Source organism: Trematomus bernacchii, unplaced genomic scaffold, assembly GCF_902827165.1.
Source record: "Trematomus bernacchii unplaced genomic scaffold, fTreBer1.1, whole genome shotgun sequence".
Lineage (NCBI taxonomy): Eukaryota > Metazoa > Chordata > Actinopteri > Perciformes > Nototheniidae > Trematomus > Trematomus bernacchii.
In genome coordinates, this window is record NW_022987562.1 from 834,012 (window position 1) to 962,447 (window position 128,436).

The 128,436-nt window shown below is 40.6% G+C and overlaps 4 protein-coding genes, 1 long non-coding RNA gene and 1 pseudogene across 5 annotated transcripts; 3 read left to right on the forward strand and 3 right to left on the reverse strand.

The window, feature by feature from the left end:
• Positions 1–808: 808 nt before the first annotated feature.
• Positions 809–51,451, forward strand: LOC117477488 (membrane-associated guanylate kinase, WW and PDZ domain-containing protein 3-like). The gene is made up of 22 exons (XM_034124159.1): positions 809–915; positions 6,524–6,575; positions 7,315–7,552; positions 8,162–8,278; positions 9,333–9,452; positions 12,640–12,813; positions 14,899–15,109; positions 15,509–15,579; positions 17,693–17,860; positions 19,266–19,435; positions 20,016–20,109; positions 20,751–20,922; positions 21,509–22,157; positions 24,064–24,127; positions 26,465–26,683; positions 27,380–27,658; positions 45,029–45,223; positions 45,801–45,877; positions 46,205–46,351; positions 48,419–48,557; positions 49,658–49,843; positions 49,901–51,451. The coding sequence occupies exons 2-22, from the start codon at positions 6,534–6,536 to the stop codon at positions 50,551–50,553; spliced, it is 4,185 nt and encodes a 1,394-aa protein (XP_033980050.1). The 5' UTR covers positions 809–915; positions 6,524–6,533; the 3' UTR covers positions 50,554–51,451.
• Positions 51,452–61,733: 10,282 nt separating this feature from the next.
• Positions 61,734–64,522, reverse strand: LOC117477485 (erythroid transcription factor-like). Its single transcript, XM_034124158.1, has 6 exons — positions 64,485–64,522; positions 64,062–64,147; positions 63,005–63,272; positions 62,708–62,847; positions 62,189–62,314; positions 61,734–62,019 (listed from the first exon to the last, which is right to left on the reverse strand). Exons 2-6 carry the CDS (start codon positions 64,140–64,142, stop codon positions 61,885–61,887), a joined length of 750 nt encoding a protein of 249 aa, XP_033980049.1. The 5' UTR covers positions 64,143–64,147; positions 64,485–64,522; the 3' UTR covers positions 61,734–61,884.
• Positions 64,523–65,716: 1,194 nt separating this feature from the next.
• On the reverse strand, positions 65,717–70,974 carry LOC117477471 (cyclin-dependent kinase 20-like). Its single transcript, XM_034124147.1, is given in 12 exon segments — positions 65,717–65,980; positions 65,982–66,086; positions 66,442–66,597; positions 67,004–67,127; positions 67,719–67,781; positions 68,046–68,167; positions 68,461–68,556; positions 68,558–68,617; positions 68,619–68,651; positions 69,298–69,411; positions 69,933–70,009; positions 70,817–70,974. Coding segments are annotated over 12 exon segments (1,077 nt in total). The 5' UTR covers positions 70,857–70,974; the 3' UTR covers positions 65,717–65,893.
• A 1,329-nt stretch (positions 70,975–72,303) lies between these two features.
• Positions 72,304–80,433, reverse strand: LOC117477469 (annotated as a pseudogene).
• A 21,238-nt stretch (positions 80,434–101,671) lies between these two features.
• On the forward strand, positions 101,672–104,837 carry LOC117477470 (NLR family CARD domain-containing protein 3-like). The gene is made up of 3 exons (XM_034124146.1): positions 101,672–102,257; positions 103,043–103,147; positions 104,831–104,837. The coding sequence occupies exons 1-3, from the start codon at positions 101,698–101,700 to the stop codon at positions 104,835–104,837; spliced, it is 672 nt and encodes a 223-aa protein (XP_033980037.1). The 5' UTR covers positions 101,672–101,697.
• A 1,399-nt stretch (positions 104,838–106,236) lies between these two features.
• LOC117477487 lies at positions 106,237–106,708 on the forward strand. The gene is made up of 3 exons (XR_004555348.1): positions 106,237–106,283; positions 106,449–106,476; positions 106,576–106,708. It is a non-coding gene; the product is annotated as an uncharacterized LOC117477487 (long non-coding RNA).
• Positions 106,709–128,436: the final 21,728 nt, after the last annotated feature.

The following is a 128,436-nucleotide window of genomic DNA, read 5'->3' on the forward strand; positions in this document are numbered from 1 at the left end:
CACACACACACACACACACACACACACGTACACACACACACCAATTTCTGTTTGTCTATATTTACAACAGCTTCTTACTTCCTGAATATTATATACTTCCTGCTTTTTGCATGCGTGCGTGCGTGCGTGTAGTATTACATTAGATGTCGTTGACTGCTAGTGAAGCACATACTGTACAGTACGTATTGCAGAACAGTCTCTTCTTTGGAAAGTACATTTTGTTTTATCATATTTTCTATTCATGATTATTGGTTGTTGTCGTACAGAAAGCTACTTGTATTTATTTTTGTTGTTCAATGATAATCAGCTTATTAAGTGAGCTTGTTCTTTTCTTTTAGATGTCCCAATAATGGTTCAATAATACAACAATATTACAGCCAATTTGAAGCCAAAAAAAATCTTCTTTTCATAGTAAATATAAAAAAATTGTGACAAAGGAAATGGTATCATTGCTGACTTGATTGACATGAGAAAATGAGCCAATCACGGTCAGCTACAGTGGTTTCTGATTGCATGCTCCACCCAAAAACCAATTGAAGGTCACAAAGGTGTTTGATTGACACATGGCAAGGTTGTATACATGAAAACACACACACACACACACACACACACACACACTCACACACTCTCACACACACACACACACTGATTGCCTATCACATTCCTTCACACAGCGTACATAAAGCGTTTAAAGCAGTCCACTCCCTAAACACACTCTTACATCACACTCTGTACTCTGACCAGTGTTATCAGAGAGAGAGAGAGAGAGAGAGAGAGAGAGAGAAGGAAAACAGAAACAGAGAAGGGCGAGAGACGTAACCGGAGAGAGAGGAGAGCGAGTAACACACAGAAACTCTGAGATAGTTTGGATATGACAGCTGAACACACACCATCCTAAACCATCCGTCTGTAGAGGTACGACACACACACACACACACACACACACACACACACACACACACACACACACACACACACACACACACACACACACACACACACACAGGATTCACGTATTGAATGTGTTTTATTTTCACGCGGAAGCAGCTGAAGCGGACTCGGTGACAGACAGGAAGTGGCAGAGTTTGTGTGTGTGTATGTGTGTGTTAATGATGTGTTAATAGCAGCACATGTCGACCTCCCGCTGCGCCGAGTTTCACATCCTGTCAGACTGAGAGACAGATCCATTCATGACTCCTCATCTCCTCATAATGAGGACGCTTCTTTATCCCCTCCTAACATAATTAGAAAGCTTTTGTATCTCCAGCCTATTTACCTTCTCAATAGGACACGAGAAAACTACCTTGCCTCCACTGTACCTAATGAGGAACCTTGATACCTTACGTCGCAGCTTTGTTGCCTCCTCATAACTCTTATCTCTCACTAGGAAGCTTATTTATTTCCACAATACCTCAAAAGGAAGCTACTTTATCTTTTCACTGCCTAACGAGGAGGCTTCTTTGTGTCCCGACTATATATGTTTATCTTGACACTGCCTAAAAAGGACACCTGCGTAACTCCTAGCGAGGACGCTTCTTTACCTCCTCAATAAATTACCAGGAGGCTTATTAATGTCTCCTCACATGTAACCTGGACATTTTGTTATCTCCTCAAATAGAATACTTACCTAACTCCTTATAAGGAAGTATCTTTATCTCCTTACAAACTAACGAGGAGGCTTCTTTGCGTCCTCACTACGGAACGAGGATGTTTCTTTATCTTCACGCTACCTGAAAAAGGGACACTTACTTAACTCCTAACTAGGATGCATCAACTCCTGACTACCGACTAATGTCTCATCTTCTTACAACCTTACGAGGACTTACCTAACGACCAAGGGCACTTACTATAGAATAGGAATAGGGAGGGATGAAACCCTCTTTAATGGTCACACATGCAGAGCACACAGCACACACAGTGAAATTTGGCCTCTGCTTTTAACCCATCCTAGTACAAGGAGTCTAGTACTAGGAGCAGTGTACTAGACTTCTAACTTCGATGCTTTTGTATTTCCTCACTACCTAACAAGAACGTTTTGTTACCTCCTCATTCCCTATAGGTAGCTGCTGTACCTCCCGATCTTACTTAACTTCCTACTTACTAACAAGGATGCTTCCTTTGGTGGCTTTTTATCTCATCATTACCTAACGGCTCACTAATTCTGAATCTTCTCTATTTCCTAACTAGGGAGCCATTTACACTTCTTCCTTGCTAGGAAACACCAGTAGATCTGTACTACCCGAATACAACATTTTCTTCAAAATCTACATTAGCTCTTATTATAAGGATGCTTATTTTACTATGTACTACTTTGAAGGTTACTATGAAGGTTTTTACTGCCTTAAAGCATTTTTTCTTTACAACAAGGTTTCTTATTTGCTTTCTGATTCCACCACGAGCATCCTTGCTTCCTAACTAAGCCTCCCTTTTCTCAGTAAATGTGTAGTTACCAGGTAAAGGCGATCACTCTCTTTCTCCAGTATAGAGAGGCGAAGTCCCGCCCATCTACTTCCGACCCATGGGACCTTATTTCGGAAAAAGTATGTATTGAAGTCAATGGGGAGAGAAAACGTATCTTTCGATCCCGTTTGAATTGTGTCGTGAATTACACATATGATGTTTGTCAATCTTAAAAAATAATTTCCATGTCAAAAAAGTCACAGTTTGTCGTAAAACTGTTGAAATATAAGACTATGAAAAATATGCAACTAGAAAGACTACAAATCCCAGAATCCCGGTCCCGCATGCTGGCTCTTACGGAACCGACTAACTCCCCTTGTGTGTATGCACAGCTCTCAACATGCCCAGACTTGGAGTGATTTTCACCTCTTTTAATACTTTCCGCCTCATTCTGAAAGAAAGAGGTGAAATGTGCCAACGTGACGGCCGTCTTGGTGTGTGGTGCGAGATGGGAGATGTAGTTCATTGAGCGGTTTCACACAAAAAAAGTGTTACTTCACAGTTTTACCACACATTTTTATTTTTGTTGACTTGTATAATTATCTTTTAAATTGACAAACATCATATGTGTAATTCGTGGCACAATTCAAACGGGATTGAAAGATAATCTTTCTCTCCCCATTGACTTCAATACATACTTTTTCCGAAATAAGGTCCCATGGAGCTCAACCGGAAGGGGAGGGACTTCGCCTCTCTATTGCTAACTAAGAACCTCTCAGCTCTTATTTACTGTTTAGGCATCCTTTGTTTACCTCTTTGTTTACTAAGAATCCTTCTCGTTCTTATTATCTAGGGAGCGTCTTAACTTCCTAACTTTGTGGATTTAAGACATATTTTGTACCTCCTCGCTGCAATACTACAACCCTTTACACCAGAAAGCTTCTCCCCCTCCTTGCTCTTTCATCTCCTCACTATATATCTCTTTACTTCCATGATTTCCGACGAGGAACCCACTCCACTTCCGTCCTCGTGTTTTGATTTCATCAGATACATTTCTTGTGCAAAGCCTCAGATTAATTGAAATGCCGCTGTGGGACGTTTGTTGTTTGTTTCTTCTCTGACTCCCACCTCCACATATGCTCATCCATATTTAATGCACGCTGTGTGTGTGTGTGTGTGTGTGTGTGTGTGTGTGTGTGTGTGTGTGTGTGTGTGTGTGTGTGTGGGGGGGGGGGGGGGGGTGTGGGTGTGTGTGTGGGTGTGTGTGTGGGTCTGAGTGTGTATAAATGAAATGGTGTCAGTGACTGGTCTGCGTGTATTTGTGTTTGTGTATATAATAGTTGTGTGTGTGTGTGTGTGTGTGTGTGTGTGTGTGTGTGTGTGTGTGTGTGTGTGTGTGTGTGTGTGTGTGTGTGTGTGTGTGTGTGTGTGTGTGTGTGTGTGTGTGTGGCTCCCTGCTGTCTGCCACCATCTGCCGTTGTGTGAGACCGCGCGGAGCGAGAGTCGATGAGTTGATGGAGGATCCGTACGATCGGAGAACACAGTGAATGGTTTTTCCGCGGCTTTTCGCTGATTAAACATTTCATCACAACGTTTCGCTGTTGCTAGGAGACACATTTAAACCCCGTCTGCAGGTTTCTGAAGGAGGGATTTACTGTCGGGGGTTTGGAGGAGAAGCTTTGTAGATAGATAGAGAGGAAAGTAAAGGAGATTTCTGACAAAGAATCAAGGTGTAAAATATGCTTTCTAGTTAGAGAGTGAGGAAGCAAGGAGATAAAGATGCTTCTTAGTTGGATAGAGAGGAAGAAAAACAAGGAATGAGTTAAGGATGCTTCCTATTTAGGTGGTAAGGAAGTAAAACAGGCTTCCTAGTTAGGAATCACTGAGGTAAAAAAATGTGATTGGTTAGGTAGCAAGAAAGAAAGTTAAATGCTTCCTAGTTGGATAGAACGGAAAAAGAGCTCTCAAGGAATGAGTTAAGGATGCTTCCTATTTAGGAGGTAAGGAAGTAAAATAGCTCTCTAACAAAGAAGCAAGGAGCTAAGTGAGGAAGAATCAAGGATACTTCAAGACTTCCTAGTTACATGTAGATAGAGCGAAGGATAAAGGGATCACCAACAAGGAAGCATAAGCTCATCTCTCTTCGTTTAAATGGATTCCTTGCGTCCCTCACTTGCATAGTTTCCCTGCGACTAGTCCCTCCCACCAAGGAAGCATGGAGAGAGGCAAGGAAACCACGAGAAGCAGGGAAATGAGTTTTAAGAGCAATGGGACGTCGTTTCCTCCGGAGCGTCACGTGAAGCGACGTCCGTTTGTGACGACGCCGCACAGCTGATCGTCTGACAGCAGCCAGATCAGTGCATGCGCTGCATCGTCCAATCAGTGAGCGATACACTGTAAGGGGGCGGGGCAAGTGTCTGAGGATTTCACCGGAGGATGGTCTGGTGGTTCCTCGATTATCGCTCCTCCGTTATCACTCCTCGATCCTCCGGCACAAATAAGGCCACTGGGACAGTACTCAAGATGGCACATACTGTTAGAACACACAGTACATTTCGTTACACAGGTACTATGTAACAAAATGGTTTCTCTGCATTTGACCCATCCTAGTGTTAGGAGCAGTTGCCATTATGTACGGCGCCCGGGGAGCAGTGTAGGCAACGGTGCCTTGCTCAGGGACACTTCTGTAGCACTTGGTCTTGCCGGGACTTGAACTGGTGACCTTCCAGTTGCCAAGCCAAGTCCCTATGGACTTCGCCACCACAAGTTAGATAGAGGGAGAAAAAGAGCCCTCAAACAAGGAATCAATGAGGTCAAGATGCTTCCTAATTAGGTACATAATCAAGGATTTAAAGGAGAGGTGTCATGCTTTTCCGGTTATTACCTGTCCCCTTGTGTGTTATGAAGGTTTTTATGCATGTAAACGGTGTGCAGAGTCAAAACCCTCAAAGTACACCCTGTAGCGAGTAAAACTCCAACACAGAAAATACCTCCCCAAAACGCCTCGTTGGAGATACGTCACTGCCCATTTGAGTCTTCCATTTCGTTCCGGGTACGGCATGATGTCAAGCGGTACCCGGAACGAAATGGACCAATCCCGAAGAGCCGTTACGTTACGTCCGCGGAGCCGTTACGTTAAGCCCCCGCTGATTGGTCCAAATTGACCAATCCACGGACTTCCTCACACACACATCTGTGTGCAGGGAGCAGGCAGCTCTGCTGATTTCTCCTCCCTGGCTGCAGGCTGATAACAGACAGTTGGGATCGCGGCGAAATTCTCTCTGCAGACCCATTCTCACAGCGTTTATCAACCTTTTTCTTACTCAATATCAAGCCACACTTATTGTTTTTACTTCGGATGTGAGTTTGTGTGTGCTCAGGATGAGTTTGGCTGTGTTTCGCTATGTATCCTAAACAAGGAAACAACACCTCCACGGAGCTCAGCGCGATTCACAACGTCCCGACCAATCAGAGCACACTGTGCTCACAGGGAGGGTGGGGGCTGGAGCTATTGGAGCTACAACGAGCCGTTAAAGGCAGAGAGTGAAATTCAGTGAATACAAGTAGTTTACAGAGATGCTGTATGAGAAACCAATGTGAGTTTGGAAAAATGCACAATATAAATCTATTCTAGTAGACCTCAACAATGGAATTATGATCAGTGGAAATGGCCATGACACCTCTCCTTTAAAAATGTTTCCTGAGGAGGTCAATGAAAAACAGGCAGTTAGGAGGCAAGGAGGTCAAGACATGCTTCTATATAGATAGGTAAGTTGTACACAACCGTTTTGTAGTGAGGAAGTAAAGATGCGTCCTTGTTATGAAGCTAGGAGGAAAATATGTTTCCTAGTTTCGTAGTGAAGGTCAATGATGCTTCCTCGGGAAGAGGAAAGGAGAACAAGATGCTTACTACATAGGTGGCAATGTGCTAGGTAGGAAGCAAGAAGAAAAAGATGAAAAGATAAAGGTTGCAACTGAGCACAATGCATGGAGCGATCAGAGGCCCGATCTTTTCTTTGTGAATTTGCTTGTGAGTTTGTTTCAGATTTATTTTTAATAATGATCCAAAGGTAAAGGTTTTGGAGCTCGCTCACTAACTTTCTTTCTTTCTTCTTGTCTGCAGCTCGGTCGCCATGTCTAAAGCGACGGTGAAGAAGCTGCACTGGCGCTCGAAGGTAAAGATCATCTTAGATCATCGGGGGCTTCTCATTGTACCCCGGCTCAGAACCAAACACGCCGAAGCTGCTTTTAGTTTTTTAGCTTTTAACAAACTTCCAGAAAACCTGAGGTCTTCACCAACGCTGAGTTATTTTAAGTCGCGGCTAAAAACACTACTTTTTTCAGCTGCTTAACCAGAAGCCTTTTAACTTGTTTTAGCACCTACCGTATTTACAACAGTAAATGGACTGTACTTATATAGCGCTTTATCCAGTCTTTACGACCCCTCAAAGCGCTTTACATACTACATGTCATTCACCCTTTCACACCCATTCATACAGAGCAGTGTACCATGCTCTAGGAACTAACATTCACACACACCGTTAGCCACCGGGAGCAACTCAGGGTTAAGTATCTTGCCCAAGGATACATCGACATGTTGGCTGTACGGGCTGGGATCGAACCCACAACCTTCTGGTTGAAAGACGACCGCACTCCCTCGCAGCCACAGTCGCCCCAATGTTGTTTTTAAACTATTCTGTATCTCTTTTAAGCATGGTTTTTATGAATCTGTTATTCCATTATGTTTATTTATTTTGTTCCTTTCTGTTGTCTTCTTATTAAGTGTTAATGATGATGTTGAATTGCCTCTGTGTCTGAACATGTGCTATATCAATACACTTACCTTACCTTACCTTTTAATTATCCAAAGTAACAAAGTGTTGGGATATACCTGAGTAACGCTCGTGTCTCCAGGTGCAGGAGAGCTTCGTCCCGCTGGGCGGCGGCTCCGGAGAGCTCGGGCTGGCCATCGGGGGCGGGGCCGACTACGGAGAGTTCCCATTCGTCACCGCGGCCCACGGGGGCGGGGCTACTGTGGCCGACATCATCCTGGAGATCGGGGGCACGCCCGTATTAGGGATGACCCTCGGTGATGTCAGAGGAGTCCTCAACTCCTGCCCTCATCCAATCAGGATCAAGACCGTATCACCGGGTGAGACACAGCATATATTTTACACCTGTGAAAAATGTAAAATTGTTTAATGTTACTTATTTAATTTGATTGATTTGTGTTTCACAGTCTTGTTGTATTTTATGTCATTTTATTTGAAAGCTAATCTTGTATCTTAAAGATTAAGTTGATTTATTTTGACATAAAGACACTGATTCACACGGCCAATGTTTTAGAAATGAACAGATTTATACATTATTTTATCAACAGAAAATGTATTATTAGTTTCAATCAATTTTAATCCAAGTTCACATGGCTTGTGTTTACCGGAGATGTTTAATTTACTCATTACCAAAATGGGGACAGCTTTATTTAATTTCTGACATTTTATAAATATAATGTAATCTGCAGATAAAATAAAGATACATTTCATCATCATTTGCATCTCAAGTATTTTACTTTGAAGACAAGACTTTACACCAGCAGCTTAGTTTGTAATTTGTGGGAAACCGAGGCACATACATTGGCCGTGTACAGCATGATGATGTGACTAAACACCAGCTGTACATTGAAAAACAGACAAGGTGCCATATTTGAACTGACTTGTAGTCTGATGACATCACTATGACATCATTTCCTGTCCGCCCGCAGGCTCCTCCCTCTGTAAGGACCTCAGGTTGTACCTCAGTAAGTGTTTCACTCCGGGATCCACGGACAGCCAGCTGCAGCAGCTCATCAGAGAGAACCTGTACCTGAGAGCTGTGCCCTGTAAGACACACACACACACACACACACACACACACACACACACACACACACACACACACACACACACACACACACACACACACACACACACACACACACACACACACACACACACACAGACACACACACACACACACACACACACACACACACACACACACACACATATGCAGACACAAGCAGACACACACACAGACACGCACACACACACATACACACGCACACACACACACACACACACACACACACACACACACACACAATCACGCACGCACACATATCAAAATGTACACTCTGCGTATTGAATGACAGTTATTCAAGAAAATCTAAAACGTAAAATGTTTGCAAGAACAAAAAAAGGTGATATTTAAAACGTTCCCAGAATCCAACAGTCCACAAACTCAATATTCCAATACAGGTTTTCTTTTTTACACATTATTTACACACACACACACACACACACACACACACACACACACACACACACACACACACACACACACACACACACACACACACACACACACACACACACACACACATACACACACACACACACACACACACACACACACACACACACACACACACTTAAAGAAAAGTCATTCTGCCCCTATATTATATACCAACAAAATTCCATTTACATAGTATGAAACCAAGGAGTTCTTGTCCCGATACACAGAGTTCTTTGTGACCTGTATCCCAAGCCCTCAAAGAACACAATCTGACATATATAATGAAATATAAAACACCTGTATGTCCCTTTAAATTCATGTGAGGTTAATGATCACCTGAGCAGCTGCAGGTTTCTGTCTGCAATAACTAAAGAGTCTGTTAATGATTACAGGAAGTGTGTATAGTATTGCAGGTCACACCCAGTGTTACAGCACGAGTGGAAAAGTTAATGATCAGAGGAAATGTACTGACACACACACACACACACACACACACACACACACACACACACACACACACACACACACACACACACACACACACACACACACACACACACACACACACACATCACGGTGTGTGTTCCCCGCCCCCCCAGGTACGACCCGGCAGCCGCGGGACGGGGAGATCTCAGGTGTGGATTATAACTTTGTCTCCATCGAGGAGTTCTTCTCCCTGGAGGAGTCTGGAGCGCTGCTGGAGAGCGGCAAGTTCAAAGGTGAGAAAAACAAACGCACCCTCAACAGCAATATCAATACAACAGCAGACGGCCCCTTTAATAAAAGGTGAAACTAAAATATAAACACACGCGTCACAGTGGCACTGATGGATTTTTTAAACAGTGGAATATTTTTGTTGTACAATGTACGGAAAATATGAATAATGTTTTGCTATAAATACTGTGATCCCTGAAGGAGAACTAAACTGCTCTTCTTACAGTGTAGAGAAATGTGATGATTGACGGTGAATATATTTACATTATATTTCTGAGGAAAAGAGAATCTTCTGTCTTTAATCCTCAAACATCAAACCTCTGTCTCACGTCTCCCCCTCTCTTCTGAGTTAATCTGACGGATTAATGAGACTAAAATAGAAACTGAACACACACATAAATCAGTGTTTCTCAAACTTTTTCATACCAAGGACACTTAACCAATAAAAAAAACACTCGTGGACCACCTAACTCCACAAATATCCTAAAACAAAAGGCCTGCTTACCACTCCAACAGTTTATAGCAAATTACAGCCTAATAATGACAGCTTAACCTTCTCTGTATCGCCTCGTTCACACATTAAATCAACAATACAAATACAACTACAGATTATATAAGCATTAGTTCAAATGCGATTTTAAATGCTGGTTTTACACCTCTTATGAAATGTAGACTACATTTATTACGGAGTTTATGTCCGAGCCAACAGACTCACAGATCGTTGGCTACTGAGAGATATGCAAAACACACCGCATGTAGTACGACACAAACCTCCGCTGTGGATTTTCAAAACAAAATACAGTAAACCGATGGTCGCAGGCCCAAGTTTAACTCTCTGAGGTCTAAGCCATTTTTTCACATGTTAGGCTCGCGTGGGCTTTTTTTTTGTAAAAATGCTATTAAAACATGAACCTTGGTGACCATCGGGCTGGCCTGCATGGTCTGCCTACAAAACAAAAATAAAAGAACGTTTATGCAGCCTCTGATCATCAACAGACTTCATGCAGTGCTTCATTGGATGCATATATTAGATAATAATCTCTATCTCACTCCTAAAACATCTACATCGACTTCCAGCATGGATACATGTTCATAAAATACATCCATTGTTTGTTCTATACGCTTCTTGAAATAAAATTTAAAAAACACGTTGTTTTTCTAGAACAGATTACAAATCGCCTGAAAATGGTACAAACAAGTGGCAACATGTGTGACGAAGGTGTTGCGCTGGGCTATATCATGCAATCGAAAGCTTGCTCCATTACGGAGATATTCCCGCGAGAGTGCGGAAAACTTACATTTATTTATTTATTTCAAATGTGAAATGTTACCAATATACTCACGGACCATTAGGGGGCGGTCACGGACCACCAGCGGTCCGCGGACCATACTTTGAGAAACACTGACATAAATACATTATGCACACTAAACAAAGTGACAATACTGAGCTTATATTCAAACATGAACTGAGTCAAACCTAATGCATTCTGACTGATCTCAATTCATTATATGTGTTTGATTTGATCTTTTATGAATTCGTTGTTAAAGGTAGGGTAGGTAAGTTTGAGAAACCGGCTCGAGTGCGCTAGAATTTGAAAATACACAACCGGAGAAAATCTGCCACTTCCTTACAGAGCCCCTCCTCCAACACACACGAACGCGCACATGACCAATGAGGGCACGAGATAAGTTTGTGCACAGATGGAAGGCTGACAGGCAGGTAGGCCATCCAGTCATTTTAGCCGGCCCGGCTCAAATGATTGGTCGTGCTTTTTACAGTATTACGGCTTCCACAGATGACATTTTTTTATGGATTTTTTGTCAAAGCACTTCAGATATTCATTGCTATCGGGATGTTAAGAGCATTCCATGGAATATAACAAAAAGTGTATCTCGAGCCTACCCTACCCTACCAAAGTGGCTTTTGTTTTTATTTATTTTATTGTTACTTTTCAATATCAGAAATCCTTTATTTGACCCATCCTAGTGTTAGGAGTGCAGGGATGTAGGGGTTAGGGAACGGTGCCTTGCTCAGAGACACCTCGGTAGCATTTTGTCTTTTCGGGACTTGAACCGGTGACCTTCCAGTTCCCAAGCCAAGTCCCACTTAGCCACCACCGTCCTAATATAAAATATATCTCTCTTTTTCTGTTGATTGATTTACATAGTTAGTTTTGAGTCCTACTTTAAAGATAACATATCCAGGGTAAATGCGGGAATCCTGAAGTCAAATGTAAGACCTTTTAAGACCTTTTTTAAGACCCTTTCCATACATTTTAAGACCTCATCGCCACTTTGAGTTTTAACCGGTTACATTGGCGACACACTTTACCTCACATTGACTATATACAGTATGGATTGTCCTTCCTCCTTATCTTCCAACCATTTGGACGCAAACTTGCATTTCCCCATAACGATGTTGTTTAACAACCGGCGTAAACGGACCTTCGCGCGCTATCAAGCAGTGAGCGTGCGATGTCCTGTTCAGATGACGTCAAATCCAACGGGATGCCATAAATAAATTACACAGAATCACACTACACACCTACGCAATGATTACATTCAGGCAGACTGTAGAATACAACCTCTTTGGACAATTTATATACTTATTGAAAACAAGCTGCAAAATGTAATACCTTGGAAAATAGCCTTTAATACTTTTTAATAGCCTTAATTTTCGCTAAATGTATTTATCAACTTGTAATTCTTGTATCCTTAATGTATTTATGCAAGGGGACCATGTATGATCAAATGTATGTAATGTTGTGTATGTAAATGGAGTGTGGGTCCTATTTCAGATGCAATACAATATACATATATGTTTTAAATGTAAGCTTTAGTGATGTCAGTATGTTTGATGTTTATCCGGATAATATTGCGAACCACTATTTTTTGGGCACGATCATTCAAATTCAAATTCAAAGGTTTTATTGTCATATGCACAAAGCTACAGTGTAGACATGGCAATGAAATTATTCTGACCTGAGCTCCTCCAACAAAGCAACATATATAATAAAATACAAAATAAAAAGTAGTGCAAACATTTGACATACAATACAAAATAAAAATCGTCCCATGACAATTACTTGAAATATGTTCCTGTGTTTATATTAGTACTTAAATGTAGTAATCTTTAACATCATATTATATCAATAATAATAAATGTCCTTTTTTTTCACTGTGCGATCGCAGGGAATTACTACGGGACGCCGCGGCCGGTGCACATCGGGCCGGAGAGCCCGCCCATCACGTACCAGGAGCACCGGAACCTTCTGAGGAACTTCAGGACGAGGAGCAAGTCCCTGAGCAACCTGGAGAAGGCTGTGGAGGAGGGCGACAACAGCGAGGAGGACAGCGGCCTGTCAGGTACACTAATACTGCTTAGACATTATCTTTTACTGGCGTTTATCACATGTGTTTCAGACATACTTAATTTATTTTTTTGACATATTTGACCTATTTTCCTAACATTTTTCACCTATTTTTCACCAATTTTTCACCTATTATTCTGATATCTTTAACCTAATTTTCTGACATCTATCACCTTTTTTTCTGACATTATTTTTCAGACTTTTAAAAAATCTTTCCTCAAATCTTTTTCAAATGATTTTCATTATTTTTTATTGTTATTTTTCACATGTTATTTCAGGCATTTGCCCATCATTTTCTATATTATTTCACTTTCTTTTGTTCACACTGCTTAGACATTCTTAGTCTACTTTCCCAGACATTGTTTACATATTTTCATATAATTTCACTTGTTATAAAACATTTTCTCAACTTTTCTCTTAAAGGTCACCTATCATGCTATTTGTAGGCAATAGCATAGGTCTCAGATATATAAAAATATATAAAAAACATGTCTATGAAGTGTTTTGCTCAAAATACCAAACAGATCACCCATTCTAGCCATGCCTCATATCCCTCTATTTCACTTCCTGTTACTAAAGTGCTGATTTTGGGTATAAAGCTTTAAAGAATTAAAAGATTGATAAAAAATAAAAAAGGAGGGGGCTGAGCTCATGCGGGACCCGGCAGCTACTGTCTAAACTAAATACTGCGGTGATGAAACGCCATATCATGGATTATCAAGGATTGTTTCTGAAACAGTATGGAGCTCAAAGGCTTTCTCTCTTGCTGGTTATACCACAAGGTGAGTTCCTTTTTATTTCCTGCTTCTTCACACACATGCTCTCCAGTACAGGTTAGCTCTGAGTGTTAGCGATGCTAATGTAAACACCGACCATATTACGTCCAAAACAATCGGGCATTGTTTCTGATAGCAACGTTTCTGATAGGGCCGTGGGTCCACATTTCCGATATTACGTCATATCGGACGCAAATCTGGATCAGCTCCGTTGTAGCCCCGTTTTTAGAGATTTGGGTACGGAGGAAAAGAGAGAGGGTTTTATTTTCTGACGCTGCGTGAGTTCCCCGACACACCGGGGACACATATTTATGTATAAAAGACATAAAAAAGTGCATTTTGCATGATAGGTCCCCTTTAACATATTCATTTAGTTTCATGTCATTTTTCACACATTTTCCAACTTTCTTTTGACATATGTTTGGGAAGTCCCACACATATTCTCCGGAAATGTTTTCACATTTTTCATAGATTTTGCCGTTAACATTATAAATAGAAATTGGGGAAAGTGAGTATAGCAGTACATTGGGAGGGAAATGGGAATGTGTTGTCTTTGTGAGGAAGAACAATTAAACATGTTTTTGGAAATGTGAGGACGTTAACGTTCCAAATAAAGACAGAAGTAAAAGCTGAAGCACTTAGTCACAGTTCATTTGTGAATTCAGCAGTTTCAGTTAGAGCCAAATTATCTTCAATCTGGGAAAACATCCAGCGCCTGGAGAGAGCGTGCGTGCGTGCGTGTGTGTGTGTGTGTGTGTGTGTGTGTGTGTGTGTGTGTGTGTGTGTGTGTGTGTGTGTGTGTGTGTGTGTGTGTGTGTGTGTGTGTGTGTGTGTGTGTGTGTGTGTGTGTGTGTGTGTGTGTGTCTCTCTCTGGCTGCAGTCGAATCGTCTTTTTCTCTTAGGGAGGTTCCTAACTGAGTGATATGGCCCGAGAGTGTTAAATGTATTTAGAGCTGTTTAATTCTCTAGATGCTAAGGAAAGGAGCTTTAATGCTTCCTTTATTGTCTCCTTTAGTGAAGGAAACACTGCACCAAAGAAAGGAGATAATACCGTCCCACAATTCCTTGCAGCAGCAGCAGCATTTAAAACATCAATCTGTGTTGCTGTTTGCAAACTATGCATATTTTTAAATCAGTATTTTATGTCGTGCAGGGATTTTGAGGAAGTTGTGAGGAGGGAGGAGGCCTGGAAAGTCCTTAAAAAGTCCTTGAAAACCCCACAATTGATATATATGAAGGTGTGGGAACCCGGGGTCAGAAAAAGATATGGACATTTGACCCTCGCTCGTCTCTTTCTGTCACAGCAGGTTCAGCCGGATTCCCGCCCACCATCCTGCCTCTCAGCCAATCGTGGGAGTCGGCGGTGGGGAGTCGGGAAGGACTGGAAAACGGAATAGGAGTAGGAAGAGGGAGAGGAAGAGGAAGAGGAAGAGGAGGGGGGGGAGCGGGAAGTGGTCCGCTGCCTGAAAACTGGGAGCTGGCGTTCAGTGAGTCAGGAGAGCCGTACTACATCGAGTAAGTCATACAAGTAAACACAACAATCATCAGATTTTCATTTTATATTTCCACTCGAATCGTACTTGCATTATGATTAATCCTAAAATACATTTAATGGAGTCTGGTACACACACACAATATATTCTGTCCTTTAAAGGCCTTATCTGAAACAATACTCCTTAGTTTTAATTGATGAAGTAATGAGTACGTTTCCTGTATTTGTTAAAAAAAAATGATATTTAAAAACAAACCAAAATTGCCAAACCAGGAAGAGAAAACACTGAATTTGTTCCTACATTACCCATGATGATGATGATGATGATGATGATGATGATGATGATGATGATGATGATGATGATGATGATGATGATGATGATGATGATGACGATGACGATGAAGATGATGTCCCTCTTTCAGTCATTACTCAAAGACGACCAGCTGGCTGGATCCTCGGACTCTGAACAAAGACACATGTCACTTCACAGAACGTAAGTCCTTTCGTTTAATGTATTCATTAATTAATTTAATATCTATCTGAAGTGACTCGGCTGTAAATAATGTTCTGATGAAGCCACACTGATAAATGTTGTGGGTTTGTTTAGATAAAGTCTTAAAACAAACATCATGCATGTTTCTGGGTGGAAGTTGTTCTTCTTTTGATTTGTAAACTGCTGCTGAGGATAAGAGCAACACACTTTCCTTGAGACTTTTATTTGTGAAAGCATCAGCCAGCAGGGGGCAGCACAGACTTTGACTTAATATGGAATTTAACTTTGTTGTTGATTTTGCTGTAGTTAAAGCTCTTAATGTTGGTTGTCGAGTGTAAAAGAAGGAAGGCTCTAACAAAAACATTAGATTAGAACCATTATGTAGTTTCCAATGTTTCTGGACTAAAAGTCAGGATATCTCCACCTGATTAAATCAGTTTCTAAAGACAACATATTACGGCTTTACCTGTCCTCACCAGAGATGGCAAAAGTACTCACATCCTTTACTCAAGTAGAAGTACAGATACTCGTGTTTAAAGATACTCTGGTGAAAGCAGAAGTACTGACTAAACTTCTTTACTCAAGTCAAAGTAAAGAAGTATGGGCTTTGAAATGTACTTCAGTAAAAAGTACCCATAACTAGCAGCTGTTTTAAAGAGTACCTGACCTCCCTTTATATTAATAGAACAATAATGTCATTGTTAGCTAATGAATGTTTCCATGCTGAACAACGGCAACATGACAACGTTTTCATTGGTCCCTCTTCTTTAGAGAAGACCAGGAAATGATGGATACACGGATCGTGTTCAAATCAATAGGCACGCAATGACTCTAAATAATAATGATCACGCCACCAAACACACATTCAAACTAAAGGAACCAGCCTGTTTGGAAAATGTGAGAAGTAGAAAGTACAGGTATTTGTGTTCAAAATGTAAGAAGTAGAAAGTACAGGTATTTGTGTTCAAAATGTAAGAAGTAGAAAGTACAGGTATTTGTGTTCAACATGTAAGAAGTAGAAAGTACAGGTATTTGGGTTCAAAATGTAAGAAGTAGAAAGTTCAGGTATTTGTGTTCAAAATGTAAGAAGTCAAAGTAAAAAGTCGTCAGAAAAATAAGTAGTGGAGTAAAGTACTGATACCAGAGAAATGTACAGTAACAAAGTATTTGTACTCCACTACTTCCCACCTCTGGTCCTCTCTCACCTGGTCTTCCTCACCTGGTCTCTCTCACCTGTCCTCTCTCACCTGGTCTCTCTCACCTGGTCTCTCTCACCTGTCCTCTCTCACCTGGTCTCTCTCACCTGTCCTCTCTCACCTGTCCTCTCTCACCTGTCCTCTCTCACCTGTCCTCTCTCACCTGTCCTCTCTCACCTGGTCTCTCACCTGGTCTCTCTCACCTGGTCTCTCTCACCTGGTCTCTCTCACCTGGTCTCTCTCCTCCTCTCCTCTCTCACCTGGTCTCTCTCACCTGTCCTCTCTCACCTGATCTCTCTCACCTGGTCTCTCTCACCTGTCCTCTCTCACCTGGTCTCTCTCACCTGTCCTCTCTCACCTGTCCTCTCTCACCTGGTCTCTCTCACCTGGTCTCTCTCACCTGTCCTCTCTCACCTGGTCTCTCTCACCTGGTCTCTCTCACCTGTCCTCTCTCACCTGTCCTCTCTCACCTGGTCTCTCTCACCTGTCCTATCTCACCTGGTCTCTCTCACCTGGTCTCTCTCACCTGTCCTCTCTCACCTGGTCTCTCTCACCTGGTCTCTCTCACCTGTCCTCTCTCACCTGTCCTCTCTCACCTGGTCTCTCTCACCTGTCCTCTCTCACCTGGTCTCTCTCACCTGGTCTCTCTCACCTGGTCTCTCTCACCTGGTCTCTCTCACCTGGTCTCTCTCACCTGGTCTCTCTCACCTGTCCTCTCTCACCTGGTCTCTCTCACCTGGTCTCTCTCCTCCTGTCCTCTCTCACCTGGTCTCTCTCACCTGTCCTCTCTCACCTGGTCTCTCTCACCTGGTCTCTCTCACCTGGTCTCTCTCCTCCTGTCCTCTCTCACCTGGTCTCTCTCACCTGGTCTCTCTCCTCCTGTCCTCTCTCACCTGTCCTCTCGGTCTCTGTTTCAGTCCCAGAGTTCACGGAGCAGCCCAGTCAGCTGAAGGGTTACTCGATCCACACCCGGCTGTCCAAAGGTCCCAGAGGCTTCGGATTCAACATCGTGGGAGGAAGTCGACCCAGAGAGTTCCTGCAGGTGTACAGCGTCACACCTGGAGGACCACCAGCTCTGAGCACAGGTACTGACACTGTTAATACTGACAGGTGTGACTGATCATGTTAATGAGGTCCCTGCAGCAGCAATTCATGATTTCATTAGTTCCCCCTGTGAGAAGAGGTCAATAATGCCTGCTTAAGAAAGGTCAGTTCATTTAAGAAAAGGTTTGTCCACATCTGTAAGAAGTGTTACTGTTAGACATTCGACATTGTTATATATTAAGTATTATTTAGTTGTTATGAAACAGAGACATATATTTAAATACTCACACTCTCTCTGGAGGGAGGATTATGTTGCTGTTTGAGTAAAATAAAGACCTGAGAAAATCGGGTGCACAGTCTCATGATCTACAGCTAATCCACATACACACGCACACACGCACACACACACACACACACACACACACACACACACACACACACACACACACACACACACACCCTTTAATCTCACCGACACACACAGCCTCCTTTCTCTCCCACACTGTCAGACATGCTCACGTGAACTGAGGATAAATAGTAAGGAATGTAACACACACACACACACCGACGTACACACACACACACCGACGTACACACACACACACCGACGTACACACACACACACACTGTGAAATCTCCTGGGAAAGAGAGCAGAGTTTCAACAGGCAGCAGAAACCTCCTGAACACTAAAAGCTGCTCAGCGGCAGAGACAAAATAATGGGAAAGAGTATAGATAACATTTCACTCTGGAAGATGGAGGGAACTTTGGGATTTTAGCTTTTCAGACCATTTACATTCACAAACACCTATACAACACACCAATAAGCATTGACACTGCGCAATGTTTTGGCTTTTATGTTGAACTATATTGGCTCGTTCACCTTTTACCTTAGATTGGTTTAAAATGAATACTAGACTGTTGAACTCAAACACAACTAAACTCATGTTGGTCCCTTCCTCCCTTCACAGTCGTATCTAAGGTAGGGTACATTATTTAACACAAGTACTCACCTAAATACTGCGGACAGGTTTCCAAATTAGGTCCATCTACTCTGTAACCTTCAATCGACAACAAGTCAGCTGAAAATGTCCGATTATAATATAGTAAGTCAGTCAAGTCAAAGTCAACTTTATTGTCAATCTTTTGGTTTGTGTGTACAGAGAGATCAAAATACCGTTTCCCACAATCCAGAGGAATACAAAATACAAATATATATATATAAAAATATGTATAAAAATATGTATATATACACTTGCACTATTTCTATTATATTCTATTTTATTGTATTTACTTGCACTATTGTATCTGTTTTATTGTGTTACTGTGACCTAAGATTTCCATTGTCATAACTACACTGTAGCTATGTACACATGACAATAAAAGCCTTGAATCTTGAATACACATACGCCGTAGACTGACTCTTACTCCTGTGTTTGGTCGTGCAGCGGACATCCTGGTGTACATCAACGACAGCTGTGTGTTGGGCCGCTCCCATAAGGAGGTGGTGGAGATGCTGAAGGCGGTGCAGATGGGTCAGAGTGTGGATGTGGTGCTGAGGAGAGGATACCCCATGCTCTACAACCCCGACGGGTGTCCCAAACAGAGTATGGAGTCGGTATGTATTGTATTTAAAGGGGACCTATTATGCAAAATCCACTTTTTCATGTCTTTCATACATCAACATGTGTCCCCTCTGTGTAAAGAGACTCTGAAAGTTTCAGGAACAAAGATTCTCTCACTTTTTGTCCTGATCCATTTTTATAAAAACCTGTCTGAAAATGAGCTGATCAGATTTTGGCCACTTTATGATGTCATAACGATTTTTTGTCTTGTGTAACCATTAACCAATCACCAACCAAGGTAACCCCCCCCCCCCACCTTATCACCTGCATCTCCTCCTAGAGCACCATTGTGTTCTTTGTAACCAAATATCTCTCAGAGGGGCGTGGGGAGGGGCTCCTTATTTTCATCTAAAGTAACAGACAGAGAATCAGCACTTTTGAAACAGGGCAGAAACAGAGGGGATTATGGGATGCTGCAATGATCTGTTTGGTGTTTGGAGCCAAACACTTCAGAGACATGTTTTGTATGTATCTGAGACCTATAATATATTGATGAAAAACAGGATAATAGGGGACCTTTAACACGGTTTGATTCACTAACCTTGTGACTGTTTTTGTAACCCTATTCTACAGCCGCAGACCCCCAGCGAGCCTTCGAACCCCCCCAATGTGAGGCTGGCACACCTCACTTACAGTCGAACGCTGGACGCCAACGGCAGTGCGCCAGGTCAGAAATATGACATGCTTTTTTTAGCCAGACACTCAGGTTGTAATGCACTAAAGTTAGAAAAGCTGAACACAAAAGGGGAAAGAATTTAAAGAAATCTTGAAATATATATTCCAGATATGGAACCTTCCTTACATTAACGCATTCAAACAAAAAATAAATGTCATATTTAAATCAAGTTTTCTACATAGTTTTTCACCGTTACAGGTTCCCCTTGGACTTTTTTAATTATCTCTCCTTATCAACTCCTAATTGTTGCATAAAGTGTTTGAAAACAAGCATTAATTTGCTTCCTCTGCCAATTCTCTCAAAATGTGGTTACAATTTTGACACCTAAAACCATTACGAAACTAAATTCAAAGAAATAATTTGTACTCTACCAAAACTGGCCTCTTTATTTGAGTTTGTTTTCGAAGTCATCCAGTCAATCAGATCTCATTCATCTGGTTTTATCTATACAACTTTTTTTCTTCTGTTTAACGATTACACACCTGTTATGTTTTAGTCTTTAATGTCTAATGAGAATTGCAAACGTGCAATTTAAACTCCTTTATATATCCTCTTAGTATCTGTCAGTATTTTAACTTTAGTGATTATTAATATTTCACCTGTCTTACCAACTCTTTCGCTCTAAAATGCAGGACTGGGTCACACCCCGCCCTCCTACGCTCAGCCAATGACAAACGGTCTGACAGGCCCCCCCACCCCGACTCTCTCGGACCCCCCACTGGGTCCCCCCCCCCTCCCAGACAGGATACCGGCCTCCAATCACAGCGACTCTGATGGCGGGATTTCCAACGCTGGGACACGAAGGTGAGGATGTGTATTTTGTAAATTGTAAAAAAAAATGGTTATCTTTATTTTATTTTTATGCATGCTTAGTTAACATGAAGCTGTCTTTGGCTCTTTTCTGCTGTAACAAATGTAAATGTCCCCTCTGTGGGACGAATAAAAGTACTCTGATTCTGAGAGGAGGGTAGCAGTATGAGCTATGCACTGTTAGCATTAGCACTGTTAGCATTAGCAGTGTTAGCTTTAGTAGTGTTAGTAATAGCAATGAAAGCATTATTGCTATGAGAGCACATATAGGCTTATAATTTAATAAGTAATTAAGTACGTTTTTGTGTTTCTATTATTTTCCTACGGTACTGTTATGATTGGCTGTGAATAAGAACATTTGAAGGACAGACCATCTATTTCAATTTATTTATTTATTTTTGAGAAAGGGTTAGGTAATATAAGATTATTTTCTTCTCCCTGCTCCTTTTTGGGTATTGTGTGTTTATAGAGACATGTTTTGTAAATAATTGTTATACATTAAGTTGAGCATACCATGAACGGAACAAATAAAAATGAAATATATGTGAAAATTCATGAAATATCTGTTTTCTGCCTCCAGTCGCAGGTCTTCTCTGATTCGCTACAGCAGCAGCACTCTCCCCACCCTCTCGTCCTCCTCCCTCCTCCACCATCAGAGCTCCAAGTCTTCAGAGAGCGACTTATCAACGTCAACGCTCCCCATCTCCTCCTCCACTCTCCCTCTCTCCTCCTCCTCCTCCCACACTCTGTCCAAACTCCCTCTCTCTCAGCCAGAGTTGGGTCTACTGCTCCAAAACTCCACCAGCCCCACCACCACCACCCCCATCACCTCCTCCTCCTCCACACCTCCTGGAGCTCCGGTTCAGCGCCCAGCGATGCCTCAGACCTCCGTCGCTCTCACCCCACCCAGAGACGTCCCATCCTGCGGCTTCAATGGCTGTCCGGCCAATCACCAAACCCCCTCTCCGAGCTCCAGAGGAAACCCAGGGTTGGCGCTCCCTCTCGGGGCCGTTTCCCCCGGGTCGGCTCCTGGTGGAGAACTCGTCCCGGTGGCCCTCGGGCGCAGCGAGAGCGGAGGGATCGGGTTCAGTGTGACGGCAGGGGGGCAGGGGGGTCAGTTTGCCGTGGTGAGGAGGGTCTGGGATCGAAGGCACTGCCCCTCGCTGCAGGCAGGCGACACTATAGTGAAGATCAACGGAGCAGATGTGCAGAGCCTCAGCTTCTCTCAGGTAATAGATTATTACACCAACAGGCAAACAATCAGGGTCAAGGTATTCTCAGAAAGCTTCCCTCTCATTGAAGAAGAAGAAGACATACTTTATTAATCCCTCACAGGGACATTTATTTCTCCACTCCGTTGTGTTTTTACACACATTACACACACAGGGGAGGATATACATGCACAAACACAGAGGATATACATGCACAAACACAGAGGATATTACATTACATTACATGTCACTTGTTAGACGCTTTTATCCAAAGCGACTTACATACTCAATACTGTGTGTGGGCAATCCCCACAGGAGCAATTTGGGGTGAAGTGTCTTGCCCAGGGACACAACGACATGCTGACTGCAGTGGGGTTTGAACCTGTGACCCCCCCTGATCCGAACACCAACGCACAACCCACTGCGCCACACACCTCCTCATATATATATGAGGATATACATGAACATGCAGAAAGAAGAGGTGGCAGAGCAGAGAGGCTGCCAGTTATCCGGCGCCAGGGAGCAGTCTCGAGGTTAGGTGCCTTGCTTATGGGCACCTCTCCAGCTACCAGCTCACTCCATATCTTTTTTTGGGTCCGATCGCAAGAATGGTCTAATTACAATGTCCACCAAACATTGGGGCATGTTTCTGCAAATGGTGCATTCACACCAGAGCAAAACCAAGATTCACTCCGCGTTATTCGAGCAAGTTTCACCGAGGGGATCATTTGTGTAGACCAGAGGCCTGTACTACGAAGCCGGTTCAACATAACCTGGATATGTTTGAGTTAGCCGGTTGGCCTAATCCAAAACATACGCGCTCTCGCTAAGCGGTCCTACGACGCGGGTTATCAAGTGGATCGCTCAAGCCAGCCGTGTCCTATCTAGTTAGGTGCGCGTTCAACGGCAGTTTAAACTGTATTTCCTTTCTCCTGTAATGTGACTTGATCGCTTTAAACTCCGCACACTGAGCTCTGATTGGTCAGCAGGCAGTGCTTTCACTGAGTTGATCTCTTAGCAACAAGTTGCCATGGAGATCTAGCCCGCTAAAAAGAGAACCAGCGTCGTAGGACCGGAAACCCTGAGTTTTCCCTGAAGTTATCTCGCTAAGCGAAAATCCGGCTTCGTAGTACAGGCCTCTAGCAGAGCTTATCTCCATGTAGATACCAACAACGACAACAAAGTTAACATATTCTGCCGTCATTTAACTGTATACCTGGGTCGTCATGTCCGGTGTTTACGCACCGTAATTCAGAGCGTGTACCAGTGTAAAATTGACGAGGGCTCTCTAGCAGACATTTTAATCCCTTTTATGAAAACTTTTGGTAAGTCCACATATCTGCAGACCCTGCCTGATAGAATAACCCTCAATTAATTGTGCTGTGAAATTCAAACACAGGGTTTAAAGGTGAAGCCAAAAGGTAAACAATGAGGATATTTAGCATGACATAAAGTATGTTGCGTGCTAAATGTATAAAACACCTGCATCAAACCACACAATCTTAGAGTTGCAAAAACATTCCTGTCAAATAAGTAGCAGTAAAGTTCCTAAGTGAAGTTTTTCAAAGCATCCTTTTTCTTCTTCAAGCCCAAGATCCAGGAAGTCATTGACAATACAGTGTATTTTAGTTCTCTTATTAAGCTTTTGTTTTTCACGGAAACCAAGACTGGGTTTCTCCAGCTAGTCAGAGGACAATGGCATTAAACATTGTCCCCTCTCCTGGGTTGAACTGCTGGGTGACTTTTGAGTCTTGCATCGCACTGGGTGGTACCAGGATGTTGTTTTCCTTTCACAATGAATGGCATATTATCATGCCTCCAGTGTTTGAGTCTGAAAGTTAAAAGATAAAATGCATACAGGAAACTATGAAAATGCCATTTAAACCCATTGAAACCATAACAATTGGTGCATTTCCTTCCTCAGGTCCAAAGAACCCTGCAGGAACACACCAAACAGGGAGAGGTGGTGCTACTGGTCTACAGAGGAGGTACAACTGGAGATTAAACACAATATAAATCACCTTTTTTCCTGACATTATCTTTCAGACTTTTTAAAAATCTTTCCTCAAATATTTTTCAAATGATTTTCATTATTTTTTAATGTATTTTTCACATGTTATTTCAGGCATTTGCCCATCATTTTCTATATTATTTCACTTTGTTTTGTTCACACTGCTTAGACCTTCTTAGTCTACTTTCCCAGACATTGTTTACATATTTTCATATAATTTCACTTGTTATAAAACATTTTCCCGACTTTTCTCTTAACATATTCATTTAGTTTCATGTCATTTTTCACACATTTTCCAACTTTCTTTTGACATATGTTTGGGAAGTCCCACACATATTTTCCAGACATTCTCCATTTTTCATATATTTTGCCGTTAACATTATAAATAGAAATTGGGGAAAGTGAGTATAGCAGTACATTGGGAGGGAAATGGGAATGTGTTGTGAGGAAGAACAATTAAACATGTTTTTGGAAATGTGAGGAGGTTACGTTCCAAATAAAGACAGAAGTAAAAGCTGAAGCACTTAGTCACAGCAGTTTCAGTTAGAGCCAAATTATCTTCAATCTGGGAAAACATCCAGCGCCTGGAGAGAGCGTGTGTGTGTGTGTGTGTGTGTGTAGTGTGTGTGTGTGTGTGTGTGTGTGTGTGTGTGTGTGTGTGTGTGTGTGTGTGTGTGTGTGTGTGTGTGTGTGTGTGTGTGTGTGTGTCTGTCTCTGGCTGCAGTCGAATCGTCTCCAAAAGATATTGGAAAAATATTAGTAAGTTTCAATAAAATTAAAAAAAAACTAAACTCTATTCAACTATTTCAAAAAGTGGCTATGGTGCATTTTTATACATGATTTTAAAATGAGATTAACACTTAGTACAACATGGTGACTATGTGTTAGAGTCAGTGTCAGGAAAATATATATATATATAAAGTAATAAGAATAACTAATAACTAACTAACTATAAGTAAGCACTTTAATTTCAAACAATAAACCGTCAGACTGACCTTCGGCCTCCCTCTGGATCCCTTCATCACCCGGCTGTCGATGTCCAGATCTGCTCCCTCTGACACGGTGGACGAGTCTAAAAGAGAAATATCAAATGTTGTTATGGATTAATTTTACAATCATTTTTAGACAATATTACTTTCACAAATCAAAGAAGAATGTTGGTGTATGAACGACTTCATTTTAGTCCCTTGACAGTTAACATAATTGTCGATCAGTGTCTTAAAAGTTGTAGTAGGTTCCTGTCTATAAACTCTGTGTAACTTGTTGTTGGTGTTGTCGGACATTCAAAATATCTTGCTGAATATGCTTTAACAAAATATACTCTGAGATCTTTGGTTAATAATCGTCTTTCTCTGTTTTACTATGTGTTTAGTTGCTGTTTGCTCATTTAGTTCATCCATTGTTCTGCTATTATTGGAAAGCACGTTGTAACTGTGTTTGAGAGTAGAGCTTTGATATACAGTATTATATTGGTATCTTGATATGAGACTAGATAACCTCTTAGTTTTGGGATGAGCAATTCTAAAGTGATTTAAAGTTAATAGATGTTTTTATGTTGGGCAAATAGGCGAGGCTGCTACACCCTGAGTTTAGTGTGTTTTATATTATTTTATTAGTGGTGTGTGTGTGTGTGTGTGTGTGTGTGTGTGTGTGTGTGTGTGTGTGTGTGTGTGTGTGTGTGTGTGTGTGTGTGTGTGTGTGTGTGTGTGTGTGTGTGTGTGTGTGTGTGTGTGTGTGTGTGTGTGTGTAAATATTAGTTTTCCTGTGCAGGTGGCACCTTGTTTTGCAGCCGCTGTATGAATAGATGTGATTGGGTGTATGCCGACTTGTATATATGTGTAAGAGCTTTGAATGAATGCAAAGACAAATATAAAATGTTGTCCATTAACCATTATTTCCAATATTAGCTTTCTATTTAATCAATGTTTACTTGTATTGTTATTCTGATAGGCATAGTGTTGGCATTACTTCTTATATACACTACATATGTATTCTATTGTTTTGTATTCATTGGTTGTTGTTGTTGTTAATAAGCAATCTCTTGAACAGGAGCTTATTTTTAAGATTATTTTAACATCTCATTTTATTTTAAATGTAAACCCCCTTACTTTAAACCTACCATTGTGCAATTTACACTTTATTTGTACAACTTATTTACACTTTGTTGATGTTACTGGCTCCTTCAATACTTTTGTATGTTCACTTACTTGCCTTAAAATACTTAAACTTATTGTTTTACCATGGTGTAATCATTTATTTTAATTTTAGTGCTTGCCTATCTCCTCTTTAATAACTTTCTCTCTCTCTCTCGCAGGTCCGATGTCTTCCCCAGCCGTCACCCCAAATCTCTACAAGACCCTCCCCTCCCCACACAGCCTGGCCACTCCTTCCTCCTCCTTCCCCCCAACTTTAGCCGACTTGCCTTCCCCATCCACGGTTGCCTTGCTGGGGGGCGTCCCCCCACTCAGCCAGGCTGGCTTGGCCCTGGAGGGTCCTCAGGAGGGGCACCTAGCAGCCATAGGGCCCCACCAAGGTAACTACCCAGAAACAGAATCAGAATACCTTTTTTCGTCCCGCAGCGGGGACACTTACAGCGTTAAAGCAAAAGTGACAAAGCAGATAAAAGGCAAGCAATCATAAAGTAGCGAACATGGAAAATATAGAGAAAAAGGACACATTAGTAATACAAAATAAAAGACAAATAAGTGCTAACAACATTTAAATAGCTAAGTGAACATATTAAAGGGGACCTATCATGCAAAATGCACTTTTTGATGTCTTTTATACATAATTATGTGTCCCCGGTGTGTCAGGGAACTCACAGAGTGTCCGAAAAATAAAACCCTCTCTCTTTTCCTCCGTACCCAAATCTCTAAAAACGGGGCTACAACGGAGCTGATCCAGATTTGCGTCCGATATGACGTAATATCTGAAATGTGGACCCACGGCCCTATCAGAAACGTTGCTATCAGAAACAATGCCCGACTGTTTTGGACGTAATATGGTCTTTGTTTACATTAGCATCGCTAACACTCAGAGCTAACCTGTACTGGAGAGCATGTGTGTGAAGAAGCAGGAAATAAAAAAAGGAGAATTGCCAATAAAAGTATATGTATTGCACAATGCAGGTGTATTGCACAAGTTCCCAACAGTCTGTATTTCCCCCTTGAACGACTCCTTCTGTCTCCTCCTGTAATCCTTTCTCTATAAATCTCTTTATGTTTCCCAGGGGCCCCTCCTGCGCAGACGCCTAACGGGCCCCCAGCCTCGGCCCTCATCCAGAGCACCAGCTTCCTGGACTCAGTTCCTGTGACGCTAACCTTAGAGCCACGGGACTTACTGGGCGTAGAGGAGAGCGCCGGCGGGCCTCCCCCCAGCAGAGGGGGAGGAGCCATGGGAGCGATAGCAAAGGATGGGAGAGGAGGAGTAAAGACGGTGGAGGTGGAGCTGAGGAGGAGGTCGGGAGAAGGATTCGGATTTGTCATCGCCTCTCAGGAAGTGAACGGGGGTGAGTACCCATCACATCAAAATTTAGACAGCAATTACTTACAAAACATACAAAATGCAGAATAAAGAATACATGTAAGCTAAAAATAATAGTACCCATCACTTTTGAAGTCACGGCTGTTGTGCTTTTTTACATGATGGTCCCTAAAGGTCATATTATCTGATCAATCAGAGAAACTATGTGGTTCCTTCCGATCACACTTTTTTTAAAGCTCTTTTGCAATCGAGTGAAAAGGTGGATTTGTTAAACAAAATCTTGGAATATGGAAGAAAAAGTCTGCAGGCTTGGCTGAGGCTTTAAAAATGTATGAATTTGATTAGGCAAATTGCGACAAAGTCCAATGGATAAAGATTTAGTGAATAAATGATGACTCACATCAGGCATGAGACTTCAATAAAGCCTGAAGAGACAAATATTCTCCTCATTGCTCCAAATGTCATATTTTCATACGGATTTTATATTGGTTTTTTCATTAAAAATATGATATAAAGTAGCAGAAAATAAGCATAAGCATGAACCATTTGTCAATGGAGTGGATATTTTGAAAAAAATAAAAAAATCTCATGCAGATGTTACACCAAATGTTGTTTTCAAACAATTTTACTGTTGCAGAAAAATGCCAGATATTGGAATAAAACCACAAGATTTGTGTTATTGCTAAATTGATTTGCTGGTGCAAGCAAGGATGTCATCACTCAGTCCTTTCTTGTTCTGTGATGTTCTGTTAAAAAATGCATCTCATTAAGTTTAAGGCTTGGCTAATGCAAATATTGAAGTTCATTACATTACATTGCATTTAGCTGACGCTTTTATCCAAAGCAACTTACAATAAGTGCATTCGACCAAGAAGATACAAACTTGAAGAAAACAGAATCATATAAGTACATCAGGTTTCATAGAGCCAAAACATTTCAAGTGCTACTCAACTGGCTTTAGATAAGCCAGTCCTTGGTTAGTATATAAGTGCTTTGTTAGTAATTGTATTGCTCGAAGTGGAGTCGAAAGAGATGAGTTTTCAGTCTGCGCCGGAAGATGTGTAAGCTTTCTGCTGTCCTGATGTCAATGGGGAGCTCATTCCACCATTTTGGAGCCAGGATAGCAAACCCACGTGTTTTAGCTGATGGGAACTTGGGTCCCCCTCGCAGTGAGGGTGCAGCGAGCCGTTTGGCTGATGCAGAACGGAGGGCACGTGCTGTATGGTTTAACCATGTCCTGGATGTAGGAATAAGTTCAATGATGGGAACATTGTCAACAACCAATAGGTGACCTTCCTCATCAAACCTTGTAGACAATAACATGGAGGGGAGTCACGGGAGGCTCAAAATACCTGATAAAGTCTCTGTTATCTTTGATTGTGAAAAAAGGAGAGTTGTTTGAGTTGATTAGAGTATTAGTTAGGAGTGTTATTGCTGTTGTTTTAGATCAGACTGCGCTGCAAACCAGGGCATTTGTGACAAAAAGCAGCTCTTTTTTATTGGTCCTTTGTTCAACAGTTCCTTCTTGTAAATTTCCATCAGAAACCGGAGGGGAAAAAGGAGTCTAGCTGTAGTCATGCAGTGTAGTGACACTGCATGATCCCAAGTCTTTGCAAAGTCTTATATTCTCTGTGACACTACTTGACTTAAAAACTCTTCAAATGTAAGAGATTGTCAGAGTCTAGTCTTTGAAAATACTTCTAAAAGTCTTCTTGTGTATAGTAAGTGCTTAAGAACACAAGTGTTGGTGTTGGGACGGACTCTAAATAAATCATCAGGATGTTGTTTGTTCATAATGTGGCTGTAATGACGTCTGCAGCCTCTAGGGGGCGCTGACAGCTCGCTGTGTGTGTGCGTTCACAGTTAAAATGGTTGATTAAAGCTTCTGTGTCTGTTCCACTGATTCAGCTTCATTCATGTGGAAGAACAACGAGGTTTACAGCACGGTTAAAGAGACCTCAAACGCATCGCCTCCTCTGAAACGTAAACAATACGTGTGTATGTGTGTGTGTGTGTGTGTGTGTGTGTGTGTGTGTGTGTGTGTGTGTGTGTGTGTGTGTGTGTGTGTGTGTGTGTGTGTGTGTGTGTGTGTGTGTGTGTGTGTGTGTGCGTGCGTGCGTGCGTGTGTGTGTGATCTGTACTCAGTTAGCCACGCCTCCCTTCCAGCTGTCTCCCTCTCGCTCTGACTCCAGCTCACTCTCAGTATTGCTTGTTCGCTTTCAGAGGCAAAACCTGCCTCACACAGAGAGACAGGTGTACAGAGAGACAGGTTTACAGAGAGACAGAGAGAGACAGGTAGAAAGAAAGACAGGTAGACAGACAGACAGGTAGCTTCTGGTTTCTGCTCTGTTTCTACTCTGTTCATCATGTTGGAGCGACTGCAGTCCGCTCTGAAAACTGTGAAGGACTCCAAACGTAAGTTTCTCAGCGCGCGTGTGTGTGTGTTTGTTCAAAGTGTGTTCCGGGGACCACCAGAGGTTCAAGGTCCTTATGGGGTCAGTGACATTTTCAGATTCATTCAGTAGAATAATCATTATGTAAAGAATGTGTATTTCTTTTACAAATATTTACGTTTTTAAATGTTTAATATTGCTTTTTAATTGAGCACATATTTAACTCTTAAAAGCTGCAAATATGTTTAAGACATGTCTAACATTACTAATCATTTAGATTTGGGGTTAAAAAGTCTATGTTAAATTATTCCAAGGGACAGTACATAAGGGAGTCCTGGGTTTATGCTCTATTTTTGTAGTTCTGCGCTCGGCTAAAGAAAATCTTTACTCAACTTAAGGCACTATTATTGTGCGTCATGTTATTTTGATGTAATTTAACACTAAATATTTTACTAGTTGTTGGAAATGTCATGATTTCCACTCTAATATCTATTTTATATTGCTTTAAAAACACCTCCTTACATTTTTTTTAAACTTCAATAAGTTTAACAAGATCACATCATAATAACATTATATCCTGATCCTGAACACACCTTACTGCATGTTGTTAACTTAGCGTCATGTGATATCAGCTAATAAAAGCTAGCATCTAACTTCAAAATTGTTTGTAGTTTCAGTAGGTAACTACACAACACATGGCATTAAAACTACTCCCTACATTAATGATATATTGTAAAAGTACATGTGACATTACTGCATAATGTATTAAAAAACGTTTGGTCAGATAAAAAAATTATAATTAATGAACATATTGCCCTAACCCTATTCCGTTGAAATACCTTCAATCCATGCTTTAAAAAATATAAAACGAGATGCCTAACTTTTTCAGCCAATTAAAGTTATATGAATATCCTCCTTCAAAACAACTTTTTTACACAAAGGATCTAAAGTTGTGTCCACAAAGTTAAATGCTCTTACATGTATTCATTAGTGATAAAACATATGACTATAACCTAATTTGACAATCGTAAAAGGAGCCATTCCTCATATAATTTTCTTTTAAAACTTGAAGTACATTTTGCTTTCAATAGTTTTGTACTTGTTACTTGTGTACTCTGTTTAGGGACATTTTAAATGTAGAACTTAAACACTGGCATTTCTACGTTTACTCAAGTAAATGATTGGTACTTTCTCTACCTCTATCAGGGACTTTTACGACACTATTTGTTTATCTTCTGCATGTCAAACCTACGTAAATTCACGTTCCCTCTTTTCTCATTTTTGTCCTACTTCCCCTCCTCCTCCTTCTTCCTTATCAGCACTCAGGAATGTCTTAAATGGTTTCACCTCATTGAAACTGTGTGTGTGTGTGTGTGTGTGTGTGTGTGTGTGTGTGTGTGTGTGTGTGTGTGTGTGTGTGTGTGTGTGTGTGTGTGTGTGTGTGTGTGTGTGTGTGTGTGTGTGTGTGTGTGTGTGTGTGCGTGAGTAATATCCAGGTCAGTCGAGCAGCAGCTGGTTTCACCGTGACTATCAGTGGATTTACATGTATGAAGGACAAAGTGTTTAGTAGATTAAAACACAAGAAGACATTTTCCTGATAAAACTAATCGCTAAGTAACTATGTGACGTAATGTTTTAACAGCGCTGCTTTCCATCTAGTTAAATAGCTCTTGTAAAAATGATCTCCTGTGAGTTTTCTGTTTCACTGCATTAAACAGATATGTCTAAATCTGTGCAGATTAAATATAAAACGTGTGTAAATGTGTGTACACGGGTCAGATACCATCAGGGGAGAATTAGTAAACATGCTTTTGTGTTTTTAGTGAGCTAATCCTTTAAGAGGAGTGCACTTTGGCCCAGGCTGCAGCTCACAGAAGAATTATAGAAATGAATAAATACGATTATTTCCAGAGAGAAAACAGCTTTAAGGCCTTCATGCTGTTTATATGACTCAATTTAATAGCTTCGATGGTAAAGTTAAATACAACTGGGTTAAAGCTTTATTTTGAAGACTTTTATTTGAAAGTTATTTTAGGTTATTTATTTTCGTATTCTTATAAACGTGTCTTTCACTTTGGTTTTGATGTATAAGTAAGTTGTTAAAACCGACTTCAATTGTTTCTATTCAACCCTCCTATTGTCTTCGTTTTCCCCCTCTTACTTTGGTGTTCACGGTCAAATTGGACCGGTCCTGTTTTAACTGCTATTACATTAACACAAAAACCATTAATCATCACCAAATTTCTTTTAACACCCTTTCAAACTGTAAATATTGTATCAGACTACTGGTATACATGAACAACTGCAGTAAATATACAAAGAATAGACACTGAACATGTATTGCGTGTGCCAGGTGTGATCCATGTGGGGGGATGGGCACATAAGAACGGGAAATGTGTCAAATTGTTCTGTGTGTGTTTGTGTGTGTTTGTGTGTGCCAGGTGTGATTCACATGGGGGGATGGGCACATAAGGGGGGGAACACATCTAGAGTGTGTGTGTGTGCGTGTGTGTGTGTGTGTGTGTGTGTGTGTGTGTGTGTGTGTGTGTGTGTGTGTGTGTGTGTGTGTGTGTGTGTGTGTGTGTGTGTGTGTGTGTGTGTCTTTGTCTGTGTCTGTGTCTGTGTCTGTGAACACCATGGGTGTTACAAAGTTGACTAAATCATCCAAAATTCAATGAAAGTGGTGATCAGCAATTTTATATGTTCAAATGTCTACTGTGAAGGATATCTTAAAGCTTCAATGCAATCGAATGTAAAACTAAAAAGTTATTATTGATGAAAGTAGTAAATCGGTCAGATTTGACCCGAAGACAACAGGAGGGTTAAATAGTATTTTTTGATTTCACAGTTTTTGTATTTCTTCAGTAAAAACTGTTTTTATGACTCTGAATGCTTTTTGTTGGTTTTACGCAAAGCTAACGTTGATCCGCTGGATATCCTCTGAGATCACCACTGTTTATTATTTAATATTTGTAGTGTTATTCTAATTATAAACAATGTACAAAGCATAAATAATGTTCTTCCTGTCAAAGGTGGGGGGTTGAAACTTAGATAAAAAACATTATGATATTGCTTATTTTGTAAAATGGTCTGGAGGAAGAAATCTAAGAAAATAAAATTATCAGACGGTTAAAATATTTGTACAAAATATATTTTATTGCGAGGTACAGAATCGAGGAAGGGGAATATAAATTAGACATTAAACTAAACATTAGGTCATAAAGATGTTCTGTCTCTAACTCTACAGAGGTACTTGATATTGCAGTATTTCCAATCATTTCAAGGTGAGCTATCTGGAGGGATGTTCACACATTGCAGACACTTCTTTTATCTAATTAGCAACCAATGACTGATCTATAACAACACACACACACACACATATACAGTATATACGCAGACAATTATACAGATAGACGCACTGCTGAACTCAGTAGGGAGTGTTTGTGTGCGTGTGCGTGTGCGTGTGTGTGTGTGTGCATGCGTGCGTGTGTGCGTGCGTGCGTGTGTGTGTTATATAACAGTAAGCCTCAGTGACTCACAGCTGACTGATGGAGCTGTCAGTTTGAGTCCAGATGTGACTTCATGTTCAGACACAGTAAACCAAAAGCTAGATGTTCATACTCAAACTAATCAGAATCAGTGACACATAATCATTATTAAAAGAACATTCACTGATAAACATGAAGTACAACTTTAATCTGACATGTTTCTAGAATGACATTTAGATTTTTGTTTAGTGTAAGAGCTGCATTGTTTTGGTTTGAGAGATAAAGAGTGACTTACAGTCCAGTGAAGAGATGCAGTAGTAGGTCGTCAGCCTTTTCTATCATCTGTCCTGTGAACACAGAGGAAACTATAAAAACATCATTCACAACACTATAGAGAGGTGCAGATATGAATCCCAAAACCAATAAATTAGTCCACATTTTACCCCTTCCAGTTAGCTAGTTAACACAAGCTGAAGAGATTAAAACGTTTTGTCCTATGACATAAAATACATCGGTAAATACCCCACTGGTGAATTTAAAAACAGCGGTTGCTAACTGTGTCCAAATGAGACAACTAAACGCCATCACGCCCAATATTAGCCGCCTTTAGCTTAGCGGTGGTGACCTGAAGTCATGTGACCGTGCTGTAGTTCCTTTATATCCCAACATTAGCCGCCTTTAGCTTAGCGATGGTGACGTGAAGTCATGTGACCGTGCTGTAGTTCCTTTATATCCCAACATTAGCCACCTTTAGCTTAGCGGTGGTGACGTGAAGTCATGTGACCGTGCTGTAATTCCTTTGTAACCCAATGTTTGCTTTTTACTTCTGGAGATTGCATTTACTCTTCAATAGTTATTAAAGTGGTGTTACTATGTGTAGATCATCCCGCTGAATAAAACATATAAGTATCATTAAAGTGTGTTTGCCACATTTCTGATTATCTGCAATATACACAAATCCAATGGAAAAATCCCTTTGGCTTTTTGTCAGGGGAACCAGGGAGATGCTACCTTCAGGGTCTGACTAGAACAATAGGCCATCACTGCACCACTGTATTAACATCTGCACAAGCCTAAATTGGTCTTAAATAAACATCTCAACTAACAGTGAAGAAATTAGGTTAATGTTACGTAAAAAGTGACTGATAGCGCTTAGATACTGGAGTTTTATCAAAAGGTAAAGGAAAGGATCCCTAAAGTTATAATGCACTGGCACTAGTTTTTTCTTTTTATATATCTCAAAGTACCTTAAAGTCTTAATAAAAAATCTAAAACCAGAGAAAAAGGGTTAAAAAATCTGCATGGCTTAAACTCTGTATCAGCGAGATCTGAGGTTACACCTCTTAATTAAAAATATATACACATGTTATTTTTAGGCAAGTTCAGAAGAGCACGAAAGCCACAATGACCTACTTACTGTAACGCCCCTCAGTGCTGTTATATATTTTAGTAATATGGGTAAGGGATTTGAGAGTGTGTGGGGGACACCAGGAAATCAGACTTAACATTTTCACGATACCAGAAAACGAGTATTTGATACCAATAACATTGAAATGCCACTATTGTCGATTCGCAGTGGCATATCACAGTAAAAAGTAATAGTAATCGTGAGGATTTTAGCCAGGTTATTATTCCCTCCCTAATATTTATGTCATACTGTGAAAACATCATATATATTTCATTCGGTGAAAATATATATTTTTCATACAATTGAATCTCCGTCGATTTTCAACTTGTGAAGATTTCAAAATGTGCGATCAACTTGGCACAAAGATATCAAAGTCACAAAGTCCCTCTATCTGCTAAAAACACAATATTATTATTTGACAGTAAGTCCAATTTAAATCAGAGGTCCACTAGAAGAAAACGGTGGAATAAAAAACATTTAAAAACTCGAGATTAGATTATAAAATGTCACAAGAATACAAATTCACAAAAACAAACCCTGTGTTTTAAATTTGTATTCCTGCTAATAATATAGGGAAAAATTAGCAATGTATTTAAACTCTCTGTATATGAACAGTGTCATGTTCCTCTGTATTTAAAATATGCATCAAACCCATCAAAGTAAAAAACATTTTAAATTTAAATTCAATGTTTAATTATTTTGTATACATTGCATTTCTTTTTTCTTTTACTCAAACAAAGTAGTTACTCTCTGATTAGCTTTGCAGTTTCAGCAGCACCAACTGTGAGACTTTCTAATAATAGTCACTTTAATCCATAATTTATCACCTCAACCAAGTCGAGCTATGTGTGTGTGTGTGTGTGTGTGTGTGTGTGTGTGTGTGTGTGTGTGTGTGTGTGTGTGTGTGTGTGTGTGTGTGTGTGTGTGTGTGTGTGTGTGTGTGTGTGTGTGTGTGTGTGTGTGTGTGTGTGTGTGTGTGTGTGTGTTGTAATGTGTGTGTATGTGTTAATGTGTTAACTGTGTGTGTGTGTGTGTGACAAACTGGAGCGCAGGTGAGTCTATGGTTACCGTACTGTGAAATTGGACAGAAATCACTTTGACGTAACGCACGAACACGTGCACACACACACACACACACACACACACACACACACACACACACACACACACACACACACACACACACACATACACACACTTAAAGCAAAAGTAGTGTTTCTGTGTTCATGTGGCAGCTGCAGCTCAGTTGCTACATGAACACTGGACTGATGATGATGATGATGACCTCAACAGGTTAATATTTCATTGGTTCTCCATCTGCAGCAGATCTGGAGTCAGCGAAGTTTAACCAAATGTTCAAATGCATCATTCATATCGTTCATATCTTAGACATAGATACATATAAATTAATTCAAATGAGCTCCACCTTTAGCAGCTGCAACCTTAAAGTGATGAACACATATTATAATGCATTTAACAAAGTGTTTTCTTTTTTGCATGATGTGCACTTTTACTTAAAATATATTTTGTACTTTTCTACCACACTTAAATGCAGTACTATTTTATACTGTTCTATTCCTACCTTTACTGAAATTAAGGATCTGAGTACTTCAACTGCTTTTACATCAACTCCTTACTTATTTATAACAACATAGTGTTAAAGGGCTGAGGTTGGGCTAAATAAATAATGTATTAGTAACTGGTGACTGTCGCTGTGAGGTAGTGCGGTTACGTACGGTGTCCTTTGGTGTCATGAAAGGCGCCCTTAAAGGTCACCTATCATGCTATTTTTAGGCAATAGCATAGGTCTCAGATATATAAAAATATATAAAAAACATGTCTATGAAGTGTTTTGCTCAAAATACCAAACAGATCACCCATTCTAGCCATGCCTCATATCCCTCTATTTCACTTCCTGTTTCAAAAGTGCTGATTTGGGGTATAAAGCTTTAAAAAAATAAAAAATTGATAAAAAATTAAAAAGGAGGGGGCTGAGCTCATGCGGGACCCGGCAGCTACTGTCTAAACTAAACACTGCCGTGATGAAACGCCATATCATGGATTATCAAGGATTATTTCTGAAACAGTATGGAGCTCAAAGGCTTTCTCTCTTGCCGGTTATACCACAAGGTGAGTTCCTTTTTATTTCCTGCTTCTTCACACACATGCTCTCCAGTACAGGTTAGCTCTGAGTGTTAGCGATGCTAATGTAAACACTGTAGTGATCACTAATTAACTAGGTTACATAATTCACTCATGGAACTACAGGTTGGGGGTATTGTTTCCGCACGGACACATATGTTGACGGTACCTACTGTGTACCTACTGTGTGTCCTCCCTTTCGCTTTCTCTTGTCTTCCCGGGCTGCGACCCGACAGCATGTCCATTTCTGCTGCTCATTAAAGCCAGATTTGCACCTTCGATGCACCGCCTCCGACTCCCTTCTCTCTGCACTACATTGGTGACCCCGACATAAGTCTCGCGAAGGTTCCGAGACTGAACCGAACACGGCAAAAAACACTGTTTTTCTCGGAATGCCGGAGATTTTTGGAGACGTCCGTGGCTGCCACGTGCGCGCGGACAGTGGCTCGGTGCGTCCTCCGGAATGGCCGCGGACGACGCTCGCCATTTCCACGGCTTTTCGGCACTGGGGGACAGCAAGCCTTCCATGGAGCCGATACACGACCATGCCTGGTTTATTTGGGACATGCGGCTGCATGTCCAGCTGGTGACTAGCAGCTAGCGGCTAACGACATCCGACTGTTTTTTTTTGTGGTGCCGGAGAGGAGGTTCGATCAAGTCTGGTCGGCCTCGTGTGGATCCTCTCGCTATTTCGCCCACCTGTTTTTGTTCGTGGACAGGACGACCCTTTTGAGCTTTTTCTGGTGCCTGAGAGGAGGTTCGACCATGTCTGGTCGGCCTCGTGTGGACCCTCTCGCTTTTTCACCACCTCAACGGCGGCTTCGGACGTCGCCCATGCCTTCTTCGGCCCGTGGGTGGCGCGCTTCTGGACCCCGTCTCGCCTCGACTCTACGGTTTCGGACGTCGCCCATGCCTTCATCGGCCCGTGGGTGGCGCGCTTCGGGACCCTGTCTGGCCTCTTCCCTCGCCTCTGCGGTTTCGGACGTCGCCCATGCCTTTATCGGCCCGTGGGTGGCGCGCTTCGGGACCCTGCCTGGCCTCACCTCTAACCGCGGCTCACGGTTCGCCTCGACGGCGGCTTCGGACAGCGCCCCGTCTGGCCTCTCCCCTGTCCACGGCTCCCTCCTCCCGGGGACACGGCTCCTTCCTCCCGAGGACTTCGTACCCGCCGCCGCTGTGCCTTCGCCTGCGGCCGGGCAGCGCTCCTACCTGCTGGGGATCACCGGGATATTCACGCCTGTCCCCACGTCGCAAAAAAAGCGACCCTGCTTTCTGCGGCCCCCTGACGACGGCCCGTTCCGGCCCGCCCCCCACCCCCCGGTGGGGATGCCCTCGTTAGGGCCCCTGCCCTCTCCTGCGGTCCCCTTCCGACGGCCCGTTCCATGGCCCGGCCCTCGCCGGCGGCCCCGCCCTCCTCGGTTACATAATTCAATCATGGAACTACAGGTTGGGGGTATTGTTTCCGCACGGACACATATGTTGACGGTACCTACTGTGTACCTACTGTGTGTCCTCCCTTTCGCTTTCTCTTGTCTTCCCGGGCTGCGACCCGACAGCATGTCCATTTCTGCTGCTCATTAAAGCCAGATTTGCACATTCGATGCACCGCCTCCGACTCCCTTCTCTCGGGACTACAACACCGACCATATTACGTCCAAAACAGTCGGGCATTGTTTCTGATAGCAACGTTTCTGATAGTGCCGTGGGTCCACATTTCCGTTATTACGTCATATCGGATGCAAATCTGGATCAGCTCCGTTGTACCCCGTTTTTAGAGATTTGGGTACGGAGGAAAAGAGAGAGGATTTTATTTTCTGACGCTGCGTGAGTTCCCCGACACACCGGGGACACATCTTTATGTATAAAAGACATCAAAAAGTACATTTAGCATGATAGGTCCCCTTTAAATAAAATATATTATTATTATTATTAAGGTTGTGGGTTCGATCCCAGCCCCTACACTCAGGAATTTCTTAAGTTGGCCATTACGTTGGCATCTCGTGGACTTGCGGAATCTCACGTTAGCGAAATTGTAGATTATGAACAATAAAATACAAATGGATTTAGTTTACTTGCACAAAATATTCCAGTGTTTGTATTTTTTTTCTGAGAAGACAATCTTCTAAAGCGTTTTACATGGCGAATATGAATATTAGATGTATTCCAATGTTGATTTCTTAAACATTGACTTATACCTACTTTTCCTTATCCATCATACTACATCACAGTTCTTGTAATTGTAGGTCATAAAATTGCTATCATACAGTGGGATTTCGTGTTTTTCTGTTGGTGTATTTTCAGAGGCACGGTGATATTTTTCAGCGTCAGAGTTTCCTCCAGCTGTCTGTCTGGATAACATCAAACTCTCCTCCACCAACATTTATTTTTCTCTCTGCAGCTTCGTGTTGTTCCACTCAGCACTTTTCTTATCAGCTCACATGCTAACATTCACCCTCCCACCTCTAACCGAGTGTGTGTTTGAACACGGTTAAACACACACCCTTTGTCTCTTTGATATTTGACAGGACTGACATTAAAGGAGCATGCTGGTGTTTTTCCCGTTTCAGCCTATTCTCTATGAATCCTGTTTACGTTTCAATCCTACTGGGTCCAGTACAGTTTATTATTTTAGCCCAGAGTCACATACTGAATTTCCTGACCATCCCAATTCTCCTAAAGGTCCACCAAAACCAGGAAACGCGCCATTTTATAAATCTTCAATCATGTTGTCGGGTGTCATTACTTCAATTCAGAAAATGGTTTCATTTAAAAAGATGTGTTGATCCACTATATGCAAACAGTGTTGTAACCTAACTTCATTTCTATCTTATTATTGTCTTTATCAATCATAAGAGCAGAGGCCCCAGTATTGAGCCTTGTGGTGCACCTGTTTCGCAGTTTTAAGGTTGTGACAGTTTAACTTACAGTACAGTATATGGCTAAGAAGAAATTATGTATTATATAACATCTATTTTGATTCCTGTTCATAATGTTCCCTAATATTTAGATTAATAACCTACCTGCAAGTCAAGAAATATAACATTACAAGTCAACAAATACTAACGTTCAGATCAGGTTTCAACCAACAGCAGCACTTCAGAGACCAGCTACATGCATATGTATACAAATATGCTGTATGTGAGGCTCTACGCAGTTGTTTTGGCACACTTCATGGTCTTTTTTGAGGGTCTTTATGGTCGCTTTGAGTCTTTGTGGTTGTTAAGCCTTTTCTTGAGAATCATTTTTAGTCTTTTTGTGATTTTCTTTGAGTGTCTGTGATCATTTTCAGTCTGTTTATGGTCACTTTGAGTCTCTGTGGGGTCGATTTGAGTGTCTTTGAGGATCATTTGCAGATCTTTTTTGGTCATTTTGATTATCTTTTTATTGTTGTTTTGCATCTATGTGTTGTCATTTTGTATTTCTGTTGACACTAAATGTCTTTGTCGCTGTTGTGAGTATCTCTAGTAGCTTTGGGATGCTTTGTAGTCGTGTTGAGTTGCAGTTTTTGAGTTTAATTGTAGTTGCTTCGATTTTCTTTCTGGATGTTTTGTGTCTTTTTGTAATCGTTTTGCATCTCTGTTGACCCTTCAAGTCTCTTTGCGACTCTATTTTCTTCCAGTAACATAATCAGGGTATATGCAGGAATCCTGAAGACACATTGAATACCTATTAAGACCTTTTTTAAGACCCTTTCCATACATTTTAAGACCTCATCGCCACTTGGAGTTTTAACCGGTTACCTTGGCGACACACTTTACCTCACATTGACTATATACAGTATGGATTGTCCTTCCTCCTTATCTTCCAACCATTTGGACGCAGACTTGCATTTCCCCATAACGATGTTGTTTAACAACCGGCGTAAACGGACCTTCGCGCGCTATCAAGCAGTGAGCGTGCGATGTCCTGTTCAGATGACGTCAAATCCAACGGGATGCCATAAATAAACTACACAGAATCACACTACACACCTACGCAATGATTACATTCAGGCAGACTGTAGAATACAACCTCTTTGGACTATTTATATACTTGCAAAATGTAATACCTTGGAAAATGCCGTTTAATACTTTTTAATAGCCTTAATTTTCGCTAAATTGATTTATCAATTTTTAATACTTTTTAAGACCCCGCGGACCCCCTGATAATGCAGATATAGCATAACTATGAAGATCTAGTGTTGGTAGTTTATAGTGTCTTGCGTTAGTTTTGGTTGAGACATGAAGAAAGAAAGAAAGTCTGACAGCTTCAGCTTCCTACCACAGCACATCCTCACTGAAACTGCTCTGCACAGACATATTTTAAAGCTTTTGGGGACATTTGATATCTTTATTACAGACAGGATGGTGATGACAGAAAATAAGAGATGCCACAGAGGCCATAGATGAGGCAGTTTATGGTGTCAGTATCACATCTCCTTGAATCAGAATGATACTAACAGCTGATTGTCCAGATTTAGTCCATGATGGAGACGCAGCTGGCTGTGATGTAACTGCAAAGCCTCTTACACTCACATAAAGATAGTCTTTTTTTAAAACCTGTAAACTGTTGTTTCACACACTAAATGGACCAGAACAGAGGTTAAATCCTGCAGAAACACTCATCTTCTTACACACACGTTTAGATTTATTGGAAGGTTTGAGAAACTATAATTTTCTGCAGGTTAGAAAGTCTGGTTTCTGTCCTGTGGGTTTTATCTGCGGCTGTTTGACTTCACAACTTGAAACTATGCAAACAGCCAGGTTGGGTTGCTTCATGTGGTCAGTTTAAAACCGTCAGTCTATCTGTGTGTGTGTGTGTGTGTGTGTGTGTGTGTGTGTGTGTGTGTGTGTGTGTGTGTGTGTGTGTGTGTGTGTGTGTGTGTGTGTGTGTGTGTGTGTGTGTGTGTGTGTGTGTGTGTGTGTGTGTGTGTGTGTGTGTGTGTGTGTGTGTGTGTGTGTGTGTGTAGCTCATGAGATCATTTCAATTTCTTTGTCCTCAGAAAGTTATTAATGTTTCTGAGCCAGAAAATCTTTCCGAGAATTTCTCTCCCTTCTCCTCCTCCAAGGTTTCCACACTGATTCACAATCAGGTGTGTGTGTGTGTGTGTGTTTGTGTTTGTGTGTGTTTGTGTGTATGTGTGTGACTTGGCAGTTGTTTTCAAGAACAAACTCCCACAAATGTCTCTGTTCAAATGAGTTCAGAGCTGGAACAAACTGTCTCTTAATAATGATTTAAAATGTGTTTTAAAACACACAAACTACGCAATTGCTCATAACTTTGAAAAAGACATTACACAATCAGCAGCACAGCATTACTCTTGGCTTTCCAAGCCGTATCTTTGAACAAAAACAACTCCTCATCTATACAAAGAAACACAGAACAAGACGTTCAAAAGCGGATAAAACATGCATATCTAGGAGTATGTACATTTGTAAAGATATGGATGAAGTTTGAATCCAAAAAGGTTTTAGCTTTATTTTAGTTTGAGAAATTAATATTTTTGGAGGAATATGTTCCACAATGAGGTCTAATATGAGGAGATAAAGACTGTTGGCACTCGAGTTACAAGCTTTGACTAACAAACACTAACTGCCTTATTAATATACGCCGATAAATGCTTCAGAAAAAGTAATGATGTTAAAATCTGTGGTCTAGGAAATGATGGTTAAATTGTTTTAAAAAGTCTCACGACTGCCTGCGTTGCTTCAGATAAACTGACCACTAGATGTCGCTGTCAGGTAAACACAAACAGGTCGACTTCCTGTTGTCAGATTTGTTGTCGTGATGTGTGAACGTGACAACTACAGCTTCCTCTCCTCTTCTGCTTCTTCCTGCAGCAGCTGTTAGTTCAGCCGAGCACACTGAGCACACCTCAATAATTAAAACACATTTATTATTACTCAGCTGTCAGAAAGAAGAAGATCCAGAGTCTTCATCGTTAAAAAGATCTGAGTTAACAGGGTCATTCTGTACAAGACCCGGGAGTGGCCTTAGAAAAAAAAACGTTTTAGTTAGTGCAAGCAAGTCGAAAATCGTTACCTCACTTCTTAAATCTTTGGATTCATTTGTGGTCACTAGTCAAATAGTTTTGGCAGTGCAAAGGGTCATGACATTCACTCCATCCGCCACCTGCTTCAGGCTGTTATCGTTGGTCGCAGATAGCTTAGATTTACATTTGGGAAGAGTAATTAAGACATGTTGACCACACTTTGCAAAGGATTACTGTCAGTGAAACTCTTAATGAGGATACTGAGAGCTTGTGGTGAATGATATTGTTGAGGATGCTATTGACTTGGACTATGTCGATTGGAAACCTTATATTATAGTTACAGCTGGATGTGTGCAAAGTGTTAGGATTCTGCATCACGAAAGATGGTGCACATCACTTAATGCTTCCATATTTACATTTCTGGTTTTGTTAATAAAAAGGCACAAAACTCAGGGATTATCTACAGTATGGACATTTTGAGTCCATTTGTGGTCAATTTTAGCGCCTTTTTCAAAATGTTGGGTATTATTTTTTGGGACATTTTGTGCCTCTGTGGATATTTTTAGTCTCTTCTTCACCTTTTTTTGAGTCTCTGTGGTGGTTTTGAATGTCTTTGTGATCATTTAACATCTCTTTTTTGTCGTTTGATGCTTTTTGAAGACATTGTCCTACTTATTGTTCTTTTTACATATCCTTTTAGTCATTTTAAATCTCTTTAAGGATAAGTTTCGATTTTGAATCTCCTCAGTCATTTTGAATCCCTTTGTTGTCGGTTCAGTCTAGTATTAAGTCTAGTATTGAGTCTGCTTGTGGTCATTTTGTTTATCTTCGTAATTTGACGTGCCTTTGGTGTCGTTTTTTTAATCTTTTTGATGACGTTTGAAGTCTCTTTGTGTTAGTATTGAGTATTTGATGAAGTTTTGAGTCTCATTGCGGTCGATTTAAGTATCTTTATGGACTTTTTAAGTTACTGTTACACCTTTTGGGTCTTTTTAAAGTCTATTTGTGGACGTATCGAGTGTCTTTGAGGTCATTTCGGCTATTTTTTTGACGTTTTATGTGTAGCTGTTTGCATTTGGATCCTTCAGTTTGTATTGCCTTTTTTTTTTAAACGGATCATTATTTCACAAAATACAGTTATTCTAATAAAATGGTCTTAACTTAAAGTGGACCTATCATGCTATATTTGAATAATATAGTGTAGGACCATACCTATATAAGGCATATTTATACTTTTTTTTTTTCAAAATACCAAACAGATCATGCATTTCAGCCATGCCTCATTTTGCTCAATTTGAAAAATGTTAGCTCTATTTTTGCGAAGGCTGATTCAGTGAGAACAGCACCATCTAGAGGCCTGGCATATGTACTACAGCGTCTCCAGCGCTTTCGAACGGCAATGGCCGTGGCTGTCTCCTCCTGATTGGTGGAGTTGGCCCAATAGCCGTAGCGCCACCGTCCTGACGTCAGGACAGTGTTCAAATCTGGATCAGTTTTTATCAGATCCGTTGCAGCCCCTTTTTTAGAGATTTGGGTATGGAGGAAAATAGAGAGGGTTGTGTTTTCTGACACTTGGTGAGTTCCCTGGAACACCGGGGACACATATTCATGTATAAAAGACGTACAAAAGTGCATTTTGCATGATAGGTCCCCTTTAACTTAAAAATGTTCTTATTCCAACCAAAACCATTTCAAATATGTTTAATGTACACAGCTCCATTTCTTCACAGGTGTCTGTAGCCTTGTGAATCCTCTTATTTTCAGTTTCAGGTACGATGTAATATTGTCAGCCCACCTGCTGGTCTCTCAGCAGCCCATGTGATGTAACTCCAGTCTGTGAACAGTCACGTTTACACTGTGGCCCCGGGGCCTCGTACTGTAGATCTCTGACTCCGTGCAGCTGGTTTGATAGTTGCGATTGTTTGTATTGCCTCTCTTACTGGTGGACAGCTGTACTTGAGTATTATTCCCCCCCCCCCTCCTCTCTCCTCAGCCCCCTCCCTGTTGTCTCACCGGTTCGTGACGGTGCGTCGCGGCAGCCCGGCGGCTCGCAGCGGTCAGATCCAGCCTGGAGACCAACTGGAGACGGTGGAGGGCCGGGCCGTCGGGGGTCTGCAGCACCGAGACCTCGCCCAGATCCTGAGGAGAGCTGGGAACACCCTGAGACTGAGCATCACTCCCAGACACCGTACGAACACACACACACACACACACGCACACACTAATAAAATAATATAAAACACACTAAACTCAGGGTGTAGCAGCCTCGCCTATTTGCCCAACATAAAAACATCTATTAACTTTTAAATCACTTTAGAATTGCTCATCCCGAAACTAAGAGGTTATCTAGTCTCATATCAAGATACCAATATAATACTGTATATCAAAGCTCTACTCTCAAACACAGTTACAACATGCTTTCCAATAATAGCAGAACAATGGATGAACTAAATGAGCAAACAGCAACTAAACACATAGTAAAACAGAGAAAGACGATTATTAACCAAAGATCTCAGAGTATATTTTGTTAAAGCATATTCAGCAAGATATTTTGAATGTCCGACAACACCAACAACAAGTTACACAGAGTTTATAGACAGGAACCTACTACAACTTTTAAGACACTGATCGACAATTATGTTAACTGTCAAGGGACTAAAATGAAGTCGTTCATACACCAACATTCTTCTTTGATTTGTGAAAAAATATTGTCTAAAAATGATTGTAAAATTAATCCATAACAACATTTGATATTTCTCTTTTAGACTCGTCCACCGTGTCAGAGGGAGCAGATCTGGACATCGACAGCCGGGTGATGAAGGGATCCAGAGGGAGGCCGAAGGTCAGTCTGACGGTTTATTGTTTGAAATTAAAGTGCTTACTTAAACAGTTATTCTTATTACTTTATATATATATATATTTTCCTGACACTGACTCTAACACATAGTCACCATGTTGTACTAAGTGTTAATCTCATTTTAAAATCATGTATAAAAATGCACCATAGCCACTTTTTGAAATAGTTGAATAGAGTTTAGTTTTTTTAGAATTTTATTGAAACTTACTAATATTTTTCCAATATTTTTTACTAGTAGTTTTCAGGTTTTTTTGTTGATATTGAACTAATAGATTTTCAGATATTTTACTAACATTGTTGTGTGTCTGTAAGGAGGAGTCCAGGTTCTACAGCGTGGATCTGGATCGGGGTCCTACAGGTTTTGGTTTCTCTCTGAGGGGGGGCAGCGAATACAACATGGGGCTGTATGTACTGGGACTGATGGAGGGGGGGCCGGCCCAACGTAGCAACAAGATACAGGTACACAACACACACACACACACACACACACACACATACACATACACATACACACACACACACACACACACACACACACACACACACACACACACACACACACACACACACACACACACACACACACACACACACACACACACACACACACACACACACACACACACACACACACGCCTTAACTCATCACTTCCTGCAAACTCCTTCACAGTAAAAGCCAGAATCAGGTCTCCTCACAGGAAGGCTTTTCATACTTTAAATCAGGTCCCAAAGAAAACCAACTGAACTCCATTGTTTCAAATGGCAATGGTGGGGGGTTTTGGGAAGGTTCAAGGTTCTTTATTTTTGTCATACGAACATAGCTACAGTGTAGTTATGCCGATGAAAATCTTAGGTCACAGGCTCCTCCAACAGTGCAACTCAATAACACAGATAAAAATAGTGCAAGTAAATAGTAAATACAAAAAGAAAAATTGTTTAAAAAAGTGAAATAGTGCAATAAGAGTCTATATGCAAGTTATTGGAATGATATATTAGATAAATAGATCAATAATTACTAAGTAGCAGATGAATGTTATGGATGTTGTTTCAACAGTTCAGGTGTTTAGCAGTCTTATTGCCTGTGGTATGAAACTGTCTCTGAATCTGGTGGTTTTAGTCCGGATGCTGCGGTAACGCCTGCCAGACGGCAGCAGACTAAACAGTTTGTGGCTGGGGTGATGGGGGTCTTTGATAATCCGGAGGGGCTTTCTTCCTGAGCCGCTGGGAGTAAAGGTCCTCCATGGATGGCAGCTCCGTCCTGGTGATGTTCTGTGCAGTTTTCACCACCCTCTGTAAAGCCTTACGATTGAGGGCGGTGCAGCTGCCGTACCAGGCCGTGATGCAGCCCGTCAGGATCCTCTCTATGGTGCACCTGTAGAAGGTCAGGATGCTCTCTATGGTGCACCTGTAGGAGGTCAGGATCCTCTCTATGGTGCACCTGTAGAAGGTCAGGATGCTCTCTATGGTGCACCTGTAGAAGGTCAGGATGCTCTCCATGGTGGACCTGTAGAAGGTCAGGATCCTCTCTATGGTGCACCTGTAGAAGGTCAGGATGCTCTCTATAGTGCACCTGTAGAAGGTCAGGACCCTCTCTATGGTGCACCTGTAGAAGGTCAGGATCCTCTCTATGGTGCACCTGTAGAAGGTCAGGATGCTCTCTATGGTGCACCTGTAGAAGGTCAGGATACTCTCCATGGTGCACCTGTAGAAGGTCAGGATACTCTCTATGGTGCACCTGTAGAAGGTCAGGATCCTCTCTATGGTGCACCTGTAGAAGGTCAGGATACTTTCTATGGTGCACCTGTAGAAGGTCAGGATCCTCTCTATGGTGCACCTGTAGAAGGTCAGGATCCTCTCTATAGTGCACCTGTAGAAGGTCAGGATCCTCTCTATGGTGCACCTGTAGAAGGTCAGGATGCTCTCTATGGTGCACCTGTAGAAGGTCAGGATGCTCTCTATGGTGCACCTGTAGAAGGTCAGGATGCTCTCTATGGTGCACCTGTAGAAGGTCAGGATGCTCTCTATGGTGCACCTGTAGAAGTTGCAGAGTATCCTGGTAAATATAAGTATCAGGACTTAAATGAGAACCAGATCAAAGACTCTAATCTGGGTTTACAAAACTCACTTTAGTGGTGAAACACTCGTTAACACCCCTGTCGATGTAAAGCATCCTGAGACCAGAGACACTCCTATATGGTATTCAGAAAATAGAATTATTCATGACTTTTTTAGGATCTCATTTTTGTCAGCAGCTTTGAGACTCTGAGCATCAAACATTCAACGTCCAGCTTCTTCCTCTGCTCTCTGCTTTAAATATGAAACGCCAAGGTCCAGATGTGCTGTTAGCGCCCCCTACAGACTGCATTTACAACTCCCAAGTCTCAAATAAAAGACAAACGCCTGATAATAGGGGAAAACTAAAACAAATCCTTGATCACTTTTGGACTTTTGAGCCAAATGGCAACAATTTGCTGTCACCAGATTATTTCTAATGGAATATTCTCTGCTCTTTCCCTCCTGGCTCAGGTGTCGGACCAGCTGGTGGAGATTAATGGAGACAGCACATCAGGGATGACCCACAGTCAGGCTGTGGAGCAGATCAGGAGAGGAGGACATCGAATCCACCTCGTGCTCAAGAAAGGAAACGGATACGTGCCCGACTACGGTGAGGTTTCAAACACTGGCGGCGGACACCGAGTGTTAAGTTTATAGGAACAGGAACCAACAAATCCTACTCATTGTAGAATTAAGTGTGGTGAAAGTACCTGAGCGAGGCGTGTGGCGCAGTGGGCTAGTGCGTTGGTGTTCGGATCAGGGGAGCACAGGTTCAAACCCCACTGCAGTCAGCATGTCGTTGTGTTGATGTCTCACATAGCAGTATAATTACAGGTTTCTCATCTATTTAATCTGAAAAACAAGACAATTTATACTTCAGTAAAAATCCAGCTCGACCTCTTCTCACTTCCCAACTCTCTGAACCTGAAATCCTCCAATCACAGCTCTGGGATTTTCTTGACTTTGTACTTTTACTTTCTCCTGTTCTTCCTCTTCCTCCTCTTCTTCCTCTTCCTCTTCCTCAGTGGAGTTGTCCAGCCTGTCTCTCTGTATGACCAACTCCAAACAGGGGGAACCCTGCTTCTACGTGATTGGACGCACTGAAAATGCGCGGTTTGTATCTTTCCTTTCTTTCCTTTCATTTCATCTCCTTTCCTTTCACTTTTCACCGACTCTCATCTCTCCATGTTCCGGTGTTTAATCCACAGCCATCAGTACTGTTGAAAGCTCTGTATTTACATGAACTCCAATGGATTTAAATTACAATATCCCATATACCGACCCCGTCATGTTTACCATACTTTGTATTATTATTGTGCAGCTTTTGGCTAATGGAAGTGAAATAAAACATTAGATTCACAGGAGAAAGCTCTGGTGGAGAAGCCAATGACACACTCTCTCACTTGCAATTTTAACTCATTAAACTGATTTAACTGCAAATGTGTATTCTGCCCAAGGCAAGGCACACACTGTTTAAGCAGCAATATAGCATGGATTTTATTACATTTGTGACCAAAATTGATTAGAAATAAGACTTTTGTGCGTAAAGAAAAAGCCTTGAATGATTTAATTTAACTACCGATAAATTGTGAGCAAAAACTGTTATGTTTATATTTTTGTGAAGTCTAGAATAACTGAATTAAACTACACTGCCATCTGGTGGACGTTAGAGGAACTGCAGCTCAATGTGTTTCTCTGTTTGTCCTGCAGGCCCTGAGGAAGGAGCCCTCTCCCCCTCTTCCTCTTCACACACAGAGGAGCCAGATGTGGAAACAGTGACCATGAGAACCACCTCCCTCAGCCAGCAGAGGGGAGGAGGCGGTGGTACCGGAGGAGGAGAAGGAGGAGGAGAGAGGAGGAAGACGAGGAGAGAGGGAGAAACCAAACGAAGAACAGGCGGAAGAGTAGGAGTAGGAGGAGGAGGAGGAGGAGGAGGAGGAGGAGGAGGAGGAGGAGGAGGAGGGGGAGGGGGAGGGTTAGGGCCTCCTGATCTGGACCTAGACGTAGTGGAGGAAGAGGCAAGGATGGAGGAAGAGGGGGAGAGGAGTAAGGAGGAGGAGATGAGGAGAAAAAGTCAGACTGTCAGGCCGAAAGAGAAGCTGGAGAACCAGAGGGAGCAGGGGAAGAAGAGCAGGAGCTTACCCAGGATCAGTGCTCAATCCTGGGACAAGTTGGTGCCGCAGGAGTTGGAGGAGTCTGCAGAAGAAGTGAAGGAGAGGAGGAGGAAGAGGAGCGAGACGAAGAGCAGGAGGAGGGAGGAGTCCATGGAGCAGAGAGAGGACAAGTCAACCCGCAACGCAAAGCATTCTGGGAGCTCAGGTGCCCCATTCTCTTTCCTCATGCCGATAGATGACGACGATGAGCGCCAGCGTGTGTCGGACAGCGAATCAGCAACCAGCTTTTCAGATGTCAGCCAATCAGCAGCCACCATCACATCGCCTGCCGGGTGGAGGGAGGAGGATTCTGATTGGAGGAGAGCCCAGTCGGCGTGGCAACACGGGGACACCCCGGGCCCCTGGCTGAAGCCGAGCCCAAAGACACTGACAAAGGTTCTGATTGGCAGTCGGCTCGGTGGGCGGGAACTATTGGGCGGGCTCTCTCTCTGATTGGCTCACAGCGAGGACGTTCTTCATTGGCTGATTATTTTTCCCTTTTTTTCTAGGCTACTTATAAGGGCTTTTTTTGATTGGCCTGCTGAGAGGAGAACCGCCTCTTCTTGCATCTTATTGGATGATAATACTTTTCTGAATGGATGATGAAAGCAAACTAACAAAGACTTGTTTTCGATTGGCTGGTGGGCGGGTTTCGAGGCCTCTGATGGGCCAATGACATAACAGCTGCACACACAGCCATCAAATTAACCAACTTTATTTTTTATTTTACCCATCATCCTTCAGTACATCGTGAGACCTGTATCAAGAAGCAAAATTAGAGCATTGTCAACAGCACGACAACTAACCAATTACATTACTGGAAAAAGGAGTTGTAATAACTTTATTAAAAGAAAATAATAATGAATTATATGTATATGTATATAGGTCAGTAGAATATGATGATCATGTCTTTAAAATTGAATTTGGATAGGATGTACTAGCCTTCAAACGTGATTAGCTGTAATTAAGAACGTTTTAATGTGGAAACTTTTGTTACCAGCTTTAAGATACCAGCAATAAGTATCACTGAGTTTGGGAATGAGAATAAACAGAGTGAGATAAAGTGCTTGTGATACAGGCCCTGCTCCTCACCTTCATCCTCCTCATCCTCCTCCTCCTCATCATCATCATCATCATCATCATCTTCGTCTCCTGAACTTTAAACTCGTATGCAAACAACATGAGAACCTTTACTGGAGGCGCTGTCCTGTGATTCTGTGTAATCTGAGCATGTGAATATCACTGGAATGATTTTTTTATTTTTATAAAAGCTGAATATGTAAAAGGCTCAATGACATTATTACTATTATAAGATATTAATATTATGTGAGATTAAATAGACCAGAGATGATCTGATTTGCCTGCTTGCTTGTAAAAAAAAAAAAAGAAGAAAAACTTTGCCCTGATGATATAACAGAGCCATAACACACACACACACACACACACACACACACACACACACACATACACACACACACACTTCAGGTCCAGCTGTGGTCCTGTTGGCCGCCTATTACCATGACATCGCCTCGGCAACTCAGCCGGCAAGATGACCTGTTTCTATAGCAACAGCGGTGGATGCTACGTCCTGCAGCTCTGGATCATAACAAAGTGCCTCATTTTATTTCAGCCTTCGTCCTGCAGAGCGACAGCGGGCTGCAGGCAGCAGACAACGCCATTAAGTCACAACACACACACTTCCTGTCACCTGTCATCAAGACCTGTCACACACCACCATGCCATCCCCCTATACGTCCCACATAAAGAGGTGCAGGAATGAGTCCTAAACCCTGAGATGAGTTAGCATTGTAGCACTTCTGAGTTCCCTCGTCTTGAAGTCAAGGAGTTGTTGGTTAGATGCCCAAAGAAAACACCTTACTTGTGAGTTATGATGTTTTTACGTTTGCAAACAAGTGACTTAATAAGAGGAGTAAATGTCTCTCGTTGAACATTAGCCACCTTTAGCTTAGCAGTGGCGACGTGAAGTCATGTGACCTTGATGTAGTTCCTTTATAGCCTAACGTTAGTTTTTTACTTCTGCAGATTGCATTTCTGCTTAAAAAATGATAAAACTGGTGTTAATACGTGGATATTATCCTGCTGAACAAAACATATAAGTATCATAAATGTTATTTGTCACTTTGTCGCTCATTTTCTTTAAAAATCCAAAGGAAAAATACTTTTGACTTCTTGTCGAGGGAACCGCTGCGATGCTAGCTTTCAGGTCATTTCATTTAATACACTCAAATAAAATGTAGCATGTAAAATATGCCTTTGTGATGCCTCATGCACACGCAGTCTTAACTCCCTCATCCATTCATTACAACATGCATTTTTTTCTACCATGCCTCTGTCGGCACACCCTCTGCAGCTAAACTACAACTCCCACAAACCCTTGCGCTGCCCTTTAGCCCCGCCCCTCAGCCTGCTAAAAAGGGGCATTTTGGATATTTCTTCTTCTATGCATTTTCTAAAAAGGACTGCCTGAACTCTAACGCTTCTACTGATCGATGGGTCTGGATATTCAGGTTCTGGTCCAAAGACGACCGGGAAGGATTCAAAAGTTTCATCATCAGATCTGCTCTCAGGAGGGACGTCACGGAGGGACTTTGATAAAGTGTCAAATCAAGCGGTCGCCTGTAAACACAAAACTGACTGAAGCAGTGTGATGTGGTGTGTTGGTATATATATATATACACAATATATATATATATATTTATGTCTTTTTAGCTGCAGTCTGACTACAAACACTAGATACAAGTCAGGGTAGCTGTCAATTAACAAACTAATGTTAAAAGAATAGTTAATTTGGGAAGTGACTAAACAGTAGCAATATGACACTTCATAAATTGCAAAAGAAGTTTAAGTAGTTTTACTTAGTTAAAATGCTGGGCTAACACATGCTAAAAATGCTCTTTAAACATGACTTCCTGTCACAGTTAATGACCTCCGCTGAACTTTCCCACATTACTTCAACTCTACTCTTAATTTGCAAAGATACTAATGAAGCTGTTCAAAAAATGTCGTCGAATAGAGTCAAATGTGCCATAGTTTTCCGATGTAGTGAAATAGAAGTTGCAGTACAAGTACTTCAAATGTTTACTTAAGTAGGCCTACAGTCAGTACTTGAGTACAAATAGTACTTAATTACATAGCCAACCATTTAAGTAGGCTATTTTCAACCTATTTACACAACAGACTTCCTCAGCAGAGCTCAATACTCTGTTACAAGTAAAAGCCCTACATTCATAATCTTACTTTAATAAAAGTACAAAAGTATCTGCATCAAAATAAAGTTATAAAAGTACAAGTACTTATTGTTGTAATGCCCCATTCTAGAATCATTAAATGATTGGGTTATTATTTTTCTTAGCAATAATGTGTTCATCACAGCTGTGAAAAATTGAGCTATACTTTTAATTACTTTACTGCTGGATATTTTATCTATAACCGTTTAGCATAGTTTATTTATATTTTATATTTGCTAATAATCTGAATCTGTACACTAACTACGAAATAAATATGTCAAATAAATGTAGTGGAGTAAAGAGTACAAATGTGGCTTCCAAAACGTGGAGTAGAAGTATGAAGTAGTATAAAATGAAACTACTCGGGTAAAGTACAAGTAGGCCTACCTCAAATGTGTACTTCAGTACCATAACAACACGGTAAACTGAACAAATAAATGCCACTGAGCAAATAGAGTTAGAGTAAATAATAATTGATTGATTAATAAACACCACGGCGGATGGAGCATGAATCAAACATCAGCAGCAAAAGGTAAACAAACAAAAAACACATAAGCAGCTAACAGACAGAAACAGCTTGTTGCTAGGTAACAGTAGCCTACGTCATTACGCAAAAACGCTGTTCTCTGGACAGTTATTATTATAAATAACTCACCTGTCTGTCCTCTTGTGCAGCATGCTCTACTACTTCAGTTTCACGTTGTGATTCATGTTAGAGTCTTAATCCCTCTGAGCTTCACCTTTCTGCAGGCATGTGCATCTACTGTAGACATATTAAACACACCCACGATGCACCTGTGGCCCGCGGAGATACACTGCAGGTGATTTGTGTCACTGAACGTACCTGCCGGGCGGTGCACAAAATATGCTAATATATGCAGTGGTTTGATGTTATACATTAGCATATTTACAAATTCATCTGCTCCATCTGTTTTTAATAATAATAATTATATATTTGATTTCCAAGCGCTTTTTCAGGTGCTCAAAGGCACTTTACAGTGGGGATAAAAAGGAAATAACTTCAAATCTACTGCACTTGACCTACTCGCATATTTCAGATTAATACTTAAAATAAAAAACTCAAATTAATCAATAATTAAAAAAATATGGTTAATTGCAGTCCTGGTTCAACGAGGTGCTTTAACTGTGACAGATCATATTGACTCAAGAAGAACACAGATGATGACTACATTTTTTCTATTGAGCAAATGATTACATTGTTCAGTCTCACCTCCAGCCTTCAGCAATAAAGCCATCACAGCTCCACACATAGCTCCATGCAGAAAGAAGATCGAATTATTCTGATGTAAACAAGCTATTTTCACAGCTAATAAGAATCTGCTTAACATTGATGTCAGATGCTAATGTGAGCGAGTCTGTTAGCATCACAGCTATTGGATTGAATCCCGTTGTCCCGAGGTCTTTTATTTTGAAATGCTCAGAGAACAGATGTATACTTTTTACTTCCTGATTGAAACCTTTAATGATGTCATGCTTTGTTGGACTGTTATAACCACAATCAGCTCTCAGTCACCCACATTTAAAGACTTCATTTCCCATCAGCCCCGGTGCTCCCAATTCCTTTAATGGCCACTAGATGGCACTCAAATTGTATTATTGACATATTATTTTTAAATATCTTACAACCTGATAATAAAAAAACAGCTGATGGTCAGAATTATGATTATTAAGTGAAGAATTCTATTAAATTATCAAATGTATTTTTTATTTTGTTAGTTTTTAAATTAGACGAGTAACCATTGTTTGATGTAAAGAAACTTATGAAACATTAAGTCCAATCTTTTACCCTTTAAACAAAAACGATGTCGATATCACTTGAGAATGTGTGGTTCTGCCTGCTGGTTGTGGTTCAAATAAAGCTTTATTCAGTATCAGGACAGTGAAGCTGCTGAAACAGGAAGTGCAAAACTGAAAGGAACATGTTTTTTTTATACGTTTCTGATGTTTTTGACATTTTCGCAAAAAACAAGGAAAAAGGCATAGGAAAAAACAATCAGTTTGGATGCAAAAACAAAAAGGAAGGTCTAAGTATTTAATATAATGTCAGTTTTCAGCCATCAGGATGCAGCCAGTCAATCAACCTGTCGGCCAATCAGCTTGCAGCTAATGAGTGCCTGCGACACCATGCTTTATTAGAGCCATGCAAGCACACACACACACACAAACACACACACACACACACACACACACACACACACACACACACGCGCGCGCACACACACGCACACACACACACACACGCGCGCACACACGCACACACACACACAGTAGGAATATTGTTGCCCTGTTGTCAGTCTGTCAGGCTGTGACCCACCCTCAACGTTGGCTTAAATTTCACCCACAATTAAAATGAAAAAGGGCAATTGGAAAATGTGTTATCAAAAATATATTCCTCAGGGGTTATCAGGATATAATTAAATAAAAAAGTGTAAACAGGAAGCTGGATATTAATACAACACATTTATATGTTGAGATATTATTTGATAAATATTGAAATTGAAAATAGACAACAAATGATTACACTGAATGTAAAATTAAAAAATATTTTAATGTATTGTTATTAATTGAGAGATAAGGATTTAAAATGAAGTAGTACAGGTTTTAGTTTTATGAAAGTCAAAAGCTTTATTTGCAGCTCTGAAGCTCCTCATCAGCTGAACATGAAAATGCAAAGAGGAACAATCTGAATTTGATTTTAAATCTCTGAAATCCTCCCAAAAAACAAGAAATAAGTCTCAATTGATTGGTTAATCTTGTCAACATGTTCCCTTAAAATATTGTTTCAGTTTATTGTCAAACAATAACTCTTACACCAAATGGCACTCCGATGACTCTCACAAATAGTTTTACTTAAAGGTAGGGTAGGTAATTCACTTCAGAAACACTTGTTGTTATATTCCATGGAATGCTCTTAACATCCCGATAGCAATGAATACATGAAATGCTTAAATATATACAAATATGTCATCTGTGGAAGCCGTGGCGCTGTAAAAAGCACGACCAATCATCTGAGCCGGCCCAGCTAAAATAACTGGATGGCCTACCTGCCTGTCAGCCTTCCATCTCGTGCACAAACTTATCTCGTGCCCTCATTGGTCATGTGTCCGTTCGTGTGTGTTGGAGGAGGGGCTCTGTAATGCTGCGTTCACACCGGACGCGATGCGATGTTTGGGGGCGGCGCGATTACATGTAAAGTCAATGCAGAGACGCGGGCAGACGCAAATTCGCTCCGACGGCGAGCATGAAGCGGTGGACACGGCGCGAATCACGCGATTGAGGCGATTGAACGGCACTGCCGTCACTGACGTTCAACCAGAAAACATCAGCCGTTAGCAGTTAGCAGTTAGCACACATAGCTCACAGCTCCTCATATCTGTTCAGAAACTGGACAAAAGTTAAACAAGTACAAACCACAGACTGTCTGTGCCATGGCGAATACAGTCGCTGGTTTATTTATGTCTGTAGGCCGTTGTTATGAGTGTGGAATGAGCATATACAACGTTAGCTTAGCCTGGTTGACCCGATCTTCATTCAGAAAACAAGCATTTTAAAAGGTTTTTCGCCTGCCGTTTTGTCTGCAGACTTGTCAAAGCATTAATTCATGGTTGTTACTAACCGGTATCAGTATGTTGTTACTTCGGCATCATTTAGAAATGTGTATTACAATTTAATCACGGTAAAATATGTTCATGTTGTTGTAGTTGTAGCTCCCGAGCCAGCGCGTCTTGTTTGAATGATGCGAGTAAACACAGCTGGCAGCCGCGGTGAACCTCCAGCGTTTAGAGCGATGCGATTAGAGCGAAGCGAATATTCGCATCGCGTCCGGTGTGAACGCAGCATAATGAAGTCTGAAGGAAGAGGCAGATTTTTTCCGGTTGTGTACTTTCAAATTCTAGCGTACTCGAGCTGGTTTCTCCATTCTTACCTACCCTACCTTTAATCTATAAACAATACGTTAGAATTTTTTATTTTTCACATGAAACAAGTTAAAATTGAATTGAAATGAATTTGTTGGTCATCAACGTTTATGTCAAAAAATACATTTTCAGATTTATATTTTCTATTTATTTATTTATTAATGTAATATTAGTACAGACAATTTATGAAACCGACAAACATACTCAATTACTAGAAGTTACATAGTTACAAATAATACAAAAATACATTTAGCTTTTTAAATCAGGAGTGTAAATAAACAGGCCACTTTTAAATAATTAAAACATGTAATTAGTAATATTTATAATAAAGGACAGCGCCTCTGGTGGTTAAACAGTATAATGCAGCTTCAACTTTCACAACACAACAAATTCCAATAATCCCCCAAAAATGTGGATTTAAATCATAATAACGACTTTCTGTGACGTAGAATTTAAATTATTTTGACGTAGAAATTCAGAGTTTGACTCATCATGTTTGCATGAAATAAAAAAAATTGAGTTTAAATGATTACAATTAAAGAAAAAATATGTAAACTGTGTGTCAGCGCATCGGTCCTTACTGGTGAACTGATCTCACCTTTAAGTTAAAAATGTAACATTAATGAGAGTGTTATCGTGGTCGCCGTGACGACGCTCCTGGAGACGAGCAGATACCGGCTATTGTGTAGCTAAGCAACAGACAGGAAGTGACATCACGGGTCAGCTGATCGTGTGACACATGTACAGATTTATAAACTGATGTTTGCTTTGTGGATGCAGCTAACAGAGCTAATTTAATAAGTGACTTGCAGTTATTATTCTGAGATGATCCATGAGTTCAATTATTATCAGATATAAATAAAATGCTTTTATTGAACTGGTTGTGTGTTTGTGGTTTTTTAACGTAATGTAGTGCGTCCATCTCATAACAACCATACAGGTGATCCAGTTTAACATATTTTAACCCTATTTTACGACAATACGACAACTAAAAGACAACGACTTTTGTGTGTGTGTGTGTGTGTATGTGTGTATGTGTGTGTGTGTGTGTGTGTGTGTGTGTGTGTGTGTGTGTGTGTGTGTGTGTGTGTGTGTGTGTGTGTGTGTGTTGTGTGCGTGCGTGCATGTGTGTGTGTGTGTGTGTGTGTGTGTGTGTGTGTGTGTGTGTGTGTGTGTGTGTGTGTGTGTGTGTGTGTGTGTGTGTGTGTGTGTGTGTGTTCCTATGTAGAAGAGGTGGTTGGGCCTTTTGCATGCCTTTGCACATTGGCCTATTGTCTCATAATTGACATAGATCATAGATGTACTTTATTGATCCCCAGTTGGGAAATTATTGTAAGAGCCTGGGATAAGGAAAAACTTGCATCAAAACAAAACACAATGGTAAGGCCGGGAATGTTCCCTGCAGATTGTGAATTGTCAGGATGGTGGGAATCAACAAAGATGAACATGACACCAACATGGAGTAGAATCCCTTCTCCTCTCGTTTATCAAAAAATAACTTTATAAATGTATTTCTGTGGACTTCATTCAGCATGTTCTGTATGTTCTCTTCGGGCCGAGATGTCAAGCCAACATCAGAGTTCTGCAGAAGTCCAAGTCAGTCTCCTGCTCATGTTAACCTCATGTTTACCTGTGTTTCTCTCAACAAAACCCCTCGCAGGCTGTCTACTATCCTTGTTAACTTTCTGCAATTTAGGCTGATTATGTTCTCACTTCAATTAAACCGTAACATTTTAAATGGTCTCATTGGGCCAGTTTTTCTCCCCACGACAGTACATATACTGTGCTCAAAACTGTCCAAATGAATTGCACAATAATTATATTGCAACAGATTGAAATTGGTCTGTGAACGCACCTTTCACCTATTTCCTCATTTTGTGTCCAACACTTTCTGTGGGTTTGGGCTCAGCAATCCAAAATGTGTGTATTCTGGTTTAACGCACCAAGATGTTAAATAATTGTCCACTCACCAACCGTTAACTGTGTGTGTGTGTGTGTGTGTGTGTGTGTGTGTGTGTGTGTGTGTGTGTGTGTGTGTGTGTGTGTGTGTGTGTGTGTGTGTGTGTGTGTGTGTGTGTGTGTGTGTGTGTGTGTATATTATATGTAAAATAGTGTGCGTTGTGGTTGCTAATCTCCATCCCTCAGCAGCTCAGAGCGATCCTCGCCCGGAGAGAGAGAGAGAGAGCGGCGTCTGGCCGGCCTCGACCACCAACCGCCCTCTGTTCCTTCTGTTCATCTCCCTTTTCCTCTCTTGGCCTTTTTTTTCTGGGTCCGGAAAACCAAAAGCCTCCTGCGTTGCACAACAGCGGCCTCCAGCAGGCAGCCTGCAGGGGGTGGAGGGTGAGGGGGGGTGAAGAGAGAGACCAGTGATGCCAACAGACTGCCTCCACATCCACACAAGATGCTCTGCACACAGGCCTCTGTTTCAGCTCCTATAGCAGTAAGCACTCCTGCTGAAGAGCTTGCAATGTGCTGCCACACAAGAGACAAGGAGCTATTTCAGCCACAGCTAAGAAGAATACATAAATCAGCAGTAATTAATAAAGAAACCGGAAGTTTAGCATCAGAATGTGTGCAGATTTTAACAGGACAAGGTTCCTGTTTTAGTGGAAAGTGCACATGAATGCCTCTAACAAGCTGCAATTAACAGGCAACATCATGCTGCTTTAGATTCAACAGATTAGATTGTGTTACATTTCACAATAGAAAATCAAAACAACAAAACTATTGACATAAAGCAGAATAATCCTCTTTAATATGACACTGCGTAGACTGCAGAGGGCACAGAAAGACAGACTAAGCTTTGACAAGAAGTCATGTGACCGTGATCCTTTATAGCAGGGGTGTCAAAATAAAAAATGGGTACTAGTCGAGGGCCGGACTGGTTCAATGTTTATTGCAAAACGTATTGAAATGAACTTATTGCACATATTAAACCTGGAACTAACAAAGCTTAAATTATTGCCTATAAAAACAACATTAAACATTAAATAATTGGTTGCATTCATTTCTTACTTCTGCAGCTTTTCCTCAGTCATTTCTTATGATTACATTTTTCCACAGGCCAACAACAGCTTAAAAAAAACATTCCCCTCAAAGAAAACACCAATCATGCCCTGTTGTCGCAAGAGAAAAAGTGCAGAAGGAAACATCCATTGAAACTCAGTGTGCTGCTCTGTGATGCTAGTTCAAGCCAGATACTTGGCATCTCATCTTGGGTGCAAGTTCATCAATGTTTGGGGTCAGGCTCTGAGCTGAGGAAACCCTCAGGATGGAGTGAAGGTGTGCGTGCAATTTACCGGCGGGCCAGATCTAATAGTAATTAGAAATTATCCTGCGGGCCGAAATTAAATCCACCAAGGGCCTGAATTGGCCCCCGGGCCTTGAGTTTGACACATGTGCTTTATAGCCTAACGTTAGCTTTTCACTTCATGAGATTGCATTTACACTTAAAAAATCATAACGTGGTGTTAATATGTGGAGGTTATCCTGCAGAAAAAAATGTGTAAGTATCATAAACGTGTTTGCCAGAGAGATTATTTTAAGAAAGAAATCCTGTTTACTTTGTGTCGAGGGAAGCAGGGAGATGCTACCTTCATGGTCAATAAGTCATCAATGCACCCCTCATTTACAAATGACTTATCTACTGTTTGCTTTCAGTCAAAATGTTTTTATTGGAAGTTTTATACTGTAATTGTAATGCAGCTCACTCGGCACTAATCTACACCAGCTCAACAATTTAAGAATCGTTCCTGTCCAGTTTTGTATGACTATAGGTAAATTAACTATACCTGATTATAGGCTTGTTTTTTCCATTTGACGCTAATGCAACTGATCATGTCCTAATTGGACAGTCCATAGTGTGTGGAGAGAGTGGGTGTTTCTCAATGTCGAGGAAGGCCGCTCCAGAGCCACTATTTCAAGCATACTACGTCATCGAGTGGCGCCGAAGGACTGTTCCAATGTCCAGCATACTTGGAATTCTACCGAGCCCGGCGTACTTCGTAGCGAGAAATTTCGAGGCAGCACATGTGTAGACTCCGCGGTCTTAAAATCCCCACAATGCTTTGCGCACGGACCAATTTCCCCAAATCTGTGGCGGAAAATGTAAGGCGGGGCCTCTCATATGACGCACACCTGCACACTTGCTCGCCTGTTCCACTCTTTGTTTTCCGAATGCCAGGAAGGATTCTTGCCTAGCTTCTGAAACAAGTGACTCGGAAGACATGTGCTACCAAGCAAGCGTCCTCGACATTGAGAAACAGCCAGTGTGTGGAGCAGAGGAAAGGTCACCAGTGAAGTTTTCCTTGTGTAGGAAGACTGGAAAGCCACAGAGTTGTTTTATTTATTTTTATTTCAATATAACAATCTCTCTTTTGTTTGTATTCTGGCTGACAGAAAACTGAATAACAGATACAAGAAACCAAACATGCCACGAAAGAAATCATTTTTAAACATATTTTATTTACAGAATCACTTCCCAGTAAGAGGTTTATTCAAAACATTTAACTTGTTCAAAGTAAACAATGCAGAAAGTCACATTCAGAAACTCAGTCAGGACGAGGTCAGAGGGCAGCTGTTTGAATGGTGATGGTGGTCTATGGTGGTGGGCGGGACCAGAAAGGGCAGCCTAGTATCTGATTGGTCGAATTTCCTGCTCCCCTTTTCTTATTGGTCACTTTACGGTTTCTGGTTTGGATTCCGTCTTTCTTCATCGCCAGCGGCCTGTTGACCTGAAATGACAAAGTTAGCAGGATAATCTCAATATATAGACACCACGTTATGATTTTTAAAGCGTAAATGCAGATGCTAGAAGTTAAATGTTAGGCTTGTTAGGAACAGCAGTGGTGCTGAACATTAGCTGCTGTTAGCTTAGCAGGTGTGATGTGTAGTTTGTAGTACCTGGTGTAGTTTGTAGTAAAGGCCGCAGGCGTTGCACACCGGCTCTCCTGCAGAGTTCCTCCGCCACAGCGTTGTAGTTTCAGTCAAACAGTTCACACACTGAGTTCCTTTTCTCTGAGTCATAATCTGAAACAAATGTAAGTATATACTATATTTAAATAAGCAAATGTGTATCAAAACATTTTCATAAATCACATCAGTTCTCTGTTATCTCCAAATAACTTTAAACTCTGTGCGAGGATATGCAGAGGTGTCCTTTTTAGTTTGAAGTAAAGAGATAAATCGAGCATTTGGTTAGCATAGCTTAGCACAAAGACAAACAGCGCCAAAGCTAAATGATGCTAAAACCCCGATGTCTCCTTTTTACACCTATTCAATCAACAACATACAGATGTGAGTGTGTTATACGTGTGATGTGTGTGTGTGTGTGTGTGTGTGTGTGTGTGTATGTGTGTGTGTGTGTGTGGTGTGTGTGTGTGTGTGTGTGTGTGTGTGTGTGTGTGTGTGTGTGTCTCTCACAGCTCTCCTCTTCGGCCTCAGCAGTGGTTTGTTGTTGGGTGTCTGTCGGAGGCCGCAGGTGTTGCACAGGTGACGACCTGCAGCGTCTCGTCTCCACAGGGGGGCGCAGCTCGTCCCACAGCTCACACACACTCTCTGCTCTGAACACACACACACACACACACACACACACACACACACACACACACACACACACACACACACACACACACACACACACACACACACACCCCAAGAACATGAATATCCTGTGTCAAACACACAGACAGGTGCAGGTCAGACAGGTGTATTGCTCACCTGGTGCTTGGCCCCGCCCCCACGACAGACTTTCAGGTAACGACCAATCATTAGAGAAGGAGGATGGCGAGGGGTAACAGTTGCCATAGTAACCGTTCCATCCAGGTGTAGGGGGTGGAGTCACAGCAGGATGACCATATAAAGAGGAATAAGCAGAGCTGAGTGATTGACAGCTGGAGTCGTCCAACAAGTTCATGAAGTTGTGCCGCTCCGCCTCATGGGAGATGCTTGGTGATTGGAGGAAGGTGTGTGAAGGGGCGGGGCTAACCTGCAAGAAACAGATTTATATGCATTAGGAACGGAATACATACCTGTATGGGAGCAGAATAAGCTTTTTTGTTCTCTATCAGATGTCCCCTCTAGCAGGTTTAAACAACTATGGCAGCCTTGGAGGTCCAAAATTCATAATAAACTTGTTGATAAGTCTTAACTATAGTAAGAGAAGTGTGAACAAAATTAAGTCAATAAACAGACACAACTCATGAGTTAAAGACAGTCCCCTAGCTCCTCTGAATTTTTAGGTAAAAACATCCATAGTTTTCTGTTTCTAATAAAATATTATTACATTACATGTCACTTGTTAGACGCTTTTATCCAAAGCGACTTACACACTCAATACTGAGGACAATCCCCACAGGAGCAATTTGGGGTGAAGTGTCTTGCCCAGGGACACAACGACATGCTGACTGCAGTGGGGTTTGAACCTGATCCCAACACCACCGCACTAGTCCACTGCGCCACACGCTTCCCTATATATATATATATATATATAAATATATACCTTTCCTTTGTTTCTCACTTCATTAAAGCATTGTTGATTTGTGTTTATCTTTGCTGTCTATGTTAAGTCTTTCCCTCGGTAAAACTGACTTAAACTATGAGCTCAAAACCCCCTCAAATCTGATAGAAACACGGGTTAAACTGGTAAGCAGGTTTGGTTGGTAACATTAAGTAAAAATGAAGTGCATTTGAACAAGAGGAGGTTTGGTCCAAAGCACTTAAATGTCCATACAGGGGCTCAGTATGAACCAGAGTGAGTGTTAGAAGTGATTCTGACCTTTGTGTTGAACATTGATGTTTCGTACGAAGTTGTTATAACAGTCGGGGACCAATCAGAGAGCTGCAAATAATCTGACATCGTCACTGTGTGGAGAAATGAGAGACGGAGTGAGAGCTCTAAACAATTATCAGAAACATATGTAAATCAAACTGTGTGTAATGAGAAGTGACACAAATATAAGAGGGACAGAGAAAAAAATAAAATGAAAATAATAAAATAAGTGGTAAAAGACAACAAATACATGATTTTAAAAAGTTTAAAACAAAGAGATAATTAATTAAAAAAACAAGATAAAGGACAAACAAATAATGACCTTCATAGCACAGAGAAAAAAGATACAACTTAAAGTTAAAACAAAAAGGTCCAAATGAAATAAAAGATAGAACAGACGGCTGATATGAGAGCGGTGCTGATACTCACAGAGCTGCAGGAGCTTATTTGTCTCCGGTAAACTTTGACTGATGCTCTGAGGGAGAAACAGGAAGTGAGGGAGGGGGCACAGTTTGCGTCAAGTTCCTTTTTCAATTTCTTGACAAATGACACAAAAGGCACCTTTTTTCATTTATTTTAAGCATTTGACCAAAAACCCGAATACTGAAGTATAACTATCAGGGTATTTTACTTGAGTATTTCTATCTTCTGCTACGTTGTGCTTGTTCTACTCCTGTGCAAAGAGAAATATCAGCAATCAGTATCTATATCGCATAGTTAATATAGCACTTTTGTATTAAAAAGTAAATATATATGGTGCCAACTTGAACAAAGTATAGCATTATTAATGATGCAATATTTCAACAAAAAAAATGTCTGCAATACTTGTAGCTTGTAGCATGGAGCTGTTCATGTTTGGCAACTATTTGTTGTTCTTGCATTTAATTATAGGGACCTGTAAATTACATTTTCTTTTGTGAGGTGTGGCTTTGCATTGTATCACCAATACATTTCCACATGGTTACCGTTGTTTGTATTGTTGCTGTTATCATTGCTTTGTCTCTTCTACACTCTCTGTCTGGTGGTTCAGAATAAAAAGGCTTAAGGAACCTTACAAATGAGATTGAATAAGATATTAAAGTGTCAATATTTCATCTCATCATTACTGTTGTGTGGTGAAGCTGAAGGACGTCTTCCCTCACGGTACGGGCTTCGTCCTGGTGTTTGACTTCATGCTCTCAGACCTGTCCGAGGTCATCAGGAACTCTCAGCGACCTCTGACCCCGGCGCAGGTCAAAGGTTACATGATGATGCTGCTGAAGGGCGTGGCCTTCCTGCATCACAACAACATCATGCACCGGGTGAGAGGAGGGTACGGGGATGGAGGAAAGGAAGATTTATTTTTCATTTTGACCCGAGTTTTGGTTTTTGAAGCCCCTCAGAATAAAAACCCAGACAACAGCTCGGACTGACGGCGTGTGTGTGTGTGTGTGTGTGTGTGTGTGTGTGTGTGTGTGTGTGTGTGTGTGTGTGTGTGTGTGTGTGTGCTTCAACATCAGCTGCATGTAAAAATATTCACAGTACATTTTTGTTCAGAAATTATAAGTCTTATTTTGTAACATGACCTTTGTGTCAACGCCTGCTTAACAGCAACAGAGAGGACTTCCATAGTAATGATACGTCCTTGTAGAGTTAATAAAAGTCTCTTTCACACGTTCATGTATTATATTATAATCTTGTTTTATTCACCGCAGAAATACTTTATGAAAGTTTGAGTGAAGAGCAACAGGAAATGTGATGAAAGAACAATGATATGTACAGGCTCATCAACAAATCACGTCAATGAAACACAACAAAAATAAATAAAAATACAATGTGAGAGGAATCTGATTGGTCGTTCAGAGACAGGAAGCGTGTCCCTGCAGCAGCGCAGGGTCTACCACGCTGTTCTGCAGGGGCAGGTCCACAGAGAAGTCAGGGGGCGGAGCCTGCAGCCGCTGGCGGGGGGGGTCGACCCCCCCTCTGAGGGATGGGCAGCTCTGAGTGGTGAGCAGGAAGAGGAGAGGAGAAGAAGTACGGATGGAGGAGAGCCTGCAGAGGAGGACCACCAATCAATTAACCAATCAATTAATCAACTAATCAAACTCATCAATCTGCCTGCTGTCCAGTTCCTTGAACAGATCAAAAACAGATTGGTCCAAATATGAGCATCAAAGGGGGAGATATCCTGCATTCTACTTTTCCCACAATGCAATTCAAGAGTGGGCGAAATGCAGTACCAACACAGTATTATGACAAAGGGTCCGTAAACAGTGAAGTTATAGAATGAATTTGTTTCTGGACTAAAATGTGAATACATTTACACCGGAAAGGGAATGGGACCTAATGGGGAGTCCTGAGGAACTCCATCTTCTGTATCTAATACACGTCACTTCCTGTTTCCTACCTTTCTGGCGGAGCAGCGCTGTTTGGACGGATAAACCAGGAACTTGTTGAGCAGGTCGACGGCCTGAGGAGACGTGTCGGGGACGATCTCCTCCAATGGGATCGGTGGATTCTCCTTAAAGGTGATTTTATTGTAATCTGGCAGCTCCACGATCTCCTGGAGAGAGACGCAAAACACAGAGAGCATCAAACAATGATGTTGTCACAGAAGTACATATTTAACTTAAATTAGATGTAATTAAAAAACTGAACGGACTTGACCAATGGTGACTGAAGTTTGCATCATTACATTTGAGCACAACTGATTGCATATAACATTGATATGTACTGTATATTGATCTGAAGTAACTTGGTCATCTGAAATCGATGAACAGAAGGATATTTATTCTGTGTCTCCATGGCACGGTTTGCAGAGAGCAACAATTATATTGTCAGATGTCACTTTAACTATAGTTAAACTTATGAACATTTCATATGTTATGTTACCACCTAAATGTCTATGTCAGTTTAGATGTATATGTATGGATTTATGAGGCCTCGTGTCTGCTGATTATGGATCTTACAGGCCAGCTGTCCTGAGTCGGTGTTCCCAGGACTCTGAGGACACAACACAGCTGCTCGATGTCGTTCTCTCCCGGAAACAGAGGAGACGCATTCAGCAGCTCCCCGAAAATACAGCCCACCGCCCTGAAATGCACACACACACACACACACACACACACACACACACACACACACACACACACACACAGACAGACAGACAGACAGACAGACAGACAGACAGACAGACAGACAGACAGACAGACAGACAGACAGACAGACAGACAGACAGACAGACAGACAGACAGACAGACAGACAGACAGACAGACAGACAGACAGACAGGACACACACACACACACACACACACACACACACACACACACACACACACACACACACACACACACACACACCACACACACACCACACACACACACACACACACACACACACACACACACACCCACACACACACACCACACACACACACACCACACACACACACACACACCCACACACACACAGGGCTTTTATTCTGAAGGACTACAGGAAGTAAGATTTCTTCGAATGTATTCCCTTCTTCTGCATGTGTCAATAGCTCCACCTGCTGCTGAGCTCTGCGGTAGTGCACTGCATCATTCAATTTGTGTTACTTTTTTCATTTAATATGTGTATTTATTATGTTTATGTAGCAGGTATTCAGGGTTTTTTTCAGTATTTTCAGTAGTTTTCTCACCACAGATCGACTCCCTCGTCGTACTTTCTGGCTCCGTACAGCAGCTCAGGAGCTCTGTACCACCTGAACACCACAAATATTAAATACTGCATTATTACACATTTTACATGTAGCTTTCTTATGGAAGTGACACGGACTACATCCAAAAATGACAATGTAAAGCTGGTTTTACCCGTTTCAGATGTTGTGTGTGTGTATTTGTAATAAACTAAATATTGTGTTAGTGTGGGACGTTTGCAACAATACCTCCCAGCTTACACCCCATAAAACATATAAATGTTGCCTAAAAAAAGTATCTAATAATAAATAAAAATGTGTGTGTGGTACCTGGTGGCCACCTGATGGCTGTACAGTCTGTCTCCCAGATCACTGAACAATCTGGCCAAACCAAAGTCTGCGATCTTCAGATGACCTGAAGAACTGATGAGGAGGTTCGCTGGCTTCAGATCCTACACACACACACACACACACACACACACACACACACACACCCACACACACACACACACACACACACACACACACACACACACACAACACACACACACACACACACACACACACACACCACACACACACACCACACACACACACACACACACACACACACACCACACACACACACACACCGTCAGTAAGAGCTATTGTCTGGGTTTTTATTCTGAGGGGCTTCAAAAACCAAAACTCGGGTCAAAATGAAAAATGAATCTTCCTTTCCTCCATCCCCGTACCCTCCTCTCACCCGGTGCATGATGTTGTTGTGATGCAGGAAGGCCACGCCCTTCAGCAGCATCATCATGTAACCTTTGACCTGTGCCGGGGTCAGAGGTGTCGCTGAGAGTTCTGATGACCTCGGACAGGTCTGAGAGCATGAAGTCAAACACCAGGACGAAGCCCTGTACCGTGAGGGAAGACGTCCTTCAGCTTCACCACCTGAGGAAGAGGAGGAGGAGGAGAGTGGGAAAAACCTTCCATACGAACAAATTCAAAACTTCAGTGCATCACAACAAAAGGTTGTGGAATAGCAGTAATGATGAGCTGAAATATTGTACAAGTTTATCAAAACTAAAACTAGTATTTAGAAACCAAATCATTAATGGTTATGAGAAGGACCTGTGAACTCATACTTGTTATTTCTTGTCATTGTAAAAGTTATTTATTTTCTAAAAAGTATTTGTTTGACGAACTAGACGCTGATGACAATGACCTAATCTTTTATTTTCGAGAAAAATGTACGCTAGAGGGGGGAGGACCAGAAAAGTTTTTTTAAGCTTCTTCTTGCCCCTGTTGAACATGACAGAGACTATTTGAGAATGTATTTATTTTAATTTGTTTGCACCTTGAACGTTTTTTTGTTTTTTTGCATCTCTTTGTTATAATTATTATTATAAAAAATGTTTCCGACATGTTCAATAAATTGATTAATACAAAAATAAATAAAAAAACTTTGATGAGATTTAAAAGTACTGCTGTCTTATGGCTACCGTCCACCTCTTATTCTGTATGTTAACGATAGGATGTCACTGTGAAGGTCACAGGAATAATGAGAGGGTAAGATGGCGTCCTGTGACTAGCTCACATGCTCATTGTCCTCGATCTCCTGCAGAGCCTTGATCTCCCTCAGAGCCTGGTTTGGGATGCCGTCCTCCAGCCGCCTCAGAGCCACTTTCTTTAGGGCCACCGTCTCTCCTGTCTGACACAAAACACACAAATCTGTACTTTCACAATCAATAAAGAAAATAACTGAGAGTAATATGCACAGATTTAGTAACTGCTATATGGTCCTCTTCCCTTCAGGATGTAAGTATTATTTTCTGACACCAGGGGTCAGTCTGTGTGTTCATTCAATTGGTCGGAGAGTAACATGAAGTTGTGTCTGATTTCAAGAAACAGGCTACATTTATATTTTTAACGAGAACTAGGAAAACACATTTCTGTTTCTCTTTTTTTTGGACTGTACACAGATGGATAACAATAAAATCCCTCTTTTCTCTGATTCAAAACAAGTGAATTTTTTTTTTTAAAGTGTCCAGGTATATCTTCCCCAAGTTTAACATATTAAAATGTCTTGTTTTGTCTGACAATCAGTCCAAAACTAACAGTAAAGATAGTTTTGGAAAATAAAATGTTCTGTCTTGCATCAAATCAACCAATTGATTAAGTGATAAAGCTGTAAACAACACTAATTGTTTGTGTTGTTGACCAGTTGTTTACCTCGATGTGCTTTGCCTTGAAGACGATGCCGTGAGCTCCTTCTCCGATCCGACCCAGAATACTGTACTGCTCCATGTCTTCCTGTCACGCAGTGGTGTAAAGTAGATAAGTACATTTACTCAAGTACTGTACTTACAATTTAGAGACAGAAGTACTTTACCCGAGTATATACATTTTCTGATACTTTGTTCTACTACTCCACTACAGTTCAGAGGTAAATGGTGTACTTTTACTCCACTACATGTATTTAATCCCTTTAGTTACTTTACAGATGTGGATTAATGATGTGAAATATATTCAAGTGTTGAATCAGACTTTAGTTCCACCTGGAGTAAATTCACAAGCTACCCTGCAGTATACAAAGTCATTCAAACTAGCTGCACCTTTACCAGCTTTGAGAACACTTTCATGATCAATCATTATAAAACATATCATATATATTATTCTGAAATGGACCAATCTGCACAATGACTACTTTTACTTTTGATACTTTCAGTATATTTTGATGCTAATACTTTTCTACTTTTACTTACTTATATTAGGAACATTTTGAATTCAGGACTTTTACTGTAACAGAGTATTCCTACACTCTGTTACTTCATCTGAGTACAAGATCAGAATACTTATACTCAAGTACAAGTACTTCTCCCTCCTCTGCTGTCACTGCACACATCTTGATATAACTGTGTCTATTAAAACTGTCCAGCTCAAACATTATCACTTTGTACTTTGATTCGGCATTTAAGATATCTGAAAGAATCGATCCTCTAAAGAAACAGCACATTTAGTAAATACAGTCAAACGGCTATCTAACTGTTGTTCCTAACGTTGCCTTGGTAACCTACAAGCTAAACTGGCTCTGATAAAACGTCACATTTCATCACCTGTTGTCCGTTTTAAACAGCTATTGGTGCCGCGACACATTAGTCCAACTGGTCCTAAAGAGATAAGTGGGTTCCATCTGTTATAAAGTACACACTAGTTAACGAAGAGGACGGTTTTAGATAAATATGTCATAAGAGCTAGATGCAAAGCCGACAAGGGTCCGCCATGTTTGTTTATAATGACGTCATCGAGCTGGTCCCACTATAGAACTAGAGCAGCTAGAAGAGACTCTGCTAATTTTATTTTCCTGCACTGTAGTTCAAACATTTTGGGATGCTTTTCTGTATTGGTTGACTTGTCATCATCAACAAATTCCGGTCATAACATAATGATAATATCAAATGTAGCCTTGAATTTGAAAACAAAAAAACAGAATTTGGAATTAATAATTTGATTATACAGCAAAATAATTCATACACAAATGACGCTTCCTCAAAATGTCCGCCGTATTTATTGCTTTTCTTAATATGAAATTGACAAAGAATTAATTAAATTGTGCAAAAGTTAAAAAGCCCAACAATTGTACACCTTAATTCCTGAGTGACCACTTGTGCTTGTTTTTGTTAATTTCTGAGAGAAAAAAAACTGTCATGGTATTGAGAACATGCCATTTGAACAATTGAACTACATTTACATTAACAACAGTTTTTGTATCATCCAACATCATACCATTTTTTTGTGCTACCTGAGCCAAAGATACATCAGCCTTACATCAGTGAAACAAAGCATACAGAATATTAGCATAATATAGCACCATGAATGACAACTGACACAGGTGGTTTATTTGAGCAAGAACAGGTGCAGACATTTTGCAGAGGACTTTAAAAATAGAAAATGTATAAGAATAGAGTTACAAATGAAGTATTCAGTGTTAGATTCAGATCCCAGAGTAGTGGCATCTTTTCTAAAATGTCTCTGCTTCAATGTGTCTCACTATACCCAGGATATTTTAAAAATAATAATAATTCCTTATATTTATTATAGCGCTTTTTCGCCATGACCCAAAGCACTTTACAGATACACATTACACATACATATCAGACATACATGTAATGGTCATGTACTTTGGACAATACCCACAGAAGCAAATTCAGGTGAAGTGTCTTGCCCAAGGACACAACGGCTTTACAGACGCAGCGGTGGCGGGTTTCGCCCCCTTGATCTGATCAGCCCACTGCGCCACACCGCCCATCTTCACACCTCAAAGTCATCGAGGTGCTTTACAAGTACACATTAATATCATACATGTACTGTGGACAATACCCACAGGAGCAAATTCGGGTGAAGTGTCTTGCCCAAGGACACAACGGCCTGACTCTGAGGATTTACATTTGATTAAGAACTGATTTAGACCTGCTGTTTTCTGATGATACATGTGAACGTCCGGATGATTTGACTGAGGATTGTTTATCATGACCTGCTGATGAGTTTGGATTGTAACTTGTGTTATAATGTGACGTTGATGGCAGCTGCTCTGAGTCCTCTTTCAGGTCTGGTGGTGATGAGGCTTCAGGGCTGGAGGAAAAATAATATAATTAATATAGCTGCAATAGGATAAAACATATTTATATTAAAAAAAATATGTACAAGAAACAAAAATATACACCATTAAATAAAAACATAACTGATGCTTGATCATTCAGACCAAGTATTGGAGGTGTAATGATGCCCCCTATTTACTGCTAGCATGTTGCCTGGGATCACACTTTAAAGGTCGCCTATTATGTAAAATCCACTTCTTCATGTCTTTTATACATAAACATGTGTCCCCTCTGTGTAAAGAGATTCTGAAAGTTTCAGGAAAAAAGATTCTCTCACTTTTTGTCCAGAAGGACTGTATTTCTTTACTCTAATTTGGTCTTGTGTTAATCGGGTTTGTACCTCCATCCAGCGTGGTGGCACCCTCCCTCATGATGGCCTCTCCATCCCCTAAAGCAGTGCGCCCCTTCAGGAAAGAAACGGTAGTGGCTGTGGCGGTCCAGGCCCTTCAGGGTGAAGTGAGTGGCTGTGGGGTCGTCTATTGCCTCTAACTGCAGGGGGCTGTCCTCACTCTCCACAACTGATCACCGACAGCAGAAAAAACATTCAATCACAACTTGATCTTCAACATGGTTCGTTATTGGTGACACATTGTCTGACTGATGAGCATCATTAGGAGGCTATGCTTTGACATGTTTCTAGCATTATTGATTTGAAAAGTATTGGTTTGTGTCAGTCACACTGCTGACGGTCTTGGTGTCTTTGATGCAGCATAAACCACATATTAAACAGGAGAATTGATGTGCCTGATATAGGGCTGCACGATATTGGAAAAACTGACATTGCGATTTTTTTCCCCCTGCGATATATATTGCAATATGAAAAAATACAGGAATTGAAGAAAAAGACCGTTTTGTTGTCCGCAAACCATCCTTTCTTGAACTTTAATGCTATACAATTGGTATTTTTTCTAACTATATTTAACCGGATGAATATAAGTTATCAGAGCAACAAGCTGAGCTAGCTCGGTTAGCAGCGCCGAACTGCCTTGGAGAAACACATGAAACTACTTTATTCAGTGTTTTTACCTTTGATCACCGTGTCCGTTTGCTTTGGAGATTTGATTGTGATTGGTGATTGGTTTGAGTTAATTTGCCTACTTAATATCGCACACGTCCTAAACAAATAAAAAATAAAAATAAATTAATAAAATCGCACATCCTGCGATGTGAATGCGCATATCGCGATTATCGCCACGACACGATATATCGTGCAGCCGTAGCCTGATATTTGTAGAATAGGGGTAACAATGCTCACTCAGTTGGTACTGCAGGGCATATCCATTGAGGACTCCATTGGGATGGTCAGGTGGCGTCCAGCGGAGGGTCATTTCTGTCTCTGATTGGCTGTCCAGCATCAGGGACATAGGAGGACCGGGAACTAGCAGGAACACAAACAGCTGTTATGTCAGTCTTATGCCTCATCACATGGTAAGCTATATCATGTGTGATATTGAGTTTCAGTTTCCTAAGTGAGCTGATGCCAAGTTCAGAAAAAGTACAGAAAAGGCATCAGGTTATAAAAACAGTTAAGTCTTTCTTAGTTAACTACTCCTAAAGACGTCATGAGATGATGACCTTCTGATATACAAGTGTGGCATTCAGAGGGAAAAACATGTGATGTTGTGTGTTAGTTAATGTAAAGGAAATGTGTGTGCGTCATTTTAGAAGTCCTACTGTATATATGTCTCTGTAAAATTCGACTGGGTTGGAGCATTGCTGTATGACTGCTTGAGAGCAGGTAATGTTTCCTCGTTATTATTTGATTGTTGCCCAACAAAATAATAATTGATCAACTATATCTGTGTTTATGTTTTATTGATTCCTCTCTGTTTCATTCTTTCTTGTTGTGAGTGCTAAATTGCCACAACACAGTCCTCATTAAAATGCACATGGCTTAAAAGGAATTATAATACTGTTTTGATCTCCTGTCAACTATTTCCTCCAACAAGTGCAAGCTCAATAATATCTATCCCTTCATCCCTCTTTCTCATTCTCACCTCCTTCGTTAGTGTTGAAGGACAGCGTCTCAGAGGGGGGTCCCTCTCCCTTGCTGTTGAACACAGCGACAGCCAGGTCGTAGTGGGAGTACGGTCTGAGATCACTGATCAGCTTCTTCTTCTCCTCTGCGGTCTCCACCACCACGGGGCTCTCCGGCCCTCGGTGGTGGCCCCTGGAGCCGGTTCTAGTCACGTAAACCTGGCGCAACAAAATCAGTTATGATACAATTGTTAAAAAGGAAAGTCATGGGTTTGGGAATTTGAATGTTTAAACAATTTTTCCGGAAATGTATTGATTTCATATCAAGAGTCATTCTATGACAGTGTGTCAGGGCCATTGTAGTTGAAAGAATTTAGCCCAGATGATTTTCTTATCTCAGAAAATATCAAAAAAAAATCACTGAAATTCAGATTTGTTACTCTCTTTATAATGTCCCCGACCACAGCTTAATATATATATATATAACGTAACATATTTTCATCCAACAAATGCCAGAATTCATTGTTGTTATTTTCTTATGACAATAAAACTGTGTTTTCTAAAGGGATTTAAATAGGATAAAGTATGGCAAAAATGTTCAATGGCTGATCCATTAATAACCCAAAAGAGATAAAGGGAGGAAGTGGGACCAGAGCGGGATACATCCTGAAAGTGATATCATCTCAAATAAAAATAAAAAGGCTCTTCTTGTCACAAAGAGAACTCTGAAGCCAGGCTAAGATCTGGCTTCCTCCGCTGTAAATCCAACATATGCATTATTCATGAGGACAGGCTGAATAAGGCTGGAGCCACACGAGAACGGTAACGGTCGTATCCGCTACAGTTCTCTATCAGATAGACGGTTCGGCCACACGAGGCCGACAGGGAAACGCAGATAACGATAACGGGTCCCAAGGTGGATAGATCTGCGGACGAAACGCTCTGGGTGGCCAAACGGCTCCGTGTGTACGCCCTATACGATCATTTTCTGATAAGGATGACGCAATAGCCCCGCCTCTCCCCACCTCTCCTGCTCACCCCCGTGTCACCCGGGTCATTGCTGATGTGTTTCGCCAACAACAACAACAACAGTTTTCCGAGTGTTTCGAGCCAGGTCCCGGTATCTCGCAGGACAGTGCACCCAGCAGGTGCCTCCAGCAGACCCCCCCCGCACGGCAGAGTTTCCGTTAGCCGAAATCTAAAATTCTCCGGTCAAAATGTCGCTTATTGTTTAGGTGTCCTTTGACACTCAAGCAGTCATATCATTAGCTAGAACTAGCTCGATCTGATCGATATGGACATAAACGCGAGTGAAGTCTAATCGGACAGGAGAGAGAGATCAGAGATCAGCTGCTGCTGACGGAGAAAAAGAGCCCTGCCTCTCCCCACCTCTGCTGCTAAATCCACCGCGGAGAATAAACAGAAGGGCAACCATGGAAACCATGTTTGGAAGTCTTCTTCGCTGCTTTTGGTGTATTTTGTGGCGGAACGATTTCGGTTCGTTTGCGTTACCGTTCCCGTGTGGCTCCAGCCTAAGTTAGGCCAACAACAAAGGATAACAGGATCAGTACCTTGTACCCCAGCAGGTGTCCTCTGACTGTCTTTCTCTCTATCACTGCCCAGTTCACTCTGAGGGTAGTGCTGTTTATCAGTTCAATACCCACATTCTGTGGAGCCTTCAATGGAACTGAAAGACAAATGTGAGAATGAAGGAGAGATTCTTCCAGTAAAGAAAATTAGCTGAAAAACTATTTTTTTAATATTATCTTACCATCTTCCCCTGAGTAACCAATAACAGCGTATGGCTCAGGTCCCACCCCTTGCTCATTGACAGCCTGAACTTTGATCTCAAAGGCAGAGAAGCTGCCGATGTCACTGACTGTGAATGGTGGCGTGGTTGTGTAGTTGGTGTGCCAGGTGGGCCCGTTGCCCACCACTCGCCTCCACAACACCCGATACTTGAAGTCAGGTCCGTTAAAGTTACGTTGGTCGATATCCTGTAGTGAGAGCAAAATCAACCAATAATTAACAAATGCTTTTTTTTTTACGTGTGATGCTGTTGCTGATAATTAATATGTTCAGGTATCAGGTGTACAGTACCTCCCAGGTGATGACCAGAGTGTCGGGGTCTATGGACTCGCTCCTAACATCTGCAGGGTTATTGTCTGGAACTGTGATTGGAGAAAAGTTCAATGTGGTGTCAGTCGGGGTTGCATTGAGAAGGGAAAACTGTGGTTACAAAACAGTGACTCTAACCTTCGGCAGGTGTGTTGTGGATTTCGGATGGCATGCTGGAACCGCTCTTTCCAACATCATTTATGGCAATGACGCGGAAACGGTATGACATGTAGGGCCACAAAGGGAGGTTAGTACGAGACTTCTTTCCTATGACTCTCTTCAGCTCCACCCAACCACTCTCCCCTCGAACCTTGGTCCTCAAACTCAACCACATACTCTGCAGAGAGAGAAAGGAAGATTCAAGGAGTGATGGAGAAGGACAGGATGTGAACAATAAGGATCAATAGAAACATAAATGAACACTCAGTGGAGATAAAGTCATACCGAGACACTTTGAGCTTTATATCAGTCTGATACTGCAGATCAACTAATAATGCTGCACAACTAATCAAAACAGAGCTGCCTATCATTTTGCCAGAGGGAGATAAATGATATGGGTCTGAATATTATGTGTGTCTCAGGCAATACAAACCCTTACTCAGTGACAGGAGAAATTAAAACAACAACAAAAATCCCTTTCAACAAAGAAGCGGTTTTAGCGTAAAAGAGAAGAAAAACAGAGAGTGAAAGGGACATGTGTGTGCGTAAAAATGTGAGTGTGAGTGTGTGTGTGTGTGTGTGTGTGTGTGTGTGTGTGTGTGTGTGTGTGTGTGTGTGTGTGTGTGTGTGTGTGTGTGTGTGTGTGTGTTTGTCTGTAATTACCTAGAACAGGGCTGTTGTGCTCGTCCCCAGGAGTCCAGCTGAGGGTGACTGAATGACGCTTAGGTTCAGTGATCTGGAGGAGTTCAGGAGGGTCCGGTCGATCTGAGAAGGACAACGATAGCATCATCAGAGAAAGACATGCTTATTCAGTTCATTTGCACTCATGATGAAAGATCATTATTAGCTGGGCTTTGATGAATCAACAATGTAATTAGCACAACAAATAGATCTTTGAACCCCCTGGAAACATTCGGCTTCCGTTGAATGAATGAATGGTACCATATGAATCTGTACTCACAGTTGGAGGGTATGTGTATGGCTGCTTGGATGGGCTGGGCAGCAAGGGAGAGGAAGAGGAGGAGGGGGAGGAGGCGTGAGGAGCACTGCCCCCTACTGCCAACCTGCTGTCGCTGCATGTGAGGCATTGCTCACTGTCCCATCAAAGTCCCACCTGCTCACACACTCGTACAGTAGAACGCACAAAGAGGGCAACCTCACAAGTGTGAGGCTTTGTTTCTTTTCCAGGGAGGCCTCGTATGTCCCTATTGTCTTTTTTTCGGCTCTTCTGTAGGTCAGGTCCACGCCCTCCTGCTGGTCTCTTCTCTGAAACATAAAAGAGAGGGGGGAGGTGAGGGGAGGACAAGTGGAGAAGCGAGAAGGAGGGGCGATGTCGATGTGTCAGAATGAGAGAAAGATTACCCTGCACCATGTGGTCAGACCTACAGTATACGCAGACCGAGGCACGGAGTTAACACACCAAGCAAGGGTCAACACATCCGGACAAAAAGCATCAACAATGCCTATCACTGAACCTGTTCTGCTAATCAGAAATCTCCATTTGTGTAATTACATGACACAGACTGATGTGGCCTGACACTCGTACGTACACACACACTGACATCCAAGCAGATGCCTGATTTCACTTCTTCAGGGTGTCCGCTGTGCAGCCGTCAGCGATCCAATCCCAGCCCTGTTACCTGCTTCATTGGACAGGGTCAAAGGTCACGCCTGCGATTGCTGTTTGCAGCTGGGTTGAGATGACCCACCACAGTGTCTCTGAGTGCTTTTAAAAACTATTATCACCACTGGGATGTCAACTGGCGCCTCAGATGTCGTTCAATTACACGGAGATTGTAGAGTGAGCAGCGCTGCGTTGAGATTTGAGGGCGTGGTAGTTTCGTTTTTCCACAAAAAGTCTGACTGCAGAAAATTTGCCGCCAAGAAGCCAAGTATCAAACGAGCCAAATCGACCAAGTCAATTTTGCAACTCTTTTAATTATTCATGATTTTCATGCTTAGAGGTGTTTTGCTTACAATGACAAGAATAACCCAAACACTTAGTTAGTATGTTGTGAGTGTTGCTATCATTAGTAGAATGTAATTGCTGTACGCTATTGTCGTGTGTACCCCCCTTGTCATCCATTAGATAGAAAATTGCACCCTTCCTTTCTCTGCAAAATGTAGTAATTAGCATTAAGTTGGGTGTTGCCAAGGACTTTGAATGCTGAATAGACTCTTATCAGTGGAGGAGGGTGGGGAGGAGAGACAAGATCAAACCTCAAGAGTCAAATCATGTTTGGAGTTTCACACATACTCTAATCCCCACCATGGCAACCACCCGCATATAGTATACATGAGAGACTTTCACTGTTTGCTTCATGTCCTCATGTATCCGTGTGAGGAGCTGCTATGTTGATGAATGTAGCCTGGTATATTTTCTCTCAACACGGTGAGTCATGCAAATATGAATTCTCTTTACTTTCATCAGATGTGCTGCTCGACTGGATTTGTGCGTGTATGATTATGTGTGTGTGGTTGTGTGTGTGTGTTCTTGTGTATGTTCAAACATGTGTGCAGGTCTTGAGTCCTGTCATGCCTTGCTTTTAAATATGAACTACCTCCAGCTGTGAAGATGTGTAGGGGGCGAGAACCATAGACTGTATAGAACGCAGGGCGGAAGGAGGGGGGGAGAAAAATAAATGAATACATGCCCCCCTTTACCCCCGACTCTCCCCCAGGGTTCGTCTGTCTGAAGAAACATCAGACTGAAAAGAGACGGACGCAGACAGAGGGAAGATGGAGTGATTTACTGTAGACATAAACAAAAAACACTCACAAGAAGAAACGGTCTGATAGGCATTACAGGATGAAGGCAGTGAGATTATAAGGGTCAACGGATAGTATAAGTGAGGAAGGGGGGGGGGGGGGGGGGGCTGAGAAACAAGGTGATGCTGGTAGGGGGTAGATGATCATGCCCCCTACTGAGTGAATTATAGTTCCATAGAGATCCAATTCCTGTCGGCACAATCTGCCCTAAACTCTCCCAAATCCATAATTCATTCACAAGCCACGCCATGGATTTGGTTTGGACCAATAGTCCAGGGACTATTGCCCCCCCTGGGCATGAGCCTGTTGCACTGTGAGACAAGTCTCAGACCCACTTTGTCGCTACAGCAGAAAAATATCACAAATCATGTGAAATAATACTGGCTACCTGATTCTGCTCCACTCCACAATTCACTTTTTAACACAGATATGTCTTTCATCATTCACCGCCGTGAAGATTGCATTTCTCTATCACATAGCCTATTCTTCTTAGGAGCCAAGCCCCTATAATAAGAACTGTCCAAGAACGATGAGTGCCCATTTTCCTGTCACCTTTTTATCAGTCTTCTTCCTCTCCTCATGCAGCCCCCTTGGTAGCTGAAACTAAAAGCTTTCTTCAATTCCCCTCCGATCACTTTTCACAGAACATTTCCTCGTCCCCCTTCCTCTCCCCTCTTCCTAAACGCCTTTCACTGTGACGAGCCACCGCTGGAACGAGCCACAGCACCCGCACGACACACATCTCTCGGAACGAGTGGCCGGGTGTCCCGTCCGTCCTCATTCTGGAGTAGCTTTTAATATCCTTTGGGCCAGAGGAAGTCCCGAGTTCTACGCCAGCACCGGTAACAACCCATCTATTCACAAGTGTCAGACAACTGTCTCTCGGTCGGCGGGTAATTAAACACCAAAAAAGGCAAGAGCACGCTGACTCCGGCATTCCCAAAGTAACTGCCATCCTGCCCTACCTTCTCGAAGTTAAATCAGCGCTTGAAGCCTTAATTCCACGATATATTCCCTTGAACAAAACTCGATTTCCTCTGCTGAGAGGCGAAGTCCCTCCCTTTCCGGGGGGGGGAGCTCCATGGGACCTTATAACTGTGTAATATATACCTGGCTGCTAAATCCTAAAAACTGTTACAGGATGTGTATTTTGTTTAAATTATGTAACTTTTTATTTTTTATTATATTTTTTATTGTATCATAACTTAGTACTTTTTTTTAATGCATGTCACATATTTAACATATGTAACATTAAAGGTGGGGTAGGTAAGTTTGAGAAACCGGCTCGAGATACACTTTTTGTTATATTCCATGGAATGCTCTTAACATCCCGATAGCAATGAATATCTTAAGTGCTTTGACAAAAAATCCATAAAAAAATGTCATCTATAGAAGCCGTAGTACTGTAAAAAGCACGACCAATCATTTTAGCCGGCCCGGCTAAAATAACTGGATGGCCTACCTGCCTGTCAGCCTTCCATCTGTGCACAAACTTATCTCGTGCCCTCATTGGTCATGTGCGCATTCGTGTGTGTTGGAGGAGGGGCTCTGTAAGGAAGTGGCAGATTTTTTCCGGTTGTGTATTTTCCAATTCTAGCGCACTCGAGCTGGTTTCTCCAAAATTACCTACCCCACCTTTAAAGAAACAGGTGAGTTGTCTGACTGAAATACTATGTTGTATGTTCTTTCCCACTATGATTAGGTATGTCATTAAGTATGCTATTCCTGTCATGCTATGTTTTTTTCTTTATTATTTCTTGTTGGCTGTTATGTTTGTCTTCTATGTTGAAAAAAGGGAAGCATGATTTCCACCCCAAAGAAGTCTGTACTATTGCCTACACTTATGCTTCTTCTCAATACAAATATTTGAAATAAATTGACTAATAAAAAAAACTTTGATGAGAATTAAAAGTACTGCTGTCTTATGGCTACCGTCCATCTCTTATTCTGTATGTTAACGATAGGATGTTACTGTGAAGGTCACAGGATAATGAGAGGGTAAGATGGCGTCCTGTGATGCTCACATGCTCATTGTCCTCGATCTCCTGCAGAGCCTTGATCTCCCTCAGAGCCTGGTTTGGGATGCCGTCCTCCAGCCGCCTCAGAGCCACTTTCTTTAGGGCCACCGTCTCTCCTGTCTGACACAAAACACAAAAACCCATACTTTCACAATCAATAAAGAAAATAACTGAGAGTAATGTGCACAGATTTAGTAACCGTGAAAAGGTCTTCTTCCCTTCAGGATGTAAGTATTATTTTCTGACACCAGGGGTCAGTCTGTGTGTTCATTCAATTGGTCGGAGAGTAATATAAAGATGTGTCTGATTTCAAGAAACAGGCTACATTTTTGTTTTTTACGAGAACCAGAAAAACACAATTTCTGTTCCTCTTTTTTCTGGACTGTACACAGATGGATGACAATGAAATCCCTCTTTTCTCTGATTCATAATAAGTGAAAAAATAGTAACAAATTGCCCAGGTATATCTTCACAAAGTTTAACATATTACAAATTCTTCTTTTTGTCTTTGACAATCAGTCCAAAACTAACAGTAAGGATCATTTTGGATAACTTTTCTGTCTTGCATCAAATCAACCAATTGATTAAGTGATAAAGCTGTAAGCAACACTAATTGTTTGTGTTGTTGACCAGTTGTTTACCTCGATGTGTTTTGCCTTGAAGACGATGCCGTAAGCTCCTTCTCCGATCCGACCCAGAATACTGTACTGCTCCATGTCTTCCTGTCACGCAGTGGTGTAAAGTAGATAAGTACATTTACTCAAGTACTGTACTTACAATTTAGAGACAGTAGTACTTTACTCGAGTATATACATTTTCTGATACTTTGTTCTTCTACTCCACTACAGTTCAGAGGTAAATGGTGTACTTTTATTCGGCATTTAAGATATCTGAAAGAATCGATCCTCAGGGTTCGTACAGGTGCTGGAAATCCTTGAAAATGCTTGAAATGTCATGTGGTGTTTTCAAGGTTTGAAAAGTGCTTGGATTTTGGATAAAGTGCTTTAATTTTGGATAAAGTGCTTGGATTTTGGATAAAGTGCTTGAATTTTGGTTAACGTGCTTGAAATTGCACTTGTTTTACTTTTATAATAAATTGCTGTCTGACTGAATAGTTCGCTTTTTTCGATTAAAAAAAAGAGAAAGAAGTCAGAGCGAGCTTAATTACTTTTCATAAAAAGACAGCTCCACTCCTTTTATACATATTTTGATATTTGAATCCTTCTTTTTTTCAGTTGCAGATTTTCCGTTTTCAGATTCCAAACAATTATTTTTTCAGTTTCAAATCTTGTTTTTTCAGGTTTCACCGTTTTTTTCGCTTTCAAACTTTTGGCCCTGATGTTGCTTGGGGGGGGGGCGGGGCTTACCAAAGAGTAGTTTTGCATCCTGAGTGACAGCCCTCCCTCTGTCATGTTGCCTTCATGGATGTAAGGTAGCGCGAGAAATATAACTCAACACTTTCTATACACAATTTCTTTCTTTCTATACAGGATTTAGCAGCCAGGTATATATTGCAGTTTTTAACGGCATATATATATATACAGGGTTGGGTGAAGTGTTTTGCCCAAAATACCAAAAATACCTCATTTGCACTTTTCCCCATAAAAATGAATTTTGATCAATACTTTTAGATGTAAATGGTTTATTGTGTCATTACTATGGGTCTCTGAAACAATCAGACGTTTACCACACTGTTATCAGACTTTTATCAGACTTTTAGCACTCTGTTCCCCGCAGAAACGATTTTAAACCATCAGTGTCACTATTGTGGGGATGTAGAAATGTACCTGTGTCTGGTGCGGAGCCTCCCTGCACTTTAAATCAATTGATTTGCCTTTTTTTAATCGTATTTTCTGCTGTTAATGCACTGTGCTCATGTCGGGTGATGCGCTCCCTGAAGCCCTCCTGTGGGGAATCTTGGAACTGCACTTAAATCACTTTGTGCTTTTTAAGCCATATAAAATAGTTTTTCTCACTTTTAAAATACTTTCTGCCCTAGAAATGATTTTTAATCAGTATTACCGTTATTTAGGGGCTGCATGAACACGGATTTGAGCATCCCTGCACACTTTCCTCCTATTTAAAACACTTTTCAGTGAGGTGCTGCAGCCTGATTCTCTCCTGTTTCTCTACCCCTATTTAAAACACTTTCCCTCCTATTTACACTTGCTAGAGGAGAAATCTCTATTTCAGCCCTGGTTTTGGCATATCTTGTAAATTAGTTAAATTTAGCCTTGTGTTTTAAAGTAAACAGATATGGTTCTAAACTGTATTGAAGTAAACATGTATTATTTTGAACTGTATTTTAGTGAACATGTATTGTTTGAACTGTTTTAAGTAATCCTCACTTACACTCACTGACCCAGATATCCTGCTACACACACATACACCTCCTCCCACCAGCACACACACATATTCTTTTCAAGGTCCTTTTTGGGCATCAATATATCTGTGTACAATGTTTGGTTGTCTGGGAAAGAATAGTTTGTGTGAAATATTCCTTGGGAAAGTAAAGGAGTGAATACAGGTGCAGAGATAAAGATTAAATCTGTCCTTGTGTATTTCCGAAAATCTCACGCTCCATCAGAAGAAACATACTTTTTTCCCAAAACTCTGATTCGCTGTATTGGACCCGACCAGAAGTGAATCCAACCAGTAAAAACACCTGGGGGAGTGAGCAGCTCACACAGCTCCTCCCCACGGACTCTCTGATTCGCTTCGGAGTAAAATGGGACGGAAGAGTCAACACATCTCCGCCCCAAAAATGTTTATGAATACTGTTGTTTATTCATGCAAAATGCTTCCTGTTTCTGACTGGCTGGTCCCGATACCTGTATCGCACGGCAGTAGAACTGGAAGTCCAGAGTACTCTGTAAACTTGTATAAGTGTTTTTTACCAGTAAAATCAGATTATTGTTATAACCTTTATTCCGGTGTTTTGAACTCCTTCTTTTATTAAATATAACCAGGCTCATCTAACGAACGGCGCGTAGCGGAGGTGGGCTTTAAGCCACCACCATGGTGTTTGCTACAACAATTATGGTGACCCCGACAATTCTGAGTGCTGGTCTCTAGAAGGAACACCGACAACAAGCGGACGGAATTCAGTCCAGGGGAGGACACCTCGACACCGCTGACAACTAAACCAAGGCGCCATATACAAAAGGTGAGCAGACACCTCTTTGATTACCAAAATCTGTGATTGGCTATACTACAACATTTTAGAGTTGTCAGCGGCGTTGTCAGTGTTCTTAGTCACGGTAAAAAATACAATACATATTCTAGTTAAGTAGACTGCGAGGACGTAAAAAACATAAGGGTTAAAGTCCCCGTAAATCAAGTAAGGATTATACGGTTACCTCGTAGGTGTTTTAATGTGTAGACTGCGAGGAAGTAAAAAACATAAGGGTTAAAGTCCCCGTAAATTAAGTAAGGATTATACGGTTACCTCATGGGTGTTTTAATGTGTAGACTGCGAGGAAGTAAAAAACATAAGGGTTAAAGTCCCCGTAAATCAAGTAAGGATTATACGGTTACCTCGTGGGTGTTTTAATGTGTAGACTGCGAGGAAGTAAAAAACATAAGGGTTAAAGTCCCCGTAAATCAAGTAAGGATTATACGGTTACCTCGTGGATGTTTTAATGTGTAGACTGCAAGGAAGTAAAAAACATAAGGGTTAAAGTCCCCGTAAATCAAGTAAGGATTATACGGTTACCTCGTGGGTAAAAGGTTGTTATAAAGAACTTCCTATTGAATAACAATCGAGTGAGCAATCCCTCTTTGAAAATTGCTAGAATTGTTATATGTGGGTGATACGAGAGGAGAAATACGCGACTTCCAACTAACCATTTGGAACGACCGAATCTCATCACAACTCTTGGTGTGGGGTTAATCAGGCTCATTAAACGTGACGATAAAGAGATTCCGACTCCTTGCCTGAAGCCGCAGCCGCCGAAAGGGGGTTGTAGAAGCTTGCTTCAGGAAGTCACGCTATCTGTTGAAATATACATCGCACAATAAAAATCTGCCTGACTGTACGGGGATAAATATATGTAAACCTGCAAACATAATTTAAGAACACCACTCTGTACACAGTACATACTTAGAAAAGAAGAAGTACACGGAGATAGAATTCATATAGTACGAAGTCATAGTCTGGAAGGCTGAATGTGACGATAAAGGATTTTTGTGGTTTGGGATTAAACTCCATGTAAGCGTCGCATCTCTAAAGAGGGGTGCCGAAGCGCGCTTAAAAACCGCAATTATCTGTTGGAATAATCATCGTACAAAAATCCGGACAGACTGTATAAGGGAATAAACTCTGTGTGATTTTTTACGTCAAATCTGTGTAATAATTGAAAGGAAACAGCTGAAGTAGAGTTGTGTGGAGACGAAGTGTGCAGGGCTGAGCTTCACCAAACAGAGGAAGCTCATTCGTGGTCAGCTGCTGCCCTCTGGTGGCGAACAGGGTGTGTAACAATATTCTGTGTTGTTTCACGCTGGAAACTTTGAATTAAGGACAGGGCTTCAAATAAATAGAATAAGGACATTAAGAGTAAAGACAAGAATTGCCCAGTATATTAAATAAATACAAGCGAACACATATCAACCTTGTCAGATAATAGAAACAAAGTCAATCATGGAAGAAGGCTGATATTTAATGACTGATATATAAGTAATAATAATATATAATATATAACTGATATTTAATAACTGATATATAAGGCTCGATATTTCTGAAAATGAGAACACCGTTAACGGCATTCTATTTCAGAAAAAGGGGGGATGTAGGTCAATACTGATGTACATAAGTATCACACTGGACAGAGTTGAGAACAGAGAACCTCCGTGCACAAGACATGCAGCCGGTACAGCGCGTATCTTAAACAAAAAGGCCACAGTATGGCAGACAACTACTTGGCCTGGGGTAACAATGCAGCAGATAGGGCAGCCAAAGCCAAGGCAGGGTATGTACCCCAGTTCCAAATGCTCGTCATGAAGTCCACTGACTTGCTGCCCGCCGTAACATATGACACTCTTAAAGAAGCACAGGAAGCAGGCTCTTTACTGCTTTGCAGGAAATATTGTACTCAGAGAGATGTGCTTTTCCAGACACTGAAGAAAGCAAAATTCCATGACTTGTCGCTATCAGGGCTGTTAGGGAAAAACATCAGGCAATATGTATGTGAGATTATTACGTTTTTAAGAGAAATTGATACATTTAAAATAATCTAGTTTTGGTTCTTTTTTTGTTTTGTTTTGTTTTGATTGTTTGTTTGTTTGTTTGGTTTTGTTTTATTTCTTTTGTTTATTGTTTTCTGCATAGTCTCTTGTCCACACTCCAGTCCAGTTGGTGGCGGTAATGCACCTACAAGTTGGTTTGCCAACCGCCAATAAACACTAAAGAAGAAGAAGAAGAAGGCTCCCCACAGGATAAATCAGTATGGTTAGACAGGGGAGCTACCAAGAAGGACGGAATATGGTTCTCCCCAGATGGGAGACCTGAGGCCTGTACTACGAAGCTGGTTCAACCTAACCTGGATATGTTTGAGTTAGCCGGTTGGCCCAATCCAAAACATACGCGCTCTCGCTAAACTGTACTACGACGCTGGATATCAAGTGGATCGCTCAAGCCAGCCGTGTCCTATCTAGTTAGGTGCGCATTCACATGAAAGGGGTGGTATTTGGAGCATTCGACCAATCTCAAACACGGACAAGCGTACTGACAGCGCAGCGTCATACTTCCTGAATGAAAAGTGAACTTTAATATTAGTCAAATATGAAGAAGTTAAACTTTAAACATCCATGACTTAAACACTTTATCCAGGATAAAAGCCACATAGCTGCACCTGCAAGGTGAATACAGCTGGTAAAAGAAAAAGCGTTTGAATGCGTACATTAACAGGTTTATGAAATCACTGCCCCGTCCAAGACACGATCTGACTTTAATTACATTTGACTCGAGTGTTTCGTCAACTTAATGTGTTGCTTAAAATAATACTTCTGCATACAGTATGTGACACAGCCAGATACGGCTCAAGAAGCTGACTCAAATAAGGAAATATATGATACATTATGATGTGATATGATATGAATGATAATGGGACACATCGATGTCTGAGTTTGTCTGGCTGAAAGTCATCAGGCCTAAGTGGCTCAACCCCAGGTTTTCCGGCCCCTACCGAGTGACCCAAAGGACCTCCCATGCCGTCCGCCTAGAAGGAAAGGGAGACAACTGGTACCACTGGAGCCAGTGTGCGGTCGGGAAAACACCTGCGAGGACCCTAGACGACATCAGGACAGATCTGGCCCTCGTCAAGGAAGTCGACCCAGAAGGCGTCATCAGCGGACCGGAGGAGGAGGATCGGGAGGACATCTCTCCAGCAGTCGACCCAGAAGGCGTCATCAGCGGACCGGAGGAGGAGGATCGGGAGGACATCTCTCCAGCATCGACCCGGAAGCCGCCATCAGCGGGCCGGAGGAGGAGAATCCAGAAGACATCTCTCTAGCAGGCAGCCCAGAAGCCGCCGTCAGCGGGCTGGGGGGACAAAGACACGGCAAACCAAGACGGCACAGGGGACTCCACTTCCCGCTGAAACAGGTTGATATAGCCGGTGTGGAACTTTGTTTTAATAATCCATTTTTTGAGGAACTTTGTTTTAATAATCCATTTTTTGAGGAACTTTGTTTTAACAATCCATTTTTTGAGGAACTTTGTTTTAACAATCCATTTTTTGAGGAACTTTGAACTTTGCTTTAATAACCCATTATTTGAGGGACTTTGTCTTTATATCCCATTATTTGAGGGACTTTGTTTATCAACCCATTATTTGAGGGACTTGATTTATCCCATAATTTAAGGGATTGGTATATTTTTGCCCATTATTTTGGGGACTTGATTTATCCCATAATTTAAGGGATTTGTATATTTTTTGCCCATTGTTTAAGGGATTTGTTTATTTTTTGTTCTACAGAACTATGTGTTAAAGGTTCCAGGAAATGTTGAAGGGTTCTTTTGGGGCAGACACAGGAATCTGTCTTCAGACTCCGAGCAACACAAGTACCTTTCAGAGGCGCTTAGAAGACCTCCGTGAGATAGGTAATAAAACCCGGGTAGCTCCCTCACCCCTGCTAAATTGGATCAGTTGGTGGAAGACTACTGATATATGTGGGGACCCGCATTTACCATTAAAAACCTATCGCTTAAAATCAATCACTAACCAAGTTTGGAGTAACTCCTGTTTTACTTTCCAAATAGGCCTTTTTATCATTACTCAACATCTGGACGAGGGTAGATCTATTTAAATACTCCTCGTACTCAAGAGGGTTTTGGCATATCTGGGTCTCAATCTCCCTCAGGGGGCACGTTTTGTATTCTGGGGAACCAAGGTACGATCGCATTGACCATTGGTAATATACGGTTTAAAGATACCAGAAGAATTGGAGCTAACAGCATAATTATGTACGGGCACTGGAGAATGGTAGCGGGCCTGGGCCTCCTACAGATGGAGCCTCTTATTTTGGACCCCAGCATACAGCTTCCTGCCTACTGTCAGCCATTTACCTGCCTAAGACCTGCCAAAGACCAGTATTCAGGAATGTTAGGCCCTCCCACTATTCTCCAATTTCAGGGTTTAACCAGGAGATGGCGCTATATATTAAATAACTATGGCCAAACTAAGACTTAGTTTTTCACAAGAGACAATGCAGATATTATATAAAAAACTAAAGTTAAAATCTTGTTTTTAATGCCCCAAGAGCAATAACATCTTGTCACAAGCTTTTTGGAAGAAAAAGACTGACCCAAGAGACCTGTAGTTGACTAATTACAGGCCTCAATAAAGTTCTGCCATTGGTTGTGAAAAACAACGGTGGACATAGTGGAAAGTGAAATTGAGATTGTCAAATTTAATAAAAATACAAAATAATGTATCTGTGTACGTGTTTTACTATATGTGATCTGCATGCACTTATCAAACATCTAATTAAAGAATGGGGAGGAGCAAAAAACACACACTTCAAGTCAGATCATCACCCTTAGCTATTTCAATTACCTCAGTGTTAATTTCGTCAACGAAAACTATGACGAAAAATGTTCGTCAACGACCTTTTTTACATGACTAAGACGAGACGATAACGAGCTAAAAATAGATTCTTGATAACGAAAATTTGACGAAATGTATATTTAGTTTTCGTTAACGAGACGAGACGGGACTAAGGTGTTAATGGTGGACTAGCGGACATTCAAAATGCAGCATACTTTCCCCCAATTGCCCGTCTTGTCTGTCAAAATGCATCTTACATTTCTAACTTGCAATATCATTATTTCCGCTCTCTTCACTCCAGAAGAGCGATCTCTCTCTGTCTCTCTGTGTGCGGGGGGCGGGGCCTAACAGACACGCTGCAGCGGCACACAGAGATCTGCCGGGGACGGAGCGTTCAGAAGTATAGAGACACTACAAGGCTCGATGTGGACAAAGCTCGTTTGCCATGTTTTCGCGTTAGCGCGTTGACACGAGTAGAGTAGTCTGTCCAAACAGCCGGCCAAAAGGCGTCATATTCAGTCGGAGAAATGCACAATTTTCGACTTCCTTAACTCGTAGCTCTGTTGCCCCAATTACGACATCAGGTGTGCAGAGGTGGGAGAAGTACTCAGATCTTGTCGCTAAGTAAAAAAATACCATAGTGTAGGAAGAGTTCCTCAAGTCAAAGTATGATCATCAAAATATAGTTAAAGTAGCGACAGTACAAGTAGTGATTGTGCAGATTGTTCCATTTCAGAATAATATATATGATATGTTTTATAATGATTGATCATTAAAGTGTTCTCAAAGCTGGTAAAGGTGCAGCTAGTTTGAATGATATATTATATATCTGTATACTGCAGGGTAGCTTGTGAATTTACTAAAGTCTGAGTTAACACTTGATTATATTTCACATCATTCATCCACATCTGTAAAGTAACTAAAGGTATTAAATACATGTAGTGGAGTAGAAGTACACCATTTAACTATGAACTGTAGTGGAGTAGAAGTACACAGTAGCAAAACATTTAAATACTCCAGTAAAGTACAAGTACCTCAACATTTTACTCAAGTACAGTACAATATTTTAACATAATTATATATATTTAATTTATTTCACATTTTAAATAAAGCAATTAATTCGGTTAACAATTTGTTAGTTTTTTCCTTTAAAAAATAACAAAAAGTAAATACAAGAATACCGTTAAAGTACCGGATCGATAAGCAGTATTGATAAGACTAGCAGTACAGTAGAAAACCTTAATGATACCCATCCCTAGATATTACACAAGTAAAGTGTTAAGAGAGTGAAATGTTGCTTTACGAATTTCAACACTTGATGCTGTCACCTTGATTCCAATTTCAGATACCTGTATTTGCCTAACTGAATTGGTTTAAAGAGAGAAAACATTTTGACTAAAAGTTGACTAAAATGTAATTTTTCATCGACTAAAAGTAGACTAAAACGTTTTGAGTTTTTGTCGACTAAAACTAGACTAACACGTTTTGAGTTTTCGTCGACTAAAACTAGACTAAAACTATGAAGGATAGAAATGACTAAAATGTGACTAAAACTAATTACCATTTTCGTCTAAAGACTAAGACTAAGACTAAATCAAAAACAGCTGCCAAAATTAACACTGAATTACCTCTCAAACAACCTAAACTAGTTATAAATGTTTATTTTAAATAAAGTCTTTATGACTCAGAATATGAATAACATGGGTCCGTTACAGTTTGTTTTCATCTGATTTCAAATAAACAAAGTCTTGGCTTTCAGAATATTAAACTTGTTTCGGCAAATTTAGATGATAAATACAACTATGAAGCCGACCCCCCTCTGAGTGAATACCTGTTAACTTAATTGTTAACACAATAAAAATGATAACAAGAAAAGTTCATGTTTTATCAAGATGATGGGTTTCCCTAACGCTCAGAGTCGCAACGACTAATTACAGGCCTCAATAAAGTTCTGCCATTGGTTGTGAAAAACAACGGTGGACATAGTGGAAAGTGAAATTGACATTGTCGAATTTAATAAAAATACAAAATAATGTATCTGTGTACGTGTTTTACTATGTGATCTGCATGCACTTATCAAACATCTAATTAAAGAATGGTAGCTGTACCTCTCAAACAACCTAAACTAGTTATAAATGTTTAGAATATGAATAGAACTTAGATAGATCACTTTACATTTCTGCGAATGAATAGCTTAGCTACTTGGCACTAAGAGTACAGATATGTCTACCCTTTCTTTTCAGAGTGTAATATCTGCATTTTCTCTTTTGGTTTGAATAGGAGAAGGGCAATGGTTATCGATGGTGCTTTTAATGCCTATTGTATACGAACTGTGTGATTTATATTGCTTTTCAAATGCATATAAGCCCCCCATTTACACTGCACTTCCCCGTCAAGAAAATGAATAGCACTTAGTTAGATCACTTTACAGATCAGGTTGGACCAGCCCTGTCGCTACTCTCTGCATTTCCTACTGCAGATTAAAAAAAATGTCAGATCAAATGTCAATACATTACATAAGTCTTATTCTCATTCATACTTAATTTATTTCTTCTTCTGTCAGTATGAACACAAAAAACTAACCGGTATTACATTTCATTCTAAAGTTTACGGTCTAAAAAGGTATTTAAAACAGATAATTTGTCGTTGCTTTTGGCATAAGCAGACAGAGGAAACATAACGTTCTCAGTAAGATTCACGAGCGTCTAACTCTCTCCCCCCTCCCCCGTCGCACAACATTAGACAGAATGGCAAGGGGCTGCTTTTGAACTTTTCGTGAAGATGGCCTTATTCATTTTTAATACAACTGAGATGTTGGGAATCTATTTATAGACAATTTATTGTGGCTCAGGTTAAGATTCCTCAAGTGAGAATCCAAACATAAATAGTCTTGCAATGGTCTTTGACAGAAGAGATTGACAGCTTCAAAGACTGGCGCATGGCTCCCTCTTTTCTGTCTTTTGAGGCGACTGCAACAAAGGCTCCCCACTGTTGTGTTCGCAACAAAGCATGACTCAGTACACATATTCCAGGAATGTAGCTCCTCAATTTCTATTTCATGTCCACAGTATTAGAAAAGATTATTATTCCACAAATGTATTCTCTCTAGTGATTACCTTGATGCCAAGGAAGTGCTCAGTGTATGTCTTATGACCATTTAAATAGTTAATGTGTTGTCTTGTGTTGACCTGCAACCGCATCTTTACACCTCCATGTTCACATTTCCATTACCTAGAGCAGGGGGTGTCAAACTCAATTTCATCGCGGGCCACATCAGCATTAAGGTTGCACTCAAAGGGCCGGTTGTAACTTTAAGACTATATATATAAATAATGTTTTATATAACATTATTGCCTCTGCATTGGATTATTATCAGATAAGGTAATAACTTAATAATTAACTATGTCTGAGAGCAGAAGTTTAGGGCAAATAATTTCAAATAATTGCAAGTCTCTTCAGTGCGCATGTCACAAGATGCATTATGGACATTGTGCCTTATTCTCATTCATACTTAATTTATTTCTTCTTCTGTCGGTACTGCGCATGTGCGAGATGGTCCGCCATATTGCTCAACTCCGTACGGCAACCCAACTAGGACACTTGACACAGTGGCTTTTGGCAAAGCACACAAAGAAAACCAAAAAAACCGAGAGAGTTGAGTTATTGTTATTACAACGTGACTTCACTATTATTTAACAACTATTTTTATTGGGTTCTTTTATTTGGGGTTAAGTACATTGTCAGAATAAGTGAGAAATGGATTTAACTTCTGTTAGACAGCTATCATACTGAATAAATATTTATGCAAAAATGTATGGCATTAATAATGTATATCTAATTACATTAACTGTGAATGTCTTTCATTTTATTTAAAATGAAATAAAATTACATAAAACATTTTCCATAAAAAAGTTGATTCAAGAACAAATCAGTACTTTTCTTATATGACTATTATTGCTAAATTTGAAAGGTCTTTACCAGCTTTGGAATTATATATATATATATAGCACCTTCTGCCATCCCATCTCTACTGACAATCATTAACACTTAGATTTTATGATATCGTAAGCATCTTCAGTGATTGACTTAAACATTGAGAATGTATTTATTAACTTCTGACATTTTCATATACAAATGTGATCATACACCAACACACTTTTTTAAATTGAGTTGTGCAACATGGCGGACCATCTCGCACATGCGCACATGCATAACATCTCGCACATGCGCATAACAACATGGTGATGTTTTGTAAATGATTACATGTCTTATTTAGCACAGACTATAGCCTCGTCTCAATACCCCTCCTCGACTCCTCCTTTCCCTCACTCGCGTCCCTTCCTTGCGTCTTAGCTCCGCCTCCGTAAGATGCGAGCAAGAGACACGAGGAGGTGACGCGAGGACAGAGGAGTCCTCAGGTATTAATTGGGATGTCCTCGTTCACTCAAACGTCACTCTTAAACGACGTCTGTTAATGATGACATGTGCACAGCTGTATCCCCTCTCATTGGGTTTAACTGAATAACCCTTTAGAACCGGCCCATTTATTGTTAAATATGTATTTAAATTATGAATCTTTCTCTTTTTAGTCAAGGAATTCAATGTATGATGGTTGGTCCTGCTTTTGTGTTCCGTTTTGGTGTAAAATGTACATTTCAATAAAATTATAATTATAATAATGTGAAAGCCTTTACTCGGAAAATGTGTGTCCTGTAGATCCCCACATTCACCACAAACCCACATTCAGGACTGTGAATTTTAAATAATTTAACTCCTGAATATCTTAACACAAAACAAAACAAATAATTTTTATTTATCAAGATCTAGCCATTTATGAAATAGCTTTCTTAATAGCTATGTTTTAGTGACGTTCAAGATCATTAAACATGACTTAAATTGTTAGTATAACCTTAAGAAATGAATTGCACATAATAATTCCCACGGAGCTGTGAGCACTTATACATTTATGTGACGCTTTTCCACTCATTCTTCCAGTTCTCCGTTTTCCTCTCTTGAAATCGACCAGCTGTGAAGGTGGGGGCGGGGCTTTTATACGCGAGTAGTGAAAACACTTCCGCGTAGTCTGCTCTCGTGTATCCTCCCTTTCGTCTCCTCCCGCACCCCTCCTCCCTCACCTCTCCTCGACTCCTCCGTGTGCATTTCAGCTATTGGGACGTCCTTCAAAATGGCGTGTCTTGATCGATTTCCGGGTCAAGTCCCGGAGGAGGGGAAGAGAGGAGTCGAGGAGGGGTATTGGGATGAGGCTAATGATCCAGACTATGATCCTATCCGTGACATATGGATCTTAACAAAGATCCGCTATACATTAGTACCAGATATACTGTACACGGACATTTTAGTGAACCAGACCAGCTGTTTCCGCCGGGTCTTCGCTTCCCGGGCATCACGTTGTTTACAAGTGTGTTCAGATGCTAAATAAAAGTTTAGCTTGTACTTTTGATACCCCGCTTCTCGGCACCACAACATCCAGTTTACTGTATTTCACATGAGCGATGTCGAACATTGAAAAGTCCTTATAAAATCTCTGTTATTAGATCAGTACTTTTCTTATATGACTATTATTGACTTGAACACTGAGAATGTATTTATTAACTTCAGACATTTGAAATATTTGAAATCAGATGAAAACAAACTGTAACGGACCCTGCCGTGTTTATGATTACTATGCCTTACTGTACATTCATAATTTCAGCCGGAGGTAGGTGGTAGGCGTTGCGGAGGAGCAGATTGCGAGTGAGGTGCCTGTTCTAAACGAACTATTCCAGCTGTTATAAAGCATTAAATAAAAAGTAAGCAAGGAATACAGAATGTTTCGTTACGTTACTTTGTTGAGAATGTGGCCATGTACATGTAATACATGGGATCATTTGCAGCGACTTGGTCATTGTGGGGAAAAATAACACCCATCCTGATCGTTTCAATGAAGTTGAATACAGAATATTCATATTTGTCAGTGATTTCATGTCAATTCGGCGAACATAAACATCAATGATGATGATTAAATTAGGATTAAAAATCGGGAGAGCCGGCTCGTTCGTTTTTTTCCGACTAAACAACATTATTTAAATGATTACATGTCTTATTTAGCACAGACTATGATCCTATCCGTGACATATGGATCTTAACAACAAAGAAGTTGATTTCACATGACTCCAGTGTGGAACCCCACTGCACCCCCTGGTGGATCAATGATCCATTGCAGCTGGCTTCACAATAATTAAATGTATTTATCATGGGGGCGGTATCAAGTCAGACTGGGGGCCGGCCGGCCATCACGGAACGTGCACGAACCGATCACGACCCTCGCATTTTAAACTGTCCAAAATAAGACGCTTCATCTGTACTTAACGATAATTTTCATTGTCTGTAAAACTAATGATGTTCTTTCTCCAACTCCCGCCCCAGAGGAAGAGATAGTAAGGACCAAAAGAGGGACTAGAGTAGCGAGCCTTATGTCCCCAAAAAGAACCTTCACTCTCCAAGAAGGTAGCAACGGAATAGTGGACATAGATCTGTGCGCAATCGCCCCATGTTCCAACTCTGACAAATCATACTCAGGTCTTGCTAAATATGTCTGCCTCACCCCAACAGTCTTCTAATTTCTGTGGCTACTTTTATTGCCATTTTAGTGACATGTGGTTGTTGTTGTGTGCCTTGTATCCGCTCATTGTGTGTTAGACTCATCAGTTCCACCATTGAGGGAAAAGCTGCCCCTTCCCCTTCGTACCAAATGCCCTTGTTGGCTTACGCGTCGGAGGGGGAAGAGCACGATGACTCAGCCGACAAGGACGAATTTTTTTAACATATTTTGGTCTCCCTCCACTGTCATAAGAAGTTCTTATGGTGGACTGTTCCTAAAGGTTTAAAGTGCTCTAAATCCCAGCTTCTGATGGATTTATATAAATGTTGGGACAGACACAGTAGAAAAGAATGACAGTGGTTATGTTTCAAATGCTGTGTATATGTTGATCTCGTGAGGTGAGATCAAAAGAGGGATTAAAGTAAACAGATATGGTTCTAAACTGTATTGAAGTAAACATGTATTATTTTGAACTGTATTTTAGTGAACATGTATTGTTTGAACTGTTTTAAGTAATCCTCACTTACACTCACTGACCCAGATATCCTGCTACACACACATACACCTCCTCCCACCAGCACACACACATATTCTTTTCAAGGTCCTTTTTGGGCATCAATATATCTGTGTACAATGTTTGGTTGTCTGGGAAAGAATAGTTTGTGTGAAATATTCCTTGGGAAAGTAAAGGAGTGAATACAGGTGCAGAGATAAAGATTGACTCTGTCCTTGTGTACTTCCGAAAATCTCACGCTCCATCAGAAGAAACATACTTTTTTCCCAGAACTCTAATTCGCTGTATTGGACCCGACCAGAAGTGAATCCAACCAGTAAAAACACCTGGGGGAGTGAGCAGCTCACACAGCTCCTCCCCACGGACTCTCTGATTCGCTTCGGAGTAAAATGGGACGGAAGAGTTAACACATCTCCGCCCCAAAAATGTTTATGAATACTGTTGTTTATTCATGAAAAATGCTTCCTGTTTCTGACTGGCTGGTCCCAATACCTGTATCGCACTGCAGTAGAACTGGAAGTCCAGAGTGCTCTGTAAACTTGTATAAGTGTTTTTTACCAGTAAAATCAGATTATTGTTAAAACATTTATTCCGGTGTTTTGAACTCTTTTATTAAATATAACCAGGCTCATCTAACGAACGGCGCGTAGCGGAGGTGGGCTTTAAGCCACCACCACGGTGTTTGCTACAACAGTTTTTATTTAAGTCGCTGTTCATTGTTTGTTAAATAAAGCAGATTGAATTATATCCTATGGATGCTGATGTGTGGATGTTGTTTCGTCTTTTGATAACTTTGTGGAGCTTGTTTTTAGCTGCATGTCTTTTTCTATCTCACTGAACAAAGTCCCTGTGTGTGAACTGGTTCAGCTGGTGAGGCTGGTTATGAATCAGAGGGAGGAGCTGCAGACAGGTGAGGGAAGGGGAAAGTAGGAAGTCAGACTACCAGACGCCATTTTACAGCTCGACAGGAGGAGAACAACAGGGTGAGTGTTAACACCAGGATCTGCTTTTTAACACATTTATTATTTACTCTGTCAAACTGGATGTCAGAAAATAACTTATTGGTTAAAAATCTGCGTCCTAGAGTCCAATGAGACTTCTGCAAGTGTTGTACACTTTTATTATTTCCTGTTTTCTGATTCATCAGAGTTACATAACATGTGACAGCCCAGCGCAGTCAAAATGTGTGTGTGTGTGTGTGTGTGTGTGTGTGTGTGTGTGTGTGTGTGTGTGTGTGTGTGTGTGTGTGTGTGTGTGTGTGTGTGTGTGTGTGTGTGTGTGTGTGTGTGTGTGTGTGTGAGTTGTTACTGGTTTATCTCTCAGACTGGAGAAGATGAGTGGTTTTAAAGATGAGGAAGAGGACACATCTTCAGTCTCCAGCGGTCTGTCTCTGAAGAGCGACTGGTCTAATGATCAACCTCTAAACTTCAGTAATGAACCTGGACCCTCAGACACAAAGTAAGAGTCTCCACTGTAACCTGACCTGAAGAGGATCCAGTTTGTATGTTATCTGATAATCTAACCTGTTCTTTAATAATCGCAGTAAAGAAACTTAGTAACAGTACAGTAACAAAGTTTAAACTCTTGATCCCTGGCGTCATCAGCGATAGTAAATAATCTACATACAGACAGAAGTCAAAATCTGCTCTTTGAAAGAACTAATGATGTTTAAAACATGTGTTGTTTCCACAGACAGAGAGCAGAGTCTCCAGTCCCCAGCTATCTGTCTCTGAAGAGTGACCGGTCTATGGGTCGTCCTCCAGGCTTCAGTAATGAACCTGGACCCTCAGACACAAAGTAAGAGTCTCCACTGTAACCTGACCTGAAGAGGATCCAGTTTGTTGGTATCTGATCATCTAAACTGTTTAATGAAACCCAGTAGAGTACTTTAACAAAGTTGAATTGATCTCTTGCTTCTTGTCATCATCAGAGATAGTAAATAATATACTAGTGAAATGATCCTCACTCTCTACATGTTGGACTTTGTGTTAAATTAAGCAAATAAAATGCAAATATGTAAAACGTTTCACACTCGAATGAATTTGAACAACAGAAACCCACAATCACGACTCAACAACTCTAAACATCTTTCATCAGGTGAACAGTCATAGATCAAAAGCTGCTCTTTAAATGAACTAATGATGTTTAAACATGTGTTGTTTCCACAGACAGAGAGCAGGGTCTACGGTCTCCATGTGGTCTCTGATGAGTGACTGGTCTAAAGAGTGGCTTCCTCCATACTTCAGTAATGAACCTGGACCCTCAGACACAAAGTAAGAGTTTCTCCTGTAAACTGAAGAGGATCCAGTTTTGATGTAATCTAATATATGAAACTGTTCTTTAATGAAATCATGTGAGCACTTTGTAAAGGGAAAACGCAGCAGAGCAAGCTAACATTATCTAAGGATATTTCAATATGCAATTATATTATCATTGTATCTGTGTATAACATGGTTTTAAATAGCAACAATGTTGATAAATACTGATTTAAAAACTATATATATTGTCCAAAACATTATTTAACAACTTGGGCATATCTATGATATTTCTTTTTAAGATGTTTATTAATAATAGTGATAACCTGGTGAGCTGGTTGTGTTTAGCATTAGCAGATAAAACAGAGTTTTGTGAAATCACATGTAGAGTCAATGCAGAGACCCAGATCCGTGCCTGGCAACACAAAGGAAGTGAAGATGTTAAATTCATATCACCTGCGTATTCGTGCAGCGTGACACATTTCATCTTGAGTGTAAAGTTTGTGACGCTCTGTTACTAAAACCTGTCAGTGTTGACATTGTGCTCCGGTGGTCTCTGACGGTCTGAGGGGAATCAGAGAGGAGAACAGAGCTCGACAGCAGCTCATATTCAATCAGGGTTATTAATGTTCCTGAATAAACCAGAGACTGTCTGTGGTGCTAACAATATAGTGACTGCTGTACTTATGACTTCATGAAGTTACTCTGAGTGTTGATGGAGCAGCTAATGTTAGCCTAGCTTTAATCAAACCCATCTCTTCAGAAAGAAAAAGGAAAAAAAACATTATGCTCGTTGTGTTGGAGACAGACCTGACAAAGCATTAACTCAGGCTTTTTACACATCAGTATCATTCTGTTGTTATTTAGGCATCCTTTCCATATGTTTATTTCTATTCATTCACAGCAGATTCTATGCAAGTTGGGTTTATAGTGTACCACGTTAATACAGTATGTATATATATATATATATATAATATAATGTGTGTGTAGATACAGGGAACATGTGCTCCTCTGGGTGATGAATCCAGACAGGATGCTCTCTGGTTTTATGATAATGTGAATTGTAAGCTATCTACCTGATCACAAGGGTATATATTATATAGACCTTTTTTTAAATATCAAACGAGAATGTGCCCCCTTCTGTACCTTTGGTGAGAATCAGCCCCTCTGAAGTAAAGTGCTGTAAAGGATGTGTTCATCTCCACAGAGGGAAGAGGAAGAGTGGTGTTCCTGTGGAGGAGCAGTTGTCCAGCTGTGCTCTGTGTCAGGACGTCCTGAAGGATCCAGTCTCTACCAGCTGTGGACACTGGTTCTGCAGACAGTGCATCACCTCATACTGTGAGCAGAGACCTCCATCAGGAGACCCCTCCTGTCCCCAGTGTGGGAAAAGATACAGAACCAGAGCTGGACTGCAGACAGCCAGTCAGACCAGAACTGTACGAGGTAAGAGGCCGAACACATGCAGCGTCTTATTCCTCTTCCTGGTTCATTTTTTTTTTTTATTAGGTATTCTGTTGAACAGCATAGACATTAAAATGTTTATAAAACATTTAAACTCAGTCTGTTTTTATTAGTTTTATTGTTATATTCTCAAAAGCATTTTCTGATTCTCTCCTGTTTCCTTCTCTTCCAGCAGATAGTGGTCTGCAGGAGGTTTTAGATGAACATAGGCTCAGTCTGAGGAGGAGATGTGAACGTGTGACTGAAGGAACTGATCAAAGTGAAACCCTCCTCAACAGGATCTTCACTGAGCTCTACATCACACAAGGCCAGAGTGAAGAGGTTAATACCCAACATGAGGTGAGGCAGCTGGAGACAGCTTCCAAGAAAGAGACCCTCCATGACACTCCAATCAAGTGCCAGGACATCTTTAAAGCCTTACCTGACCAACAGACTCTCATCAGAGCGGTCCTGACCAACGGAGTCGCTGGAGTTGGAAAAACCTTCTCAGTGCAGAAGTTCACTCTGGACTGGGCCGAGGGTTTGGGAAACCAAGATGTCAGTCTGGTGATCCCGCTCTCCTTCAGGGAGCTGAACCTGATCAAAGGTGAGCAGTACAGTCTTCTCAGGCTGCTCCATGTTTTCCATCCAACCTTACAGAAGGTCACAGCAGAGCAGCTGGCTGTCTGCAAAGTGCTGCTCATCTTTGACGGCCTGGATGAAAGCAGACTTTCTCTGGACTTCAGAAAGAAGAAGGTTGTGTCTGATGTCTCTCAGCAGTCCTCAGTCAACGTGCTGCTGACAAACCTCATCAGGGGGAAGCTGCTTCCCTCGGCTCTCGTCTGGATAACTTCCAGACCTGCAGCGGCCAATCAGATCCCTCCTGAGTGTGTGGACAGGGTAACAGAAGTACGAGGCTTCACTGACGCCCAGAAGGAGGAGTACTTCAGGAGGAGATGGAGTGATGAAGACCTGTCCAGCAGAATCATCTCTCACATCAAGAGCTCCAGGAGCCTCCACATCATGTGTCTGATCCCAGTCTTCTGCTGGATCACTGCTGCAGTTCTGGACCACAAGTTGACTACAGACCAGAGAGGAGAGCTGCCCCAGACCCTCACTGACATGTACTCACACTTCCTGCTGGTCCAGACCAAGAGGAAGAAGCAGAAGTATGAAGCGGGACATGAGACAAGTCCACAGCAGCTGACGGAGGCTGACAGGGAGGTTCTTCTGAAGCTGGGGAGGCTGGCGTTTGAACATCTGGAGAAAGGAGACATCATGTTCTACCAAGAAGACCTGCAGCGCTGTGGTCTTGATGTCACAGAGGCCTTGGTGCACTCAGGAGTTTGTACACAGATCTTCAAAAGAGAGAGAGTTATCTTCAAGAAAACAGTCTACTGCTTTGTTCATCTGAGCATTCAGGAGTTTCTGGCTGCAGTCTACATGTTGCACTGTCACACCAACAGAGACACAGCGGTACTGAAGGACTTCCTGAAGAGAGACTTTAACAACAGGTTTAGAAGAGATCAGGATTACCCATCCCTGGATGTCTTCCTGAAGGGAGCCATGGAGAAATCCCTCCAAAGTGAAAATGGCCACCTGGACCTGTTTGTCCGCTTTCTCCACGGCCTCTCTCTGGAGTCCAACCAGAGACTGTTAGGAGGCCTGCTGGGTCGCACAGACAACAGACCAGAAACCATCCAGAGAGCCATCAGCAACCTGAAGAAGATGAGAGGTTATTCAATCTCTCCTGATAGGAGCATCAACATCTTCCACTGTCTGACAGAGATGAAGGACCACTCAATACATCAGGAGATCACAGAGTTCCTGAAGTCAGAGAACAGAGCAGAGAAGGAACTCTCTGATATCCACTGCTCTGCTCTGGCCTACATGCTGCAGATGTCAGAGGAGGTTCTGGATGAGTTGGACCTGAATCAGTACAAAACATCACTGGAGGGACGACGGAGACTGATTCCAGCTGTGAGGAACTGCAGGAAGGCTGTGTGAGTCCAGATGTGATTAACTTTATAAACTAATGTGGATCAGGAGTTTAATTATTCAAATACACACTATAACATTTCTGCTGTTTAAATACTGAGAGCAAAATAAAACCAACACTGTTCTTCTATTTATTTATAATAATAGTTAAACTGAACCGTTTCTCTCTTCATATTGAGTGATGGAGGCGACATGTCAAACACATGAAGGACTCTAGAGGTTTCTCAGCATGTGATCACACCACACAGCAGGACTTACAGTTATCAGTTATTATTACTTTCTAGTAGTTTCTTTATCATTAAACACACACACGTTTTTATCACAATGTGTTAGAGTTTAAAATAAGATCTATATAATATCCCACCAATACCAGAGTTATGTTTTAATGCTGATATACTGGGAACATCTGATGGTATTCAGTTTAAAATATTGAAACTGTATTGGTTTGTTAACTGTGTTTGTATGCACAATACATTTCCAGATGCTCAGAGAAACCAAAACATCCTTCTTTCACATCTAAATATTAATTAACATTTAAATATGTACATCTCTAATATTGTCAAGTGATTTATTTAATTGCTGTTTCTATGGTAACAGTCAGTGACAGCAGGAGCACAGACATGTGATCAGATCACACTGACAACACATTACACTCTATTATCATATATTATTAAAATGGACTAACAGCCAATCTCAATCAGAACATGTCAAATATGTTTTTCATCAAATGCTTGAGGTCATTATGTTTCCTCTTTTTTTAACACATGTTGTGATATATGTTTTATTATAGACTTACTGGCTGTGAACTCTCAGAGACTCACTGTGAAGTCGTGGCCTCAGCTTTGAAGTCTGACCCCTCCCATCTGAGAGATCTGAACCTGAGTGGCAGCTCTCTGCAGGATTCAGGATGGAAGCTGCTGAGTTCTGGACTAAAGAGTCCAAACTGCAGACTGGAGGCTCTCAGGTCAGTTCACTGACTGAACTTCATATTGATCTGTTTGTGTTTATCATTATTTATCACCGTACCCACATCTCTAAAAACGGGGGAACAACGGAGCTGATCGAGATTTGCTGCGTCATGACGGCATTACTAAATTGTGGGCGGGCTTTACACCAACGGGCCAATCAGAAACGTTGCTGTCAGAAACAATGAGACGTGTTCTGGAAGTAATATGGTCTGTGTTTACATTAGCATGGCTAACACTCAGAGCTAACCTGTACTGGAGAGAGCATGTGTGAAGAAGCAGGAAATAAGAAGGAACTCACCTCGTGGTAAACCTGAGAGAGAGAAAGAGTTTGAGCTCCATGCTGTTTCAGAGAGAATCCTTGATGTGGTTTGGAACATAATATGGAGTTTAATCACTGCAGCATTTAGCTGAGTTTCTGCTGGTAGAATTCTGAGCAGGCATTAGCTCCACCTCCTCCTTTTTTTTTTTTTTTCAAGCTAAGGACCCGAACCTGCTCTTCTCTAACAGCTGAAACAGAGGGATATGAGGGATTTCTAAAATGCATGATCTGTTTGGTATTTTGAGCAAAACACATCATAGACATGTTTTTATATATTTGTGTAAATCTGAGACCCATAATATATTCCTAAAAATAGCATGATAGGAGACCTTTAAAACCCTGTTTAACTCTGAACAGATTATTAAACCTGGAGTTATTTCAAACAGGAACTTTGTTTTCTAAAGTTACATCATGTTTTCTTTATTCAGACTGTGGAACTGCAGTTTGTCAGAGATCAGCTGTTCTGCTCTGATCTCAGCTCTGAAGTCCAACATCCATCTGAGATATCTGAACCTGAGTAAGAACGCTCTGCAGGATTCAGGAGTGGAGCTGCTGAGAGATCTTCTGGAGAGTCCAGACTGCAGACTGCAGACTCTCAGGTCAGTTCACTGACTCTCTGTTACTGCTGGAGATCTCATGTTTCATTAGTTATTCAACCTGATTCTTCTACATAATTAACTTACATCTATAAAGTTGTAAATGTTCTTTTATTCATACTTTCATTTGTAGGTACTAAAGTAAGAACTGCAGAGATAAATGTTGACTGATTCTTAAAGGAACTGTAATAGATGTTAGTTGTTAAAAGTAAATCTATGTTTTTAATATTTAGTAAACGGTAACATCTGAATAAAGGTCATCTGAAGTAATATTAGTTTTACAGGATAAAGTTGACTTTCTGAAGAAGACATGTTTTTGTTCCCATTCATTTCAATGTTGAGTAACATCTGATTATAAACAGATTTGTATCCTCATCATGTTTTCTTTATTCAGGCTGAGGGACTGCAGGTTGTCAGAGATCAGCTGTTCTGCTCTGATCTCAGCTCTGAAGTCCAACATCCATCTGAGATATCTGAACCTGAGTAACAACGATCTGAGGGATTCAGGAGTGGAGCTGCTGAGAGATCTTCTGGAGAGTCCAGACTGCAGACTGGAGACTCTCACGTCAGTTCACTGACTCTCTGTTACTGCTGGAGATCTCACGTTTCATTAGTTATTCAACCTGATTCTTCTACATAATTAACTTACATCTATAAAGTTGTAAATGTTCTTTTATTCATACTTTCATTTGTAGGTACTAAAGTAAGAACTGCAGAGATAAATGTTGACTGATTCTCAAAGGAACTGTAATAGATGCTAGTTGTTAAAAGTAGATCTATGTTTTTAATATTTAGTAAACGATAACGTCTGAATAAAGTTCATCTGAAGTAATATTAGTTTTACAGGATAAAGTTGACTTTCTGAAGAAGACACATGTTTTTGTTCCCATTCATTTCAATGTTGAGTAACACATCTGATTATCAACAGATTTGTATCCTCATCATGTTTTCTTTATTCAGACTGAGTTGGTGCAGGTTGTCAGAGATCAGCTGTTCAGCTCTGGCCTCAGCTCTGAAGTCCAACATCCATCTGAGAGAGCTGGACCTGAGATACAACGATCTGAAGGGTTCAGGAGTGGAGCTGCTGAGAGATCTTCTGGAGAGTCCAGACTGCAGACTGGAGACCCTCAGGTCAGTAAGGGGTCTCTGCTGGTTCAGCAGTATTGTATGAACCACAGGGAGGTGTTTCTCTCACTGGGGAAACAGATCAGTGATGTTACCCACTGACTGCAGGCTCTTTCATTCTTCCATCAACTACAGAAGGCCAGCTGAACATGCAAAGCCACACTTTAGTAATCAACTCTCTAACAGACATATGGGGTTTTACAGAAGAGTGGGAAAGGTAGTCTGTTCTTATGGGATGTTTTTAGTTTCTAGCCCAGGGGTGTCCAAACTGCGGCCCGGGGGCCAAATGCGGCCCTCAGCAAATTCTGAAAGTATAATGGAATATGGCCCACAAAGGAAACTTCTGCTTGTCTTATATTGTACTTCTTAAATATATATGTACACATATATTACACAGTAGTATTCATGTGTTAATAATCCCACCTTTAAAATAAATTCAGTCAATTAAAGCTGAAAACATTTCCTAACAAATCTAACTTGATAAGAAAAAAGCCCAATAACTTATTTTTATAACAAGCGTGAAATAAACCCTTCATATTTCCTGTAATTATAATCAATCTGAAGATCCTGCTTTAAGGAATGAGCTGCTAACAGAATAAAGTAAACCCTCTGGAGAGCTGAGAGCTGTTTTGTTTCTTAAAGCATCCTCAAGTAACAAGCATCCTTTACCTTCATTTGATTGAGTTTCCTGACTTATAACTTAACATATGAGGCAGTAAACCTCTAGAGAGCGGCCCAGACCTTTATATATTTTTTCTGTATGTGGCCCTCGGTGAAAAAGGTTTGGACCCCCCTGTTCTAGACCAATGAGTGGCTACTTCCTGTAATGCAGCTGAGAGCTGTGGCAGGCAGTCGTAGTGTTTGCAGAGAATATATGATGGGATGTAAAGCCTGAGATCAGGACTCTGAAGCTGACTCAAAGAACAAACACTTATTTTAAACTGGATCTCAAAGTGTTGGATTGTGTTCGTCTCTACAGGATCAAATGGGATGAGACGAGCAGAGCCACGATCCAGAAGACCTGTGAGTACTGAAACCATATCCTCCATTCATGAAGATACTAAACTCTTTAATGGAGCGTGACCTCAGAGGAAAACAACACTCTTCTTTCTCTCTTCATCATTCTGGCTGTTTCTCTTTGTTTTATCATCATCATCATTCTCTCTCTCTCTCTCCTTCTCCTCTCAGGTGACAGGAAGTGAAGACACAGAGAAAGGTGAGAGATCGTACCTTGTGAAGTTTATTTATTGAGGTTTCAACATGTTTTTCTGGTGTTCCAGACAAATCTGTAAGCTCAGGTTTTATTTGTTCTCAGTTTATTCATCACGGGGCAAGTTTGAGACGTGAAGAGGAGCGTGGAGGCATTTTGGAAAATAAAGAAGAAGGCTGCAGCTGATGAGAGACTTCCTGTTAGCTCTCCTCAATATTAAATGAACAAAAACAATCAATTGTACTTAAAGCTTTTCTTAAGAAGAAAGATGTGTTGCACATACACCTGCTGCTACCTACCACCACCTCCCACCCATCCCGGCACCAAAGAGGAGACTCCATCGACCCCAGATACCCCAACTCACTCTTCTTCAGGTTAGCTTGGAGCCCCGCCTTTACCTGCCCCAACACCTCACTTTGAACGATGTAGTCATCCGGATATCTGCATACTGAGAGTGGGACGCAGGACCCGGTCAATGAGCTGCTGGAAGGGGGTCCACTGGACTGGAGGGGCGCTTGGATCTGGTGATGCCTTGCTCTTCCTGAAAGGGGAGGACACCTATCTGCCATAGTTTCTCCACCTGACGACTGAGTTCGGCATCGGGGGTTCCAGTTGGGGTGAAGAGACTCTGGGGGGCATCCGATGGCTCCTGAATAGGGGGGGGCCCTTGGAGTGTCCAACCTAATGATAATAATAAGAATAATAATAATGCATTTTATTTGTAAAGCACCTTTCATTGTTAAAAGTAATCTCAAAGTGCTACAAGGGGCATCATATACTTCTTTTTTTTTTAAAGAAACACAAGTTTAATAAAAGGCTTTAAAAAAAGAAAGGTTTTTAGGCCCTTCTTAAAGGAGTCAGTGGTCTGTGGAGTCCTCAGTTTGTCTGGGAGGGAATTCCACAGGTGAACAGAAAGCCCCCCCATGGTGCTGTTGAGATCTCCATATTAGGATGAATACTTAAAACGAAAGTTAGTTATAATCAAGTATAATCAATTATATTCTTGTATAACCCACAATGAAAATGCATCATATTTTATGATTTTCTATATTTACAGTATAAACAAAGTGGTTTGTTAAGTTGAGTGTAAGGCCTATAATGGTTTATGGCTGTCACTGATAAGAGAAGAGGCAGTTTCTTCCCTCTCCCCTCGCAGCAGTACACAGGGAGGGGGGCTCCTGACTTAAGGAGAAATACATTGAGGCCCCAAAAAGGTGGTTATGTCATAGTAGCCGAGAATAATATTTTGCAAGTCCTGCAGAGTAAGGGTCATGTCCTTTTTACACAAACATGGGAAGGTGTGTCTTATGCCATAGCCAGAGAATATGTCTGGTCATGTCCAGTCCTTTACATCAGAGGCCATGCCCAGTTTCCACAAATATGGGTATGGAGGAGGTGTCTTTGGGTTTTTATATCCTGTTGTTGAGCATAAAGACACTGGTAGAGAGTGAGCAAACGAGAGAGAGAGAGAGAGAGGGGGGGGGGAGGGTTCCCCTGGTATACTCTCTCCCGGTAAAGCTCTCTCCCTGGAGAGCTGGGTTTTTGCTCTCGGTAAGGTTCTCTCAAACTTGGTAACTATTGCTTGAATCTCTGTGTATTGAATGCTGAGTGAATGGATGGATGAAAGTTTTAAAACTTAGGATTTCTAACTGATAATTCTGAGGAGCAAACCTCTTAAATGTGTCAGGCCATAGTGTGTGAATGTTAGAACCTTCGATCTACGAGGAGATCCCTCTGGGTTCTGTCGGAATTCAATCTGAACATTTTGAGGAACTGACCTCTTACATGTGTCAGGCCATAGGGTGTGGATGTTAACCCCGTTGATCTGTGAGGAAATTCCTTTTGGATTTTGTCGGAAGACTTTAATGTGTGAACTATGAATTAAGGTTTTAGATTAGAAAATAAGCCCAGCATGATATGTTTAGTATGATTATAATGTTGTAACGAGAGAAGGTAAAAACCCTGTATAAGTTTGGACCTATTTTTCTTCAAATAAACTGATCCCACCTTTTGGATTGGGACAACTTAAAAGACATCAGCGCTCTCCTCTCCTGCTTCAAAGGTTGCACACTGCCACACTCACACTTAGGTAGGGCCACACCTCATTTACTGATATCAAAATCCTTCGGGATCGCTTAAACAGATTAAGAGGGTCGTCTGAATTGAAACAGCAGTTAATTGAACCTGGTTCTCCGGGGAGTTAATAGAGGTGAGATCTTGCTGACGTTGGTGGATCTGAGCCAAGCCGCAAACTTACATAGGCTCAATAACTTCGGTTAGGTTAATTAGTAGGTCTGAGTAATTTGCCGGAATAAATTATCAGTCCTCCTGACTCTTACAGTGCGGAGTTTGGTCCTGGGGGGGAAAGCAGATGGTTTGTTGTAGAATGGAGGTTGCGTGTGGAGGTTTGTGAGGAGAGTATTTCTGAGGTATGAAGGAGCATTCCCGTGGATGCACTGATGGGTGAGGAGTGAGATCTTGTATTTGAACCTAGCTGGAGGGCTATTGGTGCCCCCTGTGGACCGAAAGAGACTCTTTTGGTTGGGGTAATGAGGTGGAAGTTATCTGCAGCTATTAGTAGGAGAGGCTGCACTTTGGAAAAGAGGGAAGGGGAAGGCCTTGTAGGCGGAGATAGTGTTTCTTGAGTTCATCCACAGGATAACTCTAGTCCACAAGTGAAAGTCTGTCGGAGGTGAATGTGTCTTTGAGGAGGAATGTTTTCTTGGGATTGAAAGAGGGTGATATCTCAAAGGTCACTGAGGCTCCATTTCAGAATAATATATATGATATGTTTTATAATGATTGATCATTAAAGTGTTCTCAAAGCTGGTAAAGGTGCAGCTAGTTTGAATGACTTTGGCTGCGTCTCAGGTCGACTATTTTCATTTCCTCGGTCGTCGGTCGTCGGTATCACCGGAAGTTGATTTGTCTGCGCCACCTTGAGTAGCGTCCCATGGCTCTTATTTCTGCCGGAGGACCGAGGATCAAGGAGCGAGGAGCGATAATGGAGGAGCGATAACCGAGGAACCACCAGACCATCCTCCGATGAAATCCTCAGAGACTCTCCCCGCCCCCTTACTGTGTATCGCTCACTGATTGAACGATGCAGCGCATGCACTGATCTGATGCTTCTTGACATGAGAGCAGTTTCCCAGCGGAGTGAAGAAAACACATGAAACTCACGGGACTCACTCCTCAGTTTATACTGTGTTTTGTTTCAATTAATGCATCATTCAGTTACAAATATGTGATATATCTGAACGACAAAATGGTGAAAAATTATTTTATTCATTTATTGGAAACATTTTCATGATCGCTTTTTCGTTTTACATTTTCATTTATTGTCATTTCCATTCAGTCAGTCATTAAGTGCTATTTAACATGTTAATTTGCTACATATCCAAACAAACAAAGTGTGCAATCCAATGAATGTTAATCTAACTGGGTTTTGATAGATAACATATCTCTTTTTCTTCTCTGAATTATTTTATTTTTATTGTGCACTCTAATCAATATTAATCTAACTATTGTTAGTTTATACCTTTTAAGAATGGCGTTTATCTTTTTTGAGAATGAGTTCTTATTTTATTTTATTTATTTGGTTCTACAACAGATGATACAAATGTATATGTCAGTAAATGTGTACTAACAGAGGCGGGGGTGTTTGTAAAAACAACAGGGACAGAGCTGCTGTCAGACGAACAGCTGTGCGGCGTCATCACAAACGGACGTCGCTTCACGTGACGCTCCGGAGGAAAGGACGTCCCATTGCTCTTAAAACTAATTTCCTTGCTTCTCGTGGTTTCCTTGCGTCTCTCCATGCTTCCCTGGTGGGAGGGACTAAACGCAGGGAAACGACGCAAGTGAGGGACGCAAGGATTCCATTTAATCGACCTGAGAAGCAGCCAAGGTCCCATGGAGCTCAACCGGAAGGGGAGGGACTTCGCCTCTCTATTGGTCATGTGCGCGTTCGTGTGTGTTGGAGGAGGGGCTCTGTAAGGAAGTGGCAGATTTTTTCCGGTTGTGTATTTTCAAATTCTAGCGCACTCGAGCTGGTTTCTCCAAAGTTACCTACCCCACCTTTAAAGAAACACGTGAGTTGTCTGACTGAAATACTATGTTGTATGTTCTTTCCCACTATGATTAGGTATGTCATTAAAGGTAGGGTCGGTACGTTTGAGAAACCGACTCGAGATCGCTCGAATTTGAAAATACACAACCGGAGAAAATCTGCCACTTCCTTATAGAGCCCCTCCTTCAACACACACAAACGCGCACATGACCAATGAGGGCACGAGATAAGTTTGTGCACAGATGGAAGGCTGACAGGCAGGTAGGCCATCCAGTTATTTTAGCCGGGCCGGCTAAAATGATTGGTCGTGCTTTTTACAGTATTACGGCTTCCACAGATGACATTTTTTAATGGATTTTTTGTCAAAGCACTTAAGATATTCATTGCTATCGGGATGTTAAGAGCATTCCATGGAATATAACAAAAAGTGTATCTCGAGCCGGTTTCTCAAACTTACCTACCCCACCTTTAAGTATGCTATTCCTGTCATGCTATGTTTTTTTCTTTATTATTTCTTGTTGGCTGTTATGTTTGTCTTCTATGTTGAAAAAAGGGAAGCATGATTTCCACCCCAAAGAAGTCTGTACTATTGCCTACACTTATGCTTCTTCTCAATACAAATATTTGAAATAAATTGACTAATAAAAAAAACTTTGATGAGAATTAAAAGTACTGCTGTCTTATGGCTACCGTCCATCTCTTATTCTGTATGTTAACGATAGGATGTTACTGTGAAGGTCACAGGATAATGAGAGGGTAAGATGGCGTCCTGTGATGCTCACATGCTCATTGTCCTCGATCTCCTGCAGAGCCTTGATCTCCCTCAGAGCCTGGTTTGGGATGCCGTCCTCCAGCCGCCTCAGAGCCACTTTCTTTAGGGCCACCGTCTCTCCTGTCTGACACACAACACAAAAACCCATACTTTCACAATCAATAAAGAAAATAACTGAGAGTAATGTGCACAGATTTAGTAACTGTGAAAAGGTCTTCTTCCCTTCAGGATGTAAGCATTATTTTCTGACACCAGGGGTCAGTCTGTGTGTTCATTCAATTGGTGGGAGAGTAACATAAAGATGTGTCTGATTTCAAGAAACAGGCTACATTTATATTTTTAACGAGAACTAGGAAAACACAATTTCTGTTCCTCTTTTTTCTGGACTGTACACAGATGGATGACAATGAAATCCCTCTTTTCTCTGATTCATAACAAGTGAAAAAATAGTAACAAATTGCAGGTATATCTTCACAAAGTTTAACATATTACAAATTCTTCTTTTTGTCTTTGACAATCAGTCCAAAACTAACAGTAAGGATAATTTTGGATAACTTTTCTGTCTTGCATCAAATCAACCAATTGATTAAGTGATAAAGCTGTAAACAACACTAATTGTTTGTGTTGTTGACCAGTTGTTTACCTCGATGTGTTTGGCCTTGAAGACGATGCCGTGAGCTTCTTCTCCGATCCGACCCAGAATACTGTACTGCTCCATGTCTTCCTGTCACGCAGTGGTGTAAAGTAGATAAGTACATTTACTCAAGTACTGTACTTACAATTTAGAGACAGAAGTACTTTACCCGAGTATATACATTTTCTGATACTTTGTTCTTCTACTCCACTACAGTTCAGAGGTAAATGGTGTAATTTTATTCGGCATTTAAGATATCTGAAATAATCGATCCTCAGGGTTCGTACGGGTGCTGGAAATCCTTGAAAATGCTTGAAATTTCATATGGTGTTTTCAAGGTTTGAAAAGTGCTTGGATTTTGGATAAAGTGCTTGAATTTTGGTTAAAGTGCTTGAATTTTGGTTAAAGTGCTTGAAATTGCACTTGTTGTACTTTTATAATAAATTGCTGTCTGACTGAATAGTTAGCTTTTTTCGATTAAAAAAAGAGAAAGAAGTCGGAGCGAGCTTAATTACTTTTCATAAAAAGACAGCTCCACTCCTTTTATACATATTTTGATATTTGAATCCTTCTTTTTTTCAGTTGCAGATTTTCCGTTTTCAGATTCCAAACAATTATTTTTTCAGTTTCAAACTTTTGGCCCTGATGTTGCTTGGGGGGGCTTACCAAAGAGTAGTTTTGCATCCTGAGTGACAGCCCTCCCACTGTCATGTTGCCTTCATGGATGTAAGGTAGCGCGAGAAATATAACTCAACACTTTCTATACACAATACTCCCGTGATTGGTGGGAAACCAAACTGATACCAGCGTCAAAGTTCCGTTAAGCGAGCTGTTGAGCATCGTAGTTCAGAATCAGATCAGAATCAAAAAACCTTTATTAGTCCCACAGAGGGGACATTTACATTGTTACAGCAGAAAAGAGCCACTGACAGCTTAATGTTACATAGTTACATGCAAACAAAAGTATTAAAGCTAAAAAATATAATAAAATAAAAAGTTATACAATTTACAAAAAACACATCCTGTAACAGTTCTGAGGATTTAACAGCCAGGTATATATTGCAGTTTTTAACAGCATATATATATATATATATATATATACAGGGTTGGGTGAAGTGTTTTGCCCAAAATACCAAAAATACCTCATCTGCACTTTTCCGCATGAAAATGAATTTTGATCAATACTTTTAGATGTAAATGGTTTATTGTATTATTACTATGGGTCTCTGAAACAATCAGACGTTTACCACACTGTTATCAGACTTTTATCAGACTTTTAGCACTCTGTTCCCCGCAGAAACGACTTTAAACCATCAGTGTCACTATTGTGGGGATGTAGGAATGTACCTGTGTCTGGTGCGGAGCCTCCCTGCACTTTAAATCAATTGATTTGCCTTTTTTTAATCGTATTTTCTGCTGTTAATGCACTGTGCTCATGTCGGGTGATGCGCTCCCTGTGGGGAATCTTGGAACTGCACTGAAATCACTTTGTGCTTTTTAAGCCATATAAAATAGTTTTTCTCACTTTTAAAATACTTTCTGCCCTAGAAATTATTTTTAATCAGTATTATCATTATTTAGGGGCTGCATGAACACGAATTTGAGCATCCCTGCACACTTTCCTCCTATTTAAAACACTTTTCAGTGAGGTGCTGCAGCCTGATTCTCTCCTGTTTCTCTGCCCCTATTTAAACACTTTTCCTCCTATTTAAACACTTTTCCTCCTATTCAAAACACTTGCTAGAGGTGAAATCTCTATTTCAGCCCTGATTTTGGCACATCTTGTAAATTAGTTAAATTTAGCCTTGTGTTTTTATTTAAGTCGCTGTTCATTGTTTGTTATATAAAGCAGATTGAATTATATCCTATGTACGCTGATATGTGGATGTTGTGTCGTCTTTTGATAACTTTGTGGAGCTTGTTTTTAGCTGCATGTCTTTTTCTGTCTCACTGAACAAAGTCCCTGTGTGTGAACTGGTTCAGCTGGTGAGGCTGGTTATGAATCAGAGGGAGGAGCTGCAGACAGGTGAGGGAAGGGGAAAGTAGGAAGGCAGACTGCCAGACGCCATTTTACAGCTCGACAGGAGAACAACAGGGTGAGTGTTAACACATGGATCTGCTTTTTAACACATTTATTATTTACTCTGTCAAACTGGATGTCAGAAAATAACTTATTGGTTAACAATCTGCGTCCTAGAGTCCAGTGTTGTACACTTTTATTATTTCCTGTTTTCTGATTCATCAGAGTTACATAACATGTGACAGCCCAGCGCAGTCAACGTGTGTGTGTGTGTGTGTGTGTGTGTGTGTGTGTGTGTGTGTGTGTGTGTGTGTGTGTGTGTGTGTGTGTGTGTGTGTGTGTGTGTGTGTGTGTGTGTGTGTGGTGTTACTGGTTTATCTCTCAGACTGGAGAAGATGAGTGGTTTTAAAGACGAGGAAGAGGACACATCTTCAGTCTCCAGCGGTCTGTCTCTGAAGAGTGACTGGTCTAAAGACAGACCTCCACTCTTCAGTAATGAACCTGGACCTTCAGACACAAAGTAAGAGTTTCTGCTGTAACCTGACCTGAAGAGGATCCAGTTTGTATGTTATCTGATAATCTAACCTGTTCTTTAATGATCGCATTAAAGAAACTTAGTAACAGTACAGCAGTGGCGGCCGGTGGTCTTTTTTTTTGGTGGGGCTCTTGACGTACCGTAAGTGACCTACCCGGGGGGTCCGGGGGGTTTCCCCCCGGAATTTTTTTTCGAGAAATGACCCCTTAAATGATGACTTCTGGTGATGTTAGAGGGGGGGGGAAAGGAGAAATCGAGGCTTAAAAATATGAGAAGACTGATCAATACCTCCATAATCTTCAGTGTGGAAAATATTATTTATCAACCTGAACATCTAATACTTTACCAGGAATTTGTGTTCTCAGAACTGGTCTGTTTTTTTCTTTCTTAAAACTGTTCATGTTTTATGAACCAACACCTTCACCAAGTAGCTTTACAGTGAACTGCATGTGAGATATAAAATTAATAGCATCTTTTCAGTAGCATTAATTATAAATATTTAAGTGGTTCAATACAAGTCACTACAGCATTTCAAACTGAACTGTGAATAAATGCAATTTAAAAAAAATAACCACAGCACAAAATGTCATAAATTGTGTTTTTTCTTTGTTTCTCTGAGGATTATTTACAAACAGGCTTATTTACATATAGCAATAACTCAGAAATGAAAAAGCTACATCGTCTAACACGAACAACCAGTTAGCATAATGATAATATATGTGTTATGTACAATGTAACTGGCAAGGCTAGAGCAAGAAAGAACATAAAGTTTGCAAAAGGTTTAAATAACTTCAAGTATCTGTCTTCAGATTACGTGGAGGTTTTAGTCCGATGGGAAGCAGATTTTAAGCGACACCGAAGATAAACCAAAAATGTGGTGGAGCTGCAAACCGTGTAGTGTTGCTGGGACAGAACAGGAGCTATAACCGTTGGAAAATACATCACAGACAATGCAACAAACGTGGAGACAGAACAATCACTTCTGTGATAAATGCCCACTTATTAATAAACTTCTAACAACCATGGGAAACCTCCTCTCTACATATAAAGTGATATCCAAGCATGGGAAACAAAAGACAGCATTTACCTGTTTGCATCCAGCTAGCCAAGCCTTTTTTGTGTACCAGCTACTTGTGAAGCCTCGTGTATAAATGTTGTCTTTTTCACGAGATTGCTGCGATATATTCAAATCGGGTTGGTCCGGTGCAAGGTCTTTAAGCAACAATTTATCTGCCAAACTTCTCCTTTCGAAAGGATTGGAGATTAGCTCTTGAACAGAATTAGCCGGGGACCGAGGTCCGGAGACTCCACCTGCACACGAAGCCATCCTCATCAACTACTGCGTCAACCGGATACGAGTCACTGTCCAAACTACTCACAGACTGCACTGGGCGCTGACATTGGCGCCCGGTGACCGTCATCTTTGACGACGCTGATTGGCTGAAATTATATTTTCGCGGCATAGTTTACACGTTACAGATAGCAACAGTCAGCTGCTGGTGGCTGCTGCTGCACTGGTTGAAGGCTCCTCTCTTAGCGCCCAGACGAGAGAAGGTGCATGGGCAAGTCCAGGCAGGAAACATGTGACTTATCAGTAACTTTAGACATCGTAACACAATTTTAAACGAGATTTTATTGTAGATTATACATTTTACTGATACCAATTATATAATATTTACCTTAGTAGTGTTACCAATCCCGCTTCAATCACATTAGTATGCATAAAAAAGTGACAGGTCACACCTTCTAAGTCCCGCCCCCTAATTATGCTAATGAGCCCCTTTGATATGCTAATGAGCCCCTTTGTTCGAGGTGTTATCGCGTATAGGTGTTACATCCCCCCGGTAGCCCCCACCCCCCTCAGCCCGCCCCCCTCCCCCTCACATACAGGTGTTACATCCTCACCGGTAGCCCCCACCCTTCTCAGCCCCCACCCTTCTCAGCCCCCACCCTTCTCAGCCCCCACCCCGCTCAGCCCCCCCCCCCTCTCAACCCACCCCCTCCTTACAGCAGGTTTCACATCCCCCCTGTCGCCCCCACCCCCCTCCTCAGCCCCCACCCCTCTCAACCCCCTCCTCCTCCCCCCTCCTGTCCGGTCGGCATGTTCGTTACAGTTTAAATCTTCCGGGGCAGAATTAGAAAAGTGCCGGTTAAAGGTCTTCTATGTTATTTAATGAGCTTTGAAACAAACTGATATGATTCGATATTAAACCAACTAATTATAGTAGATTAATTAACTATTCAAAAACGTGTACAGTAATTTACAATAACACGGGAATAATAAACGGACTGCTCTCCCCCTCCTGACAACACGACAGTATCAAAGTCGCGGGTCCAATAATGAGTGACTCGACAGTAAAACTAAAACATATCTATAAATAGTTTAGGTAGTTTGAGAGGTAAATAAAATAGCTACGTGTGATATCTGAAGAGTGTGTTTTGTTCCGCTCACCGCATGCAGAGATGCATGTCGAATAGTCCGCAGCATCGGATCTCCCCCCCGTCAGCAACAGCGGGTCTCCCCCGTCAGATTAGACTTTACTAGCGTTTATGTCCATGCGCAATCAGCCCATACAGGACATCTTTTGTCTGTCACACACTATTCTTGTATGTCACATAAGTGGTGTAGCTGATGCTGTATTGCGCTAAAGGGGATATCATTCTGAGAGATTTCCCTCCACACACACACACACACACACACACACACACACACACACACACACACACACACACATACCCGTATTCCCCTCCTACCCAGCCTTTTTTTATTTTAAATAAGAGTTGGGTTAATAACTAAGGAGGCTCTCTTGAAGTGTACGGATGGTGAACTAATGTTTAATTACTATACTAACTATAAGGGCCTCTCTTATAGAAAGGAGGGGTAATCTGGTAATAAATGCAACAAAGTCTCTCTGAAGAGGTTGGCAATAAATTAAAAATCTTAATGACCCTGGGGTATTTTGGTTTTTTCTTTATGTTTAATTACATCACCCCTTAATAAAATAATCCTTATATGAAGTTATATGTGTCATCTTTCCTGAAACTGACGTGCTGTCCGCTTTACAAACAAGTTATCTTTCTGCTTCTTCAACCCTGAATTTTCCTCCCCCGTCCCTATTACTTCAGCCATCACAACAGCAATCAAGTCAGATCTGTGAAATTAAACACCTCTTCCCAAAGCGTGACTTCCCTATTGGGGGAGTGGGGCAGTAGGGCCTAACCCGATTTGGCCAAATATACTAACATGCAGAACATATGGTATGTTTGAAAAAAGACTAACCATCTATCCAGTTCAAGCTGTCTTTAAGATGTGACATTGCGCTCTGACTTTTTCCCGTAAAATCGTGACAAACTATTACTTACTAAATTTGACCTCATACTGCTTGGTTGAAAATGATAGATGAGCATTTTACCAACAGATCAACGCGCAATCAACCCATATTTGAGGATTCTCAGTGCAGGCACTAACAGGAAGCTGCTGTGCATTAGTGGAGAGTCCTCTGAAGGCAGCTGTTATTTCATTCACACACTCATCTGCTACCTGCTGACTCCTCATAGTAAGTCTAGCCAAGTCAGCTGTTAAGTTGTCCATACCATCGCTTGATAACTGGTAACTTTTGATTGACAGTCCAGCCATGGCAGCTGCCAACTCGTCCATATAATTCTTAAGAACGTGGTGACAATACTACAAAAAAGTGTATATATTAGGTCAGTTAACCTTGAAGAGCTAAACAGTTCAAGTGGTAAGGAACTAAGTATTTGCAATGAATAAACATAGAAATGATCACTGTCATATTATATAATCACTTAATATGGAGATAAGTAAAACTGACACAGACAGTTTAAACTGCTTGTTAAAACGCTATTGCTTATTGTGTTTTCTCAGCACACTAACATAAATAAGGATGTATAATATAAAAAACTAGAAAACGATATAGTATTTTCAAGTCTTACTTTAGTATGGTAAAATTAAGAATAAGTCACATTAAAGTGTGTCATGATTTTCCGTAAAAAAGTCAAGTATAGTTTGTCAAAAGAATATGAAAAAATCATTTTGTAGAGTAGTATGTTGAAAATCTCAGTGTTTAACTGAACACACCTACATGTGATAACGCCTCGAACAAAGGGGTAATTAGCATACAAAGGGGGGTCACTAGCATCAGTGAGGGGAAAGGTGCTACGGGAATGAATTTTGAGGAGGGGGAACTTGTAAGAATTTCCAGCTTATGAAGACAATTATATGGTACCCGTCCTTACAGCTAAACAAATCCTATGCCAGGTAATCAACAGACCACAAGAAGCACAAAAAGCCCCAGAAAGGATTACATTCAGAGCTAATAATGGTGAAACCGAAGAAGAAGCAAAGCAGATTATAATCGTTGCGGGTGAAAGGATAGAGAATTTGCAAGTGATGTTAATGCACTTATCTGATATAAAAAATGCATTCATTTACTTCCAAGAGACCCCTAAACATCTAGTTGGGCAATGTGAATTGAACGATAAACCGATCACTGTAAATGAAACGCGGAGAGAGGCAGCAGTGCAAATCGTTAAGTCTATTACCTTGTATGCACTACGACATTAACTTGGTCAAATGTAATATGTCTTTCTGAAGATGTGGCGAATGGTGTGTTTTTCAATTAAACAACCATAACAAATGAAAATGTGTTTTATTTTTGCTTTCATATATAGTAATAGTATTAACTCCTCTGACTAGACTGTACTAAAATAAGACGTTTCACTGTTAAATAAAAATGGAAGTAGAAAATCGAGATAATGATGAGGCTCGTTATGTATCCAGTAACTATGAACAGCAGTTTTGAAAATGTTATTTAACCCTTTAACTCTAATTGACAAATCTAAAATAGCCTCTATCTTATCTATAAGTTTGTGATTTTAACACTTATTCACTGACACAAGGCAGATTATGGCTTTTTTCTCTTGCCAAGATACTTTTAGACACACTCTGAGGTATGCAAAACCTTAAAACTAGAAAATGAAGTACATTGTCTGATTAGATTTTTTCGTAAAGACTGTTTCTCTAAAAGGCAAGTTTGTGATTTTTAACACTTATTTACTGACACAAGGCAGATTTTGACTTTTTTTCTCTTTTCATGTGTTACCAAGATACTTTTTAGATACACTTTTATGTATGCAACACTTAACAAAGGGGTATAATATGAAGTACTTTGTAAGGGAATGGGGGTTTCTTTAATACCCCTTTTTTATTTCTAAAAAACACTTGTACAGTTAAATAATGTAGGTTTTTCTCTGATATTCTAGTTATTTTCAGCTACCAAGATACTTTTGTTGATACACTTTTACGTAGGAACATTTGGCAACTGGTAGAATGTCAATTATTTTGTAACAAAAATGTATTTTCTTAAAGACTGTGACTCTAAAAGGGAAGTTGGTGATTTTAACACTTCTATTTTCCCCCCGTTGTCTTTCACTTACTGTTTTGATACAGTTTTATGTATGACAACTTTACAACTGGTAGAAAGTTAAGTACTTTTTCTTTCATATTATTTTAACACAACATTACTTTTTTCATATTTTTCAACATACTGTGATATATATATATATATATATATTTTTTCTCTCCATTATATTTTGATGTGGCGAATGGTGTGTTTTTCAATTAAACAACCATAACAAATGAAAATGTGTTTTATTTTTGCTTTCATATATAGTAATAGTATTAACTCCTCTGACTAGACTGTACTAAAATAAGACGTTTCACTGTTAAATAAAAATGGAAGTAGAAAATCGAGATAATGATGAGGCTCGTTATGTATCCAGTAACTATGAACAGCAGTTTGAAAATGTTATTTAACCCTTTAACTCTAATTGACAAATCTAAAATAGCCTCTAGCTTATCTATAAGTTTGTGATTTTAACACTTATTCACTGACACAAGGCAGATTAGGGCTTTTTTCTCTTGCCAAGATACTTTTAGACACACTCTGAGGTATGCAAAACCTTAAAACTAGAAAATGAAGTACATTGTCTGATTAGATTTTTTCGTAAAGACTGTTTCTCTAAAAGGCAAGTTTGTGATTTTTAACACTTATTTACTGACACAAGGCAGATTTTGACTTTTTTCTCTTTTCATGTGTTACCAAGATACTTTTTAGATACACTTTTATGTATGCAACACTTAACAAAGGGGTATAATATGAAGTACTTTGTAAGGGAATGGGGGTTTCTTTAATACCCCTTTTTTATTTCTAAAAAACACTTGTACAGTTAAATAATGTAGGTTTTTCTCTGATATTCTAGTTATTTTCAGCTACCAAGATACTTTTGTTGATACACTTTTACGTAGGAACATTTGGCAACTGGTAGAATGTCAATTATTTTGTAACAAAAATGTATTTTCTTAAAGACTGTGACTCTAAAAGGGAAGTTGGTGATTTTAACACTTCTATTTTTCCCCCGTTGTCTTTCACTTACTGTTTTGATACAGTTTTATGTATGACAACTTTACAACTGGTAGAAAGTTAAGTACTTTTTCTTTCATATTATTTTAACACAACATTACTTTTTTCATATTTTTCAACATACTGTGATATATATATATATTTTTTTCTCTCCATTATATTTTTGAATATACAGCAAACTCCTGGACTACTATCGTCACCACCATTGTGGACACCCACATATTGCAGTACTACTGCTGCTGATGTTACTCCTGGGGCCAAGACGTCTCTGTTTCTGAACATAGTGAAATCGGAGTTGGTTGATATTCTGGAGAGGGTGCTGCATCGGTACAGAGAAGAAATCTGCAATGGATGTCGAGTCAGCCACCCCAGCCAGAGGCAACACGATTGTCTGAATGACATTCCAGAATATTTCTTCAGAAACAATTGCAACGCGTTAATGAAAAGACTTTGGCTCGCCGACTTCATTACTGTGATTGACCAGAGTCTTAATGATAAAAACATTTACACGGCTGAATGGAGGATCCAAGGCGCTTCGGAGGCTTTTCTGCACAATCTCAAAAACTGCAGACGCCTTAAGGAGAGACTTGAAAAGATCCATGCCGAGCTGGATGGAGAAGAAGAAGACTAATAACCAGCGGTTGATTGAAGCCAGGGATTTTTTTTTTTTTTTTTTTCCGATACTTTGACTTTTCTTTAAAGTAAAATTAAAAAAAAGGGATAACTACTATGGAAAACAATCTGTATATATTTATCAGAATGCAGTCAATACCTGTTTAATAAGTGTGTTGTTGATGACGATTGAAAACAGAATGAGTAGTGATCCCCGTGTAAACAGAATGGCTGAAGTTTGTAAACTAGAAGACATTTTGGATATCGTTCATTCTGGCAGTACTATTCCGGGTCATTGGGAAACGATTGTAAACGAAACATTTAAAGTGGTACTGGAATCTTCATTTTCCGAAACATTCTGTAACATTAGTCAAGTCATAGTATAGTTTGACAAAAAGATCTTGAAAAAGTCATGGCATTGTGTGTTGAAATGGTTTTGAATAAACACATCAGTATTTAAAAAAGTAAAATTGTATCAAGTGCATCAGACAACTCAAATTACTCCATTTGAACCATATTTATAAATAAGTAAAGAATGGTCATAGTATATAGCAGGGCTGTTTAATAGTTTTCTGTGTTCTGTGTTTTGTGTGTCAGTGTTTCTGTGTTTCTGTGTTTTTGTGTGTCAGTGTTTTCAGTGTTGCAGTGTTTCAGTGTTTTGGGTGTCAGTGTGTCAGTGTTCTGTGTTTCAGTGTTGCAGTGTTTCAGTGTTTTGTGTGTCAGAATTTCAGTGTGTCAGTGTTTCAGTGTTTCAGTGTTTCAGTGTTTTCAGTGTTTTGTGTTTCAGTGTTTCAGTGTGTTTGTGTTTCAGTGTTTTCAGTGTTTTGTGTTTCAGTGTTTCAGTGTTTTTGTGTTTCTGTGTTTTTGTGTTGCAGTGTTTCAGTGTTTTCAGTGTTTTGTGTTTCAGTGTTTCTGTGTTTTTATTTGTGTTTCAGTGTTTTTGTGTTTCTGTGTTTCGGTGTTTTTGTGTGTCAGTGTTTTCAGTGTGTCAGTGTTTCAGTGTTGCAGTGTTTCAGTGTTTTCAGTGTTTTGTGTTTCAGTGTTTCAGTGTTTCAGTGTTTTTTGTGTTACAGTGTTTCAGTGTTTTGTGTGTCAGAGTGTCAGTGTTTACAGCCTTTCTTTGCTCTGATCAATCCCCAGGGATCCTCCCCTGGAAGGAATATAGCAGGATGAGAGAAAAACATTTAAAAAAAAAACGTATCTTAGAAGTGGCTATAACATTTGATGCAATTCTAAAAGATAGTCAGATTCCTAAAAAGTTACAAACGGATGCTGGAAAAGAATTATTTGTTTCTTCAGCAAGGCTTCAAAAATCTTGTTAAATAATTATTTTCCAGCATCCGTTTGTAACTTTTTAGGAATCTGACTATCTTTTAGAATTGCATCAAATGTTATAGCCACTTCTAAGATACGTTTTTTTTTTAAATGTTTTTCTCTCATCCTGCTATATTCCTTCCAGGGGAGGATCCCTGGGGATTGATCAGAGCAAAGAAAGGCTGTAAACACTGACACTCTGACACACAAAACACTGAAACACTGTAACACAAAAAACACTGAAACACTGAAACACTGAAACACAAAACACTGAAAACACTGAAACACTGCAACACTGAAACACTGACACACTGAAAACACTGACACACAAAAACACCGAAACACAGAAACACAAAAACACTGAAACACAAATAAAAACACAGAAACACTGAAACACAAAACACTGAAAACACTGAAACACTGCAACACAAAAACACAGAAACACAAAAAACACTGAAACACTGAAACACAAAACACTGAAAACACTGACACACAAACACACTGAAACACTGAAAGACAAAACACTGAAAACACTGAAACACTGAAACACTGAAACACTGACACACTGAAATTCTGACACACAAAACACTGAAACACTGCAACACTGCAACACTGACACACTGACACCCAAAACACTGAAACACTGCAACACTGAAACACAGAACACTGAAACACTGAAACACAAAACACTGACACACTGACACCCAAAACACTGAAACACTGCAACACTGAAAACACTGACACACAAAAACACAGAAACACAGAAACACTGACACACTGACACACAAAACACAGAACACAGAAAACTATTAAACAGCCCTGCTATATACTATGACCATTCTTTACTTATTTATAAATATGGTTCAAATGGAGTAATTTGAGTTGTCTGATGCACTTGATACAATTTTACTTTTTTAAATACTGATGTGTTTATTCAAAACCATTTCAACACACAATGCCATGACTTTTTCAAGATCTTTTTGTCAAACTATACTATGACTTGACTAATGTTACAGAATGTTTCGGAAAATGAAGATTCCAGTACCACTTTAAATGTTTCGTTTACAATCGTTTCCCAATGACCCGGAATAGTACTGCCAGAATGAACGATATCCAAAATGTCTTCTAGTTTACAAACTTCAGCCATTCTGTTTACACGGGGATCACTACTCATTCTGTTTTCAATCGTCATCAACAACACACTTATTAAACAGGTATTGACTGCATTCTGATAAATATATACAGATTGTTTTCCATAGTAGTTATCCCTTTTTTTTAAATTTTACTTTAAAGAAAAGTCAAAGTATCGGAAAAAAAATAAAATAAAAATCCCTGGCTTCAATCAACCGCTGGTTATTAGTCTTCTTCTTCTCCATCCAGCTCGGCATGGATCTTTTCAAGTCTCTCCTTAAGGCGTCTGCAGTTTTTGAGATTGTGCAGAAAAGCCTCCGAAGCGCCTTGGATCCTCCATTCAGCCGTGTAAATGTTTTTATCATTAAGACTCTGGTCAATCACAGTAATGAAGTCGGCGAGCCAAAGTCTTTTCATTAACGCGTTGCAATTGTTTCTGAAGAAATATTCTGGAATGTCATTCAGACAATCGTGTTGCCTCTGGCTGGGGTGGCTGACTCGACATCCATTGCAGATTTCTTCTCTGTACCGATGCAGCACCCTCTCCAGAATATCAACCAACTCCGATTTCACTATGTTCAGAAACAGAGACGTCTTGGCCCCAGGAGTAACATCAGCAGCAGTAGTACTGCAATATGTGGGTGTCCACAATGGTGGTGACGATAGTAGTCCAGGAGTTTGCTGTATATTCAAAAATATAATGGAGAGAAAAAAATATATATATATATATCACAGTATGTTGAAAAATATGAAAAAAGTAATGTTGTGTTAAAATAATATGAAAGAAAAAGTACTTAACTTTCTACCAGTTGTAAAGTTGTCATACATAAAACTGTATCAAAACAGTAAGTGAAAGACAACGGGGGAAAAATAGAAGTGTTAAAATCACCAACTTCCCTTTTAGAGTCACAGTCTTTAAGAAAATACATTTTTGTTACAAAATAATTGACATTCTACCAGTTGCCAAATGTTCCTACGTAAAAGTGTATCAACAAAAGTATCTTGGTAGCTGAAAATAACTAGAATATCAGAGAAAAACCTACATTATTTAACTGTACAAGTGTTTTTTTAGAAATAAAAAAGGGGTATTAAAGAAACCCCCATTCCCTTACAAAGTACTTCATATTATACCCCTTTGTTAAGTGTTGCATACATAAAAGTGTATCTAAAAGTATCTTGGTAACACATGAAAAGAGAAAAAAGTCAAAATCTGCCTTGTGTCAGTAAATAAGTGTTAAAAATCACAAACTTGCCTTTTAGAGAAACAGTCTTTACGAAAAAAATCTAATCAGACAATGTACTTCATTTTCTAGTTTAAGGTTTTGCATACCTCAGAGTGTGTCTAAAAGTATCTTGGCAAGAGAAAAAAGCCATAATCTGCCTTGTGTCAGTGAATAAGTGTTAAAATCACAAACTTATAGATAAGCTAGAGGCTATTTTAGATTTGTCAATTAGAGTTAAAGGGTTAAATAACATTTTCAAACTGCTGTTCATAGTTACTGGATACATAACGAGCCTCATCATTATCTCGATTTTCTACTTCCATTTTATTTAACAGTGAAACGTCTTATTTTAGTACAGTCTAGTCAGAGGAGTTAATACTATTACTATATATGAAAGCAAAAATAAAACACATTTTCATTTGTTATGGTTGTTTAATTGAAAAACACACCATTCGCCACATCAAAATATAATGGAGAGAAAAAATATATATATATATATATATATATCACAGTATGTTGAAAAATATGAAAAAAGTAATGTTGTGTTAAAATAATATGAAAGAAAAAGTACTTAACTTTCTACCAGTTGTAAAGTTGTCATACATAAACTGTATCAAAACAGTAAGTGAAAGACAACGGGGGAAAAATAGAAGTGTTAAAATCACCAACTTCCCTTTTAGAGTCACAGTCTTTAAGAAAATACATTTTTGTTACAAAATAATTGACATTCTACCAGTTGCCAAATGTTCCTACGTAAAAGTGTATCAACAAAAGTATCTTGGTAGCTGAAAATAACTAGAATATCAGAGAAAAACCTACATTATTTAACTGTACAAGTGTTTTTTAGAAATAAAAAAGGGGTATTAAAGAAACCCCCATTCCCTTACAAAGTACTTCATATTATACCCCTTTGTTAAGTGTTGCATACATAAAAGTGTATCTAAAAAGTATCTTGGTAACACATGAAAAGAGAAAAAAAGTCAAAATCTGCCTTGTGTCAGTAAATAAGTGTTAAAAATCACAAACTTGCCTTTTAGAGAAACAGTCTTTACGAAAAAATCTAATCAGACAATGTACTTCATTTTCTAGTTTTAAGGTTTTGCATACCTCAGAGTGTGTCTAAAAGTATCTTGGCAAGAGAAAAAAGCCATAATCTGCCTTGTGTCAGTGAATAAGTGTTAAAATCACAAACTTATAGATAAGATAGAGGCTATTTTAGATTTGTCAATTAGAGTTAAAGGGTTAAATAACATTTTCAAAACTGCTGTTCATAGTTACTGGATACATAACGAGCCTCATCATTATCTCGATTTTCTACTTCCATTTTTATTTAACAGTGAAACGTCTTATTTTAGTACAGTCTAGTCAGAGGAGTTAATACTATTACTATATATGAAAGCAAAAATAAAACACATTTTCATTTGTTATGGTTGTTTAATTGAAAAACACACCATTCGCCACATCTTCAGAAAGACATATTACATTTGACCAAGTTAATGTCGTAGTGCATACAAGGTAATAGACTTAACGATTTGCACTGCTGCCTCTCTCCGCGTTTCATTTACAGTGATCGGTTTATCGTTCAATTCACATTGCCCAACTAGATGTTTAGGGGTCTCTTGGAAGTAAATGAATGCATTTTTTTATATCAGATAAGTGCATTAACATCACTTGCAAATTCTCTATCCTTTCACCCGCAACGATTATAATCTGCTTTGCTTCTTCTTCGGTTTCACCATTATTAGCTCTGAATGTAATCCTTTCTGGGGCTTTTTGTGCTTCTTGTGGTCTGTTGATTACCTGGCATAGGATTTGTTTAGCTGTAAGGACGGGTACCATATAATTGTCTTCATAAGCTGGAAATTCTTACAAGTTCCCCCTCCTCAAAATTCATTCCCGTAGCACCTTTCCCCTCACTGATGCTAGTGACCCCCCTTTGTATGCTAATTACCCCTTTGTTCGAGGCGTTATCACATGTAGGTGTGTTCAGTTAAACACTGAGATTTTCAACATACTACTCTACAAAATGATTTTTTCATATTCTTTTGACAAACTATACTTGACTTTTTTACGGAAAATCATGACACACTTTAATGTGACTTATTCTTAATTTTACCATACTAAAGTAAGACTTGAAAATACTATATCGTTTTCTAGTTTTTTATATTATACATCCTTATTTATGTTAGTGTGCTGAGAAAACACAATAAGCAATAGCGTTTTAACAAGCAGTTTAAACTGTCTGTGTCAGTTTTACTTATCTCCATATTAAGTGATTATATAATATGACAGTGATCATTTCTATGTTTATTCATTGCAAATACTTAGTTACTTACCACTTGAACTGTTTAGCTCTTCAAGGTTAACTGACCTAATATATACACTTTTTTGTAGTATTGTCACCACGTTCTTAAGAATTATATGGACGAGTTGGCAGCTGCCATGGCTGGACTGTCAATCAAAAGTTACCAGTTATCAAGCGATGGTATGGACAACTTAACAGCTGACTTGGCTAGACTTACTATGAGGAGTCAGCAGGTAGCAGATGAGTGTGTGAATGAAATAACAGCTGCCTTCAGAGGACTCTCCACTAATGCACAGCAGCTTCCTGTTAGTGCCTGCACTGAGAATCCTCAAAATATGGTTGATTGCGCGTTGATCTGTTGGTAAAATGCTCATCTATCATTTTCAACCAAGCAGTATGAGGTCAAATTTAGTAAGTAATAGTTTGTCACGATTTTACGGGAAAAAGTCAGAGCGCAATGTCACATCTTAAAGACAGCTTGAACTGGATAGATGGTTAGTCTTTTTTCAAACATACCATATGTTCTGCATGTTAGTATATTTGGCCAAATCGGGTTAGGCCCTACTGCCCCACTCCCCCAATAGGGAAGTCACGCTTTGGGAAGAGGTGTTTAATTTCACAGATCTGACTTGATTGCTGTTGTGATGGCTGAAGTAATAGGGACGGGGGAGGAAAATTCAGGGTTGAAGAAGCAGAAAGATAACTTGTTTGTAAAGGCGGACAGCACGTCAGTTTCAGGAAAGATGACACATATAACTTCATATAAGGATTATTTTATTAAGGGGTGATGTAATTAAACATAAAGAAAAAACCAAAAATACCCCAGGGTCATTAAGATTTTTAATTTATTGCCAACCTCTTCAGAGAGACTTTGTTGCATTTATTACCAGATTACCCCTCCTTTC

Excerpts from the sequence above, each read along its gene's own strand:
- LOC117477488 (XM_034124159.1), top strand. The coding sequence starts at position 6,534 with ATGTCTAAAGCGACGGTGAAGAAGCTGCACTGGCGCTCGAAG. Across the intron at positions 6,576-7,314 it reads AGCTGCACTGGCGCTCGAAG|GTGCAGGAGAGCTTCGTCCC; the intron begins GTAAAGATCATC and ends TCGTGTCTCCAG. Across the intron at positions 17,861-19,265 it reads ACCACCAGCTCTGAGCACAG|CGGACATCCTGGTGTACATC; the intron begins GTACTGACACTG and ends TTGGTCGTGCAG.
- LOC117477485 (XM_034124158.1), bottom strand. The coding sequence starts at position 64,142 with ATGTCAGATTATTTGCAGCTCTCTGATTGGTCCCCGACTGTTATAACA. Across the intron at positions 62,848-63,004 it reads GGGGCGGGGCCAAGCACCAG|AGCAGAGAGTGTGTGTGAGC; the intron begins GTGAGCAATACA and ends GTGTGTGTTCAG. Across the intron at positions 62,020-62,188 it reads TTTACTACAAACTACACCAG|GTCAACAGGCCGCTGGCGAT; the intron begins GTACTACAAACT and ends TTGTCATTTCAG.
- LOC117477470 (XM_034124146.1), top strand. The coding sequence starts at position 101,698 with ATGTTGCACTGTCACACCAACAGAGACACAGCGGTACTGAAGGACTTC. Across the intron at positions 102,258-103,042 it reads AGGAACTGCAGGAAGGCTGT|ACTTACTGGCTGTGAACTCT; the intron begins GTGAGTCCAGAT and ends GTTTTATTATAG.